The 140,555-nt window shown below is 43.1% G+C and overlaps 2 protein-coding genes and 1 long non-coding RNA gene across 3 annotated transcripts; all 3 read left to right on the top strand.

Moving 5' to 3' along the window:
• Positions 1 to 31,953: 31,953 nt before the first annotated feature.
• Positions 31,954 to 40,708, top strand: OSTM1 (osteoclastogenesis associated transmembrane protein 1). The gene is made up of 6 exons (XM_072855611.1): positions 31,954 to 32,307; positions 35,474 to 35,588; positions 37,123 to 37,220; positions 38,536 to 38,700; positions 39,506 to 39,671; positions 39,979 to 40,708. The coding sequence occupies exons 1-6, from the start codon at positions 31,978 to 31,980 to the stop codon at positions 40,032 to 40,034; spliced, it is 930 nt and encodes a 309-aa protein (XP_072711712.1). The 5' UTR covers positions 31,954 to 31,977; the 3' UTR covers positions 40,035 to 40,708.
• Positions 40,709 to 42,858: 2,150 nt separating this feature from the next.
• Positions 42,859 to 63,112, top strand: LOC140649016 (uncharacterized). Its single transcript, XR_012041443.1, has 3 exons — positions 42,859 to 43,023; positions 46,138 to 46,260; positions 58,852 to 63,112. It is a non-coding gene; the product is annotated as an uncharacterized lncRNA (long non-coding RNA).
• An 11,899-nt stretch (positions 63,113 to 75,011) lies between these two features.
• Positions 75,012 to 139,104, top strand: SEC63 (SEC63 homolog, protein translocation regulator). The gene is made up of 21 exons (XM_072855610.1): positions 75,012 to 75,336; positions 93,664 to 93,763; positions 94,616 to 94,730; positions 98,217 to 98,329; positions 100,946 to 101,007; positions 103,993 to 104,051; positions 104,803 to 104,853; positions 107,423 to 107,531; positions 110,092 to 110,186; positions 112,881 to 113,013; positions 114,188 to 114,280; positions 120,897 to 121,051; positions 122,873 to 123,020; positions 127,035 to 127,117; positions 128,794 to 128,853; positions 129,083 to 129,241; positions 129,974 to 130,132; positions 131,082 to 131,183; positions 136,361 to 136,459; positions 137,312 to 137,416; positions 137,979 to 139,104. The coding sequence occupies exons 1-21, from the start codon at positions 75,213 to 75,215 to the stop codon at positions 138,120 to 138,122; spliced, it is 2,268 nt and encodes a 755-aa protein (XP_072711711.1). The 5' UTR covers positions 75,012 to 75,212; the 3' UTR covers positions 138,123 to 139,104.
• Positions 139,105 to 140,555: the final 1,451 nt, after the last annotated feature.

The following is a 140,555-nucleotide window of genomic DNA, read 5'->3' as shown; positions in this document are numbered from 1 at the left end:
CATTTATCATCTTTGATGCCTCCAGCTCAATGGTCAATTCATATTAGATTCCACAAAAGGCAGTGAACCAAATTCATCTCTGATACAATTCCATTGACTTCAATGGTCTTACCACAGGGATTAATCTGGCCTAATATTATAGTATTAGAATGCATGTGTGCGTACTATTAGCCCAGACTCTTTGCTGGAGATCATGCCATGTAAAAGCTGATAGCTGCTGCAGTTGCAATTTGCTCAAGAAATCCAATTCCTTTTGTTGACCCACTGAAGTTCACATTCCAAAAAAAAAAAAAAAAAAAAAGAGACCAAAACCCTCTCCAAATCCCTAACCAATTTGAAACCGTAGCTGAATTTAGATGCATATTTGCTAATTTGGTTTATTATGCATGCAAATATTGGTATAAAAGGTGTTTCAATTATTTTCTAAGGCAGGGACCTATGCATTCTCTGCAGTCACAAAGAGTTTAAATGGAGTTATTTTTCCCTGCCTATAATCGTTCTCCCTTTTAAGTACCCAGGCAGAAAAAGTAAGTTTACTGCTTCTAGCACAATGGCTCTCTTCACTTTTAGGTTTGGGAGACCTGGGTGACCTACGAAAGTTAATTAGAAGGTTAACAAAGACTAAGGCAGAGTAGAATACAGCGCCTCTCCTTCAGCCAAAGATGTCATCCATTAATTAGGGAAATCGTTAAGGTGGCCTTTATTGAATCCATAGAAAATCGGCAGTTGGCGGTCGACAGTTTTGATCAGATTTTCCTCTCCCCAATAATACTACCCTTAATCGTAGGAGACGCGGAGGGTTCGGGGTGGGATGGGAGGGGTGAGGGGGAAAGTGTGTGTGCATGTAGGGGGAGTATGTGTTTCAGCGACATTACAGTTAAACAGCCGCCAATTGTGACGGCTTTGATTCTCAGGCTTACATGGCATACTTTTTCCATGATGTAATCTTTATTGAACCTGGAAGCTTGGGGGTGGGGGGCAGGGGGCAAGTGAAACTCGCTGCTGCTGCCGCTGCTGCCTCTCAGCCGCAGGAAGCCCTGGGAGTTAATATTGCAGTCATCATAGGCAGAGCTTGCTGCTTTTGCATGGTAATACGCTATCTGACTCCCCTTCCCTCCTAACCGAAGACTGTCTGCTTCTAGCAATGAGAGCAAACAGCCATCTGCACAACAGACCCTTAATTTCTCCACGAATACATTCACTTTAAAGTTGAAGGGCCTTTTTGAAGACCTTAGGTTTTTTTTTTATACTCTTTTTTTCCCACTACAGTACCAAAGTGGTGTTGCTATGGAGAATTTCAAGTGAAACGTTAGACAGTCCTGGCATTTTAACACGTATATTTTTTAACCTACTGGGAGAATTGGCTGGGTGGAGGTCTTTATCCATTTAGTTTTCACATTTTTCCCTACATGTTGAATAAGTTACATCAAGGACAGTGATTAGAGCAAGTCCAGCCTGTTTGGCGTTGTAACCAAGTGACCTAGCATCGAAGTAAGGTTTTGTTTGAACGTGGGAAGCCATCACCTTCCAGGGAAGGAAGGCAAAGACAAGGACTACTGCAATCTAGGATGTTTATGTTAAAACAATGCTGTCCCAGCTCTGACATCCTGGAACATATTGGCTGGAGCCATTGGTTTGAGGGTTTTAAAAAATGTGGAATCGAGAGCTGTTGGATATCTAGAGGACTGTATCCTATGGACCACATGGTACAAAATGTGTTAGAAAGATTAAAATAATAAAACAATTGGATTAATAATACTTTAATTGAAGGTCTTCTTCAGGACAAATTATACACAGTTTCAGGCCATTAAAGACCAACAAGCAACTAAAAAAATCTTGTACTTATCCTTGCTCCTCATGTTCTGGTAAAAAGCTTCTTCACGTTAGCATGGATTTCTTTACCAAAAAGGATTCAAATGTGAAATACCAAGAAAAAATGGCTGCCTTTTAGAAACAAGTTTCAATATGCACAGGGCACACATCTGCCTTATTGCCTGTATCTTTCTGTACACTGCAGTAGATAGTAGTTTATTTTATATATAGCCTATAATTCAAGCTCTCCCAAAAATATTTGAAGCTTTACTTAGTATTTTTAATATGCAAAATATGTCATATTGAAAGCAAGTATCAGCACAGAAACAGTAGCAAAGAAATGCCAAGCTGCTTCCTATATGCTCCATGCGACCCTCGGCTTTTCTGCATCCTTCTTCTTATGTCAAAAGGGAGATGGAGCAAGATATACTCCATGAGTAAGGCTTTCTCCGTGCTTTGAAGAGCTCCCAGAGAATTGCGATTTGACCTGGAGAGGCGTTGTGTTCCCACAGCTCTGTTTTGGACCTTTTTCTCTTTTAGGCTAAGAGACAAACTAACTCACCCATTGTGTAGCCACTGAGGTCCCCAGATAAAGTGCTATAAGAGGGCCACACACTATTATTCTTTTATTACGGAGCAGCAGTGGCTGTTCAAGGGTTACTGTGGATTTTTATATGTTTTCCTACTGCCTTTTGTCTTCTAGTAGCAGTCCTGTGGCTTTGAGAGCTTTGGTCTCTGACTAGAGGAGGGTTCCTAAATTTAAGGTGGCATCTTTGGGAGGCTTTGGAAATCATTCTGGGTAGGGGAACGCAGGGTCCCCGTTGCTTAGACATATTTTTGTATCACTGTAGCTTCCATATTAAAATGCATGTGAGGGTGGAGAGCCGGTGTCAGTGTTAACTTCAGCACTCCTGCAATGAATTTCCAGGCAATATTGAACAGAGTTTGTACAAAGCCCCTGGTAAGCAGTGCGTTACTAATGGAGATGTTGTCGAGAGTATGGACAGGATGAAATCTCAAGGCTGGGAGAAGATTCTTGTAGCTATAGCTATAAGAAGCGTACTAAGGATGAGAAGGTGACTTACAGATGATTTTTTCTCAGCTGATGCTCCTGGAGTTGCAGCCCAAATTTGTGTCCTTGGTATGGAACTTTACTGGATTTTTCATGTGATTTTTTTTCCCTTGGTGGCTGTGACTGGGAGCAAAGCAAATACAAATCATTGCAAACACAATTTTACAGTGATTTCACAGTTAGTACAGCTTTGAGAAGGCTGGTAAAAGGTGCACACTAGTATTACTTTTTAACTATGTTCAATATAGCAGCACTTATAAGTAACTGAGAAGGGGGAAAGTGGGTTTGGGGTTTTTTAGTCCATTTAGTTTAACTTTCCTAAAACGGCACAGGAAGGAATCAGTACAGGAGACAAGGCAAACGAAGTCCAGTCAAAAATGTAGGAAGTTCTCTGGATGTCCAGGAGCCTGGTTTTGGCTGCTTGTGCAGTTTCTCTCCCTGCCATCTTCTCTAAAAGCATCATGGAAGGGATTTCTGGGGAAGTCCAGGTATCTAGAAGATAGATAATTCCACCTAGCTTTAGGCATCTGCTCCTGTTTTAGTGTCCCGAGTGTCTTTTTCTATTCAAGGAGGGCAGAGGAACACTTGTAAAGCTTGTTCTTTTGACCTGTTTCAGACTCCCATGTCAAGATGAGATGAACTGTGCCCTCAACATGCTTACTCCCCTCCTTGCAGTATAAAGGGGATCTGGACAACAGCTTCATCTGAGTTAGGCTCAACCTTGAAATTGAGTGCTGTAGCTAAACCAGAAGCATTTTCTAGTGAAGGGACTCTAGCATATAATATCTTGTGGGAGGAACAGAGGATCACTGGAGAGCTATGAGGTGGAAAAAGAGCTGGCTGGAGAAGAGGAGATAGTTGGCTATGCTGAAAGCGGAGCTGTCAGATCAAGGAAAATCACTCCTTCCATTTCTCAAGAAGGTGCCCAATTTATATTTTTAATAGATATCTGTGTGCAAAACATAGCAGCATCAGCTATACAGATGTCCTGGTTTTGGCTGGGATAGAGTTAATTTTCTTCCTAGTAGCTGGTCAAGTGCTGTGTTTTGGATTTAGGATGAGAATAATGTTGATAACACACTGATGGTTTAGTTGTTGCTGAGCAGTGCTTACACTAAGTCAAGGACTTTTCAGCTTCTCATCCTGCCCTGCCAGTGAGGAGGCTGGGGGTGCACAAGAAGCTGGGAGGGGACACAGCCAGGACAGCTGACCCCAACTGGCCAAAGGGCTATTCCATACCATATGACGGCACGCTGAACAAAAAACTGGGGGATTTGGCCGGGGGGGGCACGTCTGCTGCTTGGGAACTGGCTGCACATCGGTCAGTGGGTGGTGAGCAGTTGCTTTGCGCATCACTTGTTTTGTATATTCTTTTATCATTATTATTATTTTTCCTTCCTTTTCTGTCCTATTAAATTGTCTTTATCTCAGCCCATGAGTTTTACCTTTTTTCCGATTCTTTCCCCCATCCCACTGGTGTGGGGAGTGAGCAAGCGAACAGCTGTGTGGTGTTTAGCTGCCTGCTGGGTTAAACCACAACAACGGAGAAGGACAGGAATATCCAACAGGAAGAGCTGATGGCCTTTACAAATAGAAAGGAGATGATTTATAGTCATGTAAAATTCCCTTATCAATGAATCGAAAGAATTTCTGCTTGAAGCTAGAAGTTCATTACGTAGAAATGCAAAAGGAAAAAAAAAGACCTCCTTCTATTACTGACCACACTCTAACCATGAGACACTAAAATTATAGGGTTGCCAAGTAGGCAAATGCAATTCTAGGTTATATCAAATGAGCTGTTTCCAGTAGAGAAAGAAAAACAGGAATGCTGTGCTCTGCCATGCACTGAGACTTCCTGTGGAATTCTGTGAACAAAACCTGCAGAAATGGAGGATATCACAAATAACTAAAATAAGGTCTAAAGACCCGAGAAAAGAGCATGAGACTTTGCAGAAGGGATTAAAGCAACATCCGAAGGCTTTGCTGAAAGGCTTGGGAGATGGCCTGAGACTGGAGGTAAAATTTTTTGGGGGCAGCAGAAGCTGGAACAAGTTCAAAATAGATGAATAAGGAACCAGTAACCAGATGGCTGAGGACCAGCAGCTTTTCCGGGGACAGGGGAGGCCAAGGAATCTTTGGCAAGCCTGGAGGTTACTAACTGAGCAGGACGGCAGTGAGGATTTAAAAAGCTAAAAATACCAACAGCACAAGGAAATCAGAAAGTTGCAAAAGTCAGAAACCTGATGTGGAATTAAGGCTGTCAGAGGACTTCTGTTGCCTAGTCTTACCTACCACTGTCACAACTGCAGAAGTTGGAAGGGAACAAGCCAGACAAACTGTCCCAATATATAAGAAACTGCATACAAAATGCAGTGAATGATATGAGGAGGTAAGCCCGGAAACTTTATGTCAGCATTTAATGTATAGCCCAAATCAATGGCAGAGAAGACAGACAGCAACAGTGTTTCCCAGGAACCAAACAGGTCTGAAGCCTTATCTCCAGCAAAAAAAAAGACTTAGTTGTCCACTCCATTTCCAAACTGGGGCACACGGTCCGGAGCCAGAAACCAGCCCAGCAGGCTGAAGCTCAGCAGGGATCTCAGAGAAGAGAAGGGGAGAATTTACCTAAGCTGGGGGGGAACCTGAGGAGCCTTCCCTCCTGGCACCCCTCCAGCAAGGGCTGCCAAGATGCTTTGGCAACGGGCCAGTTTAGAGGGACTCAGCTGGACTTGGCCTGGCCTGCAAAGATCAGCAAAAGGAGGCTAGAGCCATTCTGAGAGGTGCTGGAATTTGCCGCAGGGATCGGGTGCAGCTGTATGCCAAAAGGGGACATAGCTGCAGGAAAGAGACAGGAGCTCAACGCTGCGGACGCGGTGAGTATGGGCGAGAGTCTGATATGCGGGATGGGAATCCTCCTGATGGCACTTCTAAATGATTAAAAGAAATGATACAATTGGTTTGTGTGATGAGGAAAATGGTTGCTAAGGGAAGCAGCCCTGTTAACTGGTCATTTAATGGGGGCAAGTAGGGAAATACCACAATTAGGGTAGCCTGGAGTGTGGCCAAAATGGATTAACTGGTGGTACCCAGTGAAAGCCCTTGCCCAGCTTTGAAGGGGAAAAGGTGCAGCTTTGAAAGTCAAAGTGTGGAAATACAAGGGTCAGAGCTGCTGACCTAGCCATCTTAGGTGGGTGGATTGGCTGTGGCCAAATGTGTGAGGGATTACCAGCCCTGGGAAACAGGGGGCACCAGCTGAGCATACAGGTCATAGCATGAGCATAGCCTGAAGTGAGGAGAGACCATGGTGGGGATCGTGCAGCCTGCTCCGCAGCTTGTTGTGAAAGGCCAGTCTCCAAATGGTGGGTCTTGCTCGGGTGAGAGTGGACTGATGCCCTTGCAGATGTTGCATGGTTGAAGTAAATGAGCTGAAAGCATCTGATCTGTAGGGCATGAGTGACCTTGCTTATAGGAGGAGAAGGTGTCATAACACAGTCTGTACTCTGCTAGTAAAAGGAAGATGGGGATGATCCAAGATGTGCCTTGAGATCTGGGAAATCTTGGCAGTGAATGCTCCTGTGCCTCAGGGGCAGTGCCTGCATAAGCAGGTTGCTTTGGAGCAGTGGTGCAGCTTTGAAGCTAATCCCACAATGACCCACACTTGCTGCAGGTTGGCTCAGTGACAGAGCAGCTGAAATGCGTATGAGCTCGTCTCCTGTCAGAGAATGCTACTTTGGAAGCTCAGATGCCCACCAAACATGCTCCAAGCATCCCATCCACTTGTGTGGTGGGGTGTTTGGTCCAGAGAAGCTGACTAAATGTTATATGAAGGAAACACCTCAGGCTGCATGCAGTGTAGATTTGGAGGCCAATAATTGTTTCAGCCCCCTGTTGACCCAAAGTGCTTGCTAACATGGTCACAGCCGGAGGATATGGTAACTCTGCAGTTGTGAGTTATGGACAGCAAACAGAGAAAGGGTGAGCGCTGTGTCAGGATGTCTTTTAATGGCTTTAGTTAATGAAAAAAACTATGAAGCTGTGCCTCTGGTAAGGGTTCAAGGATGGTTCCTCTGAATCCTGAAGTCACTGGTTTTACTTCATAATGAAGACTCAAGGCTCATCTTTAGAGGCACTGACCCATTAAACTACCCCACACTGTCTGGGGAGAAGGCATTGTACAGACCACTGAAGACCTAAAGGTGCCTTCAGCAGTAACTTGGATGTCATCCACAGGTCTGGTTAAGGGAGACGGTAGTGCGTGCCTCCGTACAGAGAAGAACATGCTGAAAGAAATAATGCCGTAGTAGGTGCAACTGCTGTTGTGAGCAGGTAACACCTTGCATATTGCAGCGTTTCAATCTGGTTTCCATACTCGGTTTTAAGAAGAATTGGCAAGTGGCAGTGGAAGCAAAGAGCAGGGGTGAAGGGCAGGAGACAGCATTTCTACTGCGTCAGTAGGCAGCACTTGAAAGTGCCGGTTTCTGGCTGACACTGAGTGATCTTGGAAGCGGCCACTGCAAAATAGGTCCCTCTCAGCCTGTCTGCTGTGCCGAGATGGCTCTGGGCACGCTCAGAGACTGCTGGTAAGAAAGACTGCATTTACAACCAGCCTGGGATCAGATCAAGGCTGCCACTGAACTTGAGCTTCCTGAAACGAGAGTTGCTCTGAAAAGAGGTACCTTCTCATGGACACACAACCCGACGAGAGAGAGTTTTCTCTAACAAAAAGAAAAATATGGCTGTGCGCAGGGCTGGGCAATTTCCCAGGCAGTCACAGATGTGCAGAGTTTTGTGGGGCTCTGAATTTACTACGAAGGGCTTATTTGTGGATTTGCCAGTATTGCAGAGACACAACATAAACTGGGTGAGAGAGAGGCACCAACTGTAGTGGCATGTGAGACTTAACCACTTTCAGAATTAGAGTTGCTTTTGTCTTGGCAGATCCAATGTTAAAACCCTTTCATGTAGGCCCAGATGCTAGTCCCTGTAGACTGGAGGCTGTTCTGAAACAAGAACACAAGGGATTTATGAAGTTGAAGATTTAATATTTAATTTATAAAGTTGAAGATCTAATATCAAGAATGGTCTAACTAATCTAGAGACTTTGTAAACAGGAGTTCAGAGAGGCAGTTTGCCTGGAAATGGGAGAAGTGGTGGGGTTTTATACTCACACCCATGTCCCAGAATAAGAAAGGTGCTACCGACACTTTGTCCCAGCTGCCTGGTGGAAGTCAGTTGCAAATGTTGCCCTGATCCAGATTGCTCAGGAGAGGTACTCTAGAAGAGAAGATTGTCTCTCCACTTCCGTAACGTGTTCAGGTGCAAAGGTTTCTGGTGGGTGCCCTGAATGCTACTAGGCACAGGACCGGATATGCCAGAGAAATGTAGATATTTCCCAAAGACTCTGCCTGGGATGTAGCATGTCAGGTAACTAGAAAATCTATTGGTAAATGTACTCATCCATGAGTACTGCAGAACTGTCATTGCGTCAAAGAGATTAAAGAGAAAATGGTGTAAAAGATGGGAAAACTTATCCGGTGGTGGTTCTGTTACAAGCTGATGATCTGAAATACCTCATAGCTCAGTTCTGAGCTACACAAGAGTTTCGAAACTGCCAGATATTTGGAGAATGCAAAAAATTTTAGGGAAACTATTAGAGGATTTGTGCTGAGTAAAGCACTAGAAAAAAGCATAAGAAATTTGGCAACAAACGAGCTCTTTGCAATAATAACACTGTTGGGATAGACTAGACATACAAGAGTAAGGAAGAAGATGGTTAAGGAGTTATTAGAGAAGGGATGTAGAAAGGAAGCCCAAGACTTTCTTTCAGTCTCCTGAACTCCTCCTGCAATCAGGAACACCCCTAATGAGGGAGAAAGTCTGCCACATGGTTGTACACGGCACCAATACACAGCACACATTATACAGCTGAGGACTGTAGGTCACATCATCAGCTGGAAGAAATCAGCACAGCTTCATTTACTTTCATGGAACAGCACCCATTCCCCCCAGCTGCACGTTCGGCTCCTCTGTGCTCTTCTGCTCCGCTAAGTGAGCTGTTTTTCATGGCAACTTGTTTTTCTGGGTGTTGCTTTTTACTGTGGGGGTTGGGAGAAAAGCAAGACGCGTCCTCCAAGAGTGGACCTTGGAAATAGTTGGGAAGATAGCTCCTTACACAGCCACCCTTTGCCACCTTCCCCTGCACCTGAGGTTAACCCAGCATGCTCGGTCAGGGCGGTTCTCTTACACTCTACTGCAGAGAGGGAGATGCCTTCCTGGCTCTCCTGCCAGCTCTGCCTTGCCTGTAAGGCCTTAAACTTGGTTACAGGAGGAAGGAATTTTTGTTTACTTTTTCAGAGAGGGGAAAAAACAAAAAAGCTGAGATGGATCCTCAAAGGTTACCTGTGTTCTGATTGGTATGAGCCCCTGTCTACCTCTCCAGAACACACAGCCAAAGTGCATAGTTATTTCAAGTGAATAACATGTAACCCCACCTGCTGCCATGGGAATGGATGAGGGGGAAGACTGGGAGGAGATAGGATAAACTGAGGACATGACCTAGGAGGCAGTGAAGGGCAGAGACCAGTTTTCCCCCTGCATCCTGTACAGCACTTCATGCAATAACTCTGACTGCTGAGAAACTCTGAGGCTTTTCTATGGCATCCAGACCTGAGGAGCAGGTTTTGGTAGGACCAAAGACATGGAACTGTGTCCCATGAGCTGGGGGGATCTGCGAGGTGCAGAGGCACCCACAGGGGAGGGAACAGAGGTTGGCAGGTACAGGCTGAGGCAGGGTGGGAGGTATGAAGGAAGTGGGAGTATGTCAGATTTGCAGCGCTAAGAGACCGTGCTGGGTACAGCAGGGGCCCAGCAGGTGTGAAGAGGAGAAATCTGTGCTTGGAAGGAACATCTGCAAGTCAGTGTCTCTCCACTCAGTGTCTGTTCAGCAATACCTTCTGGCACGCCAGGATGAGGGGAGAGATGCCCCTGGGGTACCTCCTCCTTACCTAGCCCTGCAGGAGTCACTGCCTCAGCTCCTAGTCCTTGCACTGGCAGTGCCTGGAGGCCCCAGGGGAGCTGGAAGGCCCTCTGTGCTCAGAACCCTCAAATGCAGTGGGAAAGAGGGGAGAATGCTGCGTGCCTGGGGGGGCTCTCCTGCTCCGGGGAGGCCCAACCGAGATACAGGCTGGCAACAAGAACATGCCACTTCCTAATCAACAGACCTTGCTCTATTAGCCTGTGGAACAAATGCTACTTCCTACCATGCCATATTGCTTGCAAAATCGCCACATAGCAAATAAACTGCAAATCCAAACTTCCCAGGTCGTGAACTCTAGGCTGTCACAGGCTGTGCCAGCGCACGCCAAAGCTCAGAGCACAGCATCCCTCCCAGTGCCAGCAATCACACCCCAGCATACTGCCCTACCGAGAGCCTGCAGCCTGCGAAGGCGGCTCAATGCTCCCTCCGCCGGGGCCGTTATCCAGGGAAGCTGAGGAGGATCTGTTCTTTAACTCCGGTGGGCTTGGGATCAGGTTTATATTCCTTTTGTAAACCTTGCCACATGTGCAAACAAGTTGCACTGGGTGGTGTAATTTGAGAGCGAAATTAAATTAAGAGATGACACACCAATGGCGTACACAAGACAAGGGAAGCATTTCCAAATTGCAAGCTGCCACAGAGCGAGGAGTTTTTACATAATAGCAAAATTAGGGTTTGGATGACTGGTACTCTTCAACAAACTTTTCAGAAATATTTCCTGGAGCAAACCCAAAGAGAGAATCCTCATTTACCCTATTCCTTTCAGAAGTAATTGAATTCACTTGTTTAGGGTTTCTGCCTCCTCCACCTTTCATTCAGCGGCGATGTGAATTCTGCTAATCTCTCTACAAAACAGTCAATCTCCTCTAGTCTCACTAACCATCATTCAGCCACCCAGTAATGAAAAATTGCTTTGATCCTCTCTATTTACTTCATCTCCAAAAAATATCTCAATTTAAAAAAAAATTTAAAAATCTGTAATAAACTCTGCCACCAAAAGGAATATGTATGATTAGTTCAGTATAATTTTTTTTTTCCCCTGCAGTGGGTTGTTTGAGAAACCCTGGGAGTTAAGAAGACTGCAAAAGTGGCTCATAGCTTTGGGAATGGGTATACAGCGTTCATGTGAGTGTCCAAATGGTTATGCAAGCCGTGGAAAATTACGTAGAGGAGAAGAGGGAAAATGCAGGGAGCGGATTAGTAGGCACTGTTTCTGGATACTGCGTTTACGAGTAAATCTTGGTTACTGATTTTTCAGCCTGTAGCCATCCCGCTGCATGCAGCTACCCAGTGCTTTATTCACACCGTATTAACTTGGATAAGCAGGACGGTGCTTTTGACAACTATTTGGGGAGGAGATCTGAAAACCATCTCCCCAGGAGATTACATTACTTGCCAATCATCTACCTACTAGCCAGAACACTCTCCCCCCGTTTTCTTGGGGTAGCTTACGGCAGCCTGTCCACCTTCACTGAGCGTACACTTTTTTACTGGTCCATTTTCAAATATGAATTTTCACAGCAATTGGCAAAAATTAAAACCTGTTCTGAGAAAACACATCCACATTCCTTCTTCTCTGTTCTCCTTGGGAAAAGTTCAGAATTGCAGAAAGTGAAAAAAATACTGTACTTCTGTCTGAGAGGGATACATAAAAATGAATCCTTCCTGGTCCTCATTTTCTCAGGTTCTGTGTAAGCCACAAACACAGTCATTTCTTCACTGGTAAAAGTGGATACCTTTTCTCATTCCTCTACATCCCTTGGAGGAGAGTACAGCCAGCCTGATACAGCAGAAATCTCCACTGTTTCTGTGATGAATTTACAAGCTAATTTCCCCCTGCCTGCTATTCTGAGTCATCAGATCATGAGATCTGATGCTGCGAAATACTCTGTAACACCTGGGAAAAAAGTTACCATGCTTTGAAGTCATGTAGCACTCTTAGGCGAGAATCGCAAGGCACGCTGCAAACACTTGGAGCCAGATCAAGGGAATGCTGCGAGTGAGTCATTTTACTTGAATGAAACACACTTCCATTCCCCACACAAATATGTGTCTATATGTGTGCTTTTATTTTCCTAGACACATTAGTTTTAGTTATTTACCCATTTGTGCTCCAGATAATTACATGCTGCGGATTCAATTGGATGCAGATTTATTCTTCACTTCCTGTCCTAAATTCTCTGCAATTAAACAGCTGCTGTGTGCTTGGTGTAATAAATTTACACAAAATCTGGGATGGTTTGGCATAGCAGAAAGGTTGTTTGGCACAGGCTTAGGACGGCTACATTACGTACAACTGGCAACCCCTGCGTGGGTTATGCTTTCTCTCCCAAATGAGAATCGCCCGACCGCTATGCAACCAGAACGGGCCGTTTGCATGACAGAAATGTTTACAAATTTATAACTTGTTTTACTTGGCTGTTTTGAATATTCTCTCCCAACCTGAAAAAAAGAATTTCCGTAGCTGTCCCGGGCTAAGTCTTTCAGGAAGACCTAGCTGGAAAGGAACAACAAGAAGAAATTCTTCAGGAAGCCTGTGTCTGCGGAAATACATCCACATCATTTTGCCAGGTGGAGCTTTCTCCCCCCACTGCTGAGAAGGGTGGGAAATAGAGGAGGGGACTCTTTTACGTATTTCTGTGTGTACCGTAATATTTTGCAGTATTTTGCACTGCTATTAATCAAACACAGATCAGACGGTGATCTTATCCTTTGCAAGGGCACACAGTGTGCAGCATCTCTCGGTCCTCACTGACCTGCACCCATCTGCCTCCCTCGGGAGCAGGTTTCACCCCCCCAAGTCAGACAGCCCCCCTTTGATATCTGCCCATCGTCCGTGCAGCGTCCCCGTCTCCTGTGGCATTCGCGACCTCAAATGACTGTGGTCGGTGTGCCAGCATGAGCGGCACACAGTCCTTTTGGGGGAGCAGATGTAAAGTCTGCTCTAGTGGGGCCCTGCAGTCTGGAATTAGCAATGTACTTCTGTTTATGAGTTAGCACACGTGTCTTTTTGTTTCCTGATACCTTCTGCATAATGAAGTCAATGAGAGTTAAACTCCTCAGCTGTGATTCACATATTCATTAATCTCCTGCAGTAACAAGTACAAATTTTACAGCGCATACAGTACGCTTATTACCAGTGTAAACAACTTGCTGCATCCAAAAAAAGTGTTGCAGGAATTAGGTTCCATTGTATTGAACTGAAGGGAAGAAGAGTTAGAAAAATTTGCTGTGTGCTGCTGCCTAGGCTTAGATGGCTGCGATCTGGCTATTGCACGGCAGTAATTCTGGATCTTCGAGAGAGAGCTAGCCCCATCGTTTCCACAAGTGTCACTGGGGTTTGCTGAGGCCCTGCAGGAGTTAACAGGGATTTAGCAAACCCTGGGAGTCGCTAAAAAATGCCTAGAACAAGAGCACATCTGAAAGCAAGACAGATTATTTATTTAACTTATCAATTCAGGGGTGCAATGATGCCCAGGCAAAAGCGGAGACCAGATCACATTGGGTTTCTTCAGCAGGAACTGCCAAGGGAGCTTCCTTCCCAGAGATCGCCCCTCAGGCTGGCTTTTGGGGTCGCACGCTAAGGGTCGCACCCCTCTCCCAAAGGGCTCTGAAGGCATTTCTGTGCCATATCTGCTCCCACCCCGTCTCGAGAGAGTTGCACTATTATGGTTCCCTTCAGAAACCCGCACGTGGTACCCGTGCAGCTGCAGGACTGCAGATGCCTCTGGGATTAAAGGGAATGTGACGTGCCCAGGATAATCTTCGTAGGAAAGGCTGAAGGAACTCGGTTCTTTTCAAGAAGAAACATCCATCTCTTTCTTCCCACTCTTTCCACAGCCGGTGCCTGTGCCTACCCCTTCCCTGGGAATACTCCTGTTGCTTCCCTTTAATAAACGACAAGCCCAGCACCCCCTTGGCCCTTGGGCATTTGGGGAAGGATCATTTTTCATTTTCCAAACCGCTTTGACTCAGCTCCTGTTCAGGTTATAGAGGATTTCTCCCCCTTCTTCCCCCCCCGAGCTGAAGAGGAACAGGATCAGGCCCAGGATATGACACTATGATATCTCTTGTGCTTTCTGCTCCCCGGTTTGACTCTAATCCACATTTTCTTTCTCCTGTGAAATGAAGTCAGAATTGCCAAGGCTTCGAAGTCAGAATCACCAAGGCTTCTGGTCCAGCTACAAGGGGCCAGATAAAAATACTGCGTGGATGGGAGTAGTTAGCAGGTTGTTAGCTCAAGGCGGCCTATAAAGATGTACGGAGAGGAGCATCTCTGCAAAGGAGGCTGACATGTTTAGTGACATAAAGTGGCTTGACTGTTAGCTTCTTTTTTTTTCTTTCTAAACGACAAGACAAAGCCACCTCTGCTCTCCTCCAAGTCCCCTCACCCTCCCAGCCATCCCCTTCCCCCTAGATGCTTGGTGTTTCTTCTTTTTAGAGGGGGGAAAAAAAAAAAGAAAGGGAGAGAGACATTTTCTTTCACACAAGCCCTCAGAATTACAGTTCATGAACTATTCAGTAAACTGACCGGCATGAACCTCCCTTCAACGGCCTAATCTAAGGGGTGGATCTATGTGTTTTGTTGCTTGTCAAAAACAATCACTGCTCGGCCCATTACATTTACAGCACGTCGTCCTTTAATTGGTGTAACACACTGAGGGCTGAAAGGAAGAAAGTCCTACAAAAGCCCCCGAGTGAATGAACCCTGACTCACACAAAAATACTCTTCAGAAGTTCAGAGCTGGGCACTAACAAGGGAGGTAGAGAGTTAGTTTGAAAAGGGGTTAAGTTCAGAAATGTGCCACCTTGAAGACCCTCCCATCAAAGCCATGATAGCATTGACAAGATGCAGGGGGAAAAAAGTTAATATTCCGGCCTTTGGGGTTTGAAGGGCAGGCGGGGAAGGGCTGGAGATTCCTCCCGGCTCCCCTTCCCGGGCTAACCCTTTTCACTTCGGGGCCGTTCTCATTGTGGCCTTCGACGGCTTAAGAAAAATACGAAAGAAAAAAAGAAAAAGGCCCCACGAAAAGCGGAACGCGGCCCGGCCCGGCCCGGCCCGGCGCAGCGCTAGCCCAGCCCGGCACAAAGCCTCCCCTCCCCGCCGAATGCCGCCTCCCGCCCGGCCCCTCACCATTACCCTAATTAGCAAAATCGACGTTTAAACGCCCGAAGCCACACTTCGGGGGGGCGCGGCCAGGGTGCCGAGCCCCGGGCCCCGCCGCCGCTCGGCGCTGCCCGACGCCCCGCGGCGGGACCGGCCCCGCGCACCGCCCGCACCGCCCGCACCGCCCCGGGAGACCGGCGGCAGCGGGGCGAAGGGGCTCGGCGGGGCCCGCGCCGGGGCTGGGGCCAGGGCCGGGGCCGAGACCGGGACTGCCCCTTCCTTCAGGCCCTGTACCTCCGCTGACACCTCCTCCTCCTCTCTTCCCTTCCCTTCCCTTCCCTTCCCTTCCCTTCCCTTCCCTTCCCTTCCCTTCCCTTCCCTTCCCTTCCCTTCCCTTCCCTTCCCTTCCCTTCCCTTCCCTTCCCTTCCCTTCCCTTCCCTTCCCTTCCCTACCCCTGTCTTCCCTTCCCTTCCCTTCCCTTCCCTTCCCTTCCCTTCCCTTCCCTTCCCTTCCCTTCCCTTCCCTTCCCTTCCCTTCCCTTCCCTTCCCTTCCCTTCCCTTCCCTTCCCTTCCCCTGTCTTCTCTTCTCTTCCCTTCTCTTTCCTTCCCTTCTCCTCCCTTCTCTTCTCTTCTCTTCTCTTCTCTTCTCTTCTCTTCTCTTCTCTTCTCTTCTCTTCTCTTCTCTTCTCTTCTCTTCTCTTCTCTTCCCTTCTCTTCCCTTCTCTTCCCCTCCTCCTCCCTTGATCTTTTCTTTCTCCTTTTTTTCCACTCTTTTCCTCTTCTCTTTTCTCCTTTCCTTTCCTTTCCTTTCCTTTCCTTTCCTTTCCTTTCCTTTCCTTTCCTTTCCTTTCCTTTCCTTTCCTTTCCTTTCCTTTCCTTTCCTTTCCTTTCCTTTCCTTTCCTTTCCTTTCCTTTCCTTTCCTTTCCTTTCCTTTCCTTTCCTTTCCTTTCCTTTCCTTTCCTTTCCTTTCCTTTCCTTTCCTTTCCTTTCCTTTCCTTTCCTTTCCTTTCCTTTCCTTTCCTTTCCTTTCCTTTCCTTTTTCTTTTCCTTTCCTTTTTCTTTTCCTTTCCTTTTTCTTTTCTTTTCCTTTTTCTTTTCTTTTCCTTTTTCTTTTCTTTTCCTTTCCTTTTTCCTTTCCTTTCCTTTTTCCTTTCCTTTCCTTTATCCTTTCCTTTCTCCTTTCCTTTTTCTTTTCCTTTCCTTTTTCTTTTCCTTTCCTTTCTCCTTTCCTTTCCTTTCTCCTTTCCTTTCTCCTTTCCTTTCTCCTTTCCTTTCTCCTTTCCTTTCTCCTTTCCCCTTTCCTTTCCCCTTTCCTTTCCCCTTTCCTTTCCCCTTTCCTTTCCTTTCCCCTTTCCTTTCCTTTCCTTTCCTTTCCTTTCCTTTCCTTTCCTTTCCTTTCCTTTCCTTTCCTTTCCTTTCCTTTCCTTTCCTTTCCTTTCCTTTCCTTTCCTTTCCTTTCCTTTCCTTTCCCTTCCTTTTTCCTTTCCTTTCCCTTCCTTTTTCCTTCTCTTTCCTTTTTCCTTTCCCTTCCTTTTTCCTTCTCTTTCCTTTTTCCTTTCCCTTCCTTTTTCCTTCTCTTTCCTTTTTCCTTTCCCTTCCTTTTTCCTTTCCCTTCCTTTTTCCTTTCCCTTCCTTTTTCCTTTCCCTTCCTTTTTCCTTTCCCTTCCTTTTTCCTTCTCTTTCCTTTTTCCTTTCCCTTCCTTTTTCCTTCTCTTTCCTTTTCCCTTTCCCTTCCTTTTTCCTTTCCCTTCCTTTCCTTCTCTTTCCTTTGTCCTTTCCTTCCCTTTTCTTTTCCTCTCTTTTCTCCTCTTTTCTCTCCTGTCCTCCACCTCTTACACAGCCTGTTGCTGCTGCGGGGTTTTTTTTTCCTCTCTCTCTCTCAAGCTACAATAACTATTTTGATGTAAATGGCGGGCTTTGGGTGGGTCCCTGGGGTAGAGAGTTAATGATTCTTCTTACACCGGGCTGTTCTTTCACTTCTCCTGCGCGCACCATGTTAATAAATTAATGCACCTTTCATTACTCCTACACGCATCAAGCCGCAGCTTTGTACTTTGCGGCCTGACCCTCGTCCCTACACTTTTGTGAGCGGGTTGCCCCCATGCTCAGGCTGGGGCACTTTCCAATGCGGCCCCATAGTCCTGCCCAGGTTTGTAATCCGTCAAAAAGCCGTTGATTGCTGCAAGCGTTACTTTTCATTAAGAAAACTCCGAAGCAATTTGGAAGAACCCTTCTCAATGAATACATTTACCCCCAAATGCTTTTTATTCTTCGCCTATACTTGATGAGTTTCTCTGGCACAAATCAGTTCTTACAGGCACAGAATGGGCAATCCCCTGATCCCCATCAATTGTCATCCAGAGTTTGGGCCACTTTGACCGCCAATAGTGGGGAAGTCAGGGCTAATCCTCAGAAGGAATCACGGGAAAAGAAAAGCAACAATAACCAAGTCAAGCGTAAAAAATGAAAGAGAAATCTCTATTATCACTCACTACATTTCCCAGCGATGTACTGAAAAAATCAGCTCGTTTGTCATTCGAGTCAGACACCCGGAGAAGAATATGGGGTCGTGGTGGGTTGGTAGACTCACACGACGTAAGGAACAATATTTGAGAGCAAAAGGCCTCTTCATTTGCCAAATCCTCCTCACATCCGCCATAACCATTAAATACAGACTGACTTTATTCTCTATGGGAAGAACAAGGGGAAAGGAGCCTTCAGCCCCATAGCCAGACAAAAGTCCAAAGAGCCGGGGACCGGGGAGGCGAGGCGGGAGGAGAGCCGCCACCCTCCTCCGCCCCGGCCCCGGGCCCTGGGTCGGGGGGTGCGCGGGGGACGAGGGGGTGCTTGCGAAGCGGGGTGTCTGTCTGTCTGTCCGTCTGAGGGCGTGTGAGCAGGTGAGCTTGCGGGGGAGGGGGGCATGTGCATAGGAGGGTGCCGGGGCGTGCGGGGGAGTGGGGGGGGTGCCCGTGTCCACGAAGGGGCGTGCGTGGGGCTTTGCGGGAGGGTGCCCCTGTGCGTGGGGCTTTGCGGGTGCGAGGCAGTCGTGCGCCCAAGACAGCAAGGCGCGTATGTCGCGCTTGCTCGCGAGGGGGCGAGAAACGGAGGGGAGAGGGGTACCCACGCAGGAACACGTGAGTGCGGGTGGTGTACGTGCGCGGGAGGCGTGTGCACCGCGGGGGGGGGCGGGTGAGAAAGGACACGTGTGGAGGGGGAAAGGTGTGAACACGGGAAAAACCGAGAGGCGGCTGTGGGTGCGGGTAGCCGGGGCCCCTGGTCCTGCGTGTGCGTGTGTGCATGCAGGGCAGTGCGTGGCGGGGCAGCGGGGCTGGCCGGGGAGCTGCTGGGGGCGAGAGAGACGGTGAGACTGGAGAGGCGGCAAACGTCGCCGCTTTCCACGCTGACACCTACAATTAGCCCGAAGAAGGCCGTGAATCCTTTACGGCCCGGCCAAGCGAGGGGCAAAGTTAGCGCCAGCAGCCAGCTGCCAGGCCCCCGCCGCGGGTGCCCTTCGGGCCAGTAAACAACCTTATAGCTACCAGCCCGCTGCTGCGCGCCCCGGCTTTTGCGGGGAGCTTCCCCAAAGCCCCACGGGTGCCCTTCCTCCCCGGAGGGCTGCCAGAAGCCGAGGGGCTTTGCTCGGCTTTGGGTCCGTCCGTGCGGGCAGAGAGGGGGCGAGACAAGAGGCGGGGGCAAGGGGGAAGGCGGTAGCCACGGTGGAAGGAGGGGGCGCTGGCCCCACTCGTGCTCCGTGGGGAAGGAGGTGTCCGGGTGCCCGCAGGCAGCGGGAGGGAGAGGCGGACCCCCAGCCCGTCCCGCCTGGGTTTTAGCAACCCCCTAGTTTTTAGCAACTCGTTTAGCAACCCCCCTAGTTTTTAGCAACTCGTAGCTGCCCGCAGGCTCACGGGTGCCTGGGGACCGGCTTACATTTTTATTTTTCAGCAGCGTGGGGCTTGCTCTCCACTCTGTTTTCTCACAACCCGACGAGTAAACCTTGCAGCAAAGCTACGATTTTTTCCCCCCTTCCTGCCGTGTCCCTCCACCCCGCCGATCTCAGGGCAAGCCCGGCACTCGCTGCGGCCCCGTTTCCCCGGATGCCCGGGCTGCTCGGGGCAGCCGGTGTCCCGGAGGCTCGGTGCGGCGGCGGCCGCCCACACCGGGGGCCGGGCCGAGTCCCCGGGGCCGCTCCGGGGCTGGCCTGCCAGCCCCGGAGCGGCCCCGGGGACTCGGCCCGGCCCCGTTCGGCAATCCCCGCCGGGGAGCAGCAGCCCGGTGGCGGTGTCCTGCCCTGGATTTACATAAAAGTGCGGTCTCTTTGCATCATCCCTCATCTCGAAAGGGTGCTTGAAGAACTCGAGACACTCTGCAGTCCTAATTAGTGATTTTTGTCCTCTTGTTACGGGGCTCAGCATCTCATGCAAATGAACTCTTCATCGCCGGCACCATTACCCCTGCGCCAGAATTAACTGACTCTTATCTTTAATGATATGCCGCTGAACTTCTCGGAGCCCGGCTAGCTTTTTATCTTGATTACTCTAATCAATAAGAAATGATAGAGTAGAATTATAAACTCTATTGGCTTTTGAATGTTGCCGACAAGCCCTCTAGATGCGCTCCCCTTTCATTGTTATTTATTAAAATGATCTTCAGCTAACAGCGGATGCAAATAGGGAAATGAGCCAGCGAGGGGGCCCGGCACGGAGGGATCCCCCCCTTAGGGAGCTCTGCCGGGGGGGGCTCAGAAGGGGGCAGGGGGCTTTGTAAACAAATGGCTCTTTTTTACGAGAAGCGCCAGTAAGAAAAAACCACAAAAAACAACAAACCACCACTCCCCAAGCACTCCTCCTTCACAACAAATTAGGACATAACCCTCCTCCCCGAGGCCCGGCGCCCCCGGGAGCTGCCCCGGGGCGGGGGGGGCAGGCACGGGTGGGAGGTGCTGCTTCCCGTGGAGAAAGCACCCGCAGGACCCGATCCTGGCCACCTCCCCTCAAAAGGAGCCAGGGGCAGGGGTGCAGGATCGGGCCCGACCTCCCCCTGCCCCGCAAGGCAAGCAAACACCCGCTCCCCGCCGCCGGTAATAGGGGATCGATATTAAACCAGCAGCAGCCCAAGTCGCCGCGGCGGAGGCTTTTCCCCAGGCTCGCCTGTGCAGGGCTGGCCGGGAACGAGCCCCGCGCTCCGCCGCCCCGGCCCCGGCCCCCTCGGTCCACACGAAAACGTCTTTTCTGCTCTGTCAGCAGTCATTAGATATCCTGCGGTGACAGAGGGATGCCCAGCACCGGCACTCGGTCTCGGGGCGAAGGAATACGTGGGTACGCGCCCACACACACACGCACGAAGAGCGAGCGCCAATTTTGCCGCTGCCCGGGAACTGGGGGACATCCCGGGCTGGCAGCGCGGCTCGTTTCCCCGCAGCCGCCCCTCCGGTCCGCCCCGCTCCTTTCCTTCCAGCGAGGAGTCAATTTGCTGTCAGTGCTGGAGATTTTAGCTAAATCGTGAGGTGGGTGCGAGGAGCGGTTCTTCGATGCGCATTTCCAGGGCTGTCGAACAGAAAAGGATCCGTTTAGTTATCCGCATGAAAATGAAACCTCTCGTAAACGAATTTCTGGGGAAGAAATACGTTGGCTACAGCAAGAGTGGTCTGGGGGCCGTCATTTCGTCCCTCTACGAGGAGCGAATTTCACAGCATTCCCAAACCGCGGGGCTGAAGTTCTTTCAAATCCCCGGCTCTTTGCCATCACCCATCGGAGAAACTCTCCGTATTTCTTTCCCTCCGGAGTCTTTCAGCCTGTTCGTAGCGTACCAGCTCCCGCGGCAACTATATATATATTTTTTCCCCTAACAGTTTAATTACTTTTAATACTTTCAGTATAAACCTGTGCTGATCTCTTAGGGAGATAATTAATCAGAGAAGAGAGACAGTGGCAAGCTTCAAGATGAGTTGGACGGGAAAAATAAAATTAGAAATCCACGAGGGACAAAATTCTTTTTCCATCCTTCTGTCGGGCACGCGTTTTTTTTTTTAATATTCAGACGACATAAAATATGTAATTGGCGTATAATGGAGCAGGGTACAGGCTAAGACTAACAAAGTAGTCGTAGGCATGAGAATTGAAGTTGTGTGCCACAAAGGCAGAGCCTGTCATGGGGGAAGGGCTGAATGTGGCAAAATCATGTAAAATCCCCGTTCTCAGTACCATCTCGTTATTAGGAATGATGACTAAACCTCCAGGATTATTCTGGACTGTAAGTTATCAAGAGCCCACTAATTTCACATTAAAACCCATTGACTGCAACAGCGTGATTGAAGGGTTTTTAACAATTAACATAATCAGAAAATGAGCGGAGATAATTTTTATTCAACTCATTACTTTTTAATCATGTATTTCTTTTAATTAATATCTGCTCCTTGAAAATAACAAAAAGCCGAGTCCCAGCGCGGCCCCGGGCAGGGGAGGCGACCCCGCCGGCGGGCCCGGGGGGCGGGGGGGGCCGGGCCGGGAGGCCGGCATCGCTCCCAAAGCCACCGCCGGGGCTGCAAGCGCGGCCGCTCCTCAAAACAACCCCCTCCCCACGCAACCCCCCCCCCCAAAAAAAAAACAAACCAAAAAACCCACAACCAAAACAAAAAGCAAAAAAACCCCAACAAACCAAACCAAAACCCCACCACCCTCCCCGCGGGGCTGACCGGCTGGGACACGGCCCGTGTCCGGCTCTCAGACCCCCGGCCCCCCAGCCCCGCTCCCTACGGGGCGCAGGACAGCCTGGGCACATCCAGGGCCCCCTGCCCTGCACGGGGAGCCCTCCCCAGCCCCCGCCCGGCCCGGGAGAAAGGGCTGGGTGTTTTGGGGTGCCGTGGGCAGGCTGCCTGTGCAGCCGCCGGTGCCAACAGGTTGCTGCTGCCGCTGTTTTCTGGCTGCCGGCCGCTCAGCCCCGCTCCCCTCGGCGCCAGCCTCACCTGGGGCTCGGGCAGCGCGCCCGGCTCCCGTCTACCGGAGGCTCTGAGCTCCCCACCAGTGTGCGTGGGGGTGCGTGGGGCTGCGCCTGTACCCGTCTGTGTGGGCTGGGTTTCATCGGCTCTTGCCCTTTCCTCTTCTGAGTTGTTTAAGCCTTCTTCTGTGGCAAGTTCAGGGCTTGTGGCGACCAGGGGAATACCTGGCTTGGAAAAAAAACCCAAACCTCAAATCTGGTCTCCAGATTCCCGCGTTCCGAGGGAAAAAAATCACGGCAGCTCTCCAGAGGTCTGCGGGGGAGTGAGCCCCGGGGGGGCTGCCCCAGCGCTGTCCGCGTCGAGTCAGAGCCGTGAGCGAGGGGAAGGGCACACCTGAAGTCTGTCCATCCATCTGTCTGTCCGTCTGGGCGCTCATCTGTCCCCCCCCGCCCCCGCCCGCCCCTCGGCCGGACCCCCCCGGTAAGCGGGAGGGCCGCGGGAGGAGAGCGCCTGTGCTCCCACGGGCGGGGGCCTCCACGCGCGACCCCGGGGCCCGGCACCTCGCAACCAGGCGCTGGGGAGGGAGGTTTACAGCTTGTCTGGCTATCGGGTGGAGCTCACGGAAAGCGGGGGCCAGCCCCAGTCGGTGCTGGGGACTCACCAGTCGTGTCCCCCTTCTTCCCCCCACTTTCACTGGGAGTGAAGGTATTGAAAATCCCGTGGGAAATTCCGGGGATCACCCGTTCCTTATCTTTTTTTAATCATTTGTGGACAAAGATACACAGGCTCTGAATAGCTGGAAGATGGTGGGACATCAGTTCACATCAGACAGTCCAAGACATTCATAAACCCATGACTTCGCTGCTGAGAAAGGTTTGCCCAAGCTGCTAAAGGATTTACGGGTTCGTGCCGAATGAGTAACGCCTCTCTTTCAAATGCTTCCATTAATATAGCCTAGGAAGAGTGGGAAAATCAAATTTTATTCTCTCCTAGACTCCCACAGCTTGACCTCTCCTCTGCCGCTGAAACTTCCCTTCTCGATACAATGATTTGCTTGGGGTCCCTCACCCCTGGAAGGAGCCAGTGCCACTGTCCCCTTGAGTGTGGAACAGGGCTAAATCCTGCCAGGCAGGGATTCCAGGGGCGTGCTGTGGCCAGGACAGCCAGGTTGCCTGCGCTGGCTCCGCAGCTGGGCTTGTACAGTTCCTCCCAGCAGAGAAAGATCAAGTACACAGTATGAGATCAGTTTTAAGGCTGGGAAAGGGTTGTGGGGTTTTTTTCTGTCATTGTTGGTTGGGGGTTTTTTTTGGGGGGTGTGGAACTAATGTGTTTTTTTTTTTAATGAAAACAATCTAAATGGAAAAAAGAACTTGATAAAGAAGCTATTAAAAATAAAACATCCGTAAATATCATCCCAGCAGTATAAGATGCATTCACTGCATGTGATATTTACATCTGAGATACTATTTGTGTTTGGTTTTTTTTTTAATAAATTCCGTATGAACCCTTGGAAGAGGGGAAGTGACTTTCAGGTCACAGCAGTGGGCCAGCAATGAACGCTGCGAGGTGTGACGGCGACTGTTTATAAAATTTCACCAAGTCTTCAGCTTCCTGTAGCTTTGTCCTGGTTTCGGCCGGGATAGAGTTAATTTTCTTCCTAGTAGCTGGTCTAGTGCTGTGTTTTGGATTTAGGATGAGAATAATGTTGATAACACACTGATGGTTTAGTTGTTGCTGAGCAGTGCTTACACTAAGTCAAGGACTTTTCAGCTTCTCATCCTGCCCTGCCAGTGAGGAGGCTGGGGGTGCACAAGAAGCTGGGAGGGGACACAGCCAGGACAGCTGACCCCAACTGGCCAAAGGGCTATTCCATACCATATGACAGCACGCTGAACAAAAAACTGGGGGATTTGGCCGGGGGGGGCACGTCTGCTGCTTGGGAACTGGCTGCACATCGGTCAGTGGGTGGTGAGCAGTTGCTTTGCGCATCACTTGTTTTGTATATCCTTTTATCATTATTATTATTTTCCCTTCCTTTTCTGTCCTATTAAATTGTCTTTATCTCAGCCCATGAGTTTTACCTTTTTTCCGATTCTCTCCCCCATCCCACTGGTGGGGGGAGTGAGCAAGTGAATGGCTGTGTGGTATTTAGCTGCCTGCTGGGTTAAACCCCAACAGTCCTTTTCGGCACCCAACGTGGGATGTTTAGGGGTGGAGAATGTGCTGGTTTTGGCTGGGATAGAGTTAATTTTCTTCACAGTAGCTAGTATGGGGCTGTGTTTTGGATTTGTGCTGGAAACAGCGTTGATAACACAGGGATGTTTTCGTTACTGCTGAGCAGTGCTTACACAGGGTCAAGGCCTTTGCTGCTTCTCACCCCACCCCACCCGCAAGTAGGCTGGGGGTGCACAAGGAGTTGGGAGGGGACACAGCCGGGACGGCTGACCCAAACTGACCAAAGGGATATTCCATACCATATGGCGTCATGCTCAGCATATAAAGCTGGAGAAGAAGAAGGAAGGGGGGGACGTTTGGAGTGATGGCGTTTGTCTTCACAAGTAACCATTATGTGTGCTGGAGCCCTGCTTTCCTGGAGATGGCTGAACACCTGCCTGCCCATGGGAAGTAGTGAATAAATTCCTTGTTTTGCTTTGCTTGTGTGCGTGGCTTTTGCTTTACCTATTAAACTGTCTTTATCTCAGCCCACGAGTTTTCTCACTTTTACCCTGCTGATTCTTTCCCCCATCCCACTGCGGAGAGGAGTGAGCGAGCGGCTGTGTGGGGCTTAGTTGCCGGCTGGGGTTAAACAACAACAAGCCTTTTGGAAGTGCCTGCTGGCTCCTGCTAGCATAAGAAAAGCCAGCTGGTATTCGATATTATGTTTATAGCATCTTGAGCAGAGCGTGCTCCCTTTCTTGCACGCATGCAACCTTGGTGAACTCCGCTGAGCAGACTTGCAAATTCACAGATGAGAAAGTTTGGCCTTTTGTGGAAACCACAACGGACCAACACTGGTGGCATACGCTGGGTGGGAGCAACGCTTGGCTCTTCCCAAGTCCCTCGCAGCTCCCAACACCTCAGAGCCCCCAGCCTGTTTTGGGGTGCGGTGGCTGTGGCTAGCCAAGGCCAGGTGGGAAGCAGCTGTGGTGGGCTTCACCCACTACGCCCCAGGCTGTCCCCTCCAGCGGTGTCTCTGCCGACTCCTCACCAGCAGGCACCTTGCTGTTATAATAACCTGAAATTGTGCTGAAGACTCTTTTTTTTGTCGTCTCCCCCCCCAAATCAACATAGATGTGGAGTACTTCAGATAAGATTGCAACTCTGTAGGATAATCAGTCCTTAAATTTTGATACCTTTACTGAAATAACGTGTCATGTTTATGTTATCTTCTGTTATGGCTCATCTTGCTGTGATCCTCTATCCAGAGAGGAAAGGAAAAACTTTTACTAGGGCATTATATTAGTAAATAGACCATTTTCTACTACTAAGGGTAAAAGGAAGTACCTAGGTACAATGCAAAGAAGAGATGTAAAGCAAAGAACTCACCAGGACAGATATATTTGAAGTGGAAACACCTGTCAACATGTTCTCCCTTAGCTCGGGTGATTAGTTCAGATGTTCACATCAGCTCCTGCACCATCGCTTCAATCCCAGCCATGTGTGTGCAGAAGGGAAGGACTCCAGCTTCTGTGGGACTGCTGGGGGGTGTCCTCCGTTGACCCGTCCGGGGGGCTGCAATACAAGGAGTGAACCATGATGGGTGCACAAGCGGATCCAACGTCTGCTGAAGCCTGGGCGTTCTCTTCCCTTATGAGCCATGTTTTACGCCTGTGCTTTGGGAACTTGATGAAATTCAATGGAGATACACGAGTAGCAAGAAATAATCTGTGCAAAAGAGAACAGTTTTGGGTTGCTTCCTTCTGAAGAGGGAACCAGGACAATACCACACTGACACCAGGGTAACTAAAAGCAGAATTTGGCTCGCTGGGTATTTCTGAGCGTGGACAGTCATCCACACTTCAGTGACCTATAAAAAGAATGTACCTTTCATACTGTTTGTGTTGATCAAGAAGTCATTTGTAGTAATTTCACTATTATGCTGCTTCTAATGTTTCTGCTGTGTTTTAAGTATCATTATCTTCAAAAGTCTTTTTTTTCCCCCTGCATACTTTCATTCTTTTTCTATACATTAGCTATTTCATCAGTATCATCCTGTTTTATTGTCATGAAAGATACCCAGTCTAACAGCTCTTCTTTCATTTCATAATGAACAAAACAATTAAGACTTAATTAGATGCATATGAGTAAGGAAATGGCATGCCACCCAGGACCTTAAATGTGATATCATTCAATTGCTCAAGTGCAGCATCCTGAAAAAAAACCAAACAAAAAAATCCCATAAACTTATTTAAAGCTGGATCTTTTCAGACTGGCATGATTGCCTACTGACAATTAATTGTTTTCTAGTCATGATTCTAAAAAGATAATGTACTTTTTTTTTTTTTCCCCCTTTCCACAGCGAAAATTCTGACAGGTGCATGGAAATGACATTTCTCTGTGTATTGGATTCACAGAGAGTATTCTATACAAACCTTTAAGGTCTAAGCAAAGATCATATGGCACTATCTATGATTTCTCAAGCTATTACACTGTTACATGCTTACAAAAAATTGAAGCCTTCATATGAAGATGTGAGGTTGTTTTCCCTCTTCAGAAGTGTGATGGTGCTAAATAGGGAAGAGGGTTAGCTGATGGATGGCCTGTCTTGGTGTTCTCTGTATATCTGGTTGGAAACAGGAAAATTAATGTTGGCCTTCTGGCTCATCATCTCAAGTCACTTCAGTTCCTTCTGATACCTTAGTCCCAGGGACAGGACAGTGTCCTGGACTCCTCCACCCAGCTTGGTCTGGCTGAGGTGGCCTGAGTATCTACCAGAGGCTACAACAGCCGTAGGCTTCAGGAGCAGGTGGCTATGGAGAAATGCAGATGAGTCCTGGGCAGGTCTCCATGGACAGTGGTGGTCAGAAAAGTAACCTCTGATCCCTTGAGGATGTCGCGTGCAGGTTCAGCCTCCCCCCAAGTGAACCAGCTAGCCGTAAGGAGGAGTTGGATGTACTAGGTGCCATATAATTCTAATTAAACCTTACTCTGACATGGAGGAGGTTCATGACTCTCCAAAATGAGAATGTGGTGGTTTCGATTAGGGTGAGCAAATCATCTGCTCACAATTTGCCATATAATTGACCAAGACAAATACATTGCAGATCCTGGTTGAGTTGGCTAGTCAGGCTCAGTAAATCTAGTCAACAGCTCTTTGGAAAACTTTGCTGCTATTAGTCCTTCCTCATTTCATTTGGTAATTTCAGGACATAAACCCTGAATTTGCAGAGCATTCCTAAAAAAACATTCTGTATGAGGCACTGACACCCATTTTCTGTAAGTGTAAAACTCCTGAAGTTTTAGTTAGTTATAGCAGTTTCTTGTACTCATCCAGAGAATGATGTTCCTGAGTGTGTCTTCACATTTCAAGTGTCTGACCTTCCTTGATTCCCAAGTAGCAGATGCAGCGTTATTGCTCCTGAGTGCTCAAGGCTGAAGGACAGGATTTGCAATCTGATTTGCAAAGCCACTGATAAATTTTGGGGTTCTTCTGAATTAAAGACTGAAATTATTGTAAATCAACTGGGGTTTTTTTGTGACTTGCTATTTTGCTCATTCTTCATGGTTTTGTGCAGATGTAACTCTGTCTTCTTGCCCTGAGTGAAAAGGCTTTCATGTTCTTTGCTATGCACACAGAAAAATAATGTTCCAACAGGATGGTGCTAACAGGCACGGTGGCTCAGGCTGGTCAGAAATAGTGCAGCTAGACAAGTGTTTGTCAATCGTTTTAAACAAAGCTCACATAACCTTTTGAAAATAAGAATGGGCTCAGACCATTGTACAGTATTGCTGGAATGATTTTCACTTGCAACTAACCAAAAATGCATCAACATGCTGATAGTTTAACATATTTATTTCCTCACAAGTTCATTTTCTTGGGTGTGATGGGGATGTGTATGTGCCCTTAATTAATTACTTATGCACTACTGTCTTCTGGACCGCTTTCTGATGCTCTGTGGAGTCTGGAAAACAGACATTGAATTGGGTGACCCACTGTTAGGATCTGACATCAGTCACGACCAGCGCACGAAGGAGCCAACATTGGCCCTGTGAATTAATAAGGACACACAGGACTGTAACGGAGATGGGGAAGAAAAGCTTTCCATAGGCAGGGGGTATTTGTGCAAGGAAGACATAATACGCTGATCCTTTGCTCATGTTGAGCTTTGCCATCTTTGCAACGAAATTAGTCAAGATTAAAAAAAGAGGATTTCCATTTCCACAACCCCAGAGACACCTCTCCGTGGACAAGCCCCACACCGCCCTGCTCTTGCCGACCCCTATTTCAGATGACGAGCAGTCTGTCTCCTGGGCAGCAGTTTCGGCTCAGGAGGCAGAGCCCCTTCTCCCCTTTCCTCCTGCCCTCTGAGCTGCTGCCTGCCCCAGTCTCCCTTCCCGAGGCCGTCCCACTCCCCAAGCACCCAGCCTCCCAGTTGTCCCTGACTCCTTTCCCTCTTTATTCCTTACATTCAGGTTATCACTTAATTTTCTGGCACTACCTTGACATTTATGGTCTGTCCCTCCTTTTCCAGCCCTTTGGTTAAAAGGCTTTATCCAAGCCATCATCCTTTGAAGAAAACAAGAAAACTTGAAAAAAGGGTTTGGTTCTCAGCTCACAGTGGCATCAATCAGGAGGAAGAGCACTGAAGGCAACAGGGAGACAAACAGAGGGGAGAACCAGGTTCACAGCTTCAAACTGCTCATTTTCCCTGGTTCATACTGCCATCTCCTCAGATCCAGCAAGACAGCATAGGAAATCAATATTCATTTGCTGTGTTCTGTTTCTACACTTAACAGTGAGGCCTCGGCCTCGGCCTGCACCTTCTACACTTAACAGTGTAGAAACAGACTCTTCCTTCTGCTGAATGATATACACTTTTTCCTGTAGCCAGGGCAGGTATTGAAATACGTGGTTGTGTTTTCAGGAATAACTGGGACTACTTAACCACACAAGACTTCCGATATTCTTAGAGTTACTTCTGAGGTTTCCTGGCCAAGGCCAAATCCTGCTTGCTTTAGTCGTGAATACCACTCCTTGGATGAGGTTGAGCAGAAAGGGAATGGCATCACTTGTGTAAGAAAACTAACCAAGTTTGCTCAACAGCTGAGTTGTCAGTGAGGGTAAATGCCGATTTCGGCCTGATAACAAAATGGACCCATTATCAGAGAAGAGACCCGTGCCTTCTTCAGGCCTTGTTTCTGAACCACAGCTGAAAAAGTTAGTGACTTTCTAATTTTGCTTTGTAATCTCATGTTTATTACTATAAAAATGAGAAGTATGTAATGACCAGATGTCTTCCTTACAGGTCTGCAGCAACGCATTTATTCATGCTAGAAATGTTTATATTCTGGTCATGTCTCAGAGATTTCATCTGAAACTCTTAAGAGGGTTTTTTTTTCTTTTTTTTTCCTTTTTTTCCTCCCTTTTTCTTTTTTTCTTATTTCTTTTCTTTTTTCTTTTCCTTTTTTTTTTCCTTTTCTTTTTCCTTTTCCCCTAAGACCAGTTTTCCACTCGCAGGAAGAACACATTCTCTCGAGGAGAACATTTAACTCTCTCGGGACGTGGGAAAACGCATCCCTCTTCACCCGCCAAGACGGAGACGCAGCCCCGCCGCCCCTAGCCCTACCTCCCCGGTGCCCCTGCAGCCCCACGGGAGGGAGAGCCCCGCTGAGGAGGGGGAGCTCTGGGGCGTCTTTCCATCGCCCCCCGGCCATGCCAGATGCTGTCAGGGCGGTGCGGGACACGCCGAGGGCCCTTTCCCGCCCCCCGGCGCCCCTCGGTGGGGCGATGCGCGGGAGTGCTGCTGCCCTCTCCTGGGGGGATGCGGCCAGGCCTGCCCTGCCCGCCGCCCCGGCCTGCCCTGCCTGCCTGCCCTGCCTGCCTGCCCGCCGCCCCTGCCCGCCCTGCCTGCCTGCCCGCCGCCCCTGCCCGCCCTGCCTGCCCTGCCTGCCTGCCCTGCCTGCCTGCCCGCCGCCCCGGCCTGCCCTGCCTGCCTGCCCTGCCTGCCTGCCCGCCGCCCCGGCCTGCCCTGCCTGCCTGCCCTGCCTGCCTGCCCGCCGCCCCTGCCCGCCGCCCCGGCCTGCCCTGCCTGCCTGCCCGCCGCCCCTGCCTGCTCGGCCTGCCCTGCCTGCCTGCCCGCCGCCCCGGCCTGCCCTGCCCGGCCTACCCTGCCTCCCCTGCCCGCCGCCCCGGGCTGCCACGCTGTCCCCTGCGCCGGGCGGACGAGGCTCTATGGCCGCTGGCTGGGCCGAGGGTCGCTCAGGGGCGGCAAGCAGCCCCTGTCCCCATCTCAGGGCTGCGGCTGCCAGCTTGGTGCAGGCAGCACCGCTGCTGACAAAAGTTTCTGGCTGTTTAGGCTGCAGCCCTGCCAGTGACCTGAGCAAGGGGGGGCTGTCCTCGCCCCCCAGAGCCACCTGGCCACCTGTGTCCTGCCAAGGAGCCTCAGGCTTCCAAACGCGGTGGCCTGGCCAGAGGCGGGCCCGAAGCAGCGGGCGCTGTGCGGGGCGATTGCCTGGCCTCGGCCCGCACCTCAGCGGGGCCTGCTCGGGGACTGGGCAGCGGGGCTCAGGTCCAGCACCCAAACCCTCACCCCCATCAGTTTACAAGTACAGGCAATCCGGGACTTTTTTGCCCACACTCTGTCGTTTCTCTGTGTCATACTTGCAACACAGTTTTCAATTTGTTTTCATGCATTGCTTTGAAAGCCATTTCTTCGGAGCTGAGGTACTCAGCCCACGCAGAGAAGTCAGTGCTCTCTGTTGGGCGCTCTTTGCCCGCCTGATGGCATCTTCGTCATCACCTTTACTGGCGTGTTTTCACCCAGCGGCACAAATCCATCCTGGACATTTCCACGCTGCGACATTTACTGCGCGACTGGCACAAGTTAAGGCCAGGTGGGCCGGGTGACACTGGCCAAGCTGGCTACAGCTGGGCGTGCGGGGAACGCTGAACTCCTGGCAGCTGCCACAACCGCCACACCACCATCAGCCAGCGCGGCCTCCCGTCACCGGTGCCGCGTGTACACTAACCTCATTGGCTGCAAGAAATGGAGGGGGCCATTCCTGCCCGGCTCTGTTGTTCCCGAAGGCACCACAGTATGGATTTGCAGGGCTCTGCTCTGCCTCTCTCGATGCGTATCTGACCGGAGCACGAAGAGACCCAGGCTCGGCCAAAAGCCGTCTGAGGTCGCTGGAAAGGGCTGTAGGCAGACGGGACAGGCATGGGGTCAAGGTCCTGCCAGACGGGGAAGCTACTGGAGAGCGGGTGAGGGGGTTACCGGCTGCTGTACTCACTCCTGCTCTGGGGAGGGTTTTCCTTTGGAGACTCCGGTTTTATGCAGAAGCGGCCACGGGAAAGTTTGGGGCCAGGTACCGACAACGGTGTCCAGCTTGAGAGGAAACGTGGGAGGTGCTTTGACTGCAGAAGGGATGCGGTTTGTTCCTCCCTCATCAACTGTTTCCCTGGTTTGGGGATTTTTTCCTAGTTGCTGCTGTATTTGCAGCACGTTTCAAAGCCACTTCCCGTGCGACAGATACTTTAAAATCTCCTTTTCGGATGGAAGGAGTGTTACCTGGCTGAATCGCACGGCACGGAAACGGCACTCCCACGGAGCGGAATGCGTCCCGACCCAGGTACACCCTCGGGCGGTACAGCCCCTGCCCACACCCGCCCCTGGGGACGCCCCACGCCACGCCCGGGCGGAGCCCACGCCCAGCCCCGCCCGCCCGCCCGCCCTCGGGGCCGCCCGCCTCGGCCCCGCCCCTTTCCCCGCCCCGGCCAATGAGCGGCGGCGCCCCGCGGCGGAGGCGGGCCGCTTCCCGGCACGGCGCTTCCGGTTCCTCGGCGGGGCCGCCATGGCGCCGCTGCGCTGCCTGCTGCCGCTGCTGCCCGCCCTGGCGCTCGCCCTCGGCCCCGCCGCCGAGGAGGCGCGCCGGCCCCTGGCGCTGGAGGCGCTGGGCGAGGCGGGGGAGCTGGCGGAGGAGCTGTGGGGAGCGGGGCTGCCCGGCGACCTGCCCGAGCTGGAGCCCGAGTGCCGCCGCCTCCTCGCCGCCTTCGCGGAGGGCAGCGCGGCGCTGACGGGCTGCCTGGGCCGCCGCGCCCGCCCGGTGCGGCTCTGCCAGACCTGCCACCGCCACTACCGCCGCCTCCTCGCACAGTACGGCAACATCGCCCGCGCCGTCGGGGTGCGTCCGGGGAGCCGGGAGGGGCCGGGCGGGCGAAGGGGGGCTGCGAGGCTGCCCGGGGCGGGGGCCCGGCGTGCGGCCCTCCCCGCAGCGGTGCCGGTTTGGGGGGCCTGGGCTGTGTCGTTAAGGTTTCCAGTCCTGTGAGGTCTGTACCAGAGCGCAGTCGGGCCCTGAGACGCTGCTGCCTCGCCCTTCCCGGCGGCGGGTGTCTCGCCCAGCTCCGTGCGGAGGGCGAGGAGAGGCCGCGCGTGTGAGGCCAGGCCGGAGTGCGGCTGGTGGTGTGGCCTGTGACACTAATGCGGCGAGCGGGGCACCCGTGTTTTGGGTAAGCGGATCTCCAGCCAGCGGAGGTCAGTTCCCACGCTGTAAGCCCCACCGGCTGCGTAAGGTGGTTTAATGGAGGCTGAGAATGTTTGGGAAGCACCGCTGTCAGTGATGGCTGCCTTCTTGCTGCCTGGTGTTGTGGCATGGTCGGTGCAGCCAGCCCCCGGCATGGTTAGGGGCAGGTAGCTCCACCTGCAGAAAAAAGGCTTTGCTCCTCTGTGGAAGTGGAAAAACTTGAGTTGTTCTTGCTGATGTAGCAATACCTAAAGCAGCGCTCTGGCTTGCAGGCCGTTGTTGTATAGCACTAATGAGGAACACTGACAGAGCTTAGTTGCCTGGTACTTCTTGGAAAATTGATGGTCTCTGGAGCTGTGGCGAGTGATGCACATCATCTGTGGGGAGCCACGTCGCAGTGTTCCTGGCTCCAAAGCTGGTGGGAGTGTGTGTCAGCAAACTAGAAGTCCTGAGCACTGGTTGGAGTCTATGGACCCCTCCAGTGGGAAATCTTGACTGAAGCTGGGTCTTCTGTTTACATCCTCCAGACTCTTGATCAGCTTTTTTTTCCATTTCTTAGTATTGGACGTGGTTCACGACTAGTTTTGTGTGTTCTCATCCAGTTTACCCATTTGTAAAAGTTAGTCCCTGGGATGATGTGGGGATGACAATAGTGGATCAGACCAAAGGACCTTTGTCCGTTCTCTGGTGATGGCTAGAAGTGGGTGCGCTGGTAAGAGTACAAGCAGAGAGCAAGTTTATAGCAGTGTGTCCCCCGCATTGTGCTTCCAGTCTTGGGATTTCTGAATCTGTATTTAGAATCACTATTGACAAGAAAAATCTGTTGCTCTTTAAACCCAGGTAAACTGCTGGTGCTGCAGTGTGCTGCTGCAAACCATTTCACAGCTTAGTTACCTGTCGCTGTGAAGAAGTATCACTTTCTGGTTTTGATGTGTTGTCTGCTTGCTTCCCCTCACCACCCCAGTGCTTGTATTGGAAAAGTGCATGGACGTTCTTTTGATAATTGTCCTCTCCAGGGCAAATATCTAGCCAGTGGTCTCTCATTTTAGTTTGCAAACCTGTAGTCTGTTTGTTTCTCATATGGAAGCTGTTTCATACCAGTGACCAGGTAATGTGAAAGTGAGAAATTTACTATGTAATTCTCTTGGGTACTTTCAGCATGATGTTTTGTCTAGGGTTTCGTTGCCAGACATATCCCGCTACTTAAAATGTGTATGAACTCATTGCAGCTGCTGTTCTTGAGTACTGGCAGCCGGGGAGGACTGGTCCACTATGTGTTCTGGAGGACACATCTGTATTAGAGAGTGTTTGACTTTCCTTCTGTGCGTGGATTAACCACATAAATAAACGAGGTGTCCTCTTGCAACCTCAATCCCTGATCACAAGTAATCAGATATCTGATGTTTTTATCTTTGCCATGCTGCAATAGTTATAGTGCAACGTGAAAGAAGCAGCCAGGTTAAGTTTTGGACATATCTGAAATGTAAAATCCTGCTTACTAGGCTAATTAAAGAATAAATTAGGCAAACATATTTAAGGAATTATATAGTTCTACTTGATTAAGTTTTGGATTTAAAGTGCTTTTTACCGCTCATGAGTCCAGCTGGTGAGGAAGTTTCACAGTTGAAGGCCTTCATGAAGCAACCAGTGGGTTTCCTGCATAAACAACTTTCTTGCATATCTGTTTGTAATTTAGTAGAAATGAAAGCGGGTGAATGTAGGAGTTACCAGATGTGGCAATACTCGATTTCTGCAGTTGAGTCTCCAAGGGAAACTTCTTATTTAAAAAATAAACGTGTTGTAACAAAGAGAGGTGGAAACTGGGTGTCTCATAAAGCTCTGTAAGGAACATGTTTCTTGTTAAAGAGAGTATTTTCTTCTATGTCCCACGTCGCTTATCAGAGAGGCTTTTGGCAGCTTTGGCAATTTTGAGAAGTGCTGAAGTCAATTTAGCAGCCGGAAACTGGGAGGTAGAGCACAGGAGTCAGCTGACTGGTGATCATGGTTTCATATCAATGATTTGAGGGAGAAAATAAAGCTTTGAAGGAGAAAAACACTGTTCTGAATTCTGATAGGGATACTTCCTGTTTATTCTGTAACTGCTTTTATAGTTGCTCTGCATTTTTTTTATTAACGTGGTCCAGAGAATAAGTTGCTGTAAGAGTTGTGCTAGTGGCTGCTTTGAGGATGGGGTGCGTTGGGTGGCTCGCTAAGACCAGGTGAGCTTGGTACCTCTGTCTGGGGAGGACGAGAGCCCGGCCTGGTCATAGCCTTGGCGAGTGGCCGTGGGCGCTGCTTTGTGGAGGACTGTGTTCCTGGTATTGCTGCAGCGGGGGGAAGTTTGCTGCTGATAGAGTACGTTGGTACAGCGGTTTTGGACGTTGTTTTCTGTTTTGTTTTGAGGCCAGTCTGTTGGTTCAGCTCCTTCAAATATTCCTGCAGTCTAATGTCATTCTCTCTGGCTGCTTATGCCTTGAGCTGGCTCCTGGGACAACGGCCCAGAAATGGATGAATATGAGCTACCTGGTAGAGGAGGCTTCATCTCTCTGCTTGCCTTTTTTTTTTTCAGTCGTGTATTTTTGACTGACTTGCATGCAGTCCTAGTAGGTCTTCAAAGACCATGTGCAGTAAGCTGTGTTGCTCGTAGTATGATTTGGAGGATCAAAAGATTTTTATTGTTCTATCAATTCTGCTCTGCCTATTCTAGAAATATCAATGTGATGAGACGTGATTGTTTAGCTGTGCTTACCTAAAATACGTTTCAAAATTTTCCCTTTGTATTTTTAACACTTGGTTGCTTTTTTTGTTGTTTCCTTTTTTCTTCTAGAATTCTTCTGAGAGCCACAATTGTGCCAAAAGCATCTTGACCTCAGACAGGCTGCAGATAGTTGTGACCCTTTCGGAGTTCTTTAACAAAACCTGGGAGGCAGCCAACTGTGCAAGTATGTGACTCATTTTGTAGCTTTCATGCTACTGTTATGACTTAACTTTGCCCCTAAAATTTGCACAGATCAGAATTGTATGTGTTTGTTTAAATACAGACAGTATATAACATAAAAATCCTAAGCTAGAGCCACTCTAATGAGGGGTACAGGAGCTTTTTATTTTGTAAGGGATTCTGCCAAAATCTGAGGGCACTAGTCTGTTAGGAAAATTAGTTGTTATATAAATATTTATTTTAGGCTGTTCTTTCAAAAGGTAGTCGTGTTAGTTTTCTTTGTGATCTACAGACTCTGCTGGAGACTTTCCTTAGCTTCATTGTGGTTTCTTCTGTTTTTCCCAGTCTTCCCATTAAAAAAAAAAAAACCAACTTACATAAGAAACTTTTCCTTGTTTGTTAATGAAATCAGTAACTCTGGAATGCTTACACATTGAACAGTATCTGCCTCCAGAGCCATGCTTTTTATTTCATTTTATGGGTGGAGGATGTCCAAGTCTGTCCCCGTATCTCACTGTCCCCATGCTGATGGTGCTGTGCCACGCTTACAGCTAAACTATGGCTTTTTGCCATTCCCCCAATACGGGAAGTGGGACCCTACACTAATAGGTGCACTAGAAAACAGTGGGAATAGCACTATGGAGTTGAGTGTTAAAGTCGCTGGGTTTGCTGCAGAGTCTCTTGAGAGCCCAGAGGAGTTTGTTTTCATTTGTGAGTCTGGGCTGTGTGAAGGCTGGAAAGGCAGTACAGAAGCAGCTCTGTGGTCTGTGCTGTCCTGCTGTGCTTAGCCTGTGACCTGTGTGCTGCCTGCCCGGTGTCCAGCTGAATGCTCGCCCTCAGTACTGATTGGCACTTCCTTCTTTCAGGAGAATTTTCTAGGATATTGGCTTGCTCTTACGGTGCTGTTGCTGAACATCTAAATTCCCAAACCGCTGTTGTTTTCAAGGGTCTGTCTGGTTAGAGCACCTGAAGTGGGGTGGGATGGATGGAAGCAGTAACATGGTAGGGTTGAGCCTATGACTGGGAGGAAAGTCCTAGAGCTCCCCTCAAAGCTGGTGAAATGGTCAGCTCTTTTCTTAAACAGTAATAACCTACACTCTGATTTCTGCTATTGTGTTCGTGGTCTAGCTGTTTCCTGGATGCTCTCAGTTTCATCTCCACTGCTGGTGCTTCTGCTTTCAGATAATGGCTGTTACTGTTGCTGGGCAAAGCCAGATTTGTGGGCTAGAAAATAAAAATAATGTCTGTTTTATCTTAAAGTCCAAAGATAATTCAGACCCCCTCTTCAGAAAGCTCTTGATGATAGTCTTCATCTTTCACTTAATCAAGGCCAATTAATTCTGAAATATGTTCTCGATGAAGAGTTAGGTCAGCAGGTCTGAGACATCAATGGCAGGCAGATAAGGAAACTGCAGTGTTGACTAGACCTGTCTTTTATAGTTGAGAGCTCTTTTTGCAGGAGTGGAGTGTCTGGAGCTTGTCGGCTATGGAAATGTTAGAAATTAGAATATCCTGATGTTTTTCTTTCTCTTTGACAGATTGTTTAAAGAACAACAGTGAGGAATTATCAAATTCTACTGTAGAATTCCTGGATTTATTCAATAAATCTCTGACGTGTTTTGAACATAACCTTCAGGTATTTATGCTGTGTATTTGAGAAGCCCTAAATCCTCTAATTGCTAGCAAAATCTTATTTATGCTGAATAAACTGCAGATACAGATTAGGCAAATAAACTGCTGGTGAGTTTGTGAATTTTAGGCAGATAGAGCAATGATCTCTAAAATGCAGATGTTTACAGATTGAGAGCCTGAAATTAATTCTAATTGATATTCACCTTGACTTCATTTTGTATGTAATTGCAATGCTACTTCACATCAGAATTTCTGAATTCACAATAGTTGATAATTACATAGTAAGAAACAGCATGTCTGCATGCTGTAAGTCTCTCTTTCTATCTCTTTGTGGAATTGTTGCCTTCTGACTTAACAACTCAATCTTTAAATAACCTTCTGATAATATAGACTAGTTCAGAAAGACCAGCTACCTTAAGTCATTGTAACAATTCTTTTGACTAGTAAAATTATGGGTAGTTAAAGTTTGTCCATATTGCAAAGGCGATGTAACTTAGTGAAATAAATGTGGTAATTGTCCTCAAAGAAAATACCCTAAATAGCCTAAGAAACTGCACATATTCCATTTCAATCAGAAACTGGCCAAGTTCCGGGATCGTTCAGTAGTAAAAATGGGAAATGATGGGTATGGGACAATCTCTGAGGAAACTGTCTGCTTTTTTTATTATTAATGATTTCTAGGAAATGTGCCTTTATAGGCCTTAGTCAGGAGCAGTGTGGACTGCTGATTGATCACTTCAAGTGTCTGAACTAGAACTTAAACCAGTGGTCAGTGGGTAGCTGGTACAACTGTTACTGGACTGGAATATCTTTAGAGATTGTAGTTTTGTTTTCAAGTGTGTTGTATTGCGTTCAGGGGTGGTGAGGGCCACAAATGAAAAGGATTACTTACTATGGCACAGTCTGTCCCTGTCAATATAGCTCAGCAGTAGCAACCTAACAGTTGCTAGGTATGGGCAAACAAAAACAAACAAAAAAACCTATTAAGGAACCTGGTATCTCTGGCTCCAGAATAACATTTAATTACTAGTAAATTCCGTCTGCCCCCCTCCCTGGTACTTTAAAAACAAGTGTTTAAATAAAAAAGCTGCTAGTTCAAAGAACAGTTTGAGATGCAGAACCTGCAGGAAATGGATTCTGTCCCTAGTGAATTAGGGTTGGTCCCTTTTCCTCCTGCATTCTCATGCGAGTTGTCTGTCTGGGTCTCTACTCAATCTAGGATGCTAAAAATCTGGATTTTGTTTCAAACTTGACTCTAGCTTTTAAGGTTTTTTTATAATGCCTTAAAACAGCATTCATACAGAGCTTTATAACCCTAGGGTCAGACTATCTATCTGTCACCAAATAACTACACAGAAGTATGTAAAAACTGCAACGAAACCTACAAAATATTGAATGACCTGTATAACAACTTGCAAAGGATGAACAGGCAAGGTGGTGAGTCTGGGCACTCTGCACACTTGTGTATCGACGTGGAAGATGCAGTAAGTATTTATTAATACCCAGCAGGGAGACCTTGTCATGGAGGTCTTTATCAATCTGAGCCATTTGCGCTTGTCTTGCTAGGGATTGCCTTTTCCCTTTTGGTGTGGGACAGTACTGGCAGCAGTGCCTTTGTTAGGCTGATGTCCTGTGGGGAAGAAGTTAGCTCAGTGGGGCTGTCTTGCTAGGTCCTGTCCTTGGTCAATGCAGCAGGAGTGTGACTGAAGCTCCTGATCACCCCGGTGCATTCCAGTTTAAGTAGCTGCACTTTAATTTCTTGTTACTGTGAAAGGGATGGATTAAAAAAAAGAATTGTCTTAATCTTCTGGCTTTTAATGCGAAGCTTTACTGCTATTGTTCTAGCCAGTGTAATAATTGATTCCTTATTACAGCAGCTGTTTCTAGGGGTCCTCAGCACTGGCAACATATGTTTGGAAAAAGCTTTGTTATATTGTGGGGTTTTAAGTGGTTGGGCAAAAGGAGTGCTGTTCAAAGTATGGGATTAGCCCTGTCCTCACAGGCTGTCAGTGAGTTCTCTGGGAAACAGGCATGTGGCAATGCTACAGTGTATCTGAGTATGGTCTGGTTTTGAAGCTTGTGTAAGTTTTGATGTGAAATTTTGGCTCCATTTAAATTCTCTGTTTCTACATTTCCAGGGATTTGCTTGCTTCTGGGGGAGGATCTGTTAAAGTATTATTTTGAGGTCATATTTGAACACTTGAATTTCTTGAGGCCTGAGTGTTTGCCATGCAGCACAGCAAAAATGCATGTGCTCGCTTTCATGGCTTGCTTGTGTTTTTCTTGTAGATGAACATCACTCGGAAGCTTTGGAGCAGGACTTTCAACTGTTCTGTTCCCTGCAGTGATACAGTCCCAGTGATTGCAGTTTCATCCTTTATTCTCTTCCTACCTGTTGTTTTTTATCTTAGTAGCTTCCTTCACTCGAAGCAGAAGAAACGGATACTCATTTTGCGTAAGTGATGGTGCTGGCATTTCACTGTTAGAGTTGGGTGGTGCCAGGGACTTGCTTGGCTCTTGTGGGAGAGGGGGCCCAGCCAGATCTGCCTGCAGCTGTGCTGACGGCGCTAATAGAGACTATTAGTCTGCTGCTGTCCCCTGAAGAAGGGTAGTAAAGAGCTTCAGCCATATCTTTTCATTAAAGTTTCTGGACGTGAACAGAAAGCTGTTTGCAAGTCTGTGTCAGATAAATAGAGGGAGTGGAGACACTAGTTTTGTGGAATTCTTTGTGTTTAATTTTCATATAATTTTTCCCTTTCTAGCCAAGCGCATCCAGTCAAATGCCAGTCTTGTGAACATCCAAGAAAAATACAGCTGAGCTGCAAAACAAAACCTGAGAACTGCTGCTGGTATACAGTGGGTACAATTGTGTTGGAATGAGGCCGGCACAAAAGAGGAGTTAATTATGGTTTAGTGTAATGATACAGAGCAACACAAGTTAAACAAAATGCTGTCTGACTTCTAAGCGAGAATATTAACAAACATGACAAGGCAGGGCTGTGTGACACTGTATGGACTCTGGTTTTGAAAAAAATCTGTGGGTTTTTTCAGTCTTGGGCTGAAGCTGGTGTTTTTCTGTTTCTGAGCTTTTGTATTTCTCCTCAATAGAATACTTACACTTTCCTTGCATGGTTTTCTTTCCTCTTTAATTTATCATATTTGTTTCACAGAAACCTGAGATTCTGAATCTTTTTGAGGTGATTTTCGTAGACAGACAAAACTTGAAATAATATTTGATGTTCCTGCTTGAAATGTAGTGTTTAATTCCATGTAACATTCAGTTTGGCCAGACTTGGGATGGACAGAAAACCTTTAAAAAGGAAAGTTCCCATCTTTCTGATACCGCTCTCTAAAGTCATGCCGCTGGTCTCTGTTAGGGGAGGAAAAAAAGGCATGAAATATGCAGAGGAACTGGTAATATATAATGTCCAAAGCCAGCAACAAAAGCAACAGAACTGCCAGTGCTAGACATGAATAATAATCATTGATGACTACAGTATTCAGCTGTCTCTGAAGCAGGCAGCATATTTAGTCATTTGCACACTTTAACCACTAAAATCATTGCTTTTCAAATGTTAAATTTTCAGAGGCTTATTTTAGACGTCTGCTTGGGTAACTGAATGCTTCACTGTTTGTCTGTTTATTGTGTTATTTCCTTTCCTTTTTAATTATCAAGGGTTTTTTGGGGGGTTTTTTTGTTGTTTTTTTTCTTTTGTGAAGGAGAGGTGAGGTACAGTCAAGTCACTGGAGATGCTGAATTTCCTGGTCTAGAGCTTGCTATGGCTTAATACAGAGGTGTTTACAGGAACTTTGTAGGGAAAAAGTTACCTTTTCTAGATAATATGTATTTTAGTGGTAAATGAACCAGGGGGTTCTCTAACTTAAAAACTATCCTGAAGGACAATAAAGATACTGTGTTGGGAACTGATGACTGTCAAGGAATAGTTTCAAAAATTAGACCTGTGAAATAGACGAATGTAAACAAATTCAAGCTTGCAGGATTCCAAAGCTGATGGAGAAATTTGTACAAGAACTGTGGGGATAGATAGTGCTACTGACCAGCTGTGGGCACAGTTCAACAGCTGCAGCAACACTGACGGTTCAGTTTGGTTATGATAGCCCTGATTTGGGAGAGTGGTGGCGATGGAACAATTTATAGCTGTACTTGAGGTTAATAAATGCCAGAGTCTTTGCTCCCATTTTTAAATGTGTTTTCTAACCTTGAGGTACAAATGAATGGCCATTACAGCTAAAAAATTAAATTTCTCTTGGAATCTGTGTGTCTGATGTCTGTCAAAAACCCCTATGAAATAGTCTTATGTATTTGACTTGCTTTGGAGCCTAGAATGTTAAATTTCTCCTTTGCACTAAGGCTCAAATAAATATGTAACAATGTAACAAAACAGTCCTAAAGCTCTTCAAGTCATTCGTTTTCTTGTTTTTCCTGTTATTTTTTGTGGGGTTTTTTGAGTTAGGACATACTGTCAGTTTTAAAGTCAAGTTGACAGTATGTTTAATATTAAAGTAGAATACTGTTAGCCATTGGTCCCACCCACATGATTGCCTTTTTGCATTTTATCAGTAAGAAGTATTTATCTCCCTCTGCTAAACACGTGAATTACTAGGTGAACAGTCAGTTTGTTCTAGGTAGTTTACAACAATAACATAAAACTGTGTTTCTATTGCTTATTACATAAAGTTACCTTCTTGTGGCTGGGAGAGGCATGCTGCCTTTAAAAAAAAAGATTATTTTTTATATCTCTTATTCTTAAACTTCAACTTTCTGGGACTTATTCAGCTGCCTGCTCTAATAGCATTACATTGATTTGGGACATCATATGATTGAGAGCTGTTCAAAGCAATCTTTCATTCGTGCAGATAAAGCCAGTTCGTATGTGCAGCATTTCAGAATGACAGCTTTTATACTGTAAGCAGTGGCTTTTTGAGCACATTCATATTAAGTAGGTCTGAAAGTCATTACTTTTGGATATGGTGGTTAAGCACTTTAAAAAAAAAAAAATCAGCTTTTCTTATTTTCCTGGCTGCTAAGCCAAACGGAAATACTCATGTGACTTTTGTTGTTTTTTTATTTTAAAGCAGCAGTAAAGTTTACACTTGAGATTTTTAATGTTGCATCTACTACTTTCTCCTTTTTTTTTTGTTCCCTCCCCCCCCAAACTTTATACTACTAACTTTCTTTACACAGTGTTATATTTTTGGTAGGATATTTCATATATAAATTGATTGAATTATCTTTATACTCTATTTCATAAAGAAATGTGGAAGCACACAGGCTGTGTTGAAGGAGAACTAGAATTCTTTTTGCTGCTAGTCTTTCACCTTGGTTTATTTTTGCCTTTTTGGTATTATATGTACTAAATAGGATGAACTTTGAAATACTAGTTGTTTGTATCTTTTTGTGCAAATAAAGATTTCTTACTGTGGGGTAGCACTTTGATTCATATTTGTACTTACTAGGAAACCTCTAAACATGGAAAGTCAGCTCTAATAAAGATTGTCAATAAACAGTGAACAGTGTGGTTACTTAATTGCTTCATTTATAGTAGTTTTATACTCCTGCTGTTCTGGGTTTGTGTTCAGAAGCACCTGCTTATTATTCTTCATTATGCCATTTGCAGGAAAACGGCATCAGAAGGATGTTTTCAAAGCAGTGCTGTGCTGAATTACAGAACAAATGAACTGCAACTGCTGAGAAGGGGTGGAGTTGCAGCTCAGTCGAAGCCTACTGAAGTATATGGAAAGGCTCCTGTTAGTTGCAACGGAGTTTCTCGGATGGGTGTGTGTGGGTAAGGCTAGTGGGGATGACTTGCGTCTTTGTGGGGAGGCTTTTGGTTGCCTGCACTGTCAGCTTCAGCAGGCATGGTGTTGGATTGCTGCTGAGCTGGAAGATTTCTTTAAACATGGCAGTGCAGTGCCTCACCATGGAGAGAGTCGGGTGTCTCACCTGATGGTAGTAGCCTTGTGCGCTAGTGGTATAGATGTGGATATCTCGAAGGCAAATTTAAATTTCAGTGAGTCACTTGCAAGGGACTTCCAGAAAGGCTGGGAAAGGTGTAATGCCAGCGTGTGAGGTGCGGCTTCAGCTGGAAAACTAGGAATGGTTCTGGTTGCCTGTATACTTGGGAGAGGGAGTAAGCACAGGAGAAGGGCAAGAGGGAAGAGTGGGGGGATTTACCCAATGAGTGGAACATAGGGCCAGAGAGTAATTGAGGGTGGAAATGAGGGTCTGTAAGCACACTCAGAACAAAGTGTTTTGGAGGGAGAGGCTGCTAAAGTTCACAGGTGGTTGAAAGACCCTGAGAAAAGAGGGTACAAATGGGACCTTGGTTGCAGCTGAGCTGGAAAGGGGAGGTTCTGGCTCCTTGATGGAGGTGAAGTTGGGGACTGGTAGCAGGGAGATGGAGCAGCTGAGCCCAGCTCCCCCACTGCTCTGTGATGAGACATGCAGGTGGGCTGCCTGTGCAGGTTGGGAATGGGAGCAAGTAGTGGGATGGCAACAGGGACTTGCTTCTGAGTTACTTAAAAGCAACGGCTTTCTTCTGGGAGGCTAGCTGAATTGTGTGATGCTGTGGGTGGGGTTGAAGTAATCCTGGTTTGAAGGCTCTTTACAAAGCTCCTGTTTTATTTCAGGCTGAGTGAGGGTTCCTGTTCAGCACTAAACATGGGACTTTTTTCTTTAAAACAAATAAATACTTGTGTTTTGTGTAATGGCTGCTTTTTTCCCATCTTTATTAAATGCCTGCTACAATCACAAACTGGCTTCAGTTTCGTAATGTTTTGCTTCTGGTGCTTACTGTCCACTTAATCAAGTACCATCAAATCTACTTGCATTTCTGCTAATTTATACATTCGTTTTCATGCCCTGAATATAGAGTTTCTTTGGAATGATAAGCTGTGTGATCAGCAAAGTCACTGCACTCCTAATCAGAACATACGGGTAACTTACCAATTTTTGTTCATATTTTAGTGTAAATTTTCCTTCTGGCACTGGTGTAAGCATTTTTAGCCTGTTCTTTGTCAGGTTTTTGCAGAATGCACCTTCTGTATTTTTGCCAGTATAAAAAGTTACACACTGGAAGAGCAGAGCCAATAAATTCTGCAACTTCTCTGAAGTGTTGCCTCTCCCAGCATTGTGATCAGTGTCTGTTGCTACTTGCTGGAGTCAGCCAGGATGATTCATGTGCAACTAGTAGCCTTGTGTTGTGCTGAGAGTTGAAATGCAGTTGCTATCTTGGAGACCCTGGTCAAATCCAAGGCAAAAATAACGCATAAAGGAAGAAAACAGGAGGTGATGTGATTGATGACCAGAGTCAGTTGTGTGATAACCTTTTCCAAGTGCAGGTGTTTAATACAGAGGCGCCAGCATCTCTGCTGGCCATCAGGAGGGTTTCTGGCGTGGTCTGTACCTGGAACTGGGGATGGCCTTAAGGAGCTGTCTGACCAGTGTCTTCTGCTATGGCACACAGCTTCAACACTTTGCATCTGCTTTGCTTGAAAGATGGTGCTGGTCCAAACTGGTTTCCCCCAGCATCTGCTTCAGGGCCTGAGTTGCTGCCTGGGGCACTTCTGATTCATGCTGGCTAACGTGAGCGCGTGGGAGCACCCACGAGTGCGCACGCTCCTCTGGGGTGCAGTGGGCTAAGACAGACCTTTGTAGCTTGCACAGATTACAGATGAGGTAAGAGGGAGGTTTTCATTTTTCAGTGAGTTTTTGTTACTTTCAGCCTTATACAGAGAAGAAAAAGCTGCATTTCCATCCCCCCCCAGATAAAGCAACTTCCCCACCCCTGTTTCTTGCTGAATCCTTGCTCTGATGTGTTTGCTTATGGTGTGCGGGACGGGAGCTTGCTTACTGCATGTGTCATTGGTGTTTTACAGGGATCTCCACTCTACATGGACATGGACAAATTACTGAGGGGAGGCTATTTGGCATTGGGGAACACTTTGTTTTCACCTAAATCTTAACTGTGTTTCTTCTCCTGTCAGCCCTACTTGGAAACCATTGGAGGGCACCTAGTCCAAGTCCCTGCTCAAGCAGGGCCATCTCCAAAGTTGGATCAAGTTGCTCGTACTCATTTCTCTGAGCTGTGGCAAGGATAGTGCCAGGGAACTGGCACTGTGGGGAAGGAATTTGAGGAATACTCACTAGTATAGTATAGCTTTGAAAGGAGCCTACTGCTTGAAGTGTGAGCTGGGTTTGGGCTTTTTCGCCTCTGTGCATCTTCCTTGCAAACAGGAATGGGCAGAAGAGGGCTAGCAGGGGGGCAGGGATGCTGTTGCAATGCTTTGCAGAGTCAGAGATGCAAAGATGCATCGAGTAAACCGCTAATCATTTTTTTAAAATAACTTAATGAGTTGTGGTGGAAATAAATCAGTTACATGAACTTGGAAATCTTCCCCTATTCCCATCTGAGGTGAAAATATTGGAAACCTCTCAAATATTTAATAAAAGAGAGATACTTGCTAGTAGCTCGGTTGAAGTTTTAACTTCTAATACTGAAAATTCCCCTCTGGTGCCAGCACAGTAAGTATCATGGATTGCTGCAATTAAACTAGTGCCTTAAGTTATTCATAATACTCTTTCTGGGCAGCATTCCCACCTGCTTAATCTGTGCTATACAAGCATTTATTAGAACTGACTGTTGAAAAACGCCAAGCTAAATCGGACACTAAAAAAAAAAAAATCAATATGATGCCCTAAACTGGTTTAATATGTCTTTCCTCTTCAATAATCCTACACGTTACTGATTTATTTGCTGTAATGAACATGCCATTCAACCGAAACAAGATTAGCTGCTTAAACTGCAGCATTAAGCACAGAGCAACTTTAATGCTGCTTTATGTTTCATTGTAATGCTCAGCACTTACAGTGTTGTCTCTGTCTCTCCTCTGCAATGAAGAGTGTGTGTGAGGATCACAAAGGGCTCTAGAGCGGTGTTTTGTTGAAGCATTCGAAGCAGTAAATTTGAGTCGGGTTTGCAACGCAGCACCTCCTTCATCCAAACCTAAGTGGAACCAAACTGGTGAGCAAGATTAATGCATGAATTTATATTCCCTGCAGGATTTTTCTGGGGTTAACCATGAAGTAAATGGCTTATGTCAAACTGATCTCGGTTAAGACAGCGAGAACAGCCACTGGCAATCAAAATATTCCTTTGGACTTAATTCAGAATTTTTTTTCCAGCATTTGAAACAGTAGCAGTTTACTGTACTGCAGGAAAAACAGACTGCAAGGAGCAGGCGTCTTGGTTTTGCAAGGAAGAGTCCTAAGACAGATGTGGTAAAGACTGAAGATTTTCAAAGGAGTCTATAGGAGGGGGCAGGGAAATATAAGTGATACAGGTATTTTACACCTGTCTGGTATTGTATAATGTATAATAGAAAGTCTGTTCTATTGTATAATGCTGGCCAGGTCTGCAAAGTTTAAGCTCTCCAGTTTCCAGGTAAAACTGTGTGTGTTCTTTTCTTCCTACTACAGGGGCAAGCCTCAGCTGGCAGTCTCTAAAGTCAGTGGGTTTCGGTTACTGTTTTGTTCTTTCCCTCTGCCATGAAAATACTGCTTTAGATAATTACCTTCCCTTCTTGTTGATGAAGCAGCAAGTTGTATTCGTTAGGGCATCCATATATTCTCCATAGTTCTAAAAATTGCAATGAATTTTCTGTTTGCAGTACAATGTTATATTTCTTTTGCTTTGGAAGACTATGACGAGTTGTGCATATATATATATATATTTCAGGAGCTTTTTTGGGTCTTGGAGTCAAACCTAGAATATTAAAACCAAAGAAATGAGCTTCAACGTATTGCAGAAGTGTGCTGAGTTGAGAGCAATTACTCAAACGTAGAAATGAGAAAAATGTCAAAAGTAGGGCATTTGCACTGTGCTGGAGTAGTTTTTCAAATGGAGGTTGTGGTTCTGACTGGAAAGTGTGTGTTTCTGCTGGTGAACGTTGCTTTTCTCCAGTTGATCAGAACAGAGAATCGAAAGTGATCTGGCAAAGGGAGAGCCGAGGGATTGAAAGCAGCTATTTTTGGAGCAGGAAATGCACTCTGGAAGTCTGTTAGGAAGAGCGGCTTTACTTTACATTGCTCCACTGGAAAAAAAATAGCCTGAAGATGCTTTCAGAATGTCTGCCTGAAGGGCGAGTGCTGGGGTGCAAAGAGAGAGCCAGCGAGCGTTGGCAAAGTTACTAATTTGCCACAGTTAGGACACTTTTTCATGGAAAAACAGAATCTCAAGGTGAATGGCATGGAGTGCCCTGAGGGGAGCATGCATGCTTCAAAGGGAAAATAATCTCCTCAACAGCTGGTTTAAAGTTGGTCAGGAGATGAATAATAAGTCATGTTATTTCTATGAAACATTTGAGGTTAGTAAATGTGATGCCCATCTACAAGAAGGGCCGGAAGGAGGATCCGGAGAACTACAGGCCTGTCAGTCCGACCTTGGTGCCAGGAAAGGTTATAGAGCAGATCATCCTGAGTGCCATCACACGGCACGTACGGGACAACCAGGTGACCAGGCCCAGCCAGCATGGGTTTATGAAAGGCAGGTCCTGCTTGACCAACCTGATCTCCTTCTATGACAAGGTGACCCGCTTAGTGCATCAGGGAAAGGCTGTGGCTGTTGTCTACCTAGACTTCAGTAAAGCCTTTGACACCATTTCCCACAGCATTCTCCTGGAGAAACTGGCTGCTCATGGCTTGGACAGGCGTACGCTTCGCTGAGTAAAAAACTGGCTGGATGGCTGGGCCCAAAGAGCTGTGGTGAATGGAGTTAAATCCAGTTGGCGGCCGGTCACAAGCGGTGTCCCCCAGGGCTCTGTGCTGGGGCCAGTTCTGTTTAATATCTTTATCAATGATCTGGACGAGGGGATCGAGTGCGCCCTCAGTAAGTTTGCAGATGACCCCAAGTTGTGCGGGAGTGTTGATCTGCTTGAGGGTAGGAAGGCTCTGCAGAGGGACCTGGACAGGCTGGATCAATGGGCTGAGGCCAATTGTATGGGGTTCAACAAGGCCAAGTGCCAGGTCCTGCACTTGGGCCACAACAACCCCATGCAACGCTACAGGCTTGGGGCAGAGTGGCTGGAAAGCTGCCTGGCAGAGAAGGACCTGGGGGTGCTGGTTGACAGCTGGCTGAATATGAGCCAGCAGCGTGCCCAGGTGGCCAAGAAGGCCAGTAGCATCCTGGCTTGTATCAGGAATAGTGTGGCCAGCAGGACTAGGGAAGTGATCATGCCCCTGTACTCAGCACTGGTGAGGCCGCACCTCAAATACTGTGTTCAGTTTTGGGCCCCTCACTACAAGAGAGACATGGAGGTGCTGGAGCGTGTCCAGAGAAGGGCAACGAAGGTGGTGAAGGGTCTAGAGCACAAGTCTGATGAGGAGTGGCTGAGGGAACTGGGGTTGTTTAGCCTGGAGAAAAGGAGGCTGAGGGGAGACCTTATCGCTCTCTACAGCTTCCTGACAGGAGGTTGTAGAGAGGTGGGGGTCGGTCTCTGCTGCCAAGTAACAAGCGATAGGACAAGAGGAAATGGCCTCAAGTTGTGCCAGGGGGGTTTAGATTGGATATTAGAAAAATTCTTCACTGAAAGGGTTGTCCAGCATTGGAACAGGCTGCCCAGGGAAGTGGTTGAGTTGCCATCCCTGGAGGTATTTAAAAGCTGTGTAGGTGCGGTGCTTAGGGACATGGTTTAGTGGTGGACTTGGCAGTGTTAGGTTTACGGTTGGACTTGGTCTTAAAGGTCTTTTCCAACCTAAATGATTCTATGCATGTGGTGCCTTTTTTCTCGGTTACCAGGAGCCCCCCCCAGCACTGTTTGCTGCTGTTGTCCAGACTGCACAGCTCTAAGAGATGATTGCATCCAGCCCCTGGGGCTTGATTGCTCTGCATTACAGCAGGCTGTGTCCCTAGTGCAGAATATGCTTTTTTTTGTCTGTTACACAGAAAAGCAGCATATAAGGAGCTGCCTTTATTGCAGCCACTCACGTGAGTTACTTTAGGTCCACTCATAAGCTCCCACACTCATATTTTATTTAAAGACCAGGTGATTTGTGTGATCTCCTAAATCACGGTGATGGAAGCACTTGGACTGACCTGTTTGATGTCCAAGCAAGCATCAGGAGAAAAGACAGTGAGAAGGAAGGAATGCGGGAGCAACAGTGAAACTGAGCAAGAGAAAGCAGGATTGAATAGTCCTGGGAAAGCCTCTGCCCTGCCTTGGCTTGTATAACGGGGGCTTATACAACACGTAACCCAATCTGACCCTGACCCTGCCAGTGCTCGGGGACTATATTTTTACTAAGATTAAGCTTTTCTTTTCTTTCTTTTTCCTGGAACAATTTCCTTGACTTTTAGCTTGCCTGCTGGCTGGCTGGCATGGCCAAGGCAACCTCGCCTGTTTATTTCTATGATATTTAGCTGGCTGCACTCTGCAAAAGGCAGCCCAGCGTGTGCCCAGCTTCCCCCGTGAAGTCCCACAGCAGCATCTCACTGGGCAAGGCCACTGGCAGGAGGTTCACCACCCACCAGAAAGGGTGTCTGTTCTCTGCTGGTAACAGCGCTGTTGGGGAAGGAAAGAAAAATGTGGTAAATATAACAACACCCTTACGTTTCATAAAGCAACTGTAAGCTCCCTAAATAAAAGGGGTGTCTCGCTGCTTGAAAGGCTACAGGACCTGCCAGAAATTAGTTTTTCCAGGAAGCTCAGGGCTTTCTGCCTTTTGGATTTTTATTCATGGTAATGTGAGGGACTGGAGCCTCTGGCCTCAGCCTGCTGTCAGCAGCGCCGCTGCATCTTTGTGCACCAGGCAGTTGCTGGAGTCCGACTTGCTGACGGGCCCTGCCAAAGCCCAGCAGCCTGGCTTTACACTTGCAGCTTTAAAGCATCTTACCCTGTGACAGCTGTCCCCACATCTGTGGTATCCACGGGGGAACAGGTAGGACTTCTGAGGGGAAAAATGATAACCATTTTCCCCATTAGTGACTTGGGAGTCCAAATTCAGCCTTCAGAAGTGTGGTCAAACCCACTGACCCAGAGTACAGTATAGCATCCCAATAGCCAAGCTATGGTGAAAGCAGGACTTGGGCTCCTACAAGACTTATTCTTTCTGAATAATATTCCTTCTTTTTCAGCTGTAAGGTATTTTTGAAAATACTTGGTCAAGTTCAGCATTCAAATGGTCTTTCGTTCATGTTTGTCAACCTTATTTCAATTGATAGTGTCCCGTTTTTTCCCTAGTGGGGCTTTGAACTTGCTTTATTTAGCGTTTTATTTAGGGTTGCTGTACAGGGTATGCTGTACAGGTTGCTGTTTATTTATATTTAGGGTTGCTGTACAGGGTATGTGAACTTGCTTTTCCCGGTCACCTCTCATGGAGCCCTTCTGTGCAATGTGTGGCACCCCTGAGGTTCAAAACCACAGCTCCCAACTCAACCACAGGCTGTTAGGGTCAATGCAGGTGTGAGCATCCGGACACCCCTGACTGGTGCTCTACACCAGGCCCTCCACAGCTTCTCTGACTGTTTCTTCTGGCTTTAAAATCTACAATCAACACCTTTCAGGTGTGCTCCTGTTCTCCCAGGCCTTGGTGTCATGTCTCCCAGCTCTAAAGTCCATGATGCTTGCTGGTTTTTCTGGCTCCATACCACTGCAATGTCATGGAGTAACATTTGCCATCTTAGAATGGTTTCTGCACCCCGTGGTTGTTGCTCTATCTTCAACATCTGCAATTCTGATTCCAGCAGGGTGGGTGCAGCTTCCTGCGGTTTCACCAGATGGGAGCTGGGTTCTCATGATAATGTAAATGAGTACAGCAGCTTTCCCCAACGAAGCATTATTCCGCTGACTGCAAGGGACAGCAGAGATTCATGATCACGGGTCGAAAAGCAGAGAGAAGTCCATAGCCTGAGGGGGCAAAAGAGACTATCGGAGATGGAAGCAAGTTTACGGAGACTATCTCCCAAAGTGCTGAGCAAAGACGATCTTGCAGGAGAATCACTTTAACACTTGATGTTTTGCAGCACAAGGAGATTGTGGCTTTTTACTAGGAAGCGCTGTTTATCCCTCACTGGCACCCAAATACTTCAAAAAGAGCTTTACACCTGAACACCGAGATTTTCTTCCCAGTAACACATTCAACAGTAACTCCAAGTTCACAGTGACCGAACACTACAAATCCTCGAGCTTTGCAGAGCACTGCAGGGTACTGGAGCCCTCAGCAAGCAGAGGCTGTTCCCACACACTCTTGTGGCACAGGGCTGAAAGAAAAGCTGCCCGTGAAGCTAGTAAGCAAACCTTAACCTGAGTAAAGAGGGAGGAGGCTCTTCTCTCCCGCCTGGTGTCTGTTTAGAGGTTGAAGCAGTACTGACAGGTTTTGTTTTCTCTGTGGAAGCACTGGCCTCCCTTTGCAGTTCACTCGGCCATAGGCTCCTTTCTCCGTATGGCTGCTGTTGGGGACCCACAGCCTCGCTGCTGTTGGGGCTGCCAGCAACGCTCCCGCTGCCCATCCATAAAGGGGGGTTCTAGGGGCCAGGCTTTCATCGTAGGTTGTGCAGCACATAGCATAACCAGGTTCTGGTATGTCAGTAGATGTCCAGGATGCTAACGATAACAGTAATTCTTGGCTCTGCATCTCTGAGTAGAGGCTTAGAGAGTCCCGAGAAGCAGTGCCATCAGCGTGCACAATATCTGCATCCTCAAAGAGCCACGTAGCGGAGGCTGCATTGACCCTGCACCCTGTGTGTGCCAGCCTTGCCGGGGAGTGCGCGGCCACCTCATACAACAGCTGGATAGTGAGGAACAGCTCCAAAAATGGAGCCAGTGAGGAGGCTTCCCATGCCCCGTTCCTTTATAACAGCTTCTCCCTTGCTTTCCTTGGTAGGTTGTGTACAAAAGGTGACCCCCACTGACTGGTAACAGGGGCAGCTTTCTGCTGCTTATGCAGACATCCCCTTGCTTTAGCTCAAGTAAAAGCACCCCTGTAATAAGAGGTAAGAAGTAAAACCACATGTTCTTTGCTTTCCGCTGGCGATGCAGAGGGACTACAGCTCTGGGAGGGGGACCAGGCTTCTCCCTTGGACTCGGGGTTTATCCCCAGGTGGGGTTGACTGCCCCGCAGCACACACCTCGCTGTACAGCAGCCAGTGGTCTCACATATACGTAGGTAACCTCAAGGGAAAAGCAAAGCATATACAGATGTGTTCCACCTCTGCCCGATCTCTCGCCTTCTCTGCCAAGGTTTTTGCTGCTGCCATGTCTAGAAGCCTGTAAGCAAAATGGCCACATCACAGCAAATTCGGACCCATGGCCGTTCTGTGCGAGGATGCCAGGATGTGACCCATGTGCTCAGCGTTGGAACTAATTATTCTGAATCAGCTATAAGATCTTGAAGGCATTTAAGCTGGGCAAACCCATGTTTTCTTCTCTGCTATGGTTTGTATTTATGAACGTTTCAATTCAAGATGTGCTCATTTTTTCCCCAAAATATATGTTGACTCAGCTGTGAGTGCTGAGTAAAGGAACAGCACCATCCTTTACGTGATCAGGGCAGAAATTAAGCTGTATATTATCTTAATGATCTGACACTACGAAACTCTTATATTTTTACATTGGAAACTCATTCCAAGGGGACTACAAGCATAACACAACATGGACAGGTATGGAAGTGACAGATAAAAACGTCTCAAATAGATTTTAAAAGCCATATATGTATTTCTTTTTCTGCTAAGTGCATCTTCTGGATTTCAGAGCGCATTACTTCTTAGCTCCTGTGCCGTGAGTCAGACGACCTGTGAAACGGGGGTGCACAGCCTGTCTAATGTACTTGCTTCCAGGATCTGAGGGGGAAGATGAGGGAAAAGGGAAAAAAGTAGCAATTGTTAGACCTAAGCCTAAGAGACCCCATCTTACTCATTGGCAGGAAAAAATGTATATGCTACTAAAAGGGGATAAAAAGAGCATAAATTCCACTCAGATGTGCCTCTTGTGAAAAATGACTAATTAAATGACATTGGTAGCTTAAAAATAGACCTTGCTTTAATGGGAAAATATTTTAGAGGTCATTTAAAAAGAAATCAAAAAACCAGGAAAGATGAAGAGAGTATGACTGCCTGCCTGGGTTTTGTTATTTCTTAGAAGTAAACCTCATTTTGGGGGCAGCTTTTGAGAACAGCAGTAAAGCCCAGCACACCTACAACAGCCGTGTTCATACAAACAAGGGGCCGCAGAGGTCAGAAAACAAGCGCTGAGCGATGGATAAATGAACTCAATCTCTCCCGACCCTCGGGCAAACCCTCCTGTGCTCACCAGTCTCAGAGGGACCCCCCCGAGATTTCCCCCGTGGAAGCAGAAGCCTTTCTGCCCTCTCCCCTCCCTGGAGGGATGCTCCCGGAGGAGGAAAGCCGCCGGCTCCCCGCACACACCAGCAAACCCACTGGTGTGCCCAAGCCTGGGGTGGTGAGCCCAGGAGTGGCCAGGCAGGGTCCTGCAGTCCAGCACCACTCACGCTAGCAGAACGGGGTCACTTTGATACATTTCTTGTGTTGTTGAAATGCACGTCCTGGGCATCTGTAGCTTTACAGGGATGAGCTTTAGCGTGGCAACTGCGTAAGAGCTGCCGTGTGGGTCATCTCTAGTCCAGGAGCCCATCTCCACTGTGCCTGCCAGTTCTGGCATGACGGGTAGGACTCATCATTTTTGGTTCACATTCTCCTTCATTTCATAAAACTTTGCCACTTCTCTTCTGCAGTTGCCCCAGTAGCACGTAAGCCCCAAATATCTATTTCTCCAACCATATGCCTGAACACCTGCAGGATGAGGGTTTTTAAAATTTAGTTTATATACTGAAAACATGAAAAGGATTAATGCAAAGGGGACACGTTTGATCTCTTTCACCAAATAACCATATCAAAAGCTCTTTTCAACACCTTCTGTTGAAACATATAAAAGCCATGAACTCCTCAGCTGCTAGCCAAATACATCAGAGCATACGGGCCAAACTGTTGCCCACTGTAAGGTAATGTCCCTCTGCTGATCTGCAGGGACGTGAACTGACTTTCGCCATGCCTGGATTCAGCCTCTGGAGATTAACAAGGTGTTTGTATGACCGGTAATGCTGTATGTTCTGCAAAGAAATGGGACAAATGTGTTTGAAAATCTGTGAATGTATTTGAGAAGAAAAGCTAGCTCCTGAAATACAACAGATATTATCTCCAAGAGAAAGAGACTGCCAGACTATTTATTTTTGAGATAATTAATAGGAAAAAAACCCCACATCTTTTCTAAAAACCTAGGCAATTTTATTCAAAACCTTGCTTTGCTCTGAATACTCCGATTTTGACTTGCTGTTGTTTGCCAGGGAAGGCTGCTCCCCGGTAAAGGAGAAGTTCTCTTCAGGTCCTATTATAAGAACAGCAAAGCTTGATTATGGGAAATTCTCCCTCTCCGCACCTGAGCTGATGGTTCAAAGAGAAAGGAAGAGGTTTCTTTCTTTAATTTTCCACCCTGTATTTTAATTCAGATATTTTCCAGCTAATTTGGAGGGGTACTGAAAAAGGCAAAGTTAAAATTACGAGGGTGCTTTGCAGCTGCAGTGAGGTTTACTACCAGGGCAGGGACCTCTGGAGGTCATCTGGTCCAACCTCCCTGCTCAAGCAGGGCCACCTAGAGCCAGTTGCCCCACGGTGAGTCTACGCTGGACTTCCCAGTAATCTGCTTTTGCAGGGGCACCTCTGAAAGTGAAACCAGCAGCTCCAGGACGGTGCCGAGAAGGGGCTGCTGGGCATCAAACCCTGTGCCCAGCTCCTTGCTGGGGCAGGATGGCATCACACATCACCCTACAAAATCTCTCCTCAGCCACCCTGTATTCTCTGGAGGCTGTGTCTCCTTCTCCTGATGCCATGGCTGTCCCACGGTGTGTTTCTGGTGGCACCTGGTCCCAAACATGGGTGTCCCCAGGAGAGATGATGTGTGGATTTGGTGTCTAAGCTGCTGCTGTGGTCCCTGGAGGTCAGGGTGGTCCACACTGCAGTGGCTGGGAGCCCTGCGTCTGCATCAGGGTGAGACAAATTGCTCCTTAAATCTTTGCTGACCCCAATCCAGGGTGAACATGGGGGCACCTCCATGGCAGCACTCCATTTTGGGGCCAGCCCTAGCCCCAGGGTCTTGATTCAGCTTGCTGTTTTAAATGATATTCATTCCATCAGTGTCTGATTTATCATCAAATAATAAAAAAGAGATGCAGCAAGCCATCCTCTGCTCATCTGTACCCCCTCTCTGCCACAGTCCAGCACTTGGCTCTCCGTGATCTTGGACCATGAGAGCTAAATACGCATCTCTCTCCCCGCTCCTGCCATCCTCTCTGCCCGGATCCTTGTTGGTCATTTAACCATGAGAGAAGCTGCCGCTGCTATTGCTGCTGCTGTGTGATGCTCGGTGCCTGTTGTAAACATGGAATGGTTAAAAGTGTGTTCTCAACATGGTATTTCAACAAAAAAGGCCTCAATGGATAATAGGGCAAGCACATTTCTGAGCTTGGCTTCCCGGGGAAAGCTAGCTTGCGTGCTCATGGGGTCTGAATGCAGATTACGCCCTCCTAGCTTTTGAATCTTTTGGCAAACCTTAATCAAACTGGACTGTGGGGAGAAGATGCAAAGAGAAATGAGTTCCTACAAGTTTCACGATAAGGGCAGCTGAGAAGAGCAAAGAAATTACCTAGAAATTACCCCTCAGAGAAAGGCTGCAGCCTGACCTCACTGCCCATTAGACATGACAAAATCCCACATGATGGAGCCTATACAAGTGCCAGCCGCAGGGAAACCTTTGGTCAGACTTTGCATCTTCCTGGGTACCACAATCAATTGACCAGGGGGCACAAATGTGGCTTCGTTAGCTCCAGTCCTCAGGGGCGACCTAGGCCAGCCTGCTGGTTCTGGTTTACCCCCCGTCTTTCTGTGCCACGCTGGCAGCGCTGGGGCCCTCCCGGCGCTGGTGCAGCTGCCAGACTGGTGTGAGGGTGCAATAACCAGCCCAAGGCAGTGGTGGAACCACCTATATTCAGTAGGGGCTTGGAAAGGTGCGGTCCATCAGAAACGTATGTGTCCACAGTGCTGACTACCGCTGTGTTTCTTGAATACAAGGGGATTTTCTTTCCCCTTGGTACCAAGGAGTTTTATGCTGACTAAGACTTTCCAGCAGAATAATTTCCCTGGAAGACTAGGAAAGTCAAATATTTCTTAGGATCTCTATCATGTCTGAAATCTCTTTATCCCGCATATGAATTACTTTTTTCCTTTTAAACTGACAAACACACTAAAGCTGAACCCAATGCTTTCCCTCCGAGCTGTTGCTGTTTAGCTGCTCCCCTCTCTACTTAAAAACTTTTTAATTCTTTTTTTTTCAGGCGAGAGCCTGAGGGAGGTCAGCTGGAGCATAAGTGCTCTGCTTTTCCCTTTCATTAGCACAAATGATGGCTACCCACGGATTTCAAATTTGTTTCAGCTCTTACTGGGAGCTCTTTGCAACCTGAAGCAGGGACTGATTGTCGGTGAAGAGGCTCTGTGACAACAAAGGCAGAAGTCAGGCAGGGAAGGTCTGACGTGAGCTGTCAGAGGTGGTGTCACCGCCAGCTGACCCATCATAAGACCTCTGGGGAAAGCCAACGGGCGCCCTGCTCGGGAGGTTCTAGTGCCCTGCTCCCTGCTAGTTTGTGCTTGGAAACAGATTGACTAACATAATAGAGTGATTTTGTAATCTGTCATAATACCATAAGCTACAGATCCACAGACTTTGACCCCTTGCAGGTATAATGAGCTCCTTTATTCAGCTGCACATGCTCTCTCGATGGGAGAGAGAGAGGGGGGCTTTTTCTAATTATATATCCAAAGCATATGTTTTGCCCAGAAACAAAGCATTATATTCATTAGTAAAATCCTATAAGCTAGGCTCTTTTTATTAGCCAGTTAACTAACTGACAGTTAAGAACGTGTATTAATATCATGGTGTAACCATGCAGTCACTTAATCTGACAGCTTTATTAAAATCGTAGCATTGCTCCTCTAAGTCGCTGCAGTGAAAGGCTGTAGCATTTGCATTAGAAACCCTGGTGTTTGGAAATATATAGCTCAGCTGTGAAAAAAATCAATATAACATCATACAAAGTCTCAGCCTAGTGGCGGTCTCTGTTAATCCTTTGACAGAGCTGGAGAAGAGTGCTAAAGGTCCTTGCATTGGTCTTTAAAAATCTGCTCAATCAATTTTAAGTAGGTTTTAGGAGCACACAAAAACATATGTTGGTACATTTTTCCTTTTCCCTTACTAATTCAGAAAATGATCTCATTGTAGCAAAATGCAGAGCATTACACATCTGAAAGACTAATGTGAAACGCTCGGTGGAGTTTGGGCAGGGAGCGTATGCTATGCCGGGGAGAAGGGGGAGCCCAAGTACAGCTGTGGATGTGGCACTGAACACAGCCCTTCCATTTGCTACGGTAGTTTAAAAAGGTAAATGACCTGTATATGGAAAAGCTTAGAAAATAAATACTGATAATGGAATCAATGTCATCACGGTATGATGACATTGTACGAATCAATCTTACACCCTCACCTCACCTAAGTAATAACTCTCTATAGTAGCCCATGTTTGAAAAGGTTGTGGTCGCAGAGTTATGTCACGAAGTACAGTGCTTTCATGAGGAATGATAATAAAAGCTCTACAGAATTACATTATTCCCTTCATTATGCTTGCACAGCCTCTGCATTCGGTTTACAGCTCGTTATCACCTGGTGCCTGACATATAAGATGGAGAATACAATACAGCTTTGGGCTGGTCAGCCTGATAGTTAAAGAGGAAATAAAAAGGCAAAGTGGAAATCAGTGAAGGAAAAATAAATATGAAAACACATAATGGTGTTCTTCGAGATCTTTGCTTCATACAGATTGGCAGACATCAAGGTAAAATAAAAAAGCTTTAAAATACACCTCCACTGAGCAGCAAAGCTGCCTGTTGTCTGGGCATGCCATTCCCATTGCAGCTGTGAGAGTTGTGCTTAGCTGGGCTGAAGCTATTGTGTATTTGCTGGCCTGGCGTGAATCACTCGGTGGTCAGGACCTCCTGGAGTGGTGGCCTGGTCCTATCCATAGCAAAGGTGTGCATGTCCCCATCCCCCCTAGGTTAGGCTAAAATCCCTCTGATTCAAACATTTACCTGCACTCCCTGCCTTCTGTGCCTGAATCTCCCGTGATCATTATTTTAGCTGACCGAGCAGAAGATCAGAGTCTGGCACCAAAGGCCATCTTACTCCTGACGCCCTGGGTACACAATTCAGGCAGGCACTCAGCGTGCCCAGAGGTACACAGCTATAAGTTGCTGATGTTCTATTCCGTCATGAGCTGTCCCAGCTCCTCACCAGTAAATCTCACTGCTGCAGCTGCCCCATACTGTCCCACGGTTGGACTCGATGATCTTAAAGGTCTTTTCCAACCTATACGATTCTGGGATTCTGTGATACTGGGAATGTCACAGGCTGGGCTGCTGCTGTGATGCACCAGGACAGTTTCAGAGCACTACCTAGCTCCACCGCTTACAAAAGGGGCTTCACCCCGTCTTCATTTATTGCAGACTTCCCATCTCTTACCATGGGCAGCATTGAAGTACGTGTCACGGAGCTGTGTGGCCAGACTGATCCTGCAGCCAATTTCCATTGCATGAAAGATCTCATCTGGGATGGCTGGGACCAAGCGGAAATCACCTTGGCTGAGGAAGATGACTTTGGGCTAGACATTTCTGACGCAGAAGCAGAAAAGTTGAAGTGTCTTCAAGAGATTGTTGATTACACTGCAGACAAGAAGGCGGTTCATGAAAAAAAGGTAGGTTTTTGAAGCAAAAAACCCTCTCTATTGGAAGAAGTGGGCTGAAGTCAGTGGGTATGCATGAATATAAGCACACATGTTGCTGCTTTCACTGGGCAGAGGCAACAGGAGAGGCTAATAGGAGAGAGCACATGAGCCTAGTCACCTCCTGTAGCCCATTGCCCCCTCTCTCTGCTGTATCTAGCGCTGCTGTGCTAGGGATGTTCAGGGGTATGTCCTGGCCTAGTCCTTTTAGTATCCACCCATGGATCTATTATTGTCCATCTAACCCCTTTATCAACCTGCTGGTACCATCTGACTCCCCCAGCCTTGTGTAGCTGCCAGCAACAAAAGTTTACTACCGTCTGTATAAAGAATGTCTGTTTTAAACCAATCTCCTAATAGGTTCCTCCAGTTTCCCCCATGCTGAAGTTGCAATACTTGCAAGCAGCTCTTCCGCTTGGCTGTTGTTGCCAAAGCTTTGTAAACCTCCAACACGTCCTTTCTCGGCCACCTCCTCTGCAGAGTCCCAGCCTGCCTCCGTGCTCCCTGTAAGGTGATCTGAAGACGATCTCCTTCATTGTTTCAGCTGCCCTTCCCTGTGCCTCCTCTAGCTCCGCTTTCTATATCAAGGGTATGTACCAACAAGCGTCTGCTTTAGCCACAAACGTGAGGTGTAGATCAGTTCAGCCAGCAGGTACTATTTTTAAAGTCCCTTTTATTTTTGCCATGACTTCTCTTTGATATTAACTGCTTTTTAATCTTAATGAAGAACAATTTTTATCCTTTGCCTTCTGACACTTTAATCTAAACCCAGACATTCTTGCCCCTTAAAAATAAGCAGAGGACAAAGTAAACCAGAGAACTGTAGTTAATTATAAATCATCAATGAAGGCCGATAAAAACTCTCTGGAAGCCAGCACAAGCTCCTGTGCATAACATTGCATTCATGGTTTTGCAACTATTTCTTGGGCAAATCTTACACTGTTAGCAGCCAGGCAATGGTGTCAATGCGAATTTCACCTGATCACTGGCAGCATGATTGAGATTACTGACGAATAAATAAAATGTCAGGGAAAGCCCTTCTTAAACATTCAAACAATATTCATTAACAAAGCCCAGCCACGGTGAACAGACGGCAGCGTTATGCTGTGCTAAGCTGCTGTATCTTGGAGCAGGCTTGTGGGGTGGACCGTAATATCACACTTCCTGAGCATTTTCTGAGCAGCAGAGGAGTAAACAATACTTCTAATGCGAAATCAGAGGTAAAATGAATTAGGTGGTGATAACCTTTTAAAAAGAAAAGGTATTTTGTGAGTTTCTGTGCAAAGACCATTTGAGCTCTAAGCTTCATAATCAGCTTGGAAAATAGTTTAACCCACAGGAATCTTTGTGACTTACTTCTGTCTTCCCCAATTTGCAAGGTCAACTATCAAAACAGGTATTGTTTGAAGAGCTCTGAATACCAAGTAGTAAGCATAATTTACAAATTATTTTCCGTTTCTAAAGCCAGTGCTATTGCATCATTTTTAGGCCATGTTTAAAAATATGGCATAAAATAGTTAATTTAAACAAAAATGGGAAACTCGGAGGAAAAAGGGGGGGGAAGGACTTTTCAGATAATCCACTTACTGCATCTTTGTTGTGCCTATCCTCATAATACCCCTGAGTCCCAGTTGCTGGATTTAACCGCAACACTTACTAATTTCCAGAGAAGCAGCAGGCGTGCTCCAGCTTTCATTGCTCATATTCCCAACATCAGTGCCCTGTTCTGATGCCTGTGAAGCCTTGCGGCAAAGCCTGCACCTCCTTGAGGGCCAAACCCTCACAGTTGCTCCCTGTGTGAGGCTGGGGGGAAGGTAGAGAAAAGGAGAGAGAGAAAGAAGAGAAAGAGAAAGAAAGAGAGGAAGAGAGAAAGATGAGAAAAGAGAAAGAAGAAAGAGGAAAAAGGAAAAAGGTCAGCATTTTGGACCTAGGTCAGTGGAAACCCTCAACCCTAAAGCACTGCGCAGCTTCAGTATTTTATCCCCACAATTACTCCCTCGCACCCACCAGGAAAGAAGAAAGTAGGCCAAAATGCCAACCAAACTGATTCCTGATGTAACTCAATCGTTGGGTTGTCTGCTAAGGGTAAGACTCTAGGGAATCACAGCCCCAACATCCCAGATGAGCTTATGAGGTGCATAAGCTCTTATCCTCCCACCCTCCTGGGTCTTCTGGCACCGCACTTTGCTCAGGAGCATTGTGGGGTTTTGGGCTGCCACTAACCTCTACACAGCTGAGATACAAGCTGCCAGCAACTTGCTCTAGTACCTTTTTCCTGAATTTGTCACCTCTCGGCAGGAAAATCCCCCAGTCTCCTGTCATCTGTAACTACCCTCCACATGAAGTTCTCCAGTACTCGGCGCACTGCCCAGGAAAGCTCCGTTTCGCCATCCTACAGATTTCCACACCACTGCCCTTCAGCACTTCTCCCCCGCCTCCCCCATCCCATTGCTATCGGTCTGGCCCAATTCTTGTGCCTATTCTGGAGTGGATCTGCGGAAGTTTTTGTGGAAATGGCACCAAAATGTTAGGAAGCATGCCAAGGAGAACATGATGCGTATCTTTTCTCATCCCTGTTTGGAAGCAAATCAGACACTGGGGAACACAAGAATATGGTAATCCCAACCAGAGGGAGTTACACTCTTGTGGGCACTCCAAGAAGAGGTTAAAACATGGGACCTTTCTTCCTTGTATGGTCACGTTAGATGTGTTGTACAGCCCAACTCCCCTACGGTCCTGGGCAACTGCTAGATTTATTCCCATCAAAACCAACATGCAAATCCAAAGAAGACAGGTCCACTGTGGTCCCAGGGTGGATCACTGGGCCATCAGTTTGAATCTGGCTTCTCTGCCAGAAATAAATAAAATAGCAGCAATAAAAAGTGCCAGTGAGAAAGGCAGTGGTGTTTGCAGGGAAGTGGGTGCAGGCACTCCCCTGCCCTAGTGGAACTAGCTGCAGGCACCTTCCCTCCCATAGCGTAGTTCTCTTCATGAGAGTCTTTTTTTGGTTCATGGCTCTTCACGTTGGTCACACGCAACTTTTGCTGGCTGGAACTAACTGAATGGACCATCTTGTGTCACAAGACACACACAGAGGAAGAACATTTCTAAAATAGCTGGGCCAAACACAAAGGCTCCTGTGTGACACTGCCTGCAGGGTGGACCAGCAGCAGAACAAAGGTAGGGATTTGCCTGGCCACCCAACACCGCTGGGCAGCCTGAGGTGGATCCCAGCTACACATACAGCGCAGATCCTGCTGCCTTTCTCACGCCTGTAGCTTTTCCACGGCTACAGGTGCTTCTGAAGCTCTTACAAAGAGCTATTTTGTTAGCAATGCCCATTTCAATGAAATATGCCATGCAAACCTGTTATCTTCTCTCTTTCTCTCCTACACACACTAAGAGCCTTCTTCCTTTGTTGGTTTAATGACCCAGATATGCTAGACTTATATAACGTGACGCTGCATTTTGCTGGAAACTAATATACCTATAAAAATAGCAAACTGTTGGAAATCCATCATCTTCTTATCAGACTTGTTTGGCAATGGCGTGAGCTGGAGAACTTCCCAGCGTTGTGTTGGATTGCCATTGTTGCAGAAAAAGTTAGTTGAAGCATAGCTTAAACATGAATAGCTAGAGTAGACAAAGCCTACAGATTGTGGTATATGAACTCTAAAAACTGTACTAAAACATGCTGAATAGCTAGCTACAGAACTGGCTGAAACTGACCTAAGAGCATGTGAAAAGGATATAGAACCACTGTATATTGTATAAGAAGGTGATCACTTAGTGACCGCTTAGTAACGAACCAGCAAGCAAATCAAACCAATAAAAGGGAAGAAGACCCCAGACCTTAATATCACTATTGGTCTGAACTGTCGCGTGAGGGGCGGGGAACTTAGATTGTAAGGGTCTAATTGCCCAGGGGTTTCTGTGTTTGGGGTCCCTCTTCGCAGTCACCCAGCTCGAGCTGTAGCGCTATTAATAAAAAGGACTTTATAGAAGCATCTCTTTTTGGCTTATTGATCCATCGGAAACCTAGAGTCGAACCCGGTTATGGTGGCTGGCATGCGTAATTTCCATAACAGTTTGGCGACCCAGATGGGACTCTAGGCAACCACCGCTGGATGTCAGACACTCTTGTCTCCAAATGTCCAGCTGCTGGCATCGGGTGAGTTCACCTGGGAACTTTGGGGACGGGAGGTGCCAACTGGGAGTGTAAAAGTTCCGCTGCTAAATTCTGGATATTCTGGGTTCGAGTGGGTTCAAGTCCCAGCTCGGAAGCACGCTAGGAGAGGTGTGCACGGCCTGATCAGTGTAAGGAACACGAATTTGGCATACAGATACGGGGAACGTATCTGGCATAGAGAAGGGGACACCCTTAGCCGAGGTACTAGAAAATTGGAGGAAAATAGATGGCACTGCAAGCCTGTCAAAAAACCAAGCAATAGCATTGCGCCAGGAGGAATGGCTGGCGATGACTGGATGGTGGGGTTGGCCCATGAAGGATCCTTTGACCAAAAGAAATTAACTTTACTATGACATATTCTAGAAGATGAAAAACCTTATCAAATGGATTTTTGGTATGTATGGGACAATTGGGCATATGACAGCCATAAAGAAGGTGGTCGGAAAAGTTCACAAAGAACCCGGGTTACAGCTCTAGCTGCAGCAGTCGTAAGTGATCCAGCAGATATTCTTGGGGCATCTGCTCCACCCTATGCACCCCCCTCTCCACTTTCTCCTAACCCATCTTTTGCTACTGCTTCTGCCACTCCTCCAGCTACTGGTTCTGCTAATGTTCTTCCAAATCCAGCTGCGATGCAGCCTGTAGCAGGGGGAGCTAACGCTCCTCCTCCGGTATTGCAGGTATTTACTAATCAACCCTGGAATCCAGGAGATCTAGCTGTGTGGGGGAGTAAAATGCCTAGATTGGGAAGATGTGGATTGGTGTGCCCAATTATTTTCAAACATTTGTACTGGATATAATCCACCATGGGGGGGATATTCAAATATTATTGAAGGAGTTATTTCGATCTGATGAAAGGGATAAAATAATTGACAAGGATGCAGAATTGATGCGACAGGCTGGGGGAGATAGGAATCCTTGGCCAGCAAATGATCCAAATTGGGATTATAATAATGCAGGAGACAGAGCCAACTGTCAGACAGCGATTTGGAGTTTAGTGGAAGCTATTAGTGCTTGTGGAGAATTGGGAGTGAACTGGACGAAAGTACAGGAATGTAGGCAGAGGCTAGATGAACACTCTAGTGACTACCGGGGACGATTACGGTGAGCTTTATTAAAAGATGGAGGAATGACCGCGCAGAACTTTAACCATGAGCTAGCGGCAAGTGTATTTGTTGATCAAGCTGCACCAGATATACAGAAATATTTTAAAGAACATATGCCTGGGTGGCAAGGGGAGACATTACAAAAGATCCTAAGCATGGCGGTGTTTATGTTCGATGGACGGGAGGAAAAACATAGAGCTGAACTGGCAAAGGAAAAGAAACAGGAAACGCAACAAGAAGCTAGTCTTTTAGCGGCAGCACTGGCACCGAGTTTACAACTAAGAGGGCGAGAGAGGGGATTTCCCCCTCAAAGAGAACGAAACAGGGGAAGAGGTAGGTCAGACTGGAGATTTGAAAGGGGAATGAGAAGACTTGGAAACAACTGGGAGGAAAAGTATCATTACTGTGGGAAACTTGGTCACTGGCAAAGAGAATGCCTGCTTCGTCCGAGGGGGCCTCGAAGGGAACCGGACGTGGGAGGTGTAAGACAGGAATCAAGAAGTAATCTGCAATGACTGGAGGCAGGGGACTCAGAAGATTCTGTGGAAATTGGAGTCCATGCGATGTGCAAAGCTCAGCTGAGTCATACGGGACCTAATCGGGAAAGTAGAAGGCAAGGAAGCTGAATTTTTAGTCGACACGGGAGCAACAGTATCACTTTTCAATTTTGTACCAAAGGGATCTCTATCACAGGACAAAGTATTAATTCAAGGGGTAGCGGGAAAAGAAGAACATGTTTTAAGTAAACCACTACTATTAACAATAGGAAATAAAGGGGGGCGGGGAACATTTGTAATAGCGGAAGAGTCCCCAGCTTGCTTATCAGGCAGCGATCTCCTCCGAACCCTGCCTGTGCACCTGCCTCTGTCACCCGGGGGTACTGACGGGTACCGGCGGGGAGGGCTCCCCGGAAGACCCGGCCCCGGCTGCCCGGCGCCATCGCCCCCCGGAAGCGGTGCCCGCGAGGCTGTGCCGTAACCCGGCAGCGCGCGCGCCACTGCTGAGCGCGGCGCAACCCAGAGGCGTAAAAGGCGGGGAGGGGCGCCCCCTGCTGGAAGGCGGGGAGCTCTCCCCGGGAAGCAGGGGCCTGGGAAACCGCGCGGGACCTTCCCCAGGGCCCTCGGCAGCGGGCCGGTCCCCACGCCGTGGCCCAGTGTCGGGGTTCAGCCCCCGCCGGCAGCCGAGCCCCCCGCAGCCGCTCGCTCGCTCGCTCACTCCCCCCGGTGGGGTGGGGAGAGACTCGGAAGCGCACAAGTAAGAAAACGCGTGGGTTGAGATAAGAACAGTTTAATAATTGGGGGGGGGAAATTGTAATGAAAAGGAAGACAACAAGAGAGCGAGAGAGGAACAAAACCCAGGAAAAACAAGTGATGCAACGGCTCACCACCCGCCGACCGATGCCCAGCCCGTCCCCGAGCAGCGATCGCTGCCCCCTGGCCAACTCCCCCAGTTTCTACACTGAGCATGACGCCATATGGTATGGAATAGCCCTTTGGGCAGTTGGGGTCAGCTGTCCTGGCCGTGCCCCCTCCCAGCTTCTTGTGCACCTGGCAGAGCATGGGAAGCTGAAAAGTCCTTGACCAGTGTAAACACTGCTCAGCAACCACTAAACCATCAGTGTGCTATCGACATTATTCTCATCCTAAATCCAAAACACAGCACTCAACCAACTCGACTAGGAAGAAAATTAACTCTACCCCAGCTGAAAACAGGACACCCAATGTTACCAGTAAGAAAAAAACAGATTGGACAAAGGCGGGGATCCTGAGCTCCGATTTGTTCAAGATTCGAGAGCAATTAACCAGTACGTTACTGTCCCACACCCCGTAGTGCCAGATCCCTCTACTGTACTCTTGCAAATACCGCATTGGGCTACGTGTTTTACTGTGACTGATTTGACCACCGCATTCTTCAGCATTCCCATAGATGAAGAAAGCCAACCCTCGTTTGCTTTCACTTGAAAGGGACAACAGTTGACATGGACTCGCCTTCCACAGGGGTTTACTGGGTCTCCCAGCATATTTTCTCAGATATTAAAAGAAGATTTAAAGGATATGAAGTTACATGGTGGATCAGTTTTAGTGCAATATGTAGGTGCTTTACGAATTGCTAGTAGAAATTGTAATGACTGTTTAAAAGATACCATACATTTATGTACTGCCTTAGCAACCAAGGGACATCGCGCGTCTCCATCCAAGCTCCAGCTGTGTCAAAAGGAAGTAAAATACCTGGGATGCATTTTAAAGGAAGGACAGCGGGTAATAGATCCAGAAAGAGTAAAAGCTATAATTGAAATTCCTCGGCCAGTTATGAAAAAAGAGCTATAAGGGTTTTTAGGTGCAGTTGGGTTTTGCTGACTGTGGATACTAGGATTAGGGCAACTAACCAAACCTCTGACAGAGGCAACAAAAAAATGAAGAAATAGAATGCATTGCATGGGGGCCAGAACGGGAAAAAGCCTTTAGAGCTATAAAAGGGGCCTTGGCTTCGGTTCTAGCTTTAGGACTTCCAGGCCACACAAACCTTTTGATCTGTATACACATGAACGAAAAGGGGTGGCTAGTGGAGTGTTAATGCAGAAATTAGGACCTCATCAAAGACCTGTGCCATATTGTTGTGTCCAACTGGACTGGGTGGCAGCTGGAGCTCCAACATGCATTAGATCAGTGGCAGCGGCAGCTACAATAGTGGAAAAAAGTCAATCTTTAATATTAGGGCACCCAATTATGATCTACGTGCCACATGAAGTTGAATTACTTCTCAAGCAATAAGCAACACAAGCCTTGTCTCCCCAACGTGCACATAAATACGAACTAACTATTTTAAATGTAGATAATGTGACTCTAAAGAGGTGTAATACATTGAACCTGGCAACACTACTACCAATACCTGGAAAAGGGGAAGAGCATCACCGATGTGACATGGTAATCCAGACTATTAGTAAGCCACAAGCAGATCTCACCAACCTCCCCTTACAAAACCCAGATCTTGTTTTATTCAAAGATGGGTCATCCTACTATTTACCCAGGCAACGAAAGATTGGCTATGCAAGTGCAGACCAATGGCAGGTTGTAGATGCCAGACCCCTTCCAGCAATGGTTAGTGCTCAAGGGGCAAAGTTAATTGTGTTAGCCTGAGCAGCTCGCCTGGGAAGTGGAAAGCGAGTAACCATCTATACAGATTCAAGGTATGCTTTTGGTGTATGATTGTGGAAAGAATGGGGGTTTCTCACCTCCTTGGGAAAAGCTGTGGCTAATGGAACAGAAATTCGGGACTTGTGGGATGCAATTCAACTTCCCAAAGAGATTGCTATAATTCACTGTCCAGCCCGTACAAGCAACACTACTGTAACCAGCAAAGGGAATGCCTTAGCTGACGCAGCAGCGAAAGCTGCAGCTTGTCAACCTGTGGTCAAGATCATGGCAGTTACTTCAGATAAAAGCTCATGGCCTGACACTGACTATCCAAAAGAATTATACCAATCAGATGTGACAAGAAAAGGAACAGTGGGGAAAATGGGAAGCAGTGGAAGATGAAGATGGAATATGGATAATAGGGGGAAAACCTGTCTTACAGAAGAAATACCTGATGACTATAACTAGATGGTTCTGTGAACCATCTAGTTATAGATCGAAAAGGACCTGAGGGTGCTGGTTGACAGCCGGCTGAATATGAGCCAGCAGCGTGCCCAGGTGGCCAAGAAAGCCAACAGCATCCTGGCTTGTATCAGGAATAGTGTGGCCAGCAGGACTAGGGAAGTGATTGTGCCCCTGTACTCAGCTCTGGTGAGGTCACACCTCGAATACTGTGTTTAGTTTTGGGCCCCTCACTACAAGAGAGACATGGAGGTGCTGGAGCGTGTCCAGAGAAGGGCAACAAAGCTGGTGAAGGGTCTGGAGAACAAGTCTTATGAGGAGCAGCTGAGGGAACTGGAATCGTTTAGTCTGGAGAAGCGGAGGCTGAGGGGAGACCTTATCAGGAAAGGAGGTTGTAGTGAGGTGGGTGGCAGTCTCTTCTCCCAAGTAACTAGCGATAGAACGAGAGGAAATGGCCTCAAGTTGTGTCAGGAGAGGTTTAGATTGGATATTAGGAAAAATTTCTTTACTGACAGGGTGGTCAAGCATTGGAACAGGCTGCCCAGAGAGGTGGTGGAGTCACCATCCCTGAAGGAGTTCAAAAAACATGTAGACGTGGCACTTTGGGACATGGTTTGGTAGGCATGGAGGTGTTGGGTTGACGGTTGGATGATCTTAGAGGTCTTTTCCAACCTTAATGATTCTATGATAAAGCTCATGGAGGAATGGAAGCAGTGGCTAATCAGGTACAGCAAGTATGGGCAGCCCTGGGTGTCTATGCAGCTGCTAAAATAATTATTAATACCTGTCCTACCTGTCAAAAATTCTCAAATATAAAACTTGTGCGTGAATTGGGAAATCGACCATGGGCGTTTTTCTCATTCCAAAGATTGCAAATCGATTATGCTGATATGCCTGCAGTGTGTGGATATAAACATTTGCTAGTCATAGTAGACCAATTTTCAGGATGGACAGAGGCTTTCCCAACAAGAAAATCAGACACTGGAGGAGTAATAAAAGTCCTCCTTAAGAAATTATTCCTAGGTATGGAGTATCAGACTCTACTGAATCAGACAGAGGGTCTCATTTCACTGCAGAAATAATCAACTGACTTTATAAGAGTTTAGGGATAGAAAAAAGATTGCACGCTCCTTATCACCCTCAAGCATGTGGGCAAGTAGAAAGAATGAATCGAACTATTCAAGAGAGAATAGCAAAAATTTGCACACACACAGGGTTAAAATAGCCAGAAGCATTAAATTTAGCTTTATGGGACATTCAGAATGCCCCAAGGCAACCCTTAGGACTATCGCCTGCTGAAGTTCTTTTTGGGAGACTTTTAGCTATACTGGGAACTTACATCCTGGCCAAAAGCAGCCTCTTGAATGGAGATGAGCGTTTAACATGCTACGTTCTAAATTTACAAGAAAGTTTCAAAACTAAAAGGAAGCATGCTCAGTGGTACCAACCTACCCCTCCAGAGATACAGGTGCGTGATTTGCAGCCTGGGGATAAAGTTTTAATAAAAGTATTTTCCCATAAATCTAAACTGGAACCCAGGTGGGAGGGGCCATATACTGTCTTATTAAGTTCTTACTTTGCTGTAAAGGTTATAGGGAAGGAAGCCTGGATCCACCACTCACACATTAAACAGCTACCTGAGGATCATTTAGTAGATGAACAACGACCGGCGACGGAGGAATCTACTACTTTGGATCACTACTTTGGAGACTGAAACCATTTGAATTTCCAAAGGATGGAGGAGTTCTGAATTCGTGTCATTTTTGTTTCTTTTCCAGAGCTACTTGGACACAGGACTCCCCAGACGTCTGGTTAAGTGGACCATCTGAGACTGTTGATAAGGGGTTTTACCCCTCTTGGTATATATACCACCCTTATAGGAGAGATTATGGGGATTTTATGGGTAAAGTTACTAACATTCACTGTGCTTATTACACAGGTAAAGGGAATATCCAAGTCTGTACAGCCCCATTGCGAGTGGAGAGAAAACCTCTATTTTAACTTGTCACAAACCATAGTCCAAATTACTAAGAAAACTAACTGTTGGATATGTACTCACCTCCCAAGTCACTCAGCTTCAAGCATTCCCCTGTAAGGGGTCCCTACACCAAGTAACTACTTTCCATTGAGACCACATTGATTCACAACAATGGGAGGTGGTAATCCCAGGAGCAAAGAGCAAATATGCAACATGCGTAAAATGTCAGGCCCTCCCCAGTCAACTTAAGCTCCTTTACAATGGTACTAGCCTTGTGGGCAACTTGAATGATTGTAAACAAACAATGACAACAGGAAGAGCGGGAATACTTGGGGACTTTTCCAATACACCTTGGCCTGTACCTGAGGGAAAAGGGCGGTTTTAGATATGTGGTAAGAGAGCTCGCAAAACATTACCAGGAGATCAGTCGGGAACCTGTACCTTAGGAGCTGTTACTCCTCATATTTCTGTGTTCTCAAATTTGACTATGGAATCAGGAACATGGTTATGAACATTTGTTCATAGGACCAAATGTAGTAATCCTCTAGTAGAAAGGCTGACCGCATTCCACTCCTTTGCTAGATGGTTTCTTCCCTGGTTGGGAGCGAGTGAATTAGCAAAGGCCTTAGTTAACATTGCAGCAGCAACAGAAATTCTTAGCAATAATAGTGCTGATGCAATTATGGCATTACAAGAAGAGGTTTCTCAACTCTCCAAAATTACACTGCAAAATAGAATGGCATTAGATACTTTGTTAACTTCACAAGGGGGAGTATGTACAATTATTAATACCAGTTGTTGCATGTACGTTGACCAGAGTGAAGGATTTCAGCTGATGTCCGGAAGTTGTGGGAACAAGTAAAATTAATGCATGAAGTACAATTGGACAATACTTCAGCAGGATTCCAAGAAGTATGGTCTTGGCTCACCTCCTGGGTACCAGATTTAGGACCTGGGGCAAAATGAATTCTTTATGGGTTATTAATTTTTACAATGACCTTTGTAATACTGTTTGTTTGTATTCAGTGTTGTAACATTTGCTGTACTCAACCGCGCTCACACCTTAGAGGCTACAAATATTCTGCTCCCAAATGATAACAGGAATGTTAATAAAAACAAAGGGAGAACCATTGGAGAAAACGTTAGTCAAAACATAACGCTAGCAGCTTAAACATGAATAGCTAGAGTAGACAAAGCCTACAGATTGTGGTACATGAACTCTAAAAACTGTACTAAAACATGCTGAATAGCTAGCTACAGAACTGGCCGAAACTGACCTAAGAGCATGTGAAAAGGATATAGAACCACTGTATATTGTATAAGAAGGTGATCACTTAGCGACCGCTTAGTAACGAACCAGCAAGCAAATCAAACCAATAAAAGGGAAGAAGACCCCAGACCTTAATATCACTATTGGTCTGAACTGTCGCGTGAGGGGCGGGGAACTTAGATTGTAAGGGTCTAATTGCCCAGGGGTTTCTGTGTTTGGGGTCCCTCTTCGCAGTTACCCAGCTCGAGCTGTAGCACTATTAATAAAAAGGACTTTATAGAAGCATCTCTTTTTGGCTTATTGATCCATTGGAAACCTAGAGTCGAACCCTGTTATGGTGGCTGGCATGTGTAATTTCCGTAACACCATCTGCCGGCCAGTGTCTACCTCTGGAAATGCCTGCTCTCCAGGCTCCATCAGCTGCGGGAAGGCAGTCCACCACCTCACAGAAGATCAGGAAGGTCATGACATCTGGGACACAAGTTCCCACAGCTGTAGGTGTATCTGCTAGATTGTAATTTCCCTTTCACAATCACCAAACCTTCTGTTTGGAAACTATGTATCTGTTACACCTGAAATGTTCTAAACCATTCCTACCGGCTAAAACAGTCTGACTGCCATCTTTGGTACCTTACCAGGTTTGTTGTTGCTTTTCTTCCACAGAGATTATGGGATCTTGTCAAAGCACTCTTTCTCCTGCCAGTAATTTGGGTCTCTGGCTTGTGTGGTTAGGAATTAAGGTAGGATTGAACTCAGTAGGCTGCATTTTTGTAACATTCCCTTGATAAAAGCCTGAAGGTGCACGCTTGGTAGAGGTGGTCAGCAGCTGACAATCTCCCATGAGATCGGAAACATCACCAGTGGATGTGCAAGAGCTGCTGGTGACTGCGAAACCACTGCGCAAATGACCACGCGCATTACACCATGCAATTTGAACCTGGTGCAGGGTGCTGAAGGGAAGCCAGGCGGACCACAGGGCTGTGCTGTGAGATGCCGGGAGCAGCCCCCGCGGCCGCAGTAACCCATTTGCGCAGACCCTGCCCACGTGGAAGGGCCCACTACAACTGCTAGTAGCATGGCAGTGCCGCATCGCAAAAAAGGGCACTTTTGTGAGTTGACACAATGGGTGCTTAAAGTATTCGGAGAGCATTTTGGGAAGATCAAATTCCTCTAGTTTAGAAATAGTTACCCACTGGGGAGTTCCCATAACGCTGTCTTTACCTCCTGTGGACCCGGCTGCCCCTGAAATCCAAGCAGGTGGGGTTGCTTTTACCTGGATGACCCTCCAGACAGGCTGTTGGTGGAAAAAGCAACATTACGTCTCCCTTTCCCCTGGGAAGCAAGGGATCACCATCACTGTTTATGGGGAAATCGTGTACATAAGGAATGGCACTCAAACAAACTATCGGAGTTTATGCTAGCATAAACCCCAATAGCAGTGAGCAGCGGGCCTCTGCTCACTGCTATTCAATTACTGGGCAACCCACCTCCTGCCCGGGGAGCCCTGCACTACGAGAGCTGGACAGCAGGAACTATTTTTCTCAGGCCCTCCTTTCCAGTGGCTCCTGGCTAATAGCTGGAACAGGCTGGCAGGGGGAAAGCAGAGACAGGATGAGGCCAAGAGCAACCCCCTAGGATTCCCTCTCTAGGTCAGTTAATGCCACAGGCAAACCCCTCACACGCCAATAGGGCAAAGAAACGACGTTGCCAACAACTTATAGAAAATCCATAGCTGGGCTCCAAAACAATGGCATTAAGAAGTAGTCTCATGATCTGCAACATGAGCGATGCCTGCTTTCCTCCTGATCTGGCTCCTGTGATTACCTGAACACATCAACCAGAGATTTTCTACAGGGCACTTACCCACACCGTCTCCCATGTGGATTTTGCAGTAAGATCTTAGCTCACCCACTGCTGGGCCTTCAAGCTGGTGCACCCACAAGCCTTCCTCATCTAACAGGTTGCTTTCACAAAACCTGTAGGAACTTAATCGTCTCTGAGAGCTCTGTCCCTTTATCTGACGGAAGTAACAGACTCAACAACTGAACACAGTTGCAGAAAGAGCATTTCCTCTGCTTACAAAACTGAGCTAAGTACATGTGCAGGTTTTTGCCTGTCTTGCATCTTTTTTACTGTACAGAAGCTTTTCACTGCCTCACTGTGAAACATTAAGAACTAGAAACCCACAGAGGGAGGTGAGTTTCATGCATTCAGGTATATTCCAAAACAGTTACTGCAAGAGTTGTCATCACTGCAGAGGGCATACAATACTCAAAGGCAGTGTATATAGCAAAAGACATAGAAGGAAATATCTTTAACTTTGACTATGAAGCCTGCAAGCATCTAACTGGGAACAATTACAAAGAGTACCAATGAAAAAAATAAAATATTTTTTAAAAAACATTTTAATTAACACAAAATCCTTTCCCAGAAAAAATAAAGAGATTTCTTCCATCTGTGGATTACTGTATCATGGCACCAGGACATTTGGTGCCACTCATTGGTTGTGGCATTATTACCTTTCTCTCCACTTCCCACATCAGTCTTCTTCATGTTGGGACAGCACTTCTTTCCCACTAAAGTATGCCTAATGCTTCCTTTGTGTGTGATGCCATCACCACCTGTGTGTCATGTTTTCCCATAGTCCGAACTTACAAGTACTGAAACTGTGAGATATTTATGAGATCACATTTATGAGTGGCTGTACGCTGGACCGTGAAGCTGCAGAGACGGGCATATTCTCATGAACGGGCATGATTAGCAACCTTTTCTACTTCAAAGAGGTACCTTGCCATTAATGGTGTAATGAATGCCAACAGAGTATCTGCCTTTTGATTTCACACCTTTAGGGTCACATCCTCTTGTAGAGTATTATCATTCCTGCAACTAAATTCCGAATTAGACACATTTTAAATGTTTGCCCTCACAGGGCTGCTCAGGGTTCACCCTCCGAATCCCGAGGACTTCGTATGTCTGAACTACTTTCCTCATCCAAGTTCTTACACATCTTAAGAACATCGTGCCTTTTTGTCCCTTATTTACTCCCTGAATGCTGCTTCCCTGCATCGCCTTCCTCTCTTCCCTAGCCCTACTCCTGCAGCTTTCCCCACCGCAGACCTCACTGCCCCATGCCCGGCGCAAACCACAGCCGCTCCCGCAGAGCAGCCCAGCTTCAGTTCCACTCGAGATGAAACCAGCACTCCCCCCACAAGCTCCTCTGCACACCGCAAAACGCCCGTCGCGGCCCTCCCCGGCCTCAAAGCCCCAGCACTTCCCGGGGCTGTCTCCTTGGCGCGGGGATGAGGGCAGGCGACAACAGGCGGCGGCCGGGGCGCCACCCCGGGACGCGGGCGCCATCTTGCGGGAAGAGGCGGCGGCCGGGGGCAAGGCGGGGTTCAGCACCCCGCTCCCTGCAGCCCATCGCTTTCGGCCGCCCGCCCGCGGGAGCCGGGCGGGGTCACGGCGTCCCCCAGGACGGGGCCAGGGGCGGGGCCAGGGACGGGGACGGGACGGGGACGTGAGGGGACGGGACGGGGACGGGACGGGGAGGGGAGGGGAGGGGAGGGGACGGGACGGGACGGGACGGGACGGGACGGGACGGGAACGCACCCCCGCCCCCCCCGGCTCTCCTCAGGCGCTCCTCGCGGCGCGGCGGAAGGCGAGAGGCGGGGCTTTCGGCGAGCCAATCAGCGGCCGGGCGGGGGTGTGGGTGGGGGGGCGCGCGCGCGCGCGCGTGCCGCCCATGACGCCACAATGCCTATGGTGGCTGCACAGTGACACGTCTCCTTCCGCGGCGGCGCCCGGGAGGGGGCGGGGGAGCGCCCGTTCTCGCGGGATCCCGCAGCGGCTGGCTCGGCCCCGCGCGAGCCGGGACGGCGAGACCGGGCGGCCGGCGGGGACGCCAGCGGCGGGGGTAGGCGGTCGGCGCGGCGCGGCGCTGGGCGGCCATGGCGGGGCAGCAGTTCCAGTACGACGACAGCGGCAACACGTTCTTCTACTTCCTCACCAGCTTCGTGGGGCTCATCGTCATCCCCGCCACCTACTACCTGTGGCCGCGGGACCAGCACGCCGGTGAGCGGCCCTGCCCCGGGCCCGGCCTGCGCCTCCGCCTGCTACCACGGGCGCTACCTCCCCTCCCCCCACGCCCCCCCTCCCCCCCGCCGGCGGCGCGCGCCCCCCGCCCCCGCGCCGCGGCGGAGCCGGGCCGTGCCGTGCCTCCGCCGGGCCGTGCCTCCGCCGGGCCCGCAGCGCCGCCGTTCCGCTCCGCTCCGCCCCGCCTGGGGCGTCCGGGCAGCTGTGCGGGGAGCCCGGCGGAGCGCGACCCCGGGGGCTGCCGCTTCTGGGGGCCGCCGGGCGCGCGGTGTGGTCGGTGTCAGCCATTGAGCGGTAGCCGGGGGCAGACGGCGAACGGGAGGGTCCGAGCCCGCCTCCCCCAAGGCGCGCTCTGCTCCGCGCCTCTGCTCTTGCAGAGTCATTGCCGCGCTGGGCTCCAATGCTTTGGTTTGGGTTTTTTGGTGTTTGTTTTTTCTTGTCCCCCCGGGGTGTTTCAGGGCGGATGACCTAAATTTTCATCGTGGGAAAAGAATAAACTCTTGGACATTGTTTTGGAGTTGAGGCCAAAGAGAAGTTACCAGGCTCTGCTTTTATAGGCTGTGAGGTCACAGCGAGCGTGAAAATGGGGCTTTAATGTTTCCCATTGCAAGTCACAGTTAAATGTCCTAACTGCTCGATTTCTGTTCTGCCTCCTGGGATGATGTTTTGTCTCCCAAACAATGTGAGAAAGTTCCTCTGAATACTTCTGCATTTCATCTCCACAGTCATTTCCCTCTTTGTCTTTCCTGCATCCCTCTCTTCTTGGAGGGAGAAGGCATTTTGGTATGTAGGCTGCCAGGAACACATTTTTAACTGCAGTTTTGAGGTGAAAAGGGCTGTAGAAATTGTGTTTAAAGGCAGGATAGTAAACGCTCAGTAGAACAGGGATGCTTGATGCTGATTCTCGTCGCTGAAACTGCTGACCTTTTAAGAACGCTTGTGCTTTGCAATCTGAGAAGAATCCCTTTCGTTCACTGCATCTTTTTACGTTCAGTATCTGGTGGTTATTTAGTGTTTCTGTATGCCATTTTAAATGGCTTGTGTGGTTCTGTTTAACTAAATTTTACATGTGAAATATTCAGCAATGAAATCTTACTCCTATACCTTCCAGTAAGGAGTAAGTAAAAAAAAAAAATTACAGAACAAATGCTGGTTTGGTGCTAAATCGTAGCTGTTTACAATCTTGGTTGCTGACAAACATGCCTGGCGCTTCCGACAGGGCACTGGCTAGAGAACCTCTTTGGAAGATTGATCTCTGCCCTCTAGATACTACCTGTTGTATGGCTGGAAAGAAAGGTTTCTCTGCCTTGTCTTGCTGTTTCAAGAGGGAGGCATTACTGTTGTTGAAGACATTTTGTAATCTTTGGGTTGTTTTTAAGGAGCAGGGGATCAGAGAGAGAAGGTAACTCTACTTCTGTAACCTTTCTCCAAAACTCAAGATTTTTGTTTTATTTTTGTTCTACTGAAGGTTGGGAGGCAGTGGAGGAGAAAATTGCTTCCTTTCTTAGCAGCTGCTTCTTGGGAAAACTGATGTGACTTAGTTGAGATGGTGTGCAGAATGGTATGGCCAGCAGTGACTGTTAACTTCAGTTTCAAGGGGCTGACAGAAGTAGGAAAAGCTGTAGAAATGCTGTCGAACTTGGAAACACTTTACTAGCCTTATATTTGATCTTCAGATATCCTTACAGAATGGCAGAAAATGAAAACCTCACTTTGGAATATGGCTATATGGATTGTACCCAGTTTCCAAATAGGCCTGCCATTAAACATTACTCACTTCTTTCCCTCTAGCCAGCATTGTCAAGTGTGTGGAGGGCCTGCTGCATATCATTCTGCAATTAGTGCTAGATTCTTGCAAAGCTGTGTCAAACCATACTTTCCAAAACACAAGGTAAATTCTATTACGCCGTTGGTACAAAAATGAGTCAACTAAGTGAAAATCACCAGGCATGGCAATGAATGGAAATGAAAGAATGATTTCTGCCTCATAATTGTCTTAATGGATTTTAAAATGTGAGTACAGTCCAATTTTTAGCATATGGTTTCATAGCATGCCTCCTGTCTCCTGGTTGAGGTCTGTTCTGCAGGCTCTTTTCAAATAAAGAGTTGAGGTGGTGTGCAGATCACATTCAGGACTGCTGGAACGCTCTCTTGCTTCATTGTGGTGTTCTAGTTGTTTAAGTGGACGGCTCTTGTGCGACTCGTTTCTAGCAAAATCCTCTGAATAGCCTTCACGCAACTTCGTATGTATTCAACCACACCTGTTCCAGCATTTGAACCGGATTTCAGGAATAAATTAAAACCTTGTGATAATGCAAAGTACAGATTATTTAGCCATGACTTCTTGTTTTCAGAATAGTTCACTCAAAAACCAAACCACGTGTATAATTTTGGAAGCTAAGAGAAGACCTGTGTCTTCACAAGATAAATTTTCCAGCACTGCTAGCTTCTGATTCCTGTAATGAGCAGGAATACCTAGACTTTGATAAGAGATGTTTATTTTGATACTAATTTAGAGCAGGTTTTCCAACCAGTGAGGCACAGTACAGGGCCAAACGGAGTAAGCTCTGCCAAGATCTCTGCACCTACCTCCATGTAAGACCAACTAACATTTTTGTTCTGGAATTGTGTTTTGTCCTACCTGTGCTAGAGAGTCCAGCGTAGAGATGCCTTTGTGGCCCTGGGCAGAGTTGGTGAGGTACAGGTGGATTAGCTAGCTGTGCCAGCTCCAGCTGCAGCAGAGCCTGCTGGGAGTGGGAAGACTGGGTCGGAGCGAACTTTTGAAGCAAATCCCATGCCTGTCCTCCTCACTTCAAGACCCATTTGCAATGTGAACCAGAGCACCCGAAAGACACAGAGCAGATTCCTTTTTTTTTTTTTTTGGTAAAAACTAGGTGGGAAGATGTGCTCCAGCCACATTGATTTGTGAGAGTGGGCTAGAGCTAGTCTGAAGCGAGAGTGAAATGCTTATAGCATGGAGGTTGAGCCTTCGGTGCCTGCTGTTTCCTTCTACAAATGCACTGCCATAGATTGCTGTGAGGTTTAGCACCAAAAATCTGGGAATTGCTGATGGTCCGTAACACTTCAGGGTTTGTTCTGTGCTGTAGTTTTGTAGTAAATGCTGATAGAGTACATTAAAGAAAAAAAATAATCAGTGTTTTTGCTGTAGCGGAGACTGGAACATAAGAATATATCTATACTGCTTTACTGCTTTGAGAAAACTCACAATGTGTTACCTAATGTCAGATTTTTAGCAGGATAGTTTTTTTGGCAAGCCATTAAGATTATGCTCTTAGTTCTTTTTAAAATCAACTTTTGAAAGACCTTTTCAGTACTACTGTCTTGAAGAACAGCATGATTTAACTTCTTGTCTCTCTCAAGTCCTGAGTAAAATTTGAGCTGCTTTTACTTCCTGGGTGTCTAAACCTGCTTTCTCAAGGCATTCTGAGAGAGTCCATGTGAGGTGTTGCTGCAGCCTGCAGCAGGGGTCAATATTTATATTTGGGGAAGGTCTTGCTGTGGCGTGGTAGTCACCCTGTGAACTGTCCTATAATTTCATTACCCTCAGCTTTGATAAACCAAACAAGAAGGTAATTGACTTTGTAAAACGGATTTGTGCCAATGACTTTATCTCCTCGGTGTTCATTGTAGGGCTAATAAGGCTCTTGTAAAAGGTTAATTGTTCAGCTTTGAGTCTTGGGCTGCAGTTTCATAACTGCTTCAAGGTAGCAGTGCTCTAACAGCCAGTCTTGTATTTCTCCCCCTCCCTTGTGCCAAGTGGAGCACCTGAGCAGTGTGAGGGACTGGAAGAAATTCATTTGAGCTAAAAGTAATTTTTGGTGCTTTTTTGGTGTGTTACTTTTAATATGTATTAGTTTCTGGGTAGGATTCACTTTGTGGATGTCTGGGATGGTGCAGGATGTGACTGTGAGCTGGGAGGGGAGAAGGCTGATTCTTTTGGTGGTGGTGATGGCTTCAGGTGATGGTGAAACTGCCATGTTGTTTATCCTTGACTTGTACCTTTCTAACATATATGTGTGTAAGTGTGTTTTATTATTAAAAAAAAAAAAGCAGTTCATACTTTTTGTGGATTACTTGTGTTTTGGGTAAATATTGGTATAACTTTAACATAATTACTGTGAGGAAAACTATTGCAAGGACTGTTCTTGATTTGGAACAAAAAATACGGTTGCTAGAAAGTTACTCTGGTGCAGATTAATTTCTTAACTAGAAAGTATTTTCTGAAATGAGAATTTTTAAGTTGTTTTTGAAAAAGTTAATTGTAAGAGTTGAAGAAAAGATGTTTTTTCTCAGCAATTAGGGATGGATAAGTGCCCATCAAAGTATCTTGTGTTGTTAGACTTGCTTTGAACCAGTTTCACTGTAGGCTTGTGTGGATTAAAGGTCAACATCTAGAAAGAAAATGGAGAGCAAGAGGTGAATGAATTTGGTTGGATAATGCGCCAGTTGTTGCACAATGCTGATGTGTTTCCTGAACTTGGTGTACTTTTTGACTTATACTTGTGCTGCTGAATTGAGACACATAATTATAAAGCTGCGCTGAAACAGGTGGTCAAAGATTGTGATGTGCTTTGTAGTTAAGTACATGTATCTGTGAAAGCTTTGTCATTTCGTCCAATTTTTGAGTTGATTTAGGTCTACATTAAATGAATTATCCTGTTTTAGGGCACTGGGTATTCATGATGTGTTACAAAGCTGTTGGAAAGAATAAAAATCTCTATCCTGAGTCTCTTACAGTAACTTGAACAAAACAAGATGTTGAAAACAGTTCAGAAACCCCAAAGAATAATAGCTGTGAATGCAGGGATAATGTTAATGAAAGTCTTCTCTTGCAGTCTCTTTGAGGCAAAAGAGGCTGTAGGAGCTATTCTGCTTGGAACATTTCCTTCTGAAATGCAAGAACAGAAAAACCTACTGTAGCAATGGAGAGAAAAAAATGAGCTGCTGCATTTTCATATCTAGGAAAAAATATTGATATGAAATGGATAAAAGCTGTTCAGTTTACTTTCATAGTGATAGAAATCCATATAAAGTGTGTGTGGGGTTTTTTTTTTGTTGATCCCCACCCCACAGCTTATATGTTGTCCTGTTGCTCACCAGCCTTTTTCCCCTGCACCCTCTCAAACGTTTCTGAGATGTAGCTAAAGTTCTCTTGAAGAACACTGGGCTAATACAAAGAAAAAATTTTAAAAATCTGGTTAAAGGAGGCTATTCCCTGCTAATTTTTGAAGATGCCATGCCTCTAGGAAGTAGCATAGGCAGTTTGAGAACCCTTGTTCTAGTCCAGCCTTTCTGTGTTGAGGCTGGGCAAAGTACAGAAATACTTCAAAAATATAGCTTACTAGGTGACTGTTAAAAGGGAGAATAGAATATAATGGTGATACTTAATACTATTTTGTTAATTTTTTACTGTATTGCGATTTTGAAACGGAGTTTTTTGCATACTACTGTAGATAGGTAGTACTTGGCACCCACATTCAAAACCTTGAATAGAAGTCCTGAGAAAGTCCTTCTGTAAAGCTTTACTGTATTAGGAACCATACTTCTCTGTATTATCTGCCCACTGTGCTGGATATGCCTATGTAGTAGTGTATATATGAAGGTTTCTCTGTGATTTTTTTGGTGCATTTTTTTTCTGTAGATCTCGAGGCTGTCTTCAGAGATCTGTATGAATCCCCTCCTTTAAGGTGGAAACAGAGGAGCTGAGGCTGTAAAGTTTATTTGGCTCTTTAAGGACAAACAGTGAGTCTGCAACTTGGATGTGACTCAAGCTGATGTAGAGAATGCAGGCAGCATTTCTTGTGTTTTATCTGTAATGGAGTAATGAGCACTTGTACCTTACAGCATCTGGGGGACAGGAAGGGCATCTTGGTACTACCTAATACCGCTGCTCCCACTCTGGGGTAAAATTATTCTGTGTTGCTTCTAATCCTCTGGTGAGATAAAATTGGTTGGAGTGGGTTGACTGCGTCCCCCGTCCTTGCTCACAGCTCATTGAAATCTCATTAACCTTACCTCAGAAGTATTTCACAGCATTTTGGTAGTACAGGATGCTGGTAAAGGACAGGCTAAAAACACAGGATGCCATGCTCATTGCTAAGGCTTACGTGGTGGATGAGCATGGGTGTGAAAACTTGATATCAGTGAATATAAGCATTTTGTGCCTGTATGTGCATGTGCTTATCCTTTCCTGTTAATATAACCTTTGAGCATTGTGTCAGGAAGTGGGAGGAGAGTCAGTTATGCATTTAAGAATGGTTACTACATATACATTGAATTTTTTGAGGTATTGGGAGATTGAGTGTACTACGGTTAACTTAAACCATTTCAAGTTCAGAAAAATACATACAGCTTATTAGGTGACTATTAAAAGGGAGAATAGAATATAATGGTGATACTTAATACTATTTTGTTAATTTTTTACTATATTGCTATTTTGAAGCAGTAGGGTTTTTTTTCAGAAAAAAGGGGTTTTTTTTGAAGAAAGGGCAAACATCATGAGATGTCATTAGTAATGCCTAGCAATTATCTCTAAAAATACTTTTCAAAACAAAGTGTTTGGACAGAGTTATCTAAACTGCTCTGTTATTTGGAAAAAAGGATGTCTTTTCATGGAATTTTTTTAAAGTATTGTAATCCTCTTATAAGCATTGTAGCCTCCTAGCAGTAAAATAAAATTAATAACCCTGTATTAGAGATTAGTTGAGTAGCTTCAAGACTGTCCAGAACACTTAATTCTGAAAAGCTTTTTGTTGCAAGATAAAGATCAAGCTATTACAAGAACTTTATCTCTTATTACATGTACAGGAAAATAAAGCTGTTTCTGTTTTTTTAAAATTCAGCCTTTGTTATGGAAGCTTATGAAAACAGCATTGTAAAAGTTCTATTATATACCTTGTTGTTCACTTTCTACTTGCTGCAAGGATATCTTGACTACTCACGTAGATGACACTGAACTACCAGGACGTACAGGCTAAGTGTTAGAGAATTCAAGTTAGTGTTATTTAACCTGATATATTCAAGGGTGAAGTGTGATGGTTCAGTTACGGTTTCATGAGCAGCTAAACCATTCTTGCAGGAGGAGCAGGAATTTGAGAGAGGAGCAAGGTAAATGATGAGGAATGGGATCAACAGCGATTTCAAAGGGAGGATTCTGGGGTGAGTTGTTTTTGGGGTGTCTCTTTTTTCTTGTTCTTTAAATTCGTGTCTGTGAAGAAGGGTGCAGATCTTCAGCAATTTGAACAAGTCTAGACTGGGGTTGGTGCTGTGTCCTTTCACCCTGCGGTGCTGCCTTCTCTCACTGAGGGATTTGTAGACGTTTACCTCAGTTGTTAGCCAAGACCTGACACACATGTGCCTCCATTTCATGGTCAGGGAGGTCGTGCTGGCTGGACCATATCCAGAGTAGGGAGCAGCCCAAAATAGGTACTTCATTTCTTTCCTGAGCAAAAAGATTTGTGTCTGCACCAGTTTTTAAGTAAGTGTGCAACTGAGAAGATTGAAGAGGTGTTTTCAGATTTTCACTTAATATTTCCCTTGTACGGAAAATTACTTACTAGCATTCTAAATAAATATCTGTTGGAGACAATGCATTTTAGATTCAAAAGATGCCTTTATCTTGGTTGGCTGGTTGAACTATTTGAAACTAGGATATTTGCTAGCATTGTGACTTCTACAAAGGTTTACCAATAAAGTTTCAAATCTTTTGTTTCTTTTTTAAAAAAAAAGTGGATATACTGGGTCAGGTCAGATGTCTTCTTTACATCATATTACAAAAGTGTATGCCTTAAAGAGGGAGTAACAGGACAAGCATAAACGATGCTTCCTCTGCATATTCTCCCAGTTTCCAATGGTTTTCAGTTCAATGACTCTCTTTTAGCATAGCATCTATACCATCCTATGGCAAGGAGTTCACCAGCTCTGCTGCCCACACTGCAAATAATCACCTTTGTTTTGCATCTGCTTCTGATTTTATTTGATGATCCTTATTTGCTCTACTGGAAGAGGCAGTAAACATTCAATCCTGTCGGTCCTGGCTGTCATTTAGGTTTTTTATAGCCTTCTATTACCTCTCCTTGCACTTTTCTCTCTCCCAGCCAAAAGATTTGTAGCTTATACTTTGGACATAAATCTTCTCATAAGTTTGATGGCCCTCGTTCACCTTAATTGAATGTTTTCTAGTTGCCCCTCTTTGAGAGGTGGGGACTAGGACTGTGCACCATACTCAAGGTGGTACATACCTTAAGCTTATGTGGCGGAATAATGTTCTCTTCCTTTCCTCACAGGAATACTCTAAACATTTGCTTTGCTTTTTATAACTAATAAGCATTCAGCTGAGGTATTCATAGAAAAGTTTCTCACAACACCAAGATCGCACTCCTGAGAGGTAATGGTCAGCCCCAAGCTCATCCTTATATATATAAAATTAGGATAGTCCCCATTGCTCTTTACATTTTCATACTCTGAATTCCATGTGCCATTCTGTAGTCCACTTGCTTGATCTTTACAATTCTTCAGGATACCCTTGCCCTTGTTACCCAGAATAAGTTAATATGGTCCAGAAGCTTTATTTCACTGCTCACCTGTTTACCCAGGTTACTTATTAGTGAAATGTGAGTATCGTAGTTCCAACACAGATTCCTGCAGAGCTCCTGGCGATTTCATTCTGCTGTGAGAATTGGCCATTTACTCTGTCTTCTAGTCATATTTATTTTTGCAATAGTTAGATGGTTGTCCTGAAAGACTTTTAAGAGGAACCTTTCAAAAGCCTTTTGGAGACCACAGACTGTATCAGTAGGATCTCCTCTTCCATACGTTTACTTCCTTTAGAGGACTCAAGTTTGTAAAGCTCGCTTTCCCTTTACAAAAGCCCCACTGATGATAAATGGATGTACGGTACTTACCCCTGTGTCCACTAATTCTGTCCTTTGTTATAGATTCTTCAAGGTGTGCATCAGAATGATACTGAATACAGGCATTTTTAGTGATTGGTGGCACGCTAAGTGACTTTTGTCTACATTCACTTTGGATTGAATGTGTTCTGGTTTCCTTCCCACACCAAATTGATAAAATAAAACTAATAATTGAGGATGTGTGAGTCTTGGAGCCCAGCTTTGTTGCTGATTTCATCTAAAATTGTTAACCTTGACTCATGTGCGTCTTGTTCCATATTAAAATGGCTAGTTTTCTGATTCCTCTCAAATTCCATTAAAGTTTTGCTGATGCACCTGTAGGTCCAGCCCTACTAAAAATTTGATAATTTAGGTGATGTAGTTTAAAAGTTAGTATAGTTAGTCCCACTGACAGTTTTGTCACCACAAATGAGACAGTGTAGTAATAGGAAGGAGGAGGTTTGGAAATGTCTTGATTAGGAGTAATGTGGAACTGTGCCCTGAGACCAGCGAGACTGACTGTAAACAGAAAGTCCAAGTAAGTAAACTCTGAAAAGTTAACTTTCAAGATGTTGAATCATCTTACATTACTATTAAGTCGTTAGTAGCAAATGCTATCTTTTGGTCAGCAAATATGTGTGGAACAGTGTGTGAATGAAAAGTTAGGTTACTTTTCGTCCCTTTTAAGCTTAATCTAGCTGCTGCAAAACGTGCTCTAGGAAAGAAGAAGCCTTGCTATTAAGGTCTTTTGCAGGACTTTCTGTAGTTTATGAACTGCTTGGAGTTTTAATAGTTAACAACAACATGTTAGTCAAAACGTGATATTTTTTGATTATTTCTATGAATATTTACTAGACAGAAAAAAATCTCTTTGAAAACAAGTAAGGTCAGATTATTCAGCTATAAACATTTTACTGAAGAGACTAACTTGGACATAACCTCTTTATCTATAAACTCGGGGTAATGAGGACAGTTCTTACAATAAAGGCATTAAAATTAGAAAGCATCTATTCAGATCATTTAATTCACTGATATGGTCAGTTCAAAGTCCTGAAACATGCTTTCCAGTTTAAAAAAAAAACCCAAAACTAATCTTAACTGAAACACTAGTGGTCATTTGAAGGCTTTTGGATTTAAGCAACTGCATTTTAGAACGCTCTTAAATCAATTTAATTTGCTCTATGCCTCATAATTTGGGGTTTTACACTAGAAGTCAATCCTATTATAATAAAGTTTGAAATTATTTAGTACTTCAGAGATTGCTGACTGTGAGTTACTGCGAGTTTGAATCCTGCCTCTTAGTTGCTGGGGAAGATGGGTTATTGCTTTAAAACATTGTTATCAGTGTTTGTCAGTGGCTTCTTTTGAAAGTAAGTGTAGGGTTTTTTCCTAATCCTGTGATTTTTAAATTATTCCCAGGTACCATACTATATCCATGTGGAGTCTATTTTGCAATAATTATCATGGAAAACGTCAATAGAGTTAAGCAAAAATGGCCTAGTAAGGCAGTAGGGTAGCTTTTTCATACTTGTATTCATCGCCTGCTATCTGAGAAATGGTTCTGTGATTAAAAACGTAAATTTGTTTAGAGAGCCCTGGTTCAAGACCTCAGTAAATAAATTGACCATACCACTGTTTAATTTCAGTGATTGTAGAAGTAGGAAAAAGTCCAAGACTTCAGCTTTTGCATGTGTATGTGTATACATTGTGTATATGTACACATATACGTAGCTGTTGAAAGGAGACAGGAACCTATTCAGTGCACAGTTTAGAGGATTAAAACCATGGAACTATGAATAAAAAACAGCAGAATCAGAAACACTCAAGAGCAGTGTTTCAGCTGAGCCTGTTACCCTCAGTTTTAACAGAAGAGGTTTAGTGCTTAGAGCTGCGGTACCCTTGCATCATAAGCTTTACTCAAGACTTGCATGCTATGTGTATTACTTGCATCTCTTGATGCATTCCACAGGTACAAGTTCCCAAGACAGGGTTAGAGAGGGGATGACATGCTGCAAATAAGTTTTGTGAAAGTCTGTCTTTAAAGTGATCTTGGCGTTTCCTAGGCTGCAGAACTCTGTCACGCCGTGTTCCTTGCTGAAAGAAGTCCTCTTCTTTCGAAACCAAGCGGCATTCTCCTTTGGGTGAATTGTCCGCGTCTGGTGGGCAGAATGTTTCATATGTACCTCCTCATGTTTCTTTTTCTGACAGAGTCCACTGGAGCTGTGTTTTAGACTTGCTGCCTTTGGTTTTCTTAGTAGCCTGAAGGCAGAAAGGATGCAGGAGGCTAGGATGTACTTTGGTTCTTTCCTACTGTTTGAGGTAGAATGGTGGAAAACTGGTGGCTTCCATTTATTAGGGTTTTTGTTAGTTTTTAGTTGTCCTAATAATTGACTGTATGATCTTTTTAAACTTTTATATGCTTTAGGTATGAGTACTGATGCCAATAGTCTTACTTTGTGGTATTTTTTCCGAAAACTGACCTGTGTTTGTTGCAGCTGAAACAACATCCTGGTAGTTAAAACTTTTCTCTATAATTCCAGGTGTACCTCTTTCCCTTCCCTCTCTTCCAGAGTTGCCCATCTCCAATAAATGTGTAACCTTGTCTCTTTCCTCAGGAGGTTGTAAAAAATAAAAAAGAATCTCCCTTGAAGGGTTTTCTTTTGGAGCACTTGTTGGAGCCTCTAGAAGCTGAAACAAAAAGGTTAGCTCTAGGTAGGGATCATTTGTCAGGCATTCCTATGGATAAAATGGATCCTCCTGTTTCTTCAGAAACAAATATATAAGACTTCTCAAGCACTTTCAATAGTAGAACAGTGAAGACCACTTCTGCTTCACTGTCAGAAAGGAGTAGGTCAGAAGTAATTTCTAAAGTAACAGCTAGGTTAGATTACCCTACACGAGTTACTAAAATGGAACAAAACTCGTGCAGTGCTTTTGTATTTGTATTGCTTTATGGTGTTCACCCCAAAATGACTTGTATCCTAGATCTTTCTTTTGATGTCTTGGCATAGCCCAGTTACCTGGTGCCCTCGTCGTTGCCCACAGAAGTGGTTCATTCTTTCTGTGGTATTGTTTTTAACACGTTTCATGAAGTCGTACCAGCATGTGTGTCTCGGATTCTTCTGGCAACAGAAGTGCTTGTGTTCCTGAGCTGCCGGGCAGTGCCCACGTTGCCAGCATCCTTTGTGTTCCTCACGTGCCAATAGAAGCATGCCTGCTTTGCTAGTCATGGGTAGTGCTGCTGAGGTGGTGATCCCAGTGTGGTAAAACAATATGCAGTTGCTGCGTTTTATAAAGGCCTTGGTTTTTGAAGACGATATTTGTATGAGAAGCCAAAGACTTTGTATTCTTATGATGAGGGGGGCAGGGGAGAAGTGCAGAAAGGCAGTGTGTGTGCCATTAAGGTAGGTAAGGGTGAACGTCAAAACCAAACTTAAGTCAGGCATGGCTGAGTTGTAGGCCACAGGTTGTATGTAATCTATGTATGGAAACAACGAACCCAACCTGTGATCAGCTGCCTTCTGTGTTTGTGTGCCCTGTGTTCCTCGCCCACTGTGTGATGGGTGAATGAACAGATGTTGAGACAGACATGAGAAGAACTTTTTGTTGTGTGAGGGTGATCAAATGCTAGAACAGGTTGCTCAGAGAGACTGTGGGGTCTCTGTCCTTGAAGGTATTCAAAGGCCTACAGCCAGAGCCCTGAGCAACCTGCTTTGTTGACCCTCCTCTGAGCAGCAGGATTGGATCAGATGATCTCCAGAGGTCTCTTCCAACCTCAGATGTTCACCTGTTCTGGGATACCCAAGAACTGTGTGGTCTGGGTTACCCACCCAGAAAAAGCAGACACCTCTAGCTTATTCATCCTAAAATCGTGCTCTCTAAAGACCTGGATATTCAAGAGGCATACATAAGTTCTGACAAAGAGGAGTCAATTGTTTACTTAAGCATTCTCTACTTATTGTCGCCTGGAATACAAAGGAAGAAAACCTTTAGTCACAAAATAAAAGAAATAAAGATCAAAGACGGTCTTTTTTTTTTTCCTGTTTTTTTAATAATTACTTTGAGCTTGTCATTCAGATGTTGCATACCTCTTTGGATTCAACGTAAAGTTTACTATATCTCAAATTTACAGATCAGTGATCTTTAGCCATTCGCTAGTTAAGGTATGTAGCCAAATGGACAGCTACCTTTAAGGAAGCAGAAGTCTAAAATACTTGTTAATTACTTTATTTTCATACAAAGGTAGTAAGCAGATCAGTGTACAAATCAACTTTTTCCCATTTAGTTATTAATAGCCTAGCTGTGCTAAGGTCTTGATTTTATTTTCATTTGTCTAAAATCTTTAGATAATGTCAGATTAAAATACCTACTAGTATCACTGGAGGACCTGACTAGCTCTTTCTGCATAATCGAAAGAGATGGCACTGAGGTTTCCTTTTGTACCAGTCATTTTATTTCTTGAACTTGAAGAGCGTATTAAGATGTAGTTTTGGCTGGATATTCACATACATTTGTTAAGATATTATAATAGGCACTTGTGAGAACCCTCTGAAAGTAAGAGAGTTGTATTGATGCAAAATTGCTTGTGCATCTCAGGAACTTTGGATGCATCCGTAACAATTTGGGGAGAAATGGAGTAATCTGGGATGCTTCCCCAGATTATTTACAGAAATGAACTGGCACTCTACATCCTCATCTGATAGGGGTGCTTTAACAATACCTTGATGCGTGGATTATTGTTAGCGAGATTAATTCAAAAGCCCATGGATGCATTACGCCTTTGCTTTTCAAGGCTGTTTAATATCTATTTTAAAAACCGTAGGAGAGATTCACTGTTAAGGGTTTTACCCATCAAATGAGAAGTCGTTTTTACTAGAGGAAAAGCATTTCCCCCCCACACACACTTGTCTCCCTGTAATCCCATATCAAAGCACGGTGTCTGAAGTGCTTTTATGCTTTAATGGGGAGCCATGATCTGGAGCAAGAAGAAACAGAAAACTCTTATCTGCTTTTCAGACTCTGAACCTCTTTCCCTGGCAGAGCAAGGATTCCAGAGCTAAAATCCAAAGAAGGTACAGTTCCTATTTCACTGCAGAGCTTTACCCTGAGCAGCATGTAATGTATTTACCCCTGTGTGCTCGGGGTCTGCAGGATATTGCAGGGACAGTGTGCCAGTTCTGTGGCACAGCAAATCCACTTATGTGAAAGAAAGCTCCTTGGGAGAGGAAGGCAAATCAAAAAAGGACCTGATTTATCTGCAACTTGCTCATTAGGAATACATTGCTGCTTTTGTTAAGCACAGTAATTATCTGGTATTCCGGCTCTTGCTAGCCTTTTTTTTTTTTTTTCTTCTTTTTCCCCTGCAACCAATTTCTTCCTAACAAGGTAAGTATTTTCTTTGGTGCATCACATACGTTGTCTGTAAATAAACAGGAATCCTGTTTTTCCTGGATACAGCAGGGATATAGCTTTCTTACTCAGGGTGATGTTTTGCCAGTGGCTTTCTGCCTAAGCTGGGAGTGATGTTGTCTGTACTCCTCCTTCTTTCTCCCAAGTAGCTGCCTGTTTTTGAATTCCACAAGTTAATACGTGTTAATGATGACATGTGACAGAGGAATTGCCTCAGGATAGTTCTGAATAATTTGAATAGTCTGTACTTCAGCCTCAACTTGGGAAGGATTTGATTCTCTCTTTATGTTCCGAACAGATAACTATAAACAATCATTCATCTTTGTAGTGCCCTGTTTCCTTTTGGGGTTGTTAATCAAATGAGACTATTGCCATCCCAAGATCAGAAGGAAATTAATGAGGTGCTTTTGCTTTGATACGGTTTAATCAACTGTAATTAGATTTGATCCAGAGTTGTTCAGATGCATGTGGAAAAAAAAAAATTGCCATGGTTGCTTAGCATCGTCTTAATTTGGTATTTGTCTGAAGAGGTCCCCCTGGGCAGCATAGCTGTTCCAGGGCATTGTTGCCAGGCACTATTTTAACTGACTTAGGTGTGTGCTGTTTACCTATCCAAAGGACTTAATTTTTTGCTCACACCACTTGCCTTGGCGGTTTTTTTTTTCCTTGGTGCTATTGTCAGATTGGTCACAAAATGACTCCTGCAGCTGTTATTGGAAGGCTGTTCCAAAACCTCAGTTCTCTGGTTTATTATAAAACACCTTTAGTTTTTAGCCTCATTTTCCCCTGTAGTCAGTTTTTATTTGACCATATGCCAACTCTTTAGTTTAGCTTGCACAACTGTTTTTCTGTTCTCCATGGTGCCTTCCCCTAAGGGCCTTTTGGAAGCTTTTTGGCATGGTAAGGTGAAGGGTATTGGCTGTTCTTGCAGGAAAGATGCAGAGGGGGGAAAGGAGAGGGTCATCTGGCACTTGTGGGGCTGGACAGTAGGCAGGTTTGAGAACTGGGGCATTGTGTCCCAGGGTGGCACAGATTTTTAAAGACAAGGCACAGCAGCTTGTTAAAAGCATCCTAGTGAAAACACTACGAGGAGTCATATCCTGTTAGGCTTAGTTTTACAGGATTAAGTAGACAAAGTTCTCTTAGTCACTTTCTGTTTCTCCAAGCGCACTGGTAAGCCGTTTTCACGTTAGTTTTGGGTATTTCTGCAAGCAGTGTAGTCAGTTAAGACAGTTACCAAACAGCACTGCCCCTTGGTTGTGCTGCAGGAACCGTCTGTGGGGCTGTGATACAGGTTGGATCACGTAGCTGATCTGGGTCACTGTTGGTGAACTGAACAGTTGGCTTCATCTTGCTTCAGCACTGCACAACTGAATTTATTGACAATATTTGAAATCCGTGATTTATGCTTCACATAAGCACGTGTGTCTTCTATGAGGCTTGTGGTGCCTGCTTGTGGTGCGGTGACTTTTTCATAAAAGCATCACGCTATAGCTCATAGTTGTCTCATAGTTGTCCAGTGACCGTTTAAAACCCCCAGAACATTTTCCTCCCTGTTTCTGCAGCAGAGCTCTTTAGTCCCTATAACTTAATTGTCTGTCTAGTCTTTAATGCCATCAGCTTTTTTTGAAATGCCAGTTCTGTGTGCTGGTAACGTCTCTTAGTTTTGCATTTAAAAATGTAGTTTAATTTTAAGTAACAGTTAGCTCAGTTCTAGCTCTGGTGGGTCCAGTTCTGAACCAATAAAGATCTCCCACAATTTTTGTCTTAAAATAAAAAAAAAAAGCAAAGAGAAAATGCCAAATTAGTTTGCATTCTACCAGTAGGGAGTCAGTGTTGCATTTTAACCCTGTTTTCATTGTCTTCTGAATTTTTTCTTCTGAATTTTTCCTGCACAGTGCTTTCTAAAGCCTTACACAAGTGAAACTAAGTGGGCGGTTGCTTAACCAAATATTATTCATATCCTTTTTGTTTAGAAAGTTTCATGTTTAGTACCTGTTTTAAGTATGTGAACAATCTTTGCAGATCAGGAGAACCGCAAAATACTTGTGTGGTTTATCTGTTGCACAAAATTTTGAGACAAGTTTCGAAGCTTATTTTGAAGTCCTGCAAGAGTTGGATCAGATGCAAGGGACTGAATTATCTTCCCTTTCTCCATCTCTCCTCCTTTGGGGCTGATGGGACTACTAATCTAATCTTCTCAAGGAATCCCATCAAGCTGTTTAATGTCATACTGAGTTTTGGGGAAGACATACTTTATAGACATACTTTATAGAATTACAGAACCATACTAGTTCAGAGTCAGCTGATACACTTTTTCTAGTTCCGGTACCTTGTCTCTGCAAGCTTTAGTATTTGTCTGCTTTACTAGTTTGTGGGTGGCCAGGTATCATCTGTGTTCCAACTCTCTATTTCTGCCAAATCAGCCGGAGTTTGAAATACCATCCTGTGCTCACATCTGATCTGGGTTAAATCTGAACTCGTGGTTGATCTGGTGCACAATATTGGCATTTATGGTCATGCTTCTCTGGCCTCAGATAGTTTGGTGACTGCAAATTGAAGTTCTAGGTGTTTCATCTGAATTGCATGCTTGCTTAGAAATTCAAGTAGATCAGTGAGCACCATATCCCCCCTCCCAGTATCTTCAGAATAACTGAACAGAGGTCATCACTGTCTTCCACAATTGCCTTTTAGAAATTTGCCGAAGAAACATGTTTCCATGTATCTTAACTGCTATTTTAGTCAAGCTTAGCATCACCTTCTTAAGTGCAAAGTTGAGATTTGAGACTTTTTAGGATGTGATTGACATGTGCTTTGGATCAAAGCTTTTAATATAATTCTTGCATTTAGATAATTCACAAACTTCTTTTAGATTGGCAAATATAGTCACTTTGATCGCCAGCAATATCTAAATGTATTGAGACAGGATGAATTTTTTTCTCTTAATTCTTTCTCCTTTAGTCTGAAAAGGACCAAGTGGTCTTATTCGTTTGCAGGTAAGGTAATTACAGTGACCTCACTTCAGAAGTGTTGCAGATCAGACTACATAGTCTATGGATAGACAAATTACTTGAAAGATAAACAGGATTGAAGTCACTTTATAACATATAATTTCAGTGCTTACAGAAATTCTGTACAAGCTATTTGCTTTCCACCATACTTTTCTTAGCATAAAAGACTTCTTTGACCAAGACTAAGTTGGCCTTGATTAACTCTGAAATACAACTAAAACTCTCTTAACAGAGAGAGCTTCCATTCCCTGTCATGGTGATGTTGACAGTATAAATACAATTTCCTTCCAGCCCCATCCTGTCCTGAAAGGACATGGGAAGAAACTTGTTGGCTAGTTTGTCGTTAACGCGTATACTCTCTTGCCAAGGGCCCATATTGCTGAGCTACGTGGCTTACAAATAGCTATTATCTTACTCTTCCTTCCTTTTCCCCTTCAACAGGAAAAACCTAAATGAAGGCAACTTATAAAAAGCAGATTGTTGCAAAGAGGAGGAAAACGCATCATATTTTGAATTGAGGAAGTAGCTATTGCTCTAGCTGCACTCTTTAGTTGCATACAAACACTGTTTTGCATGTGGGTTAGGTTTTTGGGGGGTTGGTTTGTTTTTCCTGCACACAGTAGCTGACATACTGAAATGGGAGACTTGTTGGAGTTGAGTATAAAATGGCAGAAGTAAAATATATAGGTGCACATTAGCCAGGCAAAGGCTGGGTTCACAAGTGATGGTTGCTATGTGGCACGTGGGAAATAGAGTGGGTTCCTTTTAGGTAGTGGAGAAAAATCTGACCAACTTCATATGTTTATGGATGAGCAGCGTCACTTAAACGGATAAAAACCATTATTTCCTCCAATATTGCGGGACCTTTTGTTAGTCCTTCAACTGACCTTGTACTGCCTACTCCAGGATGAAGTGAGCATGTTTGTCATTCTGCTTTTTGTTAGATTGGTTAATCACAATCTTTCTCTTTATAGAGCAAATTCGATTAAAGAATATAAGAAATGTATATGGAAGATGCCTGTGGTATCGTTTGCGACTGTTAAAACCACAACAAAACATAATTCCTACAGTAAAGTAAGTATGTTTTATTTGCATGACTTTCCATTAAAGCATTTCCTACATTTTTATTTTTATAAAAATATATTTTTTTATAATCAAAGCAGCTGGAATTAGTGTTATAATACTGGCTTTTGTGTCACAGAAGAGACATTGCAATCTGCTATATTTGAATAATTAATAGTTAATCATTATTATCTAGTAGGGCTTGAAATCAAGATGGGTGCTGTTTGTCCTTTATAAAATATCTGCTAAATTAAACCAGTGAACCTCAGCACTAATAAATAAGTAAACAATGCATTTGTTCCAAAAAATAATCCTCCCTCACTGAAATTAGTGGTGCTAGCGATGTGTTTTGATTTAAATATTTAATATGTAAACATACATATTCAAATACACAACAGTAATGATTTGTATGTTCGAAGTTGATGGTTTTATATCCTTCAGTTCTTTATTACTCCCACCCTCAAAATATTTTGCTGTTATGCATCTGTTTCAGCTCTTTGCTTTTTTAACATTGACTTTGCCTAGGATCAGGTTAAAGTTGTCCTTTAAAAATAAGAGCTACTATTGCATACCTGCTGAGGACAGACAGTTAAAGAATGGAAAGAGTCTTTGTTGTGGCTTGCCTTTGTTAAAAAAAAAAAAAGGAGAAAATAAATTAATTAGGAGTCAGAGCAGCTGTTTCATTTGTGTCAAAGGTGGTGTTATAACTGAAATGCTCATACCTGCTTTAAAATAGCTTTAATGCTTCTTGCTATTTTAATATTGTTTCTTGAAGACTGATATCAAATGGCTTCCTGTGTTATTTGTAGAATTATGCTAAAGCTAGTGTATTTGTACATTTAAAAAATTCTTTCTTCTGAACAGGAAAATAGTCCTCCTTGCTGGCTGGGCGTTATTTTTGTTTCTTGCATACAAAGTTTCCAAAACGGACAGAGAGTATCAAGAATACAACCCTTATGAGGTTTTACATTTGGATCCCGTAAGTAATAGCGCCTTTCACTAGTCTGTACTACTATAACTGTATATTTGGTGTCTAGATGTCAAATTTGTGACTTGTTCTTTTAAATAAGTTTAGTGAATGTATCTAGTGGTTTTGTTCTTTTTTGGCATCTGAAAGTTGCTGCTGCATATTGTTAAGTCAGTAGTTAGATATTCTTTGCCTATATCTGTACTAATTTATAACTTTTGTATCTAAGTCCTTCAAAATTGTAATGACTTTCTTAATCTAGTGACGTTGTTTTTTTAAATCTATTTTGAATCTTACTCTGTTGTTTTCCTTGCTTGGTACAGGAAAACAAAAAAGACATTCTGCTTTGTATGCCCTGTGAAAATCCTCTCAATAGCCATTTTTAGGGATGCTGCTGAGTAAACTGTACAAACAAGAATGTGCATTCATTTGACTTACAGTTGTTGTACAGCAGTATTTCTCTTGTAAATGAAAGGTTTCACTAAAGGGTGTTGATGATGCACATTTGGATGTAGTAAAGGTTACCTTGAATCTCAGTTGCATCTCTGAATGCAAACAACAAATTCTAAATAGCGATACCAGCCAATTGGTTTATTAAACTGCAAAAAAAAAAGATGTAGTGTTTATCTAGAAAACAGATGCAGTGCTTTATTTATATTGAAGGTCTGATTCAAAATGGATATAAAAAGTTATATATCCCAAGGAGACAGTAGACCTTCTGGACATCTCTTAAACTCTTATTTAGTCTTGTCAAACTCTTTTCTTCATCTTAACCACAATACCTCGAGCAAATTCTCTGCTTATGGTAATTATTTCCTGATACAAAGCTCCTCTTTTGAGTAACAGTAGAGTCATCTTTTCAGTTCTGAATTCTGAGGTATGTTTTACTCTCCAGTCTAAGGAAATACACTGTGGATACAGCTCAGCACAAGAATATGGAAGAACTTTGAATGTACCTGTTTTGATTAAACTTGATGTATATTGTTAGTCTGGGAGAGCTTAATATGTATATGAATATTAACAAATACGTCTCTTGCCATTAGCTATGTGGCTTGTCAGTGTAAGGTTAGGCGTCACTGGCACTGCTTTTCTATGCTAAGAAAGCCATTATAGCAGATAAGTAGACTCTAGCCTGTCATGTGCGGAGGCAAGTTATTTAAATTCAACCTCTGCTCAGTTCCTCTGTGAATGACTGATTGCTGGCTTGTGTCCTCTCACTGACGCACAGGAATGGTATCTGTTGGAACCGTTCATGTATCTGGGTTAACTTTAGTTAAACAAATCAGGCTAGGGATTAGGTCATCAGAGGATTTTCTTTTCTCATCTTTGGCAAATTTCTACAAGTAACAACCCGGAGGGGGAAAAGTATGTAAGTAGTGATAGAGGGATGGAGCATATTGTCATAGGGACCAGTTGAATTAAAGCCACAGATGTTACAAGGGGTATGAAGAGATGGGTGTGAAGATAGAGCAGTTGAAGTAGGGTTCAAAATAGAGTTCAAGATTCCAGAGTGTGTTTGTTTTTTGTATTTCTGTGCTATCAGATGATATCTGTTAAATCCCCTTGAAAAACTTGTAGTTTGGACTACATAAAAGTTAACAGCTTTCTTCTGTTACCATTCAAGTGGAACCTTTACAGTCATTGCCAGCCCTGCTGATGTTGAAGTGACACAGATGTTGAAGTGTTGTTAGATAATGGAAATGCTGCTTTTAAAAAAAACAAAATCCCCCAAACTTTAAAAAAAAAAGTTGCAGACAAGCACTTGAAAGTTTTGGTACACAATAATTCATTTGTTTTTTTACATTCACCCTGTGGCAAAGATTTTTTTATTTTAATCTTATGTTAGCATATCAATTTATAACAAGAGGCTTTTTTCTCCAGAGAAGGACCACAACATGGACAAAGTCAGATAACATACATGCACCTTATATAAAGTATCAGCACTTTGTTTTGAACATAGAATAGCTCTTTTTGGAGTGCATCACTTAAATTCACTCATACGTAAGGCACTTGCATAGTATTACTGATTTATTGAATAAGTATCGTTGCTGCCATTTTACAGGTGGGATCTGAGGCAGAAAGATAAAGCTCAAAACTGATTATAATTTTGGATTCTTTAAGAAAGACAATTGGGGCCCTATTTTTTTTTTTTGTAAGTAGTTAACATAGGGAAGCTCTGTGTTCCAAGCAGTGCGCCGACTGGCACCAACTGTCCTAGGCTGCTAAGCATTAATGTAAGTCAGGCCTGACCTCTGTAGCCTAGCTTTTGAAAATGAGGAGTAAGCAGTTAATGATAGATGGAAAGTTTGTCATCGGCTTATCAGGGATCACATGTAACCTCTGTGGCAGAGAGAAAAAAATCAGGATTTTTTTTTTATGGGCAGCATTCATGTGAGCCGTGAAAACCCTTGTGCTGTTCTCCAGCAACCTGATTTTTCTTTTTCCTCCACTTTCCAGCTTCTGCTACTCATCTGGCATTCTTCATCTAGTCTTGAAATGGCTGTTTTTACTTGAAGTCTAACTTACTAAGGAGTAAATTCATCCTTTGCATTAAATGAGGCAGGCATGCTGTTGAAAAATAGTTTTGGAATAGACACTTTGTATAAAGAGAGATAAAGTAACACCAACTGAAGCCCCGGGGGAGTTTAATTTCTGGTTTAAATTTATTGAAACAATACCATCATCTTTAAATAACTTCTTGTGTGTTTATTATGCAGTTAAGGTAGCATGCTAGGCCTCTCTACCACAAAATGTTGAAGAGTCCTATGGTAATGGTTCTGTGAAACTTAGCTTACTAGAAAAGCTTCTATCTGCACTTACTATAAAGTGTTGAGGGTTTTCTTGAATAGTGAAGTTCACAGTCAAACCATTTAACAACATGCTGTAGTAGAATAAAAATCGGTCTCTTTCTCAGGTATAGGTAATGTATCCCCTTTGTTCAAGAAGTCTGAAACAATTTATGGGTAGGATGATTCTAGTCAAAGGCATTCTTAAGCGGCAGGGCAATCCACTGTTCCTGATGACCAACAGATTTATTTCTGCCTACAAGCTGCAAGTGAACCATCATACTTGATCTATGAACTCTTTGCTTAAATAGAAGAATGTTGCAAGTGAGAATTCTTCATATTCATGAATATGTTTAGGAAAAGGTAAGATTTGTCAAACAGATAAGGCAGCCTTCCTTTTTTTTTTTCCTATGGATGGATGAATAAGGTAATCCAGAAAAAAACCAATACCCAGCCGTCTGAATGTCTTTTTGTTAGACTGACTTCTAACTTGTTTATAAATGTAATGGTTATAAAAATGTTATTAGAAAAATAGTCATGTTTCCATGAAATGCATATGTAGTTTCGTGATCATATCATATATTAAAACATAATTCTTTAGTTCAATGAGTGGTTCAGAGAAATATTGCACAATGTGCTTTAGAATATAGATATAGAAGAATGGATTTGATTTAAGGAATTTATTAATAAACTCAAAACCTACCTTTTTAAGGGAGCAAGTATATCGGAAATTAAGAAACAGTACCGTGCACTATCGCTAAAATACCATCCAGATAAAGGAGGAGATGAAGTTATGTTCATGAGGATTGCTAAGGCCTATGCAGCGTAAGTTTCGTTTTTTACCTACAAAAAGTGGGAGCTTGATATTATGGGGAGGGAATCTCTAAGGTAATAACAGGGATGAGCTAAGCAGCCAGGGAAAATGTGTTCGGGTATGTAACGAAAGTCAAAACATGTCTCTGGTTCAGTGCATGCTTGCTCTGTACAAGTTAGGAAGGATAACTTAATTGTTTAGCAACTGTCAAAATACTGTAAGGTGTTAGGTCTTTGTGTTGAATTTCCATGTCAGCTAGGAGAAGTGTTTCCAGTGCAATACATATTAAATCTTAAAGATGACAAAGGACAAAATGGGTCTTGTGGTTTTTAACCAACCAACCCTATCGCAGCAATTCTGAAGCATTGCTTAGAAAAGAAATACATTGTTTATTTCACCTGGTGATAAAGCCAAAGAGTAAGAGACAGTATTTTAACTCTGTTCCATCTAGTGACAAAGATGTTTCATTCTGGTTCTGACTCAGTTTTCTCTCAGCTCCGGCGTGTCCCTTTTCATTTGCAGTTGCCTTGCAGTCCTGATTTTTCGCTCAGTGACTGTTTCATATTACCCATGTAGTTCTTAAAAGCTGAATCCTCAAATCCTCTTTTCCTCCAGGGTATTTTTTGGCCTTACCTCTGGTTTTATTTTTTGTTTTTTTTTTTTTTAATCTGGGAGATGATGTGTAATATTAGAATTCGGTATAAAGGAAATCCCTTTTTATTGAATTTTTCCGTAATCAACATGTGGGTTTGGAGTTTATAATGCTGTTCATACACAGAATATTAATACAGCTTTATGTTCTTTTCTACTCTAAATGATCATCTGTCAGAGTCCAATACTCTCTGACCAGGTTTTTTTAGATATTTCACATGTAGAGCATGTAATATTTAATATCAAATTTGCTTATCTGAAGACAGTTGATGTCACGCAGGATTTCTAATTTAGCAGAGTGATACATTTGTCTTGTGGTTTTAGTAGATTTTGTAAATTACACTTAGCAAAACATAGCAAATGCAATACACAGTTCAATCACAATACCAATGTGATTCCCATTACCGGTGTCTCTAACAAGCTCACTGTCATGATGCTGGACATCCCCAGGTGCTGGAAAGGCATGTATGGGTTGAAGCCAACTTGAGCCCGTTGTTCTCTTCAAAATTCTTTTGCTAGTTGTCTAGTTTCTATACTCTGTCTTGGGCTGAGCCAGGTATGTGCTTCCCCCATGCTGGTCTCACAAACTTGAGGAGACATTCATACTTTTTAAATGAACTTGAGGAGAAATGTTTACACTACCAGTTGATCTGCTCAGCTGTTGGTAGGTGTTTATCTAAAACAAAGGCTACCCTCTGGTCCCCTTTGTGGTGAGACAGAGTGAGCTTCTTTGCAACAGCTGTGGTGAGTCACTGTGGTCAATCTGAGCTTCATGGCACATTGCCCTTGCCCATCCCCTCTGAGCCTTCTTCCATCGTAGGGTTTACTGGGTCAGTCACGTCATCAGAGAACCTAGCAAGTTGGTGACTTCTACTTTTAAGTCAGTTGTCTATGTGGTTGACCTTACTGACTGTTTGAGAGTCCTGTTTGGGGTGAGGTGAGAAGGAGAACCAACACCATGCTCACTTGAGCAGTTTCAAAATCATACTGTCTGCTTAAACACCTCTGCATCACTATGGAAGTCTCTTCAATAGGATATTCTGGTATTGTTTTCTGAACTCCTGAAACATCTCACTTCTTTGCTTTGCAAGCTAGCACTCAAATGCTTGGTGAGGCAGTTTGATACTTCAAATGCTAGTGCAAGGGCTGTGGCAGAGGCATATCTTGAAGTAAATGACGGTGAAGTTCCTTAGCCATGCTGTCTTGAAAGAATATAAAAGCTACCCATTCAATGAGTCTGCTCGTTAACAAATGTGAGACTTAGAAATGACTCATTCACTGGGTTTCTTCTGCAAGACAAATCTTCCATATAGTGAATGCATGGTGATCTGTTTCCTAAAGCAGTATTCTTCCTTCTAGTAACAGGGATTCTGTTTGAGATGCTATATTATTGCCAAGAAACTGTCATTACAGAACAGGAGGTGGTGTCTTAATTTATTTCTCTCTTCTTAAATATGAAACTGGGGAGTTCCAGGAAAAACAACCAACTAAACACACACATGCCATCCAAGGGTAAAAGTCTAGAATAAGAGAATTAAAAGCCCATGTGGACAACTTCTGCTGTATCAACTCATCTTGCATATTCACCTTCCTTCCAAAAAAAGATAATGTTTTCAACCTTTGTTTTTCAAAATTTGCTGTACTGTAACCTGGCATTGAAAAGTGCTCTTTGCTAATGGGTACGCAGTCACTCTCATGAAAGGGAGATGTGATTGTTCCATCTCCTGTATGAGGGTGCACCCTTGTACGTCTGATTTCTTTTGCTGTCAGAGTGCTAAAAGAATTTGCCTGTGTATCATGAAGGAATACAGCAGTATTGTTTCATATCAGATTTCATACAAACAATAGCAGAAGCTGTTTAGCTTGCCAAACCATCTCTGAAGGATAGTATAAATGCCACATTTTAAACTTTCTGTGTGTTAATGATTTAGAGAACTTTACTTCTGTATTAACTTAATTTCTCTTCTTGAAACTAGCTTAACTGATGAAGAATCACGAAAAAATTGGGAAGAATTTGGTAATCCAGATGGACCACAAGGTAACAATTATGAATGACAGAAGTCTTGTAATTTCTGTGCATTGAGCTGTGTAATATCTGATCATGTGAGCAGCACTTAGATCTTAAAGTATATGGAATAACTTTTTCCTATGATGTGAAGCAATGCATCTGATCAATTCTTTGCTTGTGAAACTGGCTCTGGCCTGGTGGTGGGAGGGAAAGGTGGGAAAGAGTTTGCTTTCACATTTCTCAAACTTCTTATTAGGGAAAAAAAGAGAAGAGTCTTTTTTTTTTTAATTAGTCAGTTTCAGTAAGTATCTAGAGAAACTTTCCAATATTAAAAGGAGGTATAAGTGAAAAATAGAATAATACTCATCAGAAACTTGCCAATTTTAAACATTTCTTAGTACTTAGGATCAGATACTATAAATGTATATTGAAAATTTAGCAACTAGCCATAATGCAATAAACACACTTCGAAGGGATGTATGTGAGGATATGTATGTATCTAAATAAACACTGTATACACATCTGCCTTCCATTTGCTGGAAGCAGTACTGTTTGAGTGTAGCTCTATGCCACCTTCATCTTGAGGAGTCCTGGTGATTATCCCTATGCTGGTAGACTGTTCCTGGGCAGGTAGCTACATGGAAATCATCCTGATGATGGTGCATTAAAGTTTTACAGTAGATGGTCCAAACTAAAACAATGTAAGACTGAAGGTTGATAGATTCCCGGCCCCTCCCCCCCCCCATTTGCAGTTGCGTGAGTGGCTTGTAAAATATCTTTGTGACAGTTGTTTAAGTGGACTAGTTGTGAGGAAGAATATTGTATATTTCTAGCTGCTTCTGATACTCATTACAAGCAAAAAGAAAACCTGCCATCTGTTAGGACAGGCCTCTGTAGATCTCTGCTTGTTGATGCCCCGCAGTTTGCAGGACTAAGTTATACTACATATCTACATGGAACGAGTTAAGGGCAGCTTGGAAGTAGTAAATGGAATTAATAACTTAATTGTGAAGTTACAGGATGACATGAGGGAACTCTGTGCTGGAAATTCTTCTTCTGAATTATATCCATCCAACATGGGAAATTAATTTCAAACGGGAAAACACCCCCCAGCCCCTGAACCAGTGTTTCAAAGAAAAAATCTTCCCTCTCCCTTCAAAAAAACAACTGCCAACTAAATCATAGTCCGACAAAGGCATTTCTGATGGACTAAGGTGGTGGTTCAGTTTCTTTAACCACTGTGTTTTATAGCATAGCAAATTTCTTTCAGCTCCTAGCTTCTCTAGGTTTCTGAGACAGGCAAGTAGGAGGCAAGTAGGATCTGTTCCTCTTGCTGCAAAATACAAACAAGATCTTGCTTCAGAAATGCTGTCATAATATCAGCAAAATGGTACTGTAGATTTTAGTTTGGTATATGCACAAATAGCTTTCCTAGGACCTTTCCTGATGCTAAACTGTTTTTTGCACCCACAAGCTACTAACTTAGTGTTGCCAAGGTATAGGATTTCAAGTTAGGCGGTATGTCAGTGTCCTTAAACGGACCTGAAGCTGTGACTTCAAAAGAAAACTCGGCCAAAAGCTGAGAATTTAAAGGCATGAAGATCCTTGTGCGCTTGGCTCAGAGATCGCTTTCCCAAACTTAAGAGACTCTGGATTCCCAAGGGGCGAAATGATTCTTTGGTAAGGTAGCAGTTCGTACTGTGAGTATGAAGCCTCCTGCTCTTCTGAAATCCTAACTCAGATTATGGTGGAACTGGAGTTCTCTGCTTTGCTTCTAGGTCTGTCATTGTTGCTTCATCTGAAGGGTGGGAAGAAGCCTGAAATTTTCTCTCTTCTATCTTCAATTCTGTAACCTTGTTCTACACTGAAGTGTGAGGAGCTTTCTAATTTAGTGAAATTCATCTCCTCTTCATTTATACACCTGTAGTGTAAAAATCTGTATCCAAGCTATGTCTCTAGTTTTTTAGTTCTGTGTAGTCAAAGAATAGAGGCAGTCCCTTATAGAGGTATACTCTGGGATGAGATGAAGTGCATCTGGTGTTAGACATGTCTAACCGAGTTAGATGAGGTGCATCCCACCCTCTGTGCCCAGCATGAAGGAACAGGAAGCAGTATTCCTCTCTATCCAGCTGAAGCAGCGTGGAGGTTAGAGGCAGAAAAACAAGATTTTCTTATCTTCGGCATGACTTGCTCCTGTACTAAAAGTAAAATACTGAATGTGCAAAATCATTGGTTTGTTTTTTTTAAGCAGGCCCTAGAAATTTGTAAAGTCTTTTTTTTTTCTTCTTTTTTTTGTTTCCTAGAACTTCTAGTGTTGGGATAGGTGACGTTTGCAAAGTTCAATTTATTACCGCTAAAGTGTCTGAAGACAAGCTATTTTATGCTCTTTGGTATTCAGATCTGTGTACTGTAGATGTTCCTGTTAGAGAATCATGGTGTCTGTTTCCTGCAGCCTAGCTCCTTTTGAATCAAAAAGTGTTCCTTTCTCTTTCTTACCAATTACACAGAAATTTGAACTGGTAGACGGTTTTGTTTTTACACTTTACAGCTTAGAACACTTTCCTAAAGTTACAAACTAATAAAACTTTTTCCATAGAATTCACTTGCTCAAACACTTTTCTTGCAGTTCATGTATTTACTGATCTGTATGTATTTAAACTGCTGAAAACTCTGCAAGGCAAAGCTCCTAAATATTTCCATCTGTGAAATCTTTCTCTATCTTTTTGTATATTAATAAATCTTGCATATCTATTTCACTGCAATATGTTAAGCTAAAGTCTTTGGTATTTCAGATGTTGCATTTAAGTCTTGTTATTTTATTGCACACTTGAGTGTATTTGATTTGTTTTTTTATTTTGCTAAATTTGTTAGAATTTTGCTTATTGAAGTGATAAACATGAGGATTTTTTTCTCGGTTGGTGGTTTTGTTGGGTTTTTTGTTTTTGTTAGACTTAATGTGACTTTAAAACAATTCCTTAACATTTTATAGTGAATTTCTTTTCTTTCATCCTACAGCTACAAGCTTCGGTATAGCTTTGCCAGCTTGGATTGTGGATCAGAAAAATTCAATTTTGGTGAGTCAGCTTACTTAGCTCAAGATTTTAAGATGAACTTTCAAGTGTTCACCTTAAAATGTGCTTAATACTGTGCATTTTATTCAAAACACATACTTAGTAGTACCTTGGTCCAAGTGCATGTCTTTGAAGCAAATTTCAGGAGCCAAAAGTGTTAGAGTAGCTTAAATCTAACCTTTGAGAGTAAAGTATTAATATGCTTGGAAGGATCTCATTGCAATGATAATGAGGTTGTACTGTGGTCACCTCTGCTACAAAGTGTGTGTTTGCTGTTGCAAGGGAACACATATAGAACTGTTTGTTTGCTGGATTTCTGTAGTTCCATTTTTGGTTTGCTAGTGATGCTGTAATCATACAATGTCTAAATGTTCTTTCTGTTGCATTTGTTGCTGCAAGGTATTTGGCTTACCTGCTTGATTTCTTTTAATGTGGTAATCATCTCTGTCCACTGCATCACAGATTAGTTGCCAACTGTTTAATTATTACAGAAACTCACCTGAGACAATGTGTGGATTATTTGAAAGATTACTTACACTAAACTGATACTCCTTATTTAAACCGTACCCAACCGATTATATTACTTGTAAGTTATTCTTCAGAAATAATGATGGGTATTATGCAATAAGCTTGCATTAATTTGTAGTAGGCTTGTGGTAATACTACTTGACTGTATGGTAGAATAAAGATTAAACAAGAGTGGTATTAAGTAACTGAAGTGTCTAATGCACTATGTTTCATAACTTTTCTCTAGGTTTTGCTTGTATACGGATTAGCATTTATGGTTATTCTTCCAGTTGTTGTGGTAAGTACTATCTGATTAATATTCTACCCTCTGTAACCAAGCTGTAAACAAAGCTGTCTTAGACATAAGCAGAGTTGCTCATTCTTGCCTTTCATGGAGAGAGAGTGCGAGTGAGCTTTTTTTTAATGTGGGTGTTTTATTATAGAAAAGGTGTAGCTGCTGTAGAGTTTCCAAAAAAAATGCAGTGCCATGATGGAGAGAGGGCTGTAGGGAAAACGTTAGATATCATAAGAGTTAGAGACTGAGTTACGTAATTTGTCTTGTACCTTCTGTCATTCATCACATGAAAATTAATATGATGTGATGAACTCAAGAGTATATTCAGTGGTGTTACTGTAGAGCCAAGACTGAGATGTCTGTAGCTGGTGGTACTAGAATGATTACTGCATATGGAACAAGTTGTTGCTTTGGTTTCTCCTGGCTGCCTTTGTTTTCATAACTTCAGTTTTTATTGATCTGCTGAACACCATGAGATGTCTGCCCTTGAGATTTCTTTGTGTGAGGAATCAATTGCTAGGTGAGTGGTACTTCAGGGCTCGGTTTTGCCTTATGCTATTGCTTTTTAACAACGTCCCTTGTCCAGGGATTGTGCGTTTGTGGTATGGTATGAAGAAAGACTCAGAAAACTGACACCCAGAAACCTTCATGCTCTTAGGAAGATTTTCATTTGAGAAAGTGTCCCGAGGTCTTGGCAACTGCTTGCATCTCTGTGTGCAGAGGCTCAGCCAGGCATTATCCCTTCTCTTTGAGAGTCTTTCTGCATAATTGAAGATTCAGTGTAGAAAATTAGATGTGGCTATTTCAACAAGTCGTTGAATAAGAAGTCTAAAATCCAGGGTACAATGTCTACCTATTTTTCCCATCTTTCTTTTTAGGTTTCAGTTGGTGTCTGTTGATGCTTTTTTGTATACATGTACTTTTAGTGATTTATATCAGGTTTATCGTAGCTCAAGTGAAAGTAAACATCCTTTCTGTTATGAAGAAATGTCCTGAGCAGAGAAAAAAATAATCTGCCTCTTCTTGCCCCTATACCAGATGTAGACTTCTGCGTTCTGACTTGTCACTGTAAATTTATTTTATAGTCAGTGAAGAGGAATAGTCATTTTTATGGAGCAAGTTATTTTATCATTTCATTCTAAAGTAGACATACAAGATGATTCATATCTTTAATGGGCCTGTTTCTCTTTTATGAATCAATAAAGAAGCTGAAGTTAACTACAGCGTAGTCATCCTATATCTGAGATAGGCATCTAAAATAAAGTAAGGGCTAGTTCCACCCTTTGAATCCAGATCAACAAAAAAGGAAAATACTGATACGTTGTTCTTCCTAGACCTCCACTGACCTAAATAATGTTCTGTACATGAGGGGAGAGAGATGAGCTCTATCTGCAAAAGCAGTTAGGGCAGCCTCTTTCATGTATATTTGGGTGTATTGGGCGATAGTTATATTTTTCTTCCAGTACCTATACTTAGACAAAAATTTGATAGCTATGGGATTATAATCTAAATTTGTCTGCAGAAAAACTTTAAAGAAAAAAGTTGTGTACCATTTTGTGTCAGGTTTGATTCTTCCATGAATAGATTAACCCTAAGTTATTAAAAAAAAAAAGCGTGTGTGGGGAGCCAGTCCTAGAGCATTTCCCAAATAATTAAGTAAATTGCAGACTTCTTGCTGTGGTAGGGGAATTTACACTATTGCTTATTAATCAATAGTAGTAAGCATCACTTACTACTTTACTGCTTGTTACTTTTCACTTGTGATACATCTCAATCTATTGTAAAGTTTATCTTGGATGTTTTTTCTCATGTTAGTGAGCTTTGCGTACAAGGAGGATTTTAATGAACAGACTGCAGTTTATAACACAGCACACCACTTTTCTTAAAATATATTATAGAGTATAATCACTGTACAGTGAGTTCCATAATTTGAAGTCAGTGGTGTAATGCTAATGAGGGAATTATTGGAGTGTTTCTGAAGGTTTGGAAAACTTTTTCTGTCAACCTGAAGGTGTGTGGCTTAATTCCGAAAATTTGCAACAAGGGTACTGGGCCACATCCAAATTCCACTTCTGAAAAGCATTTTCTGATTAGGTAACTTAAATTATTTTTTTGCAGTGAAAGAAATCTCTTATTTTGTTCTTGATTTGACCTTGGTCTGCCTAAACTGAGTTTGATTTGAATGCTGTGTTGCACAGTAAGGAGTTACCACGTATACAGAAAGTGGTAAATTGGATGGATTTACTGTTTAGTGGCTTCCATAAAATAACACCAAAAAATACACAAAGCAGTGTATATGTGCGTGTGTTAGGGGGAATTCTCTAGGCTAGAGATAGGCTAAAAATCTTTAGCATTAGATTCTCTTAAATTAATATATTGGTGTGCTTTTAAAATTTGTGTTGGCAAAGATTTTTTTTGTTTCCTTCTCCTTTCTGAAATTCAGTTGACCTTAACATAGGTAAAATCAGTTGGACTGAGTTAACAGGTTGTGAACAGATATGAGGTGATCCAGCATATCTGTTTCAATGCTTCATCGTAGCTGACATAATTTTGTTCTTGTTAAATATCTCAGGGTTCCTGGTGGTACCGATCAATACGATATAGTGGAGATCAGATTCTCATTCGGACAACTCAAATATATACGTATTTTGTCTATAAAACACGGAACATGGACATGAAACGTAAGTAAAAGGCATCTTGAAATGTTGATGTGTTCATCTGAAATGTCTGTCTGCTGATGTTAAAATACTTCTGCCTTATAAGCCTTTGTTAGGTTAAAATAATGTTTCTGGTTCTTTGAGAATTTTTGTAAAAACTTCATTTTGTTGCAGATGAAGAGTACTCTGTAAGAAGACACAACTATTTGGGGAGGGAGTCATATAGATCTATATCTACATCTGTCTATACAAAAAAAAAAAAGGATATTCTATGTTGGGAAAAACAGATGCTGACCTGCCTGTAGCCCTGAGTTACTGCATGGCCACTAGGAATGCGGCCCATATCTGTGTGTTTTCTTTTGTTAGTGTAACAAAACAGGCTTTGGGAATTTTCTAGGGAGGGGCTGTCATAATTTCTTGTTTTTTATATCACCAAAGAATGAAATAGCATTACTGGTACTCTATTCTTACTTGTTATGTTATAGCTGAATTTCTGTTTAAAAATTTTGCTCCCTATCAATTTCATGTTACTTTGTTACTTGTTTATAGTTTCTGATATACTTATTTTTCTTGTCTGCTGACTTTTAAAGAAAAAATTCTGGGGAAATTTGTAGACGCGTTATGTTGGACTGTATCTTGGTCTACAGTATCCTCAGGTGCAGAATTGGATCTTTCAGTTTGGAGGCTGGCATGGGCCTGAAGAATTAGCATGGTACTAATAAGTTCTAGATTGGATTTTCTTAGATTGCATGCTCAGAATGATTGAAGAGCAGAATAAAACAACCAAAAAAGAAAAAACCTCAAAAAGGGGTCATAAATATATTCTTGTACTCCTTTGAATTGCACTGTTTAGCTTTGGATTTGCTGGAAGATTGCTGGAAGCATCCACTCTTGATACATCCCTTTCCTGCTGAACAGAAATGCTTCACAGATAATCTTAGAGGTCTTAGGAGATAAGAGTACGGAAATATGTTAGCTTTCTAGTGCCAGCACAAATGGATTTGTGTGGGGGGTTAATTTAGACCAGTTTATGCTCTCCACCTTGTTGTACTCTAGGCTTTTTTTCCCCTCTCCAAACAGCTAGGTGTGAAAGGAGGAATGGGAGAGTAGGTGAGACACCTTTAGAAATTTAGGGAGATCACTGCAAACCTGTTCTCTTCTTTCTCCAAACTTGTTGGCAACAGTAGATTATTTCATGTTGAACCTTGCTCATAGCCGTAGCTTTGAGGCTTGCCTTGTCTCTCCTACAGATTGGTTGAAAAGTTAACTGTAAGTTTAAGTGGCCTTATTTAAGGACTTAACACTTTCAGGGGGTCCTGGGGTCAGAGGCAGGTCAGTTATTTCCACTGAGGTCTGTTGTGCAGTCTGAATGAAAAATGAGCCGCAGCTGAGGTGGCTTAAACAAATCACACAGTGATCAGGTAAGGCTTTTGCTTGGTTGTGAATTCCACAGTGGTGTAAGGTACCAGAGCCAAAACTCAAAGCTTAAGCCTGGGCAGATGTAATCAAACCGGGCTAGGGAAATGGTGAGACAAATCTGCATGGCTTGCCTTGTGTTAGATTTTTTTTTTTGTTCGGTTTTGATACAAATGAGTTTTTAAAAGCTTCCTTTCTTGAGGACCCACAGTTGTGGATCTTCATAGGAAAGTATTTATAGTTGTCTGAAACCCTTCGTTATGCTCTGCTCAGGAAGTAAACAGGTAATCAAGAACGGAAATGAAAATTGATGCTCAGGGAACTTGAGCTCAGTAGTTGCAGGTGGAATTCACTGAGTACTGCAAGTAGGCAAAAATAACTTTGACTTGCCCAGAAAAGAACTTGGTCAAAATTTAAGAATGAAGCTTGTGAAACTATTGCTGAAAAAGTTATTTTAACTGGAGCAAATGATGGGGTGAGCTTTCTCTCACTGTCTATGGCTGAGACATCTGATATGTTCACGAGCAGAAAGCTCATAATGGGGCTAAAATACCCCATTGTGCATGTCTTTCATCTTAATTATACAACAGAATATTTTGAGGTAGTATGGATTTTCCTAATCACATTAGAAGAGCAGTCCATCATCTTTGTGGGATTTGTTTGCAGGGATATTTATTGAACTGCTTTCCTAATAATGAAAAGAAAAATTTTTGGTGAATTTTCGATGCTGACTGAACAGAAAATTGAGCTGAAACTTTATAATTCCCGCCTCCCCCTCCAGTACACACATTGTGGTGCAGCCGCAGGCAAATAAATTGCTGCGAGGAATGGCTCTGTGAGCATGCAGAAGTAGTCAAACTGCTGTGCAGTGACGTCTGCCAGTCCTAAAGAAGTCTAACTATGTGAAGACATTTAGGATCGAACGCTGGATTTGATGCCATGCAAAATGGAGCCTTGAGCGATCTCTTTTGTCTTGTGCCAGGCATTGGTTCTTGCCTCCTTTGCCCTGTGGCAGTAGTAACTGATGCACTAAATACAGAACATGGATATTCATGGTTGTTGGGGGACGAGTGGGAGTAAATTTTATGGCTGATAATTCTGAAGAAATCGCTCGGTGGCATAGGATGTTGCTGACACTTTCTCTGTCTGCCTCCAATTATCTTTGCAGGGCTTATCATGGTTTTAGCAGGGGCATCTGAATTTGATCCTCAGTACAATAAAGATGCTACGAGCAGACCAGCAGACAACATTCAGATACCACAGGTTAGTTATATCAAGAGATGTTTTATAAATAACTGACCCCTTCAAGGGAAGAGGGAGATGGCACTTCTAGGTGACTAGATGACAGAATTCAAGTTCTCAAGGCATTAATTTTGTTGAGATGCAACTGTATCTCTTCAGAAATAGAAATTAGAAGCTAGACTTGATTTAATTTTTTAAAATGAAAAGATAACATTACTTGGTAATGCTTAGCTTAAATGGAATCAGTTTAGTATCTAGGCTGCTGGGTTGGGTTTTTGGGGAGGGGTGAACTAAATAGGGAGTCAGTCCTTATAAATTTTGAGTATTGGTATAAGGAGGTGATTGTCGTTTGATAAAGTTCTTTTAAATCATTAAATCTGGTTAAATATATTAATACTGAGACAAAATTATGATCTGATGTCTGAATTAATAATCTCTTTAAATGTTACGAAGATTCCTCCATGAATGTCAGTTCCCCTCTGGTTGCCTTTTATTTTTATTTCCACTCAGTCTTCCCAACAGAGATGCCAGAATGCATGCTGTGACAAATAATTATTGCTAGCAGAGTTTTAGGAAGTCTTATTTATCAGAAACTAACACTTTGGTTTTAAGAAGTTTAAAGCACAGTATACAAAATGCTCCAAAGAAAATGTTCTGAGTTTGCAAAATGAGGGGGTGTAGTCTCACAGATTTAACCTTTGCATGCACACAATTGAATTTTCAAGTTGTAAACATGGTTTCACGTCCTAAACATAAAGAAAATAGACTTAGATACCTCTTTACTTAATTGTCTTTGTCTCTTTTACAAATTCTTTATCATCTTGTGGACTTTAAGAGAAGGAGCTAGAATTGTGATTGTGCTTGGGAGCACATCACTGGGAAAGATCACCCTGATCATCAGTTCTTCTCCCGTGCTGCTGCAAGCATTGGCATCATGCAAGCCCTTTACATTTAATCATTATTTAAAAGCCAGTCAAGCCTCCTGTAACCATACCCTACTGAGAAGCTGTTCCAGACCTTGCAGTTCTAGTGGTTAGGAGTCTTGTTTCTGACCAATTGGTATTAGTATTTTTTGTCATCATTATTCTTGAGTCTAAATGATTCTTGCTGTGTGTATCCCTAATGCATTTACAGACAGAAGCAATAGCCCATTTGTTCTCTTTTTGTCTTCATTTTGCTAAACTAGAAAAGCTGCTGTCTTTTCATCCCCTCTTTCCTAAAAGGCTCTTCATTTCCCTCATCCTGCTACATGCTGAATAGGGTACTGTCCCCAGTTGATGTATTTCTGAATTTTACATTATTTTTTATTTTGTCTGCTCAGAATTGTCCGCAATATTCCATGTTAAGTCTTAGCAGTGCCTTAGTTGGTGGCACTGCTATTCCTGTATTTCTGCAGGGAATAACTTTCAGCATACTGTTTTCCACAGCTGTTGCATATGGTGGTTTAATATAACTAGTGTGGGAATTGCTGTTTTCCAGATTTCTTCATCTTATACCCCTGTTTTCCAGCTAACAAGCTCCCATCTTCGAGCTGCAGTTCTTGTTAGTATGCAAGTGCATGACCTTGCGTTTTATACTATTGGATTTTGTTCCATTTCTAAAGCTGCAGTCATCAGTGTCATCTGTGTTCTTTTTTTCTTAGTATATGGCAGTACAAGTCTCCAAAGCATCAATACAGAAGGGTATTGCTAATTTTTGTTAGTGTATCCTGCTTTTTGGGCCATGATTATTGTTCCCATTTTTTATTTCACTGTTTTATCATAAACCCAGTATCGATACTTTTAATAAAAGTTTTCTTATCAAAGTTTTAGTTGTCTTGGTCTGGTGTTATACCAGGATGTGCTTATAAGGAACTTCTTGTTAGAAGATTTTTTTCAAATGTAGGGAAAGACTGGTCAAAGGTCAGTGTAGCCTGGCTGTTGATCCCCTAACTTCCCTTTGTGGCTGGAGATTTTGGAACCTCAATCTCTCCTCAAGTGACTTGTTGACCTAAAAAGTGAAGCTTCTGGGCCATGTATTAATTCTGATAAACTATGAGCTTCCGTTCCTCAGCTTTGCAGCCTTTCCCTCCAGGGTCTTCAACAAATTCAGTTGAGAGAGACCCGTTTGAACTGCGCATCTTGGTCTAGTCAGGATCAAGACAGGTCATCCTGAATAAAGAATACCATGCTTTTTTCAAGTTGGTGCTGTTTACAAATAAGTTAAAATACTTGATCTTCAGCCTACCAGGGAGTTCAGGCTTATAACCCTCCTTCCTGTGATACTTGAGAATATTTCTGAGGAAGTTGGCTAGGTCTTAGATGGGTGAAAGGTCTCAAGATGATGCTGTTGCTAGTGCATATTGAGTTTAATATAAATACTGTAGAAATATGGTTGAATCTAGTAAACCTTGGCAATAAAATCAGATTTAAAATATATTTATCTATCAATACAAATTTACTTAATACTATTCAAGGCAGGTTTCTTGTGTGCAAATCTTTACTTCCTCCCTCCCCCCCCCCTTGAAACAAGACATTTAAAGATACTTCTTGACTTTTTGGAGCTGGGTTATGAATAAAAATGGCTAATGTTCATCTCTACAGAACTTTCCAGGGAAAAGTTACTTAAAGGCTTGCTTTTGTGAATGTAACTTTTTTCCTTGTAAACCATTCTCCTCCTGTATTTGTTTCTCTTTAGCACCAAAATAGCTATTTGTATTTAACTATTATATTTTAGCTAATCAGAGGAATTGGTGGCATAAATTTAAAGAAGAATGAGCCTCCACTCACCTGCCCTTACAGCCTGAAAGCTAGAGTTCTGCTGCTGACTCATCTTGCCAGGATGGAAGTTCCTGAGGTCCTTGAAGAAGGTAATGGCTTCTCCACTAATTGGATATCGTTGGAAACAGAGCAACACATTGCATGCTACAGTACTCATAAACATACTTTTTGTCCATTAGAGTTGCGTGGATCTCTGCTCAATAATCTCTGTGCAGTGTACTCAGAGTCATTAAAGCTGAAAAACTAAAACATTTACTTAGCGTTTTCTCATTCTCTTGATAGCCCTGTAATGCTAATATCGTAGTTTTTAATGCTTTTTGGCTGCAAATGTGACTTTGATACATTTTTTCTTTGTAATAGAATAAAAAGTTAAACATGTGAAGTTTATTTTGCTTTTCAGAGTAAAGAAATCCAAGATAAGCATAACGATGTGCTTGATAATATGTCCATTCATGGTTATTTTTGGAGTTTTTTCACCCCACTATGTAAAGCAAGGGTGACAAGATTGGAACTTTAAAATATCAGTTACATATGAGCTTCAGTTTTGTGTTTTGCAGGTTTTTATAAACCTGCAGGTTTTTTAAATATACAAACTGAAATGTTTCTAAATGCAGTTCTTAAGTTTCAGCTATGAAACTCATGGTTTCTTAGGCTGACCAGCAAACTTGAGATGTTCTATATTTTAACGCAAATGAAAAAAACCCCAACAAAACAGTGAAGATGCTTTGGTTCAAACTTTTCAGTTTCTTTCAAGAGAAAAATGATCAGTTTTAAATAGCCACTAAAAATATCTCCTCTTCCCTGCCACTTAGTTACTGTTTGTGCTTAGAACTTCACAGATCTGTATTCAAAAGTAGTTAGTACTTTACAAATAATGTTCTTCCCAAAATTGGTGTTTCACTTAAAACAAAAAAGTCCTTTTTTAAACCTGTGGTTACCTGAAGAATTAATGCTGTTTTAATAAGACTGGTAAATTGTCTGTGCTATCCTGTTGCTTTTTTAGATGGATCTAATAATAATTCTTCATTTGGTGTGGAAGCTGCTTGTCTGGTACTCAATTTGTGTTCCCTCTTAGAATTTGCTCTTTCCTGTTTTGTTAGGGAATGTTATGGATGGATGTGTCAATGTGAATAAAGTGGTATTTTCAATAATACAAGAATGAATAGAAATTAAGACTGCACCATTAAATGTCCAGTTCATGTAAACTGTCCCCTTTTTTCCTAATAGAAGTGCAGCATAATTGCAGCCAGTTATGTCTTGCAGATCAGCAGTTTATCCTGAAAAAGAGTCCTGCACTTATTCAAGAAATGATTAATGTGATATGCCAACTAATAATAATGGCTCGAAGCCGGGAAGGTAAGAAGAGAAACTGTATAATTAAAACTAGTAAATATGATTCTTCACTGCAATATTTCATAAAGTCTTTGGTTCTAGTGGGAAACAACCTATGATATTTAGATATACCTAAATGTGCTTTTGCTCTTTTCACTGTAATGAGAGCGCTCTCCATTTTGAAGATTGAAATGCTGCTGCTGCTGCCAAGCCCCACTCTGAAATCTTGAGTATCTGTGTTCACCTTGTAATTTTTGCAGTTAAAAGTTTCTCCTTAAATGCAATTGAAAACCTTTTCTTAAAGATCTGGTCCATTCTTGGTAGCAAAGCACTTAGTATAAGACACGTTGAACCTTGTGTTCATCTGTCTTTTAATTTGCACTTTCACAGTTCTTCCTCTTCTGTTATGAGTGTCACTTGTGTTTTGGCTCATTTCTTTGCCATCATTTCTTTGTTTGTGTGTTGCTCATATTTCTCCATTTCTGGTTCCTATGCTGTTGAGCCTGCTATGTAGGGTTTTTTTTCCTGAACTTGCAGTGGCAGGTACTTTGCCATAATTGCCATAGAAATTACAATTTAATTGAAATGTAATATTTAAGCTTTTTTATTTTTACTGTAAAAAGGCAAGTATGCTGAAGATGGTTGCTTGCAGGGTAAGGAAACAAAGACTTGGATCTCATTCCATTATTGCAGCAAACATAAGCAAGGCATTTTTTTATGCCAAACTGGGGACCATTTTGCTTGCCATCAAATAATACTCATCGGTTGATCTATTCTGGACCAAAACTCCTCTAACAAGCATTCATAGCCTCCTAACAAGAATGGTTTTGGGGAAGATCTTTCCCAGAACTATTGCAAGTGGTGCTGGAAACTGTGCTTCTTAACCAAATAAAGTACAAGAGTGCGGACGTGAGCAGATAAGGCCGTTGCACGCTGGCTTACGTGTCCTATTTTAGAAAGAAGTATTGATTAAGTATATTTCTATTTCTCTTTTAAACCCTGTCTTTACTAGTCTTTACTGAGTCTAAACCCTGTCTTTACTGAGACTGCTGGGGAGAGAACTTGAAACCTGGAAGGAAACAGTAGCCATATTTTTCATTGCAGAAGTAATCTTCACCTAACATTAGATTATATTTATTAATGAGTATCATATTAAGAGATCAGCTGTGGATAGATATTGGATATCTTTTTGTGAATATTCTCCAGACTAGCACTGTAACTAAGTTGCAAAGATATCTCCAGTACAGATTTAAGATGAGGAAACTAATGTTGTGAAACTTTATTAGTTTCTAATAGTTTAATAATTTATTTCTCTGTGGTTCAAAATTTTCAGTTTCAAGAGAAAAATGATCAGTTTTAAATAGTTTAATTATTATAATTATTTTGGAAGTGTTGGGATTTTTTTTGTTTGAGTTTTTTTTTAAGTTTTGCTAGCTCAGCAGGACTAAGTCCACATATTATAGCTATTTTCTTTATGAAAAGAACTTGTTTGTAAGCCCTTGCGTATGCCAAATACAGATACCTTTTTTTTTTAAACCTGGATAGGTTTTTTAGATAAAAATACTTCAGACCTCTAGAAGATTTCTTTTAAGATGGCCTATATGTATATATTAGTCAACTAGCAAATACTTGTTTTCACTTGTGCAAAATGAAACCAAAATAATACAGCCAGAAGCCTTTTTTATGCAACAGAACTGGAAGCCTTTGAAAAATGAAAAACACCTATATCTCTTTTGTAAAAGCTGAAATAAGATACTTAACAGAATACCTGATATACTTTACAACTTGAATGACCTCCAGGTAGCTGTATTCTTCTCCTCTAGTTCTGTATGTACATGGAGATACCTTTTTAATTTGACAGTAAAATGATTACTTATAGATGCAGTGTATTTCATAAACTGCTTTGAAGTTCCAAAAAATTTAGGTTTTAGCTTAAATTAAAATTAAAAAATCAAACAGTATTTTGGAAGACAGTAGTGTAAATTAATTTTCCATTTGCATGTGAAATGGAAGTGATGGTTATTAAAAAAATCAAACCTAAACGACCTCTACTACAAACAATTTCTAGAGTTTTTCATGATCCCTGCCAACCTCAATGAGTCTGTGAAAGTGGATGAGAAATTATAGTTGTCATTATGTATGGTAGAAGTTACTTCCATAGATTTGGAAAAAACTCCAAGTGTATCATAGGTATAGTTGAGGATTTGCTTGGTATTTCTGTAGCAGGTTTTCTAAAAATTATTTCCAAAGTTTTAAAATGGCAGTATTCAGAAATTGGTACCAAACATTTCCTCTGACTTCCATGCTAGTGCTCTCAGCACAAAGCATTAAATGGAAGGTGGTACTGAACAGTTGCCCATCAGGCCAACAATAATGAATTTAAGGACTTAAAAGTAAACCATTTCAGAATTGTAGTCTTGGATGTAAAGGAAAATCACCATTTTTGCTACTTATCACTTAGCAAATTTAAAATGTTGACCTGGCTTTTGATGAACATACATGTAGAGAGAATTTTGTCCCCCTGCTGACTATGGGGGAAACAACTGGAAATTGAAAAGATATCATTGTTTGTTTATTTTTTTTTAAGATACAAGTAAAATTAAAGTTAGATACTGAAATTTTTGAGAGACTATTTTGTTTAAGTTTGTGTATTTGTCACCTTAACACAATTTTAAGTAGCTTAAAACTTAACTACAGGTGTTTCTGGGTTTAATTCTAATTTTCACTTAAATCAGCTTTGACATGGTACATAAAATTATCACATGCTATAATTAGCCACAGATGTTCAGCAGTCCTGATCTGTGGAAAATACAAAGATGATGGCATGCATTAATATTAACCAGAGAAATATTTTGTGGAGAGACCTTATTTTGTGAAACCTAAATTGATGGTGGGATGAGGAGTCTCATTTTGCGCTGCATTCATTTGTCTTTCAAATATCCTGAGTTATTGTAATAATCATTATTATTCAAGAAATATCTGTAGCCATTTATGCATACTTTGTAATCAAGGCTTTTGAGGAAAAGCACCTTGGATGAATCTCCAGAATCTTGGCACTTTGTTTTCCTAATTAATTTTAAAAATGTCCATATAGCATTCAACTACTGGTCCAGTATCAGCTATTTTTGAAAGAGATGCAAGAAAGACTGAGAAACACTAAGGACAGCACATCATGGAATGAGATTTATGAAGCTCTGCTGTCTGAGCCCTTCACAGGGACAAGCATCCTGCCTCCCCAGATAGCAGAGAGTGGTACCTCTGGCTGCTTATGCCTCCCCATAAAAGCCGTGGACATTGCCTTTCTTACCAGACCCCATTAGAAACAATCTGTCATGAAAGAATGAGTGTAGGTTTGGCATAAAAATTGTTTAATTGTGGTTACTTCTTAATTTTTAACAGAGCTGTCATTCTTTGCAGATGAGTTTGGATTTGTTATTATTTGGATTTGTTATTTCCAAGGAACAGTTTTAATTTGCTGTCATAAAAGCAAAATTGATACTATTTTCATTTCAGTCCAGTCAGTTTTTAGTTACTGCTAAGCTTTTTTCCAGCCTGGTGGAAAATGTGGCAATTGTGAGTTACCTTTGGATAAAATATCTTTTACTCTCTTGCCTGACTTCCTCGTAGTCTGCGAGACTTTCTTTTTACATGCAGCTCCCTGAAAATATGCTTTGCTCTGTGGCATCCCTTGCTCGCTTCCATTGTTTTGTGACGATTAACTTATAGTTGATAATCAGCGGGCCTAAATTATCTTGATGGCTTCTTTGAGATCATCCTTAAGTGTCATAAGTAGAGAGCTGCCATGCCAAGCGAGGTGTTTGCTGACAAAAACATGGAATGTGCTCTAGTAACTGTCTGCAGAAAGGTTAGGCATCGGTTCAGCTGTCCAGCCAAAGTGCATTTCTTAATTCAGGTTGGAAGCTGCAGTGTAATGTAGAGGTTGTGGTTTGACCCAGGTGTATACCATTCCTTCACAAGCAACTATGGTTTGCGTTTAAATTTGTGATTGACTACTTTAATGTAATATGTTTTGGATGACTTTATGACCTTAGATTAAAGGTCATCTTGTCTTGTCCACTTTGAAGAGCAGAAGCTGTTAAAATATGTGCAGTAATGGCATTCATTTTATGGCGGGGGCAGTTGGGTGTTAAAGCTATACTGTCCTGAAATCCACTCTCAGGGAATATGAAGTCCTGTGTTATTTTCAGGAAACAAAATAATATTCTCCAACTTTGTTAAAATATTTTTCTACTGTCATATGGATGATGAGTCCATGCTTTAAAAAAGAGAAGAATTTCTACTCTGACTAGTGCTCTGTGGTCTCAAAGCTCTAGGTGAATTTCCTGCAAAAGCCAGTTTGTCAGAGAATATTTAGGATTCTTTTATTAACTTGGTTTGCAGTGTGGGTTTTTTTAATTTAAAAAAATCCTGTGACTTTCCTTAGCAGCAGCCAAAAAAATTAGAGGGGAGGTAGAAGATAGGCAAGATGGAAAGTAAATTTTTTGCTATTTAGTTGAGAGATTAGTCTTTCCGTTACTTTTTTTTTAATAAGGTAGAAGTTACATCTTTGTTACTTATCAGTATGTCTAGCTGGATAGTTCCATTCACGTGTTATTTTTCTCTTTGCATTGCCTATAATTGTCACAGTATTTATTAATATACCGGGTTAAAAAAAATCCTGCCATGTAATTTGATTCGATAGCTGATTATATTTATAGCTTGATGTAATTAATGAAGAAATAGGCCATTTAAAGGGAGAGGGGCAGGTGGAGCAGAGGTGATGGTGATCTTTCATGTACATTTAACAAGCCCTAGTAGCTGCTTATAAATTTGCAGCAAGGTAGTGGTGTAAAGGAAGGAGAAAACATACTGAAGACACCAAATTTGGGATTTTTGGTCAGATTTATTGCCTTTTCATACTTCTTCTGTAAAATGTTTTAAAATTAATTTAAACTTGCTTTTTATCAAAATACATGGCCATGGCAGTTAAAATAAACATTCAGCAATTTTGGTTTTGGTACCCTTTTGGGCAGGTGTGGGTTACAGACTGTCTGCCTTCTCACCCAGGTGTAAGTAAACCTGCTTTTATTCACACCTCTAATTGCCTTGATAGCCTGGTAAGCTTGATCACACAGCCCTAGCAGAGTGGCCATATTTCTTCTGACCATCTGTCTAATCAATCTATTGAAAGATGCCTCCATGCCCCTGTTGCAGTGTCCCAAATACCAGCCAAATATGTCTACACCAAACATACATATTTCTATACTTACATGAGTATATTTGTGTATATACACACACAGATATTTGTCTTCATACTTATTTTTATATGTTTATATGCAGAATATACCTGTAACAGTCAAGGTAACCAAAGGTTGATTGTTTCTCAGAAAAGATTTTAAAGTATAAGGAAAATACATACACTGATTCTTAAATAAAATGACAGGCATCATAAATTGCAGGTGTTTTCTGTAATACCTGTTTAAAATTGCCTTCAATTCTTTTATATGCCATATACAAGTTCAGCAAAAGATTTAAGTAGCTTAAATTCCTCTTGGCTCCCTGAAGAGGCTCTAACTTATTTTTCTGTTTCACCGTAAAGTGTATATATGGAGCGACCTGAACATTGCCAATTCCGGACTTGCAGCAGCTCTTGAGCTGCAGGGGAATTCTGAAATGGGTTTTCTAAACAGGGTTTTGAGAAGTCTTATTTATGAATGGACAGGTGTCTACAAAGTTAAATAGCAGTATGGGGAAATCTGTCTGCTTTGCCTTTTCATTTCTTTGCAGACATGATGAAAAGTATTAAGTAACTATTTTTTTTTTTCTTTTTCTCTGTTCTGGTTAAGGCTTTCTCCATGTCTATCTTATAATAATTTTAATTATGTACAGTGTATACCTTCTTGTACTTTAAAATATTAAAGGAATTATAGGTAATTTCTAAAAGAAAACTCAAATAGATGTTTGCTCATACACCCCTTTTAACCTTTAGGTATACTTATAAAACCCATGCCTTTGACATTTTTACAGCTATTCTTACTGCCTTCTAACATAATATAATATGCTCTGCTTAGCTTCTGTTATACCTGGTATTTTCTTGCATGTAATAGGCTGCTACCTTTATGTTCATATCAAGATGAAAATCTTATGAATAATACATTGTGTTGTAAAAGATTAATGTTTAATGATAAATTATATTTAATGAAATGCTTACAAAGTAGAGCTAAACATGTTATATACACACACATATATATATATAAATACAAATTTTAAACAAGTTGGCTTTGATGCTGCTGGTTTTTTTTTTTAAAAAACCTTAAGTGGTGGAGTTTCTGTCTATAAGAATTGCATAGATACATTGTGCTGTTGTTCCCTGAGACAATGTTAGATGGAAGTCTTTCCCTGTCTTAGTGTTCAGCTGTGATAGCCTAAATAGAGGGAAGAAAATGTCTCCTGAGCTATGTGACTGCAGTGAGAGTAAAAAGGCTACCTGATTAATTATGCTGAACATTAAGATGCCTCTTTCTTTTGCTTGGTTGACTGAAAACAAGGTTTTCTGTAGTCTACAATCCAAGTATACATTGTAAAAGTGTAAGAAGAAAAAAAAATTAAAAATGATGTCATCTCTTTCATTCTCCCCAAGAAAGGGAGTTCCGTGCTCCATCTTTGGGATCTTTGGAAAATTGCATGAAGCTTTCCCAGATGACTGTCCAGGGACTTCAACAGTTCAAGTCTCCCCTCTTGCAGCTGCCTCACATTGAAGAGGACAGTCTTAGGCGAGTCTCCAATCATAAAAAGGTATAAAACTAGAAATGATACTTGGTAACTTCTTAAAACACTTTCTGTTACTTCTTTTACCTATTTGCCTATAAGGAAGCAAGGTCATGAATTAACTAAGAGAATAAAAATATATTTTTAATTTTTCAGGAATTCAGTACAATACTTCCTAGATTATTATCTGTGTGGTTTTTTCTTTCTTTAAAGTCCATCTCAGTTAGGAGGTGGGAATTATGATCAGAGATCTGATAAGTGTAAAAGAGTGTAAAAGATCAGTTTACGTTGACCTCACAAACAGAAGAAACAGAGTTTCTTTCTTATTACAGAGTACTAGCTCCTATTTAATATTTTTCCAGAATGTGTCTGGAATATCCTACTGGGACTTTTTTTGGGGGCTTGTTTGGCTTTACATCATTCTTAATCTAGTTTCATAGAAAATATATTTGGAAGGTAGCACAGGGGAGTTTGTAAAAGGAAAACAATTATCAGTTACTGTGGGAAGTATTTAATGTTTTGTGATCCTTTATGTATGAAAGAGGATGCTTTATAAAGCTCTTGCTATGTAGTTCTAGTTGGATAAGTGTTGGTATTTGTAGAATGTAAGGGCAAAAAAGAATAGTCTTGTCTGAATACCTGCATACGTTTCTTCACTCTGTTTCACTGACTGTCTCTGTATTCAAACCTGCTTGTTTGTTTGACTGTAGTATATCTTCTAGGATTGCCTGGTTAGAAACAAGCAGTTATCTTCTAATAGACACTGTTGACTTTTTTTGATAGTCTTATTACAATGCTTAATTTGGATCAATCTTAAAAATATTCTTTTAATCTAATGGAAGTTTTGTTTAGCTTTAACTACAGCCTTAGGTGGTGTTTAAATGCTTCTGTGTTAGTGTGAAGGTAAAGAATTCTTAAGTACTGCATTTTTTTTTAATCACCTTTGAAGATGCTTGTTCATTAAATAGTCAAGTAGTCTTTTCCTTTGGATGAGGTAAAAGAATCATTCTCAAGATATCATCAAACACTTACTTTTCTTAACCCAGCCCTAAACTACAGGGAGCGTACAAAAAAGTACCCAATTTTAGATGTATTTTTTGACATGTGCAGTGTAACTAAGCCAAATTCTTGATTTTTTTTTTTTTTACTATCTCATAATCCCACCTGTCCTTTCCCTGAAAGAGGGAAGAGACAAATTTATTAGGCGTGTTTGTACAGGATTCCCATGCATTGAGCTCTTCAAAAATACAGTCCCCCTAGATTGGAGGTATGATCAGTCTATCTGGATGCATGAAGTTGTTTTTAATAAAATACGTACATTTATAATGGTGAGCTAATCGAGTGTGCAGACAAATCTGTGTTTGTTTTTATCCTTTTCACTCTGCTCTGCAAATCTTGAATGGTTTTAGACTTGTTTGCAGTTCAGTATGGGGGGAAAAAAAAGTAACTTGTACTTAGTTGTTCCTGCTAATATAAATCTCAAAGCACTGAAGTACTCTATCTAAATAAAGAACCCGATTAGTAAGACTTCTTGGCTCAGCTTTCTGAAAAAGCTGGCTGAAGTAATAGTTTTATAAAAAGTGTATCCAGTTTCTAAGGGGTGCCATACTAAGGAGCACACCAATGTTCAAAGCAGTTCTATTTAGTAGGTTTGAATGCAACCTCTGTTTTATTGTTTCTCAAAACATATGCTTGCTAGTTTCCTAAAGTACGCTTTTTAATAAGAACAAATCAAATGGTGCGTATGTATTAGTAGTGTGGGGACACAAGTGATGTATTATCAAGAGTTTATTTGGGGGCTGTGTTCTCTGCTACAATGTGACTTCCTATCTTTTTTTTTTAATTCAGTATAAAATCAAAAGTATTCAGGATTTGGTGAGTTTGAAAGGTTCTGATCGTCGCAATTTACTGCACTTCCTAGAAGATAAGAAATATGATGAAGTTATGGCTGTCCTTGGCAGCTTTCCGTATGTCACTATGGATATAAAACCACAGGGTGAGTGGGAGGTCCTTTTGTTCTGTATATGTCGCTCTTCTGACATTTTGATTGTCTGTTGGCAGTAAGCTTTTGGAGGACACTGATACACAACTCACTGTTATTTATGTGGCCTGGAAATGACATTTTTTTGAGTGGCGGCCTCTTGTACATGAGATTTATAGTCTGAAGAGATAAAAGTACATTGAAACATTTCATAGATTCCCAAGCCAGCAGTAGTTTCTCCTACAGGAGCTTATGATATTTCATCTGTTGATTTAAATTTTCATGAGCAATGTGGAATTCTGGTTGAAATACCACTTTTATTAGCTATCTTAAAAAGTTGTGCTTATTCTAGGATTTATGCTCAGCTTACTCCAGCATGGGGAGTCCTTTGTGAGATTTTGAGTTGGAGACCCTGATGACTAAATATTCATGGGTTCCTTTGTGATAATTCTTGTATAGCTTTTATATCTGGCAGAATTTGTCCATGCTAGGCTTAGCTACCTTTTGTGTGCACTGTTTCAATGAATGTGTAATGCTGTTCCTCTGTGAAGATTAGGTATATCGTTAAGCAGTTCCAGTTAGCCTTTCATAGAATCATTAAGGTTGGAAAAGACCTCTAGAATCATCTACTCCAACCATCAACCCTGTTCCAATCAACCATCAGCCTGTTCCAATGCTTGACCACCCTTTCACTAAAGGAATTTTTCCTAATATCCAATCTAAACCTCTCCTGATGCAACTTGAGGCCATTTCCTCTCATCCTGTCACTAGTTACTTGGCAGAAGAGACTGACACCCACCTCACTACAACCTCCTTTCCTGATAAGGTCTCCCCTCAGCCTCCTTTTCTCCAGACTAAATGATCCCAGTTCCCTCAGCTGATCCTCATAAGACTTGTTCTTCAGACCCTTCACCAGCTTCATTGCCCTTCTCTGGACACGCTCCAGCACCTCCATGTCCTTGTAGTGAGGGGCCCAAAACTGAACACACTATTCAAGGTGTGACCTCACCAGTGCCAAGTACAGGGGCACAATCACTTCCCTAGTCCTGCTGGCCACGCTATTCCTGATACAAGCCAGGATGCTGTTGGCTTTCTTGGCCACCTGGGCACACTGCTGGCTCATATTCAGCCAGCTGTCAACCAGCACCCCCAGGTCCTTTTCCTCTGGGCAGCTTTCCAGCCACTCTGCCCCAAGCCTGTAGCGTTGCATGGGGTTGCTGTGGCCCAAGTGCAGGACCTGGCACTTGGCCTTGTTGAACCCCATACAATTGGCCTCGGCCCATGGATCCAGCCTGTCCAGGTCCCTCTGCAGAGCCTTCCTACCCTCAAGCAGATCAACACTCCTGCACAACTTGGTGTCATCTGCAAACTTACTGAGGGTGCACTCGATCCCCTCGTCCAGATCATTGATAAAGATATTAAACAGAACTGGCCCCAGTACTGAGCCCTGGGGGACACCGCTTGTGACCGGCCGCCAGTTGGATTTAACTCCATTCACCACAGCTCTCTGGGCTCAGCCATCCAGCCAGTTTTTTTACCCAGCAAAGAGTATGCCTGCCTAAGCGATGAGCTGCCAGCTTCTCCAGGAGAATGCTGTGGGAGACGGTGTCAAAGGCTTTACTAAAGTTGAGGTAGATAACATCCACAGCCTTTCCCTCATCCACTAGGCAGGTCACCTTGTCATAGAAGGAGATCAGGTTGGTCAAGCAGGACCTGCCTTTCCTGAACCCATGCTGGCTGGGTCTGATCCCCTGGTTGGCCTGCACATGCCTGTTGAGTGCACTCAAGATGAACTGCTCCATAATTTTCCTCGGTACTGAGGTCAGGCTGACAGGCCTGTAGTTCCCCGGATCCTCCTTCCAGCCCTTCTTGTAGATAGGTGTCACATTTGCTTGTCTCCAGTCATCTGGGACCTCTGCTGTTAACCAGGACTGCTGATAAATGATGGAGAGTGGCTTGGCAAGCTCCTCTGCCAGCTCCCTCAGTACTCTCAGGTGGATCCCATCTGGCCCCATGGACTTGTGTGTGTCCAGATGGTGTAGCAGGTCGTTAGCTGCTTCCTCCTCGATTATGGGGGGTTTATTCTGCTCTCTGTCCCTGTCTTCCAGCTCAGGGGGCTGAATTCCCTGGGGATAACTGGTCTGACTACTAAAGACTGAGGCAAAGAAGGCATTAAGTACCTCAGCCTTTTCCTCCTCCTTGGTGGCAATGTTCCCCCCCGCATCCAATAAAGGAGGGAGATTCTCCTTGGCTCTCTTTTTGTTGTTAATGTATTTGTAAAAACATTTTTTGTAAAAAAACCAAACAAACAAAAAACAAAAAACAAACAAAAAAACCCCACCACATCTGTAAAAATTTGTAAAAACATTTTAAACTCCTAAAACAGTGGCCAGATTGAGTTCTAGCTGGGCTTTTGCCTTTCTAATTTTCTCTCTGCTTGACTTGACGAGATCCATGTACTCTTCTTGAGTTGCCTGCCCCTTCTTCCAAAAGTGGTAAACTCTCCTTTTTATCCTGAGTCCCAGCAAAAGCTCCCTGTTCAGCCAGGCCAGTTGTCTTCGCCACTGGTTCGTCTTACGGCACATGGGGATGACCTGCTCCTGCACCTTTAAGACTTCCTTCCTGAAGAATGCCCAGCCTTCCTGGACCCCTTTCCCCTTCAGGACTGCCTCCCAAGGGACTCTCTCAACCAGTGTCCTGAACAGGCCAAAGTCTGCCCTCCAGAAGTCCATGGTAGTAGTTTTGCTCATCCCCCTCCTTACTTCGCCCTGAATCAAGAACTCAATTCTCAATCAGTTCTCAACTCAATTCTCAATTTCAGTGGAACTCAATTCTCTCTTTCAGTGGAAAGTGAATTGGTTCTGCGGTCTCCTTTCCTTTGTAGATCATCAGTGCTAGTAAATGTGAGATAATTGAAAGGTTGTTCTAATACTTGTTTCTAATTTATATTGTTACTGTGGTTGCAGTGATCACAATGTGATATGTTTTGTTTGGGTAGCCTCATTTGTAATTTGGCTTATGCATAGTCCTCTGTGAGAAGTAAATGTTAATGGAAATATCTATTAAGGAAGCAAATGTCTGTTAATCTTGATATTTCTAAGTTACTTATGTGTGTTTTTTGAAAAATAAACAGACAAAAGACTTTATCTTATTGTAGCATAGGATTGTACAGAGTCCTGTTAATCTGCTTAATTCAGTCTTGAAGTACCTTCCCATATTTTGGCAAGCAACCTTTTTCTGCCTATAGTCTTAATTTGTCATATGACTGTACTCAGGTCTGGTATGAAAGATTAAACAATGCATATGCTTTTCTGTTTAGCTGAGTATTACTATTATATAAAATATTTATGTAAAACTAGTGAATAGTAAAACTGCTTTCTTGGGGGGCAGGGGGTGGATAAAATTTCTACACTGGGATATAACTTTATTCCTCCCCAACCTGGGACATTCTCCAGTTCATAGATTGGAGATATAAACTCCTCAGTGGCTTTCCTGTCGGTTTTATGTTCAATGTTTTAGTTAAAATAATCATTGCTGTTCTTTTATTTTCCTTTGCCATCTACTTAAAAAAAGAATTAAATGCATGATTGTTAATGTGGCATTGAAATTGAGTTGTTAATCATATGAAAGTCAGGAAAATCAAAGTTATGATTCCCAGAACAAATATAACAGGGTCCCTTTGGTCATGTGTGGTATTTCATGTTTCTGAAGTTTTATGCTTTAATATATAATGCACAATATTACAGAGTTATGGTTCCCACAGCAGCTGTAACTTTGAATTTTCTAACTTTTATGCAATTAAAATTTCAAACTCAATGTTGCTGTTTTATAGTTTGCTGAATTACAAGCCCTCATCCTGACAGTATATTTGAGGTCGTAAGAGACTTAATAAATAATATTTGGAAATTATTTTTTGTTAAAAATTCTGGAATTTATATGCTTATATCTAGACATAGCAGAAACAATGTTTGATGGAAAAAAAGGCTTTAAAGAAGTTTAATAGGTGTGTTGCTTTTCTTTTTACACTAGTTTTGGATGATGAAGACAGCAACAATATTACAGTAGGTTCTCTTGTCACCGTTCTGGTCACACTAACAAGACAGACCATGGCAGTAAGTATTAAGAATACTTGTTATTTCAGAGTAACTGCAAGTATACGCTAATAAACAGGCATTTCTTCTTTGCGAGCTAACATACTGTTTTGTGTATATAACTGTAAGACTAACATTTGAAATTGAGAACTTGTGTTCTTAATCCTCCCTTATGTTTTTGTTTCTGAATGAGAAAGTTTTCCTGGAATCAACCCAAAGTTCAGTCTGACCTGTTGCAGTTGTCTAGGGAACAGTAAAAGAATACAGCAAGTGATACTGCCTTGAGGTTTGTAAATAACAGGAAAAGAGACATTCAGAAACTTAGTTCTTGAACTAGAATGAAGTATTCACTCAAGTCCTTAGGACAGTGTTTGATTTCACTTTATGTGGGCTCATAATGTTACAAATCTCTTGGGTGTTTCAGACACTTCTATGAAAGAAACTCAGTCCAGCAGAATGCAGAATATACATAACTTAATATAAAGGAGGTATGCTAGTGCCACATGAAGAAAGTGGACTGCTGAATGGGAAGCAATGTGGCATAACCAAAATAATACTACACCCTAGTAGTGAAACTTCTGACTTGTGCTTATTTTTTAGCTTAAAACACAGTAGTGGCTTTCTTTGAACAAAAAATGTAACGCACAGAAACTAAACACACTTTTACCTAGCAAAGCCTACAGTGTCAATTTTTGCATCTGTACTATTCAGAGAATTGTCTAAGTAAACAGAAAGTCTGAGTTATGCCTCTAAGGTAAGGCATACAAGCATGAGTATTACAGTTGAGGATCAGACTAGCCATTGAAGCCAGTTCAGCAGAAAGCAGTCTGTATATATAACTACTGTGTGTTCATGCTATGGAATTTCAGAATCATCTGAAAGAGCGTAATCTCGATAACTGAGGATGCAGTAGGTAGAAAGTAAAAGCACTGTATCACTGTGCTAGATCTTATAAATGAAGGAAACGGAAAATTATGAACATATTGAACTGTACTTAGACATTAATTAAAATGTCTGACAGCATATAGAAAACTCATTTAAGATGTTTTCTATGTGAACTCCACTAGGCAGTCTGGCATTGAGATACATGACCTAAAAACTAGAGCTAGCCTTTTATATGATGCTTTTTTTTGTGGTGGTATCTCATATTTGCCATCTTTATATGACAGCTCTTTTTTAATGGCATATAGTATGTTTTGAAGAAATAAATGCATGAAAAAATTCCATTTGCATAGAGACGTTCTAGTCTACATAATACTAACATTGTGTTTTGTCTTAACGTTTCATATTTCTGGTTTGATTTGTTGTACAGCGTCCCTGAGTAGCAGTGCAGCTGTTGAAGTTTTTAATGCTCTGGCAACTGGAGCAGAATTTGCATTTTACTACTGCTTGCTTTTGTGATACTGGATTTCTATGCTTTATAAAACAAGTAGATTCTTTGGAACAAGATGACATGTTGTTACTAAATTTCTTTATAATGCTAGTGATGGAAAAATCCTAGACCAAATGTTCAAAATAGTGTTTAATTTTGATCTTTTAATCCTCTGTTCTGTTTGTCACTGATAAAAGAATTTGCTATAATGAGTAAAACTAAATCACCTTAATCAGGTCTGAAGGTTTAAGTTCAAATATAAAATAATAATTTGCTCTCTTGGTACAGAGAGGCATTAATAGTTTTCATATCTTTCTCTAACCAGGAAGTGTTTGAAAAGGAACAGTCTATATGTGCAGCGGAAGAGCAGCCAACAGAAGATGGGGTAAGTGAAGAATGAATTTTCCTCTTGCTAGCTGAAGAGAACTTTCTTTCAGATCTTGAGTTGCTAATTGTGCGCTTCTCAAGCATTTTTTTTTTTCCAGAAATGCCTACTGAAGTGTCTCTTGAGCTATGCTTTCTAACTTTGGTTCTCAACTGAAAATGCTTAACATACAGTGAATGCCTGAAATTTAATGAACAGAATAAATATTTTAAATACTGCTTTCCTACAGCAAGGAGATGTCAACAAAGTTAAGAGCAAAGGATGGCAGCAAAAGAATAAAGGAACCAAGAAAGCTTCAAAATCAAAGAAAAAGAAGCCATTGAAAAAGAAACCTGTGCCACCTTCATTGCAGCCACCGAAACAGCAGAAGCAAAAACAAGCTAATGGGGTAGCTCATAGCTTCATTGATATTTTAGTATTTTGTTCAGCTTACCACTCCTAATCTCATGGGTTTTTTGTATCTGTCTGTTACGCTTCATTCTATGCTTTTGTAAAGCATATCTCCTAAAATGGCTTTTTTTTTTCTTTACATTTAAAAATCACTGGTAAAGTAATCAGGGAACCACTGCAGTAATGTTTCCAGCGGCCTGCTGAAAGTTGTGCCCAACTACTTTAGAAGTCTGGCTTCATAGTCCCTTCTTATTAGTTCTTGTTATGCTGCTTTCTGGGAGGTGAATTGTTCTGTACCTTCTACTTTTCCTTTAAAGGAAAAAACAGAAATGAGACTTTCTTCTGTAAATTAAGTAGCTTTAGTACCTTTATGCTCCCACTGCATGGTGTTTTCTCCACCTCATGGGCTACGTTGTAGGTACTTTCTTATATTCTCTCTAATTTTCTTATGACTCTTTGAAATGCGACCTCAGAATCAAATACTGTTTTCTCCTATTCGTGTTGTGCGTGCCATACGGAGAAGGAAAATTGCTCTCCTGCTCCTCTTAGCACGTGAGGTGAAAAGGATTAATCTTCACTGTAGACATACTCTGCGACACAAAGAGAGTGTAGATCAAAATAGGAAATAAGGGTTATGACCTTAAGACAGGTGCTGTGAATGCTGTGTACTACAGTAATGCAGACAAACTAAGTTAGAGGTTTTTGTTTTTTATTTTTTCTTTCCCATTAGGAAGTAGTTGCGAAGGAAGAAGAGGAGGAGATCTCTGATAAAGGAAGTGAATCTGAAGAAGAAGAAACAAACAGGGACTCTCAAAGTGAAAAAGATGACGGAAGTGACAGAGACTCTGACAGAGAACAAGATGAGAAGCAAAACAAAGATGATGAAGCTGTAAGCCTTACTTTTTCTTGAAGGGTAATGTTGCCTCTGGGGTTGAGAGAAAATGCATTTTAATCCTCTAGCATCCCCTCAGGCTAGGCAACACTAGGATGAAGCAGTAATAGCAGTTCTCCAGAGGTTTTCAGACCTCATTCTGGCCTAAGAGCTTTGTCATTGCACGTCTGTTTCAGAGAGAGCAGTGAAGGGTCTTTGCAGCGTAGATGGAAAACTTAAAAAATGACATGAGACAAATAGCTTAACTTCAGGGAAAGATTGTAATTTTTCTTTCAGCTTAATTTGATTACTAGCTGCTCCAGATTTTGTGAGATAAAGTCTCTCCTTTGAACTTTGTTCTTTACATGCAGTGGCTGTTGCATACTGCATAGCACTTACTATAAGCACGCAGTAGTTGAATGAACTTGTACATGTGCTTACGAAACTCTAGTAACTGTTAATCATCAAGTTAGCAGTTAGAAATTGTAATTGAGAATGAGGCATCGTGGTGGTAGATGATTTCTGCACCACAGGTCTTACAGTGGAAGACTTGAGAGTGACAGCTGGAAGTCCTGTACAGGGTGAGAATAAGCTTCTGATGGGAAAAGAATTATTAAGCTTGTAATCAAGACTCTTACAGCTTGGGTAGTGTTTATAGGCAGTGCTGTAGAAGTGAGTTTTGAAGAATGTGTGCAAGCCCCGCAGGTCTGTCTTCTGGGGTTTTTGTTGTTTTTTTTTTTTAATATTTACATGAATGGTCTCTTTAGTTTTACTGTGGCTTGATTTTTTTTTTTGCTTTTAATCATACTGTATAACTTAATCTCTATGTGCCTTTCCCTTTTATAATGTGTAGTGTAGCACAAGAACTTGTCATATGTATCGTTTCCATGGACTAAAACTTATTTCTTTTTTTTTTAATGCAAAAGATGACTACTGCACAGTAACTCTTTAAACTTGCCTTTGACAGGAGTGGCAAGAATTACAGCAAAGTATACAGAGAAAGGAAAGAGCTCTTCTTGAAACAAAGTCAAAGATAACGCATCCTGTTTACAGTCTTTTTTTTCCTGAGGTCAGTAATAGAAAACATTACAGTTGTGAAACATGAGAATTAATATAATACAAATTAATTGCTCTTTTTATATTTTTACTGTAAATACCGGGCTTTTTTAAAAGTCTAATACTTGAAAAAATTGCTAATCTTAATTTTAAAAAAAGTCTTGATTTATAAAATCCTCTTAAACTTCTTCAGGTACTTTCCTAAAAACTTTTAATGTATTTTTCTTTCTATCCTGTTCCCAGAGACTTGCAAACTTGTATAGAATTTAAGGTTCCTTTTTGATGGCAATAATGCTAAAGTTTTTTTCTGCTGATCTGCTACATATAGATACATAGATTCAGAGTGAAACCTTTCAGATATATAGGGATCAAATTTGTAGTCCTTTTCTTGTCTTTTTTTTTTTTGCTATAGAAGGTGAGTATTCACCTTTTTTTTTTTCTGTAGCGTAGAGTATTACTAGCTCTTTATCTAACTGCAAGTGCCTGTGAGCGGGAGAGGTCCTGACCCCTCCTGTGTTAACAGAAATGACAGGAGAGTTTGGGGGTCACTTGGATCAGCAGATTGTTTTGGCTTGCTGCTTGACTTCCAGTCTCAACGCAACAGCGTATTGGCAGCGTGATGTGCAGCTGTGGAAGATGGGGAGGGTTGGCAAAGCTGTCTCTTTCTACCACAGTGTAGTCTGGAAGTGGTGGAAGCCACTTGTGGAACAGTCTTTCCTATAGAGCTCAAAAATACAAGATCAGGTGTGGATGGGTATCAGAGAAAGGGATGTATTTGAGAGTGCTGACTCAGTATAGCAGACAGACTGAGGTGTCTCTACAGCAGCCTTTGTGTTGAAAGTATGTTCTGATATATCAGTTGTTACTTACACAACCAGCTAACCACTCAATAGGTGTCTGAAAACCCATTTCAGCAATGAAACCTTGAAAAAGATGGGGTTTTTTTAAAGTGTGGGGTTTGTGTTCTGAGCAAGTAAGTTAGGTCTTCGGAAAGCAACCAGATTGGAACCAGGAGGAAGGAGTATTTGGCTACAGTTTCTTTTCAGGTCAGTGGTTCAGAGGGTTTCCTTTGCTTCCCTGCTGTCTGACTAGGGAATTAATCTAGGGTCTCTTCTCTCTCATCGTGTTATCTCCAATAACAGGGAGGTGAGATGCAAGGCTTATGCTTCCTCTTGTGATTTAAAGGAGACAGCTGAGACAGGGAAGAACAGGAAAACATGAGAAAAACGGAAGACTTTGTATATTTGCTCCCTCTTCTCAGTTCCCAAAGTTCTTTATGTTTATACCCTGTACAGCTTGTTGCGTGTGCAAAACATACTTTATGGTCCCCATGCTTGTGATCATACTGTTCCTGCTGTTTTTACCTAGTTCTGCCATCATTAGAAAGCGAAGTGTGGGAAACAAGACCTGTTGCTAAGGAGCCAGACAAGATATACAAATAAACCAAGAAAATTGTTTTCCTGAAGGCCTTAGCTGAGAGTTGTGTGGCCTCACGACATCTAGTTTTGTAATGGCTGATCTTAATGCTGTATTTTCCTGACACTGTTAGATACCCTCCCATCTCTCAGTACAGCTTCCAGCAGTACACCAGCATAAACAGAAAAAGGTGTACTGGCATTCTGCTCTTCTGGCTGTGTTAGATCATGTCAACTATGCAGCAGAGTCTTAATACCTCCTTGCTGCGAAGGCAGCTGGCTTTGGTCATCAGTCTAAGCTCAAACAGTGAGTATGTGCTATGCCCAGTGCCACAGAGGTGCTAACTATTCGTATTTCTTTTTTACTGTGCTGAGGGTTCCTTCGGAGACTTCACTTACACTTACTCTGTACAAAGCTGCTTAAGCTTCAGCTGTGTGTAACCAAGCTGCTGATAGGTTTTATTATAAAACTTAAATACAGTACTGTGCTAAAAAAAAAAAAATCTAGGGCTGAACTGAATGCTTGAACTTGAAAGATACACACGTATTATCTTATGGTACTGCATTTTCCAACCTCTCTTTACTGATTTCCTGAAAGTTGAATGCAGCTGTACTTAGTGCTGTAGCTGCAGTTGAAGCATGTTCAGATACGAGTTGATTTGCAATGTCCGAAGAACAAAATCCATCGTACTCTCTGGGTGGTTTTTTATCTGTGATTTAGAGTATTATGTGTATTGTGGTCATGGCCAGTTCAGAGATGCAGAGTTAAGGATGAAATGCTGTAGTTGTGTGAATCTCTGTATTTCCAGAATTTACAGATGTTTGAGTGTAACTGAGCCTAATATACTTGTTCTCAGGAGGTAGCCTTAACACTGTTTCATCTAAGTTTTTGGGTAGTTGATTACTTTGCCAGAGATGCATCTTTAATCTATGCAGGTTCCTAAATAATTATCTTCTGCTCCTGCATCCATGGATCCAGAAAGTGCACAGATTGTAGTTTTGACATTTTTAGGTAGAAACTGGCCCTGGTGTTCCAATTTCATGAACATACTGGTTCCCTGGCATGCCAAACCTTGCACCCATCTGTTAAAGGGCATTTTGCCCGCTTGCCTGTTAGCTTGCCAGATTCTTACAGGCATAAACTTTAAATTCCACCCAATAAGAGAGAGGAAAATGACACTCCTGCACAGTTATCCTTTCTATAAAAAAAGCAGTGGCACTTTGGGGTTGGAGCTTTACTCCCAAAGAGTTTACTTTATAGATTCCTTTGAGCATTAGATCAATGAATGTTGTTTGTTCTGGTATTTCTTTCCCCCCTTGGCTGTTATTTTTACCAGTTTTTGTGAAAATCCAGTTGACAGTTTTGATCTTTTGTTTTAAAAAAATATATTCCTTGCCATTGAAGGTGATGGAAGCATACACAATGTATGGTAAGTCAGCACAGTGTTTTGGTAACATAAAAAATAATGTATTGATATAAATGCAGATCCTTTTTTCTATGGTCAGAGTCCTTATAGGCCCAAAATGGCGAGTAGCCATTTCTGTAGTCAATCTAGCTTCTTGTTCTTGTTCATCTGTACTATTTATACTGTTTATCCTTCTATTCCTAGAGGCCCCTTGGCTAGGAAATAAACACTTTGACTGCATAAGATTCTTCTTTGCTACAGCTGTCAAGCAGATTGACAATATATTTATTGCTGAAACTTACATATAAAATAACTTATGCCTTATATGATTATGGACAGGTTTTCATAAAGAAAATCACTTGGAATAGTTGTAAAAAGGACTTCTTAATTCTACAAATTCTGGTCTTAAATAGTATATTAATAGGTTTTTGTCCTGTTCTCAATGCCTGTTGTTCTAAATACATGAAGGAATGCTGTTGCTTTACTGTGATGCAGTTGCTTTTACTTTTATACACTGTAAAAATGGGCATTAACATATTGAGTTAATTTTACACTCTGCTCTGGGACTCAGCTGTGCTAATCAGGGTGTTTTGGTTGCTGGTGTGAGTGTCTTGCCTTTGTAAATCTGTAGTTTGCTAGTTGAATATTTCTGTGAGATGGTGATAATTATTACTAGCATAACAATTAGTCACTTCAAAAGAGAAAAGGAGTTAATTTAGCTTTTGTAATTTTTCAGCCTGCATTATTTAAATTTCAGATCACCAAACATTGGCTTCTGAAGTGTTTAAAGAAAAACAAAACAAAACCAAACAACACACCAAAACTACTGAACTTTTGACTCTTTCAGTAGAGACAAAAATTATTCAAATTCTACATATTAACAGCATTTGCTTCCCACCTGTGGAATTTGGAAGGGGCTCAGTGGTGGTGTTAAAGTCCACTGTATCCTTTTATTCAGTCCTTCTAATGCTGTTGCATTAAAAACAAAACAAAACAACCGCTTTCATGTGGCACTGAAGCAACTACCTGATTGTTGTTGGTGTAAATATATAAAAATTGGCCTCCTGGTTTGGAGCTTGACTTGTAACTGTCATAAGATGCACTCTTTAGAGGTCCAGTCTGTTATAAATGTGATCAGTTACCACCATCAGGGGTGGATAAAAATTGTTTTGGAACACAGTTCAGCAGGCTAACATTTGGGTTGTCTAAAAGGTGTGGGTTTTCCCCCTTTTTTCCCTAAGGGTAAGACTATGCTGTTATGACTATTACCAATCTACTAAAATACTACTTCATATTTATGAAGAAGTCTTCTGTGCCACACACCCACCCACCCCCTCACTCTTTTTAAGAAAAGACTTAAGGAAGTGAAGAAACGGAAACTTGCTTTGCAGTACTGAACTAACTTCTTTGCAATAAAAAGGTTTCAGCTTCTATTAAAACAAAGTGGGTTTTGCCTAAAATGTGTGTCAGAGGGTTAACCAAAAAGGAATAGTGGTTAAATGAAGAACAGTTGATGTTGAAGAGCTACAGTCTTTCCCATTTGAGAATGGTTGTGTCTGTGCTGCTGAACTGCTGAACTGCACAGTCTTAAAAATCTGACTCCAATTGAGGGATAAACTCTTTTGTACAGTGTTGCTGTCTTTTATGACGGCCTGCACTCATTGAATTTCGTTTAGTTTAGGAACTCTGCTTTAGTGCCTGCAGTGGCAAGACCTTTGAGACCTGTAGCTACTTTGAAAGCTGTGTGTGATAGGCAGCAGTTGTTGGGTATCCTTCATAAATATTGATATTGCCTGCAGTTAATACTTCCTTGAAGTGAAATCTCGGTATGTCCAAATTCCAACTTTCAGCAGATTCCTACTTTTTGGAGAGGGAGAGGAGAAGTGGGGCAAAGCATACTTTCCTGAAAAAGATTGTTTACTGGAAAGAGTACTTTATCTGTCTTTTGGCATCCCTTGCTTTATATACTGACCTTTTTATCCAGGCTGGATTTCTGTTGAAGGATTTAAGGTAGTATTATATTGCATGAAGTTGCTTGTTAATCCTCAGTGGACACAATTCTTCAGAACAGTTCCATGTCTTGCGTAGTAGCTTAGGCTCAATATACAGAATGAAGCCTTTGCAGACCAAGTTACTTGCGATAACCTGTTTGCTTTCAGAGTGCAGTATATACTGTATATTTTATTCATACACATCCAAGGGTTTAAAAAAAAAAAAAAACAACAACAAAACACCAAACACAAACCACCTCCTTTCTATCTGTATTATAAGGACCAGTGAATCATAATTACCTGTTATAAAGTGTAGGGGCATCATTTCATATGACTTCAATAATTCTGGTTGGTTTTTTTTCTTTTGTTTTATGACAGGAAAAACAAGAATGGTGGTGGCTGTATATTGCAGACCGGAAGGAGCAGATGCTAATATGTATGCCATATCATGTTTGTACACTAAAAGATAAAGAAGAGGTAAAGTACTTCAAGAATTTTCTTTTGGGGTATTACAGAACTATACTGAAGTGTCTTATGGTATGCAAATACATTTAGATTTTAATTTTTTCATACTTATCTCTTAAGATGGAAGACAAATTTTACTCTCCTGACAAAAGTAGAGAAGAGCCTTTTAACTGTGAAAATTGATAATGGAGAAAGAAAAAATAATTTAAGATTACTTTCAAGTTTCTTTGCAGAATATGTTTTTTTTCCCTGATATCAAAAGCTGATGAAAACCAGTATTCATACACAATGATCATTCTTAAAGAAAGTTATTCAAATGTATGAGAAATACTAAGTGTTCTTTTTCTGTAAAGCAGAGGCTGTGACAAATTAATTAGCCTTGGCTCATATGAACCTTTCTGAGACTGTAACCTTTGGCCGTGTTCTTTGCTGTCCTGAAAAACGGAGATTTGATGTATTTTGTTCTTTCAAACTAGATTTTATGTTCAATTTCAAATAACAGTAGAGTTAAACTAATACTTTCAGCATACAAAATATTTTAACCTGTTTGGGGTTTTGAGAATTAGGAGGCATACAACAGGGTGAAATTGTGTACTTAACGTAGAGTTACTTGGTCTAATTGAGAAAAAAATGTGACTCGATGATTATTCAACTTTGATGGAAGGTATTGTGCTTGGGTATTCTCTTTTTTCCTGCGGGTATTATGTAGAGATTTTCAAAGAAGTGACTCTTGTAAGAAACTAAAACTTCTTAAGAAAATATTATTCTGTAGTATTATGTATTGCTCATTAGAATACTGAGGTACTTGTTCCAATGTATCACTTGAAAGCAGTAAGAACTTACAGTGTGATTTCTGTTTTGTAGGTAGAGCTGAAGTTCCCAGCACCAGGCAAGCCTGGAAACTATCAGTACACAGTTTATTTAAGATCGGATTCATATATGGGATTGGACCAGATTAAACCATTGAAGGTGATGTTTAATTGTGTTATATATTTATATTATATTGAAAGCTACTTCATATGGCTATTAAAACCCCAGAATTCCTGTTATCTTTAAGAATTCAAGCTGTCTTAATTTTAAAACAGTGGCAAGGAGGGACTTATAAGCAATTTCTGCCTGATGCCAGTAGTGGTGATTTTATGATGGATTCAATGGGACTAAAGTTTGTGATGCTTTCCAGTGCCTGTATATTTTAATACATGTTTTCTCATGTTTATTCAATTTCTGCAGTATGGTTGGCTCTGGCTTTATACCTTGAGGTCTGCCATGTCATTTCCCTGCCCTTAGTCCTAGATACACCCAGTTAATGAGAAAAATCTGGCATGCCTTGTTTCTGGAATCAGTTGTTGGTTTGGGGTATGTGTGTGTTTGGTGGGGGTTTTTTGTTTGTTTTGGGGTTTTGTTTGTTTGTTTAAACTGTCCATTTCTGTGTAGTGTGTCATTTTTGCTTTTGTTTTGTTTTCACAAATTGGAATGTATTGTCTGTAACCCTTTTTTCCTGTCTTCTTTCTTTTTTGTTACCCAATTACAGCTGGAAGTTCATGAAGCAAAACCAGTGCCAGAAAATCATCCACAATGGGATACAGCAATAGAAGGTGATGAGGACCAGGAAGACAGTGAGGGCTTTGAAGACAGTTTTGAGGAGGAAGAGGAAGAGGAGGAAGATGATGATTAAACAATACTATTGATTGACTACAATATCTGCACACACTGCAAACTCTTGGTCTGACTGTGGAACTGTACAATAACCAAGAAACACAGTACAGAAGCTTTGAGAAGGCTGAGTTTAATTTTTCTTTACCAATTAAGAGTGCATTATGTAACTTCTCAGTGGAGGTGAAACAAATCTGTTGCCATTGATACACCTTGGGATATGCTTATGGCTCATTATAGCCTTCAAGTGCAGGATGGTGCATTTGTTTCAATTGAAAATAAAAGCTTTTTTATTATAAATGTCCGAAAGTGTGGGCTATGTATTGTCTGATCAGTTTAGGGTCCAATTTAAATAAAAGGTACTATTCGCTAGGAGCAAACTTTAAATCAATTTTTCTGCATTAGGAATTTATTTTAGAAAACGTTTTGGTATATTTGACATTACAAATCTCTGTTGATTGAAACAACATCTGCTCAACTTTCAAACTTGATTGGTTCTGTGGTATTCATTAAATATTTTGCTGTGATACTGCTCACATCATTCATAGCTTTAAAAATCTGTTTTACATAACTTGGTCATTATAAATTGGCATCATACCCATTGCCACATTCCATATATTCTGGAGGGCTGCTTTTTTAGGACTGTTGCCTTTTTATGCCCAAGATTATAATGGAAATCAAACTTTCTTGACTCTGACATAGGATACTTATTAATGGCTTAAAACATTTTTAAGCCTTTATTTCATCAGATCAGCAGAAGATCTGAGTCTTTTGATAAACAAAATGTCTGAAAGCAATTTTGGGACCATGTGTTAGTAAGTTGGTGGCTTTTGTGTAATACCTTTATAAAGAAGGTACATGCTGAAAGCCGAAGTATATTCTTAACTCTGAATCTACCTGACACTGTTGGAAACATTTTAAAGGTAAAATACAACATGCAAAGAGGGCATGTTTTGTATCGATTTTGAATTCCCATCAATAAACTGGACAATTTGATGGCTGTTTGCATTTGTAATAGTGTGCATCTCTTTGAGTTTTTTAACCTCAGTCTCTTGCAGGGCTGTAAAGACAGTGATTCTATCCCTAGTCCTGTTTTAAAAAAACAAACAAGTCTAATTAGAGAATAAATTCAGGGAGGAGAGAATCAGGGCTGTTAGTGTATTGTATGACTTGACAAAAGCCATGGATGGATTCTTCCTTTTCTTCCTCTCAATAAAACAAATGAAAGTGATTAATTAAAGTTGTATTTCTATATTTCAGAAATACATACGAGTGTTCTGCAAGTAGGAACAGATGTATGTATGTTCCTATGTATTGAACTATGAAAATGCAATGCTGTAAAATGTGACAAATTGTCATGCAGGAAAATTTCCATCCTGTGAAAATTGCCCAAAGCCAGAATAGGTGCACACTAATTTGTGACCTTGTTTATTAGAAAGGGTTGTCACTTTAAATGCAAATTTACATTGTTACATTCTTTGTAATTGCAATAGTTGCAAATAAAACTTGAAAATGTTCTAAATGAGATTATGGTATCTTTCAAAGTACTTCTGAAGTTCATATTGTGCAGGAAAAACTCTTGTAGATCATAAGCAGTGTCAGGTGTTCAAACTCGAGAATGACGACTAGGTTTAAATTAAATGGCTTATACACTTGATGCCTTTTAACTCCAGTTTTTATTTACAAAATACACTAGAGAAATAACAGTGAAAAAGCACTAGTTGCATTCCATGGGCTTTCAAGCCAAATACTGCACTGATGAGAGAAATGCTCAAGGAAGAGTCACCAGATTCCTTATTATCAAGCAGGCAAAATGAATGCTAAACTTACATTGTTCTGCCACAACAATTCATAGAGAACTTCTGTGGTGGTTAAAAGTTGGGAAGTTATTACAGTTAGGAGATAAAATTGATAATAAGAGCATGGGGAGGGGGGGAGTGCTCTGACTACTGATCCCTAAATTTGACTATTAAAAGTCAAGGTATATATTTGCAAGATGTGAATGCATTGAAGTGATTTAAAAAAAAAAAAAAGAATCATGTCCCTGGTCTGAACACTGAAGTATTTTCTTCTTAAAGATTGAAGCTGACAGCTGGGATTACACTGAAAGTCTGCAAACCAAGGATAATTCTATTGAGCTAACAAAAGCTAAATCTAATACTTCTTCAAATGTGGGTCTCCTGTATAGTCAAGGTAACTTAATAGAAGATGTGAGGAAAAGAATTGCAGTGGTATTGCAAATCTTCATAATGTGAAGAAGGCATGCTGATGCTTTCTCTCCTAAAAAATAGCAGCTATGTAGTTGTGCATCATTTTACAGCACCTTCTGAGAGAGCTGCAAAAATGGGGCCGAGGAGGTATTTTAAGAGCTTCACACAATTAAAAACACCAACTGCAGATGCACAACTCTTACGAGTATTACTACGTTATTGAATTGTTGGTTGGTCTATTGTGT

Source organism: Ciconia boyciana, chromosome 3, assembly GCF_034638445.1.
Source record: "Ciconia boyciana chromosome 3, ASM3463844v1, whole genome shotgun sequence".
NCBI lineage: Eukaryota > Metazoa > Chordata > Aves > Ciconiiformes > Ciconiidae > Ciconia > Ciconia boyciana.
This window is presented reverse-complemented; position numbering and strand designations above follow the sequence as displayed.

Bases quoted from the DNA above. Each gene is read 5' to 3' on its own strand.
- OSTM1 (XM_072855611.1), top strand. From the start codon at position 31,978: ATGGCGCCGCTGCGCTGCCTGCTGCCGCTGCTGCCCGCCCTGGCGCTC. The intron at 38,701-39,505 runs GTAAGTATTTAT...TTTTTCTTGTAG, and splicing joins GTATCGACGTGGAAGATGCA to ATGAACATCACTCGGAAGCT. The intron at 39,672-39,978 runs GTAAGTGATGGT...TTCCCTTTCTAG, and splicing joins GAAACGGATACTCATTTTGC to CCAAGCGCATCCAGTCAAAT.
- SEC63 (XM_072855610.1), top strand. From the start codon at position 75,213: ATGGCGGGGCAGCAGTTCCAGTACGACGACAGCGGCAACACGTTCTTC. The intron at 110,187-112,880 runs GTTAGTTATATC...ATTATATTTTAG, and splicing joins ACAACATTCAGATACCACAG to CTAATCAGAGGAATTGGTGG. The intron at 121,052-122,872 runs GTATAAAACTAG...TTTTTAATTCAG, and splicing joins GAGTCTCCAATCATAAAAAG to TATAAAATCAAAAGTATTCA.